Below are 144,179 nucleotides of genomic sequence, written 5' to 3' on the forward strand. Positions count from 1 at the left end.
CAAAAAAAAAACAGAGAACTAGCAGGGCATAGTGTCTCACGTCTGTAATCCCAGCTACAGTTCAAGTCCAAAACAAGCCAATATTCAAGGCCCTGTCCCCACCCCCACCACCAAAAAAAAAATGATCTAAAGTTAAAAAGGGTTGAGGGAATGCCCAAGCTCAAGCCTGAGGCTCTGAGTTTAAACCTAGAAATACACTCAAAGGAGAGGGTGGGGGGAATAAGCAAACAACTACCTCCTATCTTTAAGTAGTATAAATCTCAAGCTTCTAACTCTGTCCTAATACCGAACATCTCAATGATGATATTTTCCCACTAGCTTCTGGATCAATCAATAAAACAAGATGGTGCAAATCTACTAAGAGTCTATTTGGAGAAGTAGGGTCAACTCTTGCATACTTCCTTGGGTCATTTTCATTTTAAGTTTCTTGTAAAAGAAATGACAAAAAAACGAAATTATCTCTTCTATATCCATTCATGTCCAAGTCCCTGTGCAGTCTTGATAATCCTAAGAAAGCTCAAAGTAATTGTGACCTCACCTTTGTGCTATGTATAGCTGCACAAACTATAATTAATGATTCTTCCAGATTAAGTATTGGAAGTTGTATTGAGGCCTTTGATCTTTCCATAGGATAAATTCAGCAAAAACCTCTTTTGTGGAGAGACACCTGCCTAGTTCATTCACTGTTAAATGTTCAGGGTCAAGTACAGTGTTAACACACAGTAAGTCCTTTGTATAGCTGAATGGATGGAAGCTGACTGTTTTTGACATCATCTGATAGTTAGATATGATCATCTAGCCAGCGAGGTATCCTCCTAAATGTATTTTACATCTTTCTTGAGAATATCACTCAGGATTCTACCACATGCTAACTTCCTGTACACAACTTGGGCTCTCTATGCAGACCACAATAGCCCACATTTCTTAAGCCTGATTGAGATGCATGCCAAACACATGACCTGGTTCTCAAGAAGCAGTCTCTAATCTGGATTGTCGCTTCCTTAGCCCTTATTTTTCTTTTCTTTTTCTTTTTCTTTTTTTGTCAGTCGTGGGACTTGAACTCTGGGCTTGGGCGCTGTCCTTGCACTCTTCAGCTTAAGGTGAGAGCTCTACCGCTTGAGCCACAGCACCACTTCTGGTTTTCTAGTGGTTTATTGGAGATAAGAGTCTCATGGACTTTCCTGCCCTGGCTGGCTTTGAACCGTGATTCTCAGATCTCAGCCTCCTGAGTTGCTAGGATTATAGGTGTGAGCCACTGGTGCCCAGCAGCCCTTATTTTTACAGATTGGAAACTAAGGCTAGTATATGAATGACAGTGCTCTCAGAATTGCTATCTCAGTTTTTGCAGGTATGTTAACTAGCCATAAAGTTGTATCATTGAAACACTGTGATGGAACCACAATATAAAAATGTTGGCACATATTAGGATTTAAACTTGTAAATAACCAGACAAGTCACAATGTCGTAAAAGAAAGATTTTAGGTTTCTTTGGTGAAACAAAAGCAGATATAAAAAGTTACAAAGATTTTTAGATTCTCATTCACAGAAAAGATCATTCACATTTTACACTATACATGTTATAAATACAAGAAAGTATTATGTGCATGGTAATGAAAAAAGAAAAATTAAAAGCTAATAGGTTAGCACAGTGTTTTCTTGTGCTTCAGAGCCCTTGGAGAGGTGACGAGAACCAAGAAAATTTGCTTAGACACTATGTGTCATTGAGCTGGAGTCATTCTCTCGGCTAACGGAGGACTTATGAAAAGAATCAATATTGGACAAAGCTCAGTCTGCTCATTTTTCTATTTTCCTTTTTTCTTTCTAAAGGCTTAAATTAAATGTATTCTAGCAGATACATGAGACACATAAAAGTTTTACGTACCTATGAGGTGCCAGGTGATTTACCAATACTTGTGTGCCTTTTATAATATTTAAATTAGGGTAATCTTTTCTATCTTCTCCAAAATCTATCATTTCTGTTTGCATTTTGTTTGTTGGGTATTCTTAATGTTGCTCTAGCTAGAATCAGGGAGAATCTAAATGTCTTAGTTCTATTATTTTTTTTGTACTTTAAAAAATTAAGTGGCTAAGGATTCAAAATCATCTTTAACAGTCACTTTATTCCAAAAGCAGGGAGAAAATAGAGTTGAAAGAGGTCAGCATAAGTTCTAAAATACATACTTCACCTAAAAGGAAGAAATGTCCGCACTATTTCTACAAATAAGCTCTTGCTTAGAATGGGCAAACATCACTTGCGGAAAGCTATACACTTTTTCACTCTTCATTTTAAACACTTGATGCAGTCTAACCATCACATTTTTTAATCAGGGACAGAGTACCTAAATTATATGGTTCTAAACTGGGTAAGTATAAAAGTTTACAGTTTTAAAAAAAAAACAAAAACTTGTAGCATACCATATCAATTTTCAGGTCTTGGGGAAAATAACATCCAATAAATTAAATCTGTATGGCTTACTTCATTTATTTATGTATGCTTCACAGCTGCAGCATTCACACATGAACATTCAAAACTTTATAAAAGATTAAAATGGTTATATATACAAAATTTCAGGGTTTTTTTTTTAACGTGTGTGTTGTTGTTTTAACAATCCCCCACCCTCCATGAGCCCTTGGTCTCTATCCATTTGAAATGCCTTGAGCTGAAACTTTACAAGAGTTAGTGTTATGAATGCCATTAAAAAGTAGACCTGGTTGAGTTAATAATTAGCACTTCGACCCCTAAAAATTGCTCCCGGTCATAGAAAAGTCCTCCATCAGGCCTTTCTTGTAGGTGAAGGGAAAGAAATGCAGCCAAGAAGAGTTCCACTTTGGAGTCCCTATATCCATCGGGGCCTCATTAAGCAGGATTCCGCATCCTGGGGACGTGCCCGGCCCCCTGGCTGAGGCAGGTGCAGTGACCTACAAACGCTTGTTTGCTAGTTGTCCAGGAAAAGCATCCTCAGTCTTGCTGACACACAAAACGAGCAAATCAAACCATTTCCAGCCTAAATAAACTATATGAAAGCAGCCAAACCAATGATTAAAGACCTCAAACGCTCCCTAATCATCATTAAATATGCCCAAACTCAGTGTGATCTTTTTTTATTTTATATACAGGATTTAAAAAAAAATCAACATTAAATCATCTTATTTACATGGCCATCGGTGCTGGAATTAAGCTTTTTAAATAGTACAGAAGGCTGGTATATGTGATGAAATGTTCTGCACTGGAGACAAACAGAAAGCTAAAGAAATTAGGTAGGCTGGAAATGGTCTTTTCTGCCCTCTTTCCCTTTCCTTTTTGTTCACTTTCTTTTTGAGTGTCAATACGTTCATCTTGGGGGCACAGCCACCCAAAACGACTGGACGGTGATCCAAAAATCCAAAGCAACTGATAATACTTCTCGAGGTGATAAGAAAGGCACAAGAAGTTAGGACTTTGGCTGTAATGATGAAAACACATGTTCGCCATGTAAAGGATCAGCGCCTTGACTCCTGCCACCTCCGGCTCCAACGATGATCGTGTTTTGTTGTATTTATTGAATTGTCCTGGGCTGATGAGGAATTTTTTAAGTATTTCTTAGAATAAGTCCTTTGGTATGCAGATGCTACATGGAAGGAAAGAAAAAAAGAAAGAAAACACAACAATATTACTTGCTCCATACCCTAAACTACCAATACTGTAGCGGTAAAATGAGGATGTCTAGAAGTTTCTATAGCACGGCTGTCCATTCTTTCTAAAAGACCACTTACGGTTCATGCAGGTTATTTTAGGCATTGCCCATCTTCCATTTCCTAGGCATCGGATAGTGGGAAGGTGGCGTTGAATAAAACCATCTTTGCAGTGGTATCTAATCAAGGAGTTGATTTCATAACGGGGCTTCATCTTTCCAAAGGTCTTGGCATTTTCTACAACAGGGGGCTGGCCACAAGCAACTAAAGAAAAGCAAATTGGGTTATTTCCAAATCAAATAAGTATTTCAACTAGTATGAGCCTGACTCTTTCTCTGTGTGTCTCTGTCTCTGACTCTGACTCTCTCTCTGTGTCTCTCTCTGTGTCTCTCTCTGTCTCTCTGTGTCTATCTGTCTCTCTCTCTCTCTGTCTCACTCTCTCTCTCTCTCTGTGTCTCTCCCCCACCAAACTTCATACCTTCATAAAAGACAATAATCTAGAACTAAAAAATTGAAATTGTTCAAAATAAATAAGTTGATTCCCTGGGTGTAGTTTGGATATGAGATCATTCCATTGAAATGTGTTCTCACTAAAAAACTAAAGGTCACAAATTCATCTATTCATTTAGAAAGACTACTATTCTAGCAAATTTCTAAATTAAAAATTATTTATCTTACAACATGGACCTTGGTTTCATCATCATCTCCCAATTTTTATTTATTATGCAGTGCTGGTTAGGGTAATAATAGATTTGTAACCATTAGCTATTATCACCATTTCCTTGTAAAGAAAAAAAACTTCCAAGTTGTAATATCTCAGTTTTAAAACACGGACATACATACCTAAGTGTAAATAAAATATTGTCTAGTCTTACTTACTTTTTTCTATCTCCTTTATAGAGACAGGGAAGTGAATAGCATTCTTGTCTCCATTTTTTATTGCTTCATTAATATATATTTATTGGTTTTGCTCTACATCTCTAATTGGAATGTAACAATGTAAATATAATTCTCCCATTATGGCATTTCAAAGTTTTATGATTTTGCTACCACAAGCCCAGCAGAATATGCCATATGATCTCCTGAAATTACACACAGAGGTATGATGACTACCTCGGTATGGCAGTCATCTCAGTACTCGAATGTTTCAGTGTCAAACCTAATGTTGAAAGTTTACAACTGACACATTTATTGACATATATAGAAATCTGTTTACAATCACAGTATTTTACAATAACAAACTTAGGTTTAACTCAAATACTTATTTCCTTTAATTAACTTTTGCTGACTCCAATCTAGATACTGACACGCTGTTTTTTATTATGATATAGAAAACCTACATTGAGATCCAGATACTAATAAGGATCCCATAGAATGAGACCAAAGCAATACAAGGTTTGAAGAGATCAATTACATAATTCACTATATATGAATCAGTGCTGGGCCAATAAATTGCTTGTTTTATCATTCGAATATGAGAATTGTATGGTTTTTTTAAAGTATGTATGTATGAAGACTATTAAAAAGGCTAAAATAATTCAGTGAGTATGGCATTAACAAAAAAAAGAACATAGATGAGAAATAGATCCACATACATATGCTTGATATTTGACAAAAACATGTAATAGCAGGGACAAGGGCATATAAAACTTGCAGAGTTAGGTATTAATACGGAAAACTATATCTGTTTCTCTACTTCAGAAAATACAGGGAACATGAACTTTAGATGGTTTAAATATGTGAATATAAAAGGCAAAACTAACAAATGTTCAGAAAACAATATCAAATATCTTTATGAATTCAGGGTAATATGGATTTTTAAGATACAAAAGTTTAAACCCTAAAGGAACACTCAGACAAAATTAAGAATTATGCTCATCAAACTCTTGTAAGGTAAAAGGGGCAAAAACAGACTACAAACTGAAAGAAGACATTTGTAATCAATATAATGTTCAAGGGATTAGTAATAGAAATATAAAAAGAGCTCTTGAAAATCAATGTCTAAAACATAGGTAGAAAAAGTAAAAAATAGAGAACATGGGTAAAACTTTATGAAAGAAGTACTATAAATAATTTATAAGTGTATGAAAAGATATTCGGTGCAAAGCATCCAAGAAAATTCAAGTTAGACCCCGGGGATACCATTTTATACCCACCACATTGGAAAAAATTTCCACATCCAATGATATCAAATAGTGTAGAAAATATAGACCTACAGGGCCTGTCGCACATTGCTAGTGGGTATGTGAATTGGTGACACTGCATTGGAAAATAATTTGGCATTAACTAGTAAAAATGATAATACATATGTTTTTTTGACTCAATTATTTCACTCTTGGAATTGTATCCTACAGAGTCTCCCAAAAGACTAATGAAAAAATGTATAAAGATGCTCATAGAAAATTATTTATATATTTATAATGGTAAAAACACTATTGCCCAAGTGTCCACTGTCAAGGAAACTGACAACAAGTTAGAAAACCATACAATAAATGCATACAGAAACAAAAGAAAAGACAATGCAGCTACATGTATTGGCCTAGGTAAATATCACAGGCACAATGCTGAACAGTAAGACAAGGTACAGAATGTAGACAATTTAATTCCTCTTATATAAAGTTCAAGACTCTGCAAAACTAAGTCATTTATCATTTAAGGATATAAGCATGTGTGATAACATTAAACGGAAAAGTAAGGCAATTAGGTCATTATCTACAGTGGGAATTGGAGAAAAATGGGAATGCAGTCTAGCAAGAATATATAACATATTTTGAAGAAATAATAACTGTATTGAGATGTTCATCTTTTTAAAATATACCTGTTTTCTATATTTAAATCCTTCATTCCAAGTAGTTAATATTTTATTTTAAAGTAGGAAAAATATTTTTAAAAAACTACCATGATCTATAAAATTTCTCAGAGCATTGATAAAAAAAATTGCATTGTACAACAATGGAAAGATAGAGAATAGTTTATTCTCCTTCGATGCAAATAGAGCCAATTTAATCAAACTCATTTCCCATTGACAAACATAGAGCATAATGCTCTGATGGGGAAACTCTTTCAGCTATAGGGCTAGAGTGCTAAGCCTGGAGCTATTCAACCCTGCATCCCTCCCCTGAGCCATTTGACCACATCTAGAGACACCTTGGGTTACCACAATGCAGAGGGAATATGAAGAGGGGGAGGGTGCTACTGGCATTCAGCTCATAGAAGGCAGGAATGGTGCTCAACCTTCTCCAATGCCTCCCACAATGAAGAATTATCGGGCTCCAAATGTCAATAGAGCTGTTCCTGAGAAACTCTACTATAGGAAAAAAATAACATAGAGAACATAAGTGTTTAGACCAAAAACAGAGAAGCATGACTCCAGGACCACTCCAGGAGATCTAAGAAGGCAAACAAAACATTGGGATAAAGACAAACAGTTTATTAAACACTTCTTATACCAGAAAAAGGAAAACAGCAAATACTTGATTTGCTATTTTTACCATTTCCGTGATAGAAGAAAGGCACACAGTCAGGAAAGCTTCTTCTATAGACAGTGTAGTGAGAGAAAGTTCTTTAATGAGAGTCGACCAGAATAGCCATGAGAGTAGCTGAAATTCTTCTGAGACTATGGCTTTGTGTATCTTAGTGTTGTCTTTCTCCCACTAGAATTTATTTTTGATGTTTAAATCTGTCCTACAGTACTTACAAAGTCTGTATTTTCGATTTTACTCTTTTATAATCAAAGACAAATCAAGTGGGTTTTATGTTTGGAAGTTGTCCTTTGTCTTCTTATTTGAGGTAGCTAAGAGTATTGGTCAGGGACTAGATATTCATGCTTTAATATCATTATCAAAAAATGGTGTTAATACTTTTAGGGAAGAAGTCTATATGAAATGCTTTAGAAACTGAAATGTATTAACCAATGATAAACACAATGTAGATACAGAAAGTAACTATCTACATTTTTTTCTGTTTAATGTTAACCAAACTATTCTCGTCATAGAAATTCTTTTACAAATGTCTTTATTATTCCTTGGACTACAGACATGGGGATGCCACTCTTGTTCTGTGGTTTATAAGCGTAACTAAGCTTGCAAGGAAATGTTTGTGATGATACTGCCAGGTAGTTTACCTGTATAAATGTCATATTTTTATCTTTAACACTTGAAATCCCAGGTGATTACTGAAACCAAACCTTTAAATTGTATTGAAAATGTATGCTGTTCCAGAGCAACAAGAAAGGACATGACATATCCAGTTTGTATCAAAGAATGAAGGTTATTCTTCTTGAATGCTACTGCTAACTCACATGCAGGATAAGTATACAGTATTAATGGAGTAATCCTTACCTGTTCCTTTCTTGCAAGTGTAGGTGAGATGGTAATTGCAGGGAACATCATTCCACTGGCCATTCTCGTGCCAAATGATTACAACGCAATCTTCTCCAGCAGAAAAGAAGCTGTCTGGCTGGTTGGGTCTCCAGTTTTCATATTGCTACAAAAATGGAGCAGCATGAAAATTTGACAGTCAAAGGCTACTGTAACAGCAACAATCACAAACTACTTAGAATAAACCCAACAGTTTTTGATAGACTGCATAGCTGAAATTATTTTCATGGTAAAGACTGTTAAATGATGAGTGGAAAATACTGTAATTCAGTCTTTGTTTCAAATACCTACTCTTGATTTTTATCCATCTATTCTTTACATATTTGAGAAATTTTTCTCTTTTTCTATATTTCTGAATATAGAGTCAATCCTCAATTCAAGAAATGTCATGATATCATTATCTATATTAACATTGATGCAGTGAAAAAAATCATGTTCTTATTCTTGTCTATCATGTGGTTTGCTAGACCACATGTGCACATAGAATCTTAAATAACTTGGATCATAGAGCAATAGAAGTTTTAGCTATTATTTCTTATCAGACCCACTATAAAATACCTTAATATTTTCTATTTTATATGAATGTCTTAAATCCAAGTTTATGTGTTTGACTTAAAGTTTAAACTATTGGCAACTTTTTTTGTACTTGATATATGTATATTCATGATTATGTATACAACATTTCAAAATTACTTAGTTTTAGTTGTGATTTTTATTTGCACCATGCATTGTTTTGTTGTGTGATCTAATCTAGGAGTTATTTTCTTTTACTAAGAATATGTTAAAAATTTTATGCATATTGTTACTTTAAAAAGTTTTCAAAATACATTGTACTACATGTTAAATTCTCTTTGTGCAATATGTATGCAGATAATTACTTTAATGTTTTAATACTGGCTCCTTCTATATCTATATTGTTTGTATGTATCAGCAGAAATACTTTTAGCCTTCCACCATTGTCAAATGTCATATATCTAGCATCTGTAATGGATGATTTACTTACAATGTAGTATCTCTTATAAGAATTCAGTTTAATTGGCAATAATTTAGAGCACAGAGATGTTAAACATACAGGGCTCTCTGATATAATTATTTTCTAAAATGTTGCCATGTCAATGAATAAGTAACATGAAAACATTTTTTTAAAAACTCTGATTAGATGACAATACTAAGCTATAAACAAGAGACCAGTTCACTAGACTTGCTACCTGGAATGTGATGTTTCTTTTTTCAGAATCTCTCTACCTTTGTTTGATTATTAGTTTCCTATTAGGCTTTGCCTACTGTCTGGGGGGGGGTGTGTGTGTGTGTGTGTTGTGTGTGTGTGTGTGTGTGTGTGTGTGTGTGTGTGTGTGTGTGTGTGTGTGTATTTAGCAATGACAAGGCAACTGGTGAGAAACTTCTATAAATGGAGAAAATGTTGGTTCTGACTTGTGTGACAGCAGATAATATGATTGTCTTCTGACCCTACAGATCTGGTAGTCTCTCCTTCAATTAAATTTTAGATGAGTTTGAGAAGAGTAAATAAATTTATTTAGAGACGATAAAGTGACAGAAAAATTAAATTATGGTAATTGTTCTAAATTCAGAGCATGACAGAAATTATAAAATGGCTATTTACTTATATCCAACAGTACCCTATCCTTTTTATGCCCTTTAAAATATGTAACACCTAATATTCAAAAGTATATTGTTTTTAATTCCAAAATTTGAAATAAATATTTAAATAAAGTGTTTTTAGTACCAAATGTTTTCCTGTGTAATTTTAGTCTTCAATGCTGGGGTCAAAAAAAGCTACAAAGTAATATTATTTTATTTACGAAATGGAACTTTGTGGCCCAAGAAACTCTAGTATAAGAACAATAAAAGTAACAATAAAAGATCTGAGAATATGAACCTTCTGCTCAGAAAATAGTATTAAAAAATTTTTCAAAATTATAAAGATATAGATTTTTTAAAAAATCTTTGGAAAAGTCTCAAGTTTGAAAAACTTTTTCTTTCAAATACTTTGATTGTACTTTAAAGTTCTCCTTGATCATGATAAAATTAATACAGAAGACAAGAGATCCCTGTTTTAAGTAAGTCTGAGCTGGGCGCTAGAGGCTCATGCTGGTAATCCTAGCTACTCAGGAAGCTGAGATTTGAGGATTAGGGTTTAAAACCAGCCTGGGCAGGAAAGTCCAGAAGAGTCCAGTCTCCAAAAATCGCCTCAGAAAAGGCCAGAAATGGAACTGTAGCTCAAGTGTTAGAGCACTAGCTTTGAGAAACAGAATCTCAGGGAACAGTGTTAAAGTCCTGAGCTCAAACTCCAGGACCAGCACCAAAGAAAAAAGTCTTAAAGAGTGATAAAACAGCAAAACGGTAAGGAACTGAGGATTAATAGGGTTTAATAGCCTAACCCTAGTGATCCTAATGATCTTAGTGATCCCCACAAACAAGAAAAATCAGAATATAGGATGTTTTATTTTCTCTGGAGTAAAACCTAATCTCAAAAGCCATGTACATATGACCATATAAGATGATGCTAAGTGAAATGAACCCCAAGATATGGACACAAGAGGTCTGTCTTTATTGTCATTGTTTTAAATGTACCATATGATTTTATTTTTTGTTGTTGCTTGTTGTTTCCTTTGTATGTTCTTCCCCCTATGGCATATCCCTATTGTCACTGTACTTGATTTTGATACCCTGCATGTTGTATATACATTTGTCTAATCTGGGGAGGGGAAGGGGAAAAACAAAACGCTGAAACAAGGACACAGGATGACCCATTGTAACAAGGATCCCCACAGGACAGTATACCAGTATACTGGAAACAAACTTTACAACTTTGGGTGGAGAGGAGGAGTGGGGGGGGGGGGGGAGGCAGGGATAGTGGAACAACAAGGAAGGGGTAACAATGATCGACAAGTAATGTACTCATTGCCTTACTCATGTGACTGTAACCCCTCTGTACAGCATCTTTACAATAAAATAACATAAAAAAACAAGACGTTCTCTGGGAAAACCCACTCTAGTAGCATGCATGGCCCCATAGTATGTCCAGGGTGACCTGAGAAATGCAATAGTATATAGCCATTAAATATTTAGTTTTTGAAAATGATATAAGAAAATGTAAAGTACTCATGGAAACATCACTTTTACGTAAATAATGACACCTATTTACACATAGTCTTGGACTCTGCTCTTTCCAAACAATAAAGCCTAATGAGAATGTAGTAAGATTGTATCAAGTCTCTATCTGACTGACAGAAAATGACTGTGAGCTAATCTTTTGTTCTATATAGGTTTACATATTTTCTAAGTTCTCCAAGGAGAACACAAATGAAGTTTCTAATGAGTAAATGTTAGTATTATAAGCTGATCTATGCATTTATCAGATAGCACTCACAGATTTCCTAAGTTACTAGATTTCCACAGGGATCGTTTCCAATGACCCATTCACTTGGCTGCCAAGTACTTTTCAGTTGACATTTCCTCCTGATCTGAACAATGACTGCCTCATTTTCACACTGAAATAAAACTCAGCTTCTATGTTGATGAAGTGATTCCCAAGGTTTAAACTGCCCAGACCTCTGGTAAAAGATTTAATTGTCTTTGGTGAGAATTATATTTGGCTTGAAGCAATCCTTTAAAAGGCATGTTCCTATAGTTGCTTGGCAGAGCAGTGACTTAATGGTGCAGAACCAAATTTCAAGTCCATGGTTTTTATAAGAAAATCCAATGCCCCCAGGCACACCACACAATTACCTCATTCTGATGGCCCAATTGTGCACATTTTTCTAGGCCTGCATGCTTTGATTTTTCTCTTTGTTATTGCCAAACAGACTTAGCAAAGGAAACTCCAGTTTTCTCAACAACTTTCTTTGTTTCTTCTTTATTCTTTTATAGCCTAATTTAACACCACTTACAGGGATAGAGACGGTAGCAAACCTTTGACTTTAGGTTCAGTATTGTATTTTCTCGTGAAAGTTAAAGGTAGGGAATCAATGCCTTTTCAGGAATTAATTAGGAGTTAGAGGACTGTGATAAATCCTCTCTCACCTACAGTGTTGCTGACATAAAGAAATATGGCATTTTGAAATGAGCAGTGTAAATCATATCACTTGTCTCTGGATATTTCTTTTCCTTATTCAGAATTCTGAGCAAACATGTTGGGTAGTCAACTCTAATTTTTTATTTGTTCATTTTGTTTTTGAGACAGGTTCTCACTACATAGCTCAGTCTGGCCTTGGACTCATTATGTAGTCTTGGATGATCCATTCTGTGTTATGATATTTTTCTAGTGGTGCTGGGAATTGAACCCAAGATTTTGTACATGCTGGTCAACAGCTTTACCATTGACTTACATCCTAGTTTTTGTATTAACTATTCTGAATTGACCTATATATAGGATTGAAAGAGCAGACTAGTAATTATTCTACAAACCAGTCATAGGTTGAGAAAACTCATTTTCAAACCTTTGACAAAAAAAAAAACAAAACCTGTGAGGTGAAAACAAACAATTGTTGGATGGTTGGTTGTGTCTCTGTGTGTTTATGCCTCAAATACTTGTGTTTCCCCCTTCCACCCTGAGCTCCTGTCACCTCCCCATGGATAAGAGTTGAAACACAAAAAGTGGATTTCCTGAAAGGGCACCCGATATCATTTTGTAACTTCATCTTTTCTGATGGTAGAGAAAATTATGACAAAAACTCAAATGCTTCATGTAGGAGAAAACCAAGTCAGATGTAAATTTTTCTTGCATTTTATTAAGAGATAATTATTCCTACTTAGTATAAAACTTCCTAAAGCTGTATATTTTGTGATTAAGTTACTTTAAGAGTTCCAATTAAATGACTAGCTCTCCATATTCCTAAAAAAAGTGCCCAAAAGGGAAAGTATTTCACTTAAATTGAACGCAGTCACTTTTTTTTTTTTATTGTTTTCCCCTTTTATCCCCAACTGGATTGAAGCACTTCAGATGCCAAAATACTAAAATGATTCCAAAATTCTGAACAAAATCCAACAAATAATAAAAGTTTCTCTCACATGAAAATTGTCTTCACAAACCATAGCGCTCATTCTAACCCAATTTTAATGGTGAAGGGAGGGAAAAACTATCTTGTAGCAGGCCCAAGTTATTCATCAAAGTCCTCTGAACTTATAATTGCTCAGATTATTTTGTTCCAAAGTATCATTATTGTCTATAATTCATTTCTCACACACATTGACATAAAAGAGAAGACTCCTGTGACTTTTTTGCACATGACTTCTTAGTCTGCCAAACATCCTGAACCCTGGGAGAATGACCTCGGCTCTTATAGGAACTGGACTAATTTTTCTCACTGAGAGAATGGGATTTCTCTTAGCAGTTCTCCTTTTATTCAGTCACCAGACTGGGGGTGAGTCGTGTTGAATGGGAGCAGCCTCTGCTTTTGAAAGTCTTCAATAATCTACTAAATCCAAGTGACTTTACATCAGTTCAAGGTGTGTATTTGATGTTATAAATCCCAGAAGTTCCAATAATCTTTCAAAGAAACCATCTAGATGGCCACAACCCAGGGCCGCACAATCACAGCAGATAACAAGAATCGCATCAGGAACTAAAGGCACTGATGATAAGCGGTGATTAATTCCAGTTTCCTTATTCTAAGGATGGTAACTAACTTTCTGCTCAGGTTTATTAGTGTATATTCTGAATACATTCAAGACTTAGAAACAAGCAGGAGCTTTTCTTCCTTAAAAACAAGAGGGGAGTTTGCTTTGCTTTACCTTTGAGCATTGCTTTCAGTAGAAGGTCAGGTGGCATTAGTTACTATTGTGCCAGATACACCCCACCCAGCTCATCCTTAGGAGATACTAGAGAAGGGAATCCAGCTATGAGGAAGTAGAGAGGTAGAGAGCATGCCAGGCTGATGTGAAGTGTTCTTGATCTGAATGACTTACTCCAACACCTCCCTACAACATTCCAAAAGAGCATTTGTTTTTCTATACCAAGATTTTGAAAGAAGCCTTTAAGAGAAAATGTCAGTTTGAAAAGCAAAGCTCTGAGCACACAAGAGCAAAGATTCTCAGAACATTCAGGAATCTTGATTTTAAAACACCATTTTAAACCCTGTAATCCTAGCAGAGATCAGGAGATTATGGTTAATGGACAATCCCAGCACAGTTTTCGAGCCCCACCCCCCCCTCCTCCCCACCTCAATCAATGAAAGCTAGGAACGGTGGCACATACCAATCACCAGGGCTATGATGGAAATGAGAAAAGGAAGATCTTATTTGAGGCCAGCGAAGGCATAAAAATGAAACCCTATTCTAAAAACAGCCAAAGCACAAAGGGGTTGAGGCATGGTTTAAATAAACTCAACTGGTCCAAAAACAAACAAGTAAACAAAGCAATGGAAGAGTCCATCATCTTAATGCTTTAGCCATCATCCTAAGACTGAGTCGTTTTCAAAAGTACCTGTTTGGTTGCAAGTCCTTCAGAATTCTGAACCCATTTACATTCTTTCTACCGAGATACGTTCTCAACTTGGTCAAATATTTACAAAGAAAATCACAGAATGCTAGTTTCCTCAAAGTGCCAGGCACTCTGCAGATTTTGGTGTCTTTCCCTCTCTTCTAAATTACGTAGTATAAATAAAAGCAAAGACAAATTGTCGAATGCAGGTTGAATTAAATCTTATCTTTAGGTGAGTCATAAATTTAAGATCTACTACCCCACACATACACATATGCATACACTTCCATATAGATAGTACAAGTATGGGCATTTCTTGGCATTATATACAAATATATTTAAGACATTTGAGGATGTCCATATTCACAGATTCATGTATTAGATGAGTTTCTGTCAAAAATATACAAACCAAAAATGGTAGTCAGGGTTGACAGCAATAGAGCCCTTGAGATGATAATACTGAGTTGTCTGTTATATAAACTTGAGCGTTAATCAAACAGTTCTTAAATACTAGCCAGACATTGGCACAGTTCAGATTTGTGCTTCGGATCTCTCATGTATAACTGGCATTGACATAATGAATATGCAGCTGCCAAAAACCTACTATGTCTCTCTATCCAAATACTGAGCTCTAGTTTTTCAGCTTATACTCAGGTATCCATCTTTAAGTCCTTAAAATTTACTGCAACTTTCATTATGTTGAACAATCATTTGAAAAGTGTGTTTTAGAAGTATTATGATTTTGCTAAACCCATTTTAAACAATTACATGTATTCCATTGATCCAAGTAATTTTTGACATTTTGCCCATGGGCGTCCTACGTGTGGGTGACAGTATGCATTATTATAGTTGTTGGAGAATTTACTAAACTTTAAACTATGATTTAGATTACATCCCCCCCCCCCAAACAATCCACTCATCGCTCTTGATCTACCATCTCTCTCTCTCTGCACTGCTAATTTAATCCACAAAACCGCAAAATCCTCTAGTTTCAACCGCCAAGGAAACTAGCCAAGGAAAACTTTGTGTTGGGTTCCCTTACTGTGTATAAAGAGTCAGAAAAGATTAGTCTTAGTATTTACCTTACTTGCTAAGATTTTCCTAAGCATGTGACCACGTGTATTATCTTCATGCTATATTTGAAAAATCATCTCGTTCTACATTTAACATGTAGGTTTACAATAATCAGGCAATCAGTACGAGAATTTCTACACTATTCGAAACTACAGTTCAAAGAGACTATAATTCTTGCCTAGGTCTGGGGCAGTGGAATGCTTAGTTTTGAAACACAGATATACAATGACCACTAGGTGGCAGTATACATCCACCAGTGTGGTATTATACTTGCTTGGAAAAAAAAAAAATAGAATTGGGGATTACCTTTAAACAATCATAATTAAGTCCAGGTGGCAAAATGATTAGAGGATTCTCTGGGATGTGTCCCCTAGTTTTGTGAGAGAAAGAATCTGCTAAAAGACTTTAAACAGTATTTTTCAACTTGTTTTAAATTCCTTTACTGAGTTAGGAAAACGAACCCTCAAATATGTATTTTAATGTTTTTGTTTCTTTCATGCATGTGTTTCTAACGCATTTATAAGATTATTTCTTTGTTGCTTTGTATGTCCCTCCCCCACAGTGTAACCCCAGCTTTCACTATATTTGATGTCAGTATAACATGTGGAGGAGACGGGGACAAACAAGTCGATTAAGGATTCAGGTGGACCTGTTGCAACAATGAGAAGTACAAAATGTCATGTCAAAACCAGCTTTACAATGTCGGAGTGGGGGGGGGAGGGGGGGTTTGATTGGGTGGGGGGAAGGGGGGAGGGTGGGAAGGGAGGTGAAGGGTAAACAAAGGAGGAGGCTGCAATGCTTGGTAAGAAATGTATGCATTATCCTGCCCATGTAATTGTAGCCCCTCTGTACAGTATGTTCTCAAATATAATAAAATAAAATTAAAAAAAAAATAAATTCCTTTACTGAAAGGGGTGACATCAATCAAGACACCTTGTGTACTTATAACTGAGTTGGTGAATGTTTACTCCTTTGTACAACTACTTAAAGAGAATAAAAATATAATTTAAAAAATTTCCTTATTAAACTAAAAAAAAACCTTGCTGGCCATTGAAACTATAATATAAATTTTCTGACTAAAACACACCTCCGCAATGGTTTATTATTTTCTATTTTCATTTTAATATTATCTGATGATAATCTGATATTCATGGTGAGTTTCATCAGAAGCAAAGTCAAGTTTGGAGCATTACTCATCTGAAGTAAGCGGCCATGCACACAAATGTCTGCCATGTGAATGACAGCTAGTTGGCTTTCAGGAGAAAACCTTATCTAGAAAACATGACACCTGTACTAAAAGCTAACTTTTCAGTGTGCAAACTCCTTTCACCACCTGGGAGCCAGAGCACCGCTGCTGAACTCCCAGAGCTACAAATTAAATCCAAATACAAGCCCATGCCAAGAACAACAAGATTACCGTGAAAGAATGAAAGCGAATTCCAAATAGAAAACACTTCCCCAACAGGATGGGTACCTGCCTGGAACCCCACAATGATAAGAAACCAGAGGGGTTCACTAACTAATGAACTCAGCATAACCAGTCCGGATCAGCTCCTGCATTTCAGAATGTGAGTCAAATGAAAAAAGCTATTTAGACTACTTATTACAGAAATCAAAACTTTCGGTACCTTTGAAATGACTTTTCTCCCTGGATGGCTTAGGGTACACAATAGGCATTTGTTTGGAGGCTGTGGGGGTACATTTAACTTTGTTTAATTTAACTTGTTCAGGGCAAATGACTTCCCAGTGAGGTAGGTGGACCCTTTGCTGCTCCTTAGTCTAGGTCGTCATTTATTTATGTTTTACGGGAGGCTATGGTTTTGCTGTTGTCTTTTAAGTTGAACAGGGTAATTCATTGGCCCACAACTGAACAGAAAAGAGCAGCTTTGTTTCAAAGGAGAAAGAGACATTTGTTTTGGTGTCACTACTCTTACCCTGGCAGCCTGCAGTTGGATTCTACCAAACATGAATATGCTGAAGGGAAGAAAAACTAACTTGGGGTCTCCTGATAGTTGTTAAAGTGGCAACATGCCCGTTATTTTCCTAGCTGCCAAAGCGCTGTGCAGGAGAGACAATCTGGCCACTGGAGAACAGCGCTAATCTTGTGTAATAGTGTGAGCTCACTGGCCTACAAAGCTGTAATTATCCACAGAATTTTCAGAGGGATGTGAGTTGCTCCCACTATGAGACAGGGGGACCCAGGCAGAGGCCACAGAGCAACTTGTATTTAAACCATTCAATGACTGGTGCCAGTAGGCTCCTCAACCCCAAGTTGGTTCTCACAGGTCTTCCTTCAGTCATGAAATAGTAACGATCCAAATGCAATGACCAAGTGCCAAAACCCATTCAACATTTTTTCCCTTTTCCATGGTTAGGCATTGACTTACACTAATTAGCAGTTAAATGTCACCATCTGGATATGATTCTAAAGTTTCCTAAAGCACTGTCAATAATACATCTCCAAAAGGGAACTACCGTACTGATAAGTCTTCTATCTATCTATCTATCTATCTATCTATCCATCCATGTATCTATCTATCTATCCATCTATCTATTTTTTTTTCCTTTTTGTTTTTCCCACCCCTTCCAGGATAATCTTGTCTTTAGGTAAGTAAGTATTTCTTGCGACCATGCTACCTACCATTTGCCATCTGAACTGCAAAAAGCCAGAGGGAAGGAAGGATTTTGTGTTTACAATGACCCCTTTGTGACTTCTAATATTTCTCATGCAGCTACAAAAGATCCAGGTTTTGATTTGAAATCCAATCACATTGCAGCACAAGAAAGTAAAAACTTTCACTAATATCACAGTGGTCTTTGGTAGAAAGGAATCTGTAAAACCTCGTTATCGTGAGTAATGAGTTAAAGGATCAGGCAAGAACATATGCTTTTCTTGGCTTTTAGGTTAATATAATGAAATCTGTGAAGCTTACCATAATTAAATTAATATTAATATTCAGTGTGACTTGTTCTCAGAGGAGTGGCATTTGGCTTGGAGCTAAAAGCATGTTATAGCTACAACATCTGCAACTATTTTGTTAGAAGTCTTGTAAGGTTTGTAGGTTAAAAATGTAAAACTTAAGGATTCTTTTGGAGAAGGGAGAGACATTGTAAAATATATTTTTATTGGCACATATTGGTTATCTATGTTAATAGGGCACAATGTGACCTTTTAATACAGATTTACCATCAGTGTTCACATCAGGGTAACTGACATATCCATCCTCTCAATATTTAAGATTCTCTCTACTATTTAATATGTGAGGGTTTTGTTTTGCAATGCTCTCTGCCAAATCATGAGCAATCCTTTCAACTGAGCAGACGCTTATAAACAGGGCTAAAGAGCACCAGAATTAGTTAATATTCGAAACTCTCTTTTCAAAGTCCAGGACATCTGGGAGAGAAAGGAGGATAGAGACTTTTGTGTTTCTGATAGAGCAATAATGATACATTTCCTGTGGGGGGAAAAAAATAGTGGTTTACAGCCTGTGATCTGTAACTCCCCACCCCCACCCCTTTTAAGTGCCTCTTGCTGGGTTCTGGGCTCGTTCTTTATTCTTCCTATGTTTTTCAAAGCTGGCTTCTCTCACAATATACTGCTTGACAGAAGGATAAAAAACATAAAGGTCTCTGGACTTAAAGTTGAACCCACACAAGTTGGGTCATTCTTGTGCATTGGCTCTGATAAATTGAAGAGAGTGTCGGGTAGGAGAGTATTAGAAAAATTCTGTTGTTTAGGCTTTTGTAGTTCATATTTCAACTGCTAAGGTACAAGATGATTTGCTTATTAGAGGGTATGACATTTGTTTGTCTATGAGTCAGTAACTTGCCCTACAACTTCCTAGCTAGACTCAGACAGATACAGAGAGGGAGGCCCTAATTTCTAAGGATCGACTAAAGTGTGACGAAGGAAGTTCGTACTTCCTAGGAAATGGAGAAGCCATCAGCCTTGCCGGGTCACCAGTCAGCACTGACAAAGCAGAAATGACTTAAGGGAAAAAACATGAAGGGAATGGAAGCCAGTGGCTCACACTGGTCATCCTAGCCACTCAGGAGGCTGAGATCTGAGGATGGAGGCCAAAGTCCATGAGATTCTTATCTCCAATTAACCTGCAAAAAGCCAGAAATGGAGGTGTAGCTCTAATGGCAGAGTGCTTGCCTTGGTCAAAAGAGCTCAGAGACAGGGCCCAGGCCCTGGGTTCAAATACCAGGACCAATACCAAAAAAATTAAATTAACTTAAATTTTAAAAAAGTGAAGGGGATGTAAAAAGTCTTTTCTAAAATACTGAAGTTGAGACTATTTTGCAAAACAAAAGGAAGGGAGAGCAGGAATTAAGGAAAGGAGAAGCCACTAATTCTCAAGACTAGTAGAGCTTTGACAGACAGTACTGAGGGGCAGGGTGAGGTGCTCACCGAAGGGGTGAAAAGAGCCATGGAGATAGTGGAGGGTTCCTACTGTGAGAATTTGATTCCCGGATGTCAAAAAAGGAGGGTGTAAGATGGTGATGGTAATAGATTTAAATCCCCTGGAATCTACAGTTTGACCTTACACCACTTGGAGCGACAGTGACCACCCACTCACCCTTGGTCAAGCCAGTGAAAACATGTGAAATGCGCTGAGAGCTCTTATGTGATATTTCTTTGGCTTGTTTTACTATATACTAAATACAAATAGTCTTTAAAAGTCATTTTTCTTCAGGAAACACGCGGAATCTATGCCTTTTTGGGGAAGGAACATTCTCTTCAAATTTCTGCGTAATTGTTTTTTCTCAAATCTCCACAGAAAAGCTGCTCTGATATGACTCAAACATGCACCAGTGATGGAAGCTGGAATTGCCTTTCCCATTTTTAACTTCCAAAGTTTATGACAAACTTATTCCTATGACAACAGTGGATCTAATTGTTATCATTTCTAGTAGAAACATCTGTTTTTCTTTGCCGTAATACCTTTCACAAGCTTGCTATATGTCATTGTTATGGTGTGTGTGTGTGTGTGTGTGTGTGTGTGTGTGTGTGTGTGTGTGTGTGTGTGTGTGTGTGTTGCTAGAATGGAACTCAGAACCTTGCACATACATGATCCCTTTTGAGGGGATTAAAAGAAAAAATTTGCTATGTTTGAAAACTTACCTATTCTGTTTTGATGGTTTTTTTTTTTATATGAGTGCAACTGTAAACAGTTTTAATTTAGACAAATGATATAGGTCACAGGAGATTTAACCAAAAGACATAATATGCTCAATGTAATCTTTAAAAGGGAGTATAATGAATGTATTTTATCATTTGTTCATTAAAAATATGTACTCAGTATCTATCCTGTGGAAACTACTCTACTAGGTGCTAGAATAATAAAGATAGAGGTTAATTCCTGTCTCAGAATGTTCCTTGTTAGGAAGCCAAACCCATAGGGGTTAGCACTCTAATGGGAAGAACAGCACTGAAGACCAGAAACACTGGAGAAGAGTCTTTGCCGTGTCCAAGCTGAGTGAGCACGGCTTCTTGGAAGAAGGAATTTGAGGATCGTGTAAGGCATTTGAATGTTATAAGTTGAAATTAGCAAGGGGTGAGGGAACATGTTTACCACTGGGCCAAGTCACATAAAAGATAGGTTTTACTCCAGCAATGAGATGCTATTTTTAGGAAATATAGTGGCAAATGGAATGGTGGGTTTTGTGTGCTGTCCAAACAATATGTATTTGACACAGAAATCATAAGGAAGAAGTAATGCAAGTTCATAGTTAGGGAAGGTGAGAGCTGAGGGAAAACACTTCAGACTGGTCCTTCGTTTAACAGCTGGTTAAAGAAACAACTTAAAGGCCAGCATTTAATACAGATACCAGATAAGAAAAGTTCTTCAGCTTCAATGTGTGTTTAACTCAAATGGCTTAACTCAATGTATTTAAAGACATAACTTGGTTGGCAAGGAGAGTAATTCACAATTAAATTATTTTTCAGGGGTTCGAATAAAGCACTAGGTATGTGTGGCTCTTACAGACTCACAGTCAAGTTAAAGAATAACTGGTTAAAAGAAAGCCCAGTGATCAAATGAAAGCTGTGTAAAGAGAAAATAAACATAAATCACAAGGGTAGGGCTAGACACAATTTTCATTCATGAGTGAGTGCACTTTTGTGACATTTATCAGGCAAACATCCCAAATAAATAATGAAAAAGATTATTTAATATAACAGAAACAAGAACTTGGCATTTTACCAATAATATCAACATCCTATGGTAGGGGCTAACAATGTGGAAAGAAATCAATCAAAATCTGAAGAACTAGGGCAATACAGGATGACTTCGTCAAACAATATCACTAATTTAGCATAAGCATATGAAATGAATTAGTGTCACTGTGAAAGCACAACCATGTTAAATAGGATATAATTATATTGGAAGCTTATTGGAAGCAAAGATTATTTCAATAAAAGCAATTATTGAAATTGAGACCTAATATAAACTTGTTTGTTATTCCTGGGTTGTAAGACAGAATATCCAGACAGTGTGAGGTAAATACCAAAAGAGCCTTTTGTTTTAATACTGTTCTACCTCCCAGGATAGATAGGCTGTAATAAATCCTTCAAAAAAAAACAAAACCCTGAGGGTGAGAGGATGCAGAAGAGGAGAAAAATCATTCAACTATATAAACAAAGTCCTCCAAACATAGTGACAACTTAACACTATTTCCAAGTGTAAGCACATAGTGTTCACCCTGAGGAAGGCCTGACCATCTATTAGGGATATTTTCAAAAGAAGAAAACTTGGAGTAAACAGTAAAACAAAGGAGAGCTATTTGACTAAAGGCTTGCACACATATGGAAGCTGTTAAGGATATGAGTGACTAAAGAAAGAACTACAAACGAGTTGAAGAGACACCTAGACTGTCTCTGAAAGGAAGGGGACAGAGGAAAGGGTGGATTCAAAAGCAGGAAAGTGGGCTAGAGATCAGTCAGATGGGAGGGAGACAGGATTTTGGGGCAGATGCTCTTTTCTGTTCCCAAGTGTTCAAAGTTAAGAGACACTCCTTCGTCCGCTTTTATTTCATACAGAGTGAACCAAGAAGAAATTAAGGGTCTGTCAAAGTTTGTTCTGGATGTACTTGTGTCGCTTTTTTTTAATAAACGCCACTTGTGTATGTGTTTCATTTGCTGCCTTCTTCTAACAAAGGTTCTGACTTAAGTACATTTTGTCCTTGGTCTTCAAATTTAAAAAGTATGTTATGTTCATGCTGTATGGTTATGGTACATTAAGCTATCTTCTTTAGAAAATTTCCAATGAAGGTGAGTATTTCTTTCTTGACAAAGTGTCATGTTAACTAATTTACCAGAGTAAAGGCTTGTCTAGACTATGAAATTAGCAATTAGACTATTTTTTTCACAGCATTTGTGAAAATTAATGTACACAAGCAAAAATTAATTGAATCCTGGTGTTGATATCTCATGCCTGCAACACTAGCTACTCAAGGGGCCAAGATCTGAGAATTATGGTTTGAATCCAGCCTGGCCAGGAAAGTCTGTGAGACTCATTTCCAATTAACTACCAAAAAATTGGCCTTGGAACTGTGGAGTATGTTGTAGAGTGCCTGCCTTAAGGAAAAAAAAAACAAAAACGCTAAGGGCAGTGCTCAGGCCCTGAATTCCAGCCTCACTATCTTTATAAAATAAACATAAAACTTAGTTATGAGTTGTCTGCTTCAGCATAGATGATAACGATTGTCTTCCTCACCTGGAGGAAGACAAACTCCCTAATATTCCCACAAAGCTGCCAAAGAGATGCCAGCGTTCACTCTCATTAACCAAACTCACAGGACTTGGGGATAAAGCTTTATCCTAGACATCATGAGAAATAAAAGGCAGGGGAAAGAGCCACTTCTTTGAGGAGATGAATTGCGAATAGAGAGACAAGAATAAATATCTAGGAATACATGCATGCTAACAATGAAAGTATACTAATCAGTTCCATTGAACTAATGCCACATTAGACTGGGATTTCACTCAGTCAGGTCATTGTGTAGCCCATGATAGACTTTTTTATACATTCTACCCAAACAAATGTAATTATTCTAGGATCGGGCCAAAACATGCAGAAAGCTAGCCAAAAGGAAAGACTTTAAAGTAAGTGGTCCATATTTGAAGGATATAAAGGAAGTACAAAATAAAGCTGACCACTTGAGCCATGTTCATTCTAGCCTCTGTAAAAGAGGTGGGAGCTCATAAGTACTTTTCAATCACATGTATAATTTCACAGGAAATATCTGTGGGAGGTAGATATTCAAATAAGCATCACAGAAACCTAGTTTACAGGATATCAACAAGGGAAACCTTGCTAAAAACCTATGCTAAAGAATATACATGAATGAAAATTATAATAGTATTAATTATTTCAAATTTAAGATCATTTCAAGTGTGTTTATTTATTTATAAAAGTCCATAAAAACAAAATTGTCTATCTTCAACTGAAATTAAAATATAAGGACCCATTCTGTACATCCACTATTAGTGTAATTGACCAGTAGTATTTTCTTAGGCAAAGCCAAATGAAAATATTCAGACATAATGTTTACAGGTACAATTACTAGCTAGAATAATTAGAAGAAAATCAGACTATTGATCTTAAGGTTGGGGTCTCTACAAGTGATTAAGAGCATATTTTATAGACGATATACATTTCCTATATTTTCTTCATTTGCCAAAAGAATCTATTTTATGAACTTGAATAACATGTCTTTCTGATTTAATGTAAATTGTGATGACAGAGAACAAAACAGATTTTATTTCAAATTGCTAAATTAAAATTATATGTAAATTGTCTTCAAAATCAAATTCAAATATTGACTTTACCACTTAAGACCAATACTGCAGCCTATCTGACCTTCTTTTTATTTATCTGTCAACAGGTAATGGATTCACTGGACATGTAAGCATAGTTGAGCTCAGTAGCATTTCCTTAAGTGCACAGAGAAACTTTCCTGAACTAAATAAATACGTAAAACTTTTCCAGAAGCAGAGATTAGTTTGATAACAACACCAGAATAAATTTTCCTTTTTGCTAAACTCAATTTGAGATGTCAGGAAGATATGAAATGAAATTTATCTACTTAACTAGCTCACAAAGGCTTAAGAAACTGAAAAATAAAAAAAAGAAATTTAGTTTTCACTTTTTTAAAAAATCAAATTTAGACTTTACTGTTCACTTACTGTCTAGCCTAGTGAACTACAATGTTATCTGCACTACAGAAGCACCCAAGAAACATCATAACGACTGGCTAAGACACACTCAACACAATTCTTTTGGTGATCTAGTTTTCCCTATTGGTGAAAATCTGCCATACTCTTCTTTTTGGATTCACAGCTATGGGAGAGCTTGGAACTCCATGGTAACCCTTCCCTGACTGAAGCAATCTTAATGGCAGTCACTTAACATGCCTACAGCTTGATGTGTTCCCTGTAACATGAGCACAACACGATACCAAGCACAAGGAACTGCACAGATTTCATCAATGTCTTACCAATGTGCTGCCATCAGTCCAACGGAAGTCATGCTCAAACATCTTGTCATTGAGGCCTATCCATTGATAATCATGGCCCAGACCTGGATGGAAAATAACACCAATGTGTTCACTACTTTTTCCGTGTCTGGGTGGAAAATATACTGAAGAAATTATTTTCAGAGTGAATCATGCATTTTCTCTCCTGCCTGGATTTTTATTTAGTTGTTCATAAATATTCCTCCTATTTTATTCTTTCTTCTTCTGCACAATATGCTTTAAACTAAAAGGCTAATTTTCAAACACTATGAAATATTAAAATATGATACAAAGCTGATCATTTCTCCAGTACTTCATTTTTTCTATCATTACACATGATACACATTTTCTATTAATTTTTGATAATCCACTCAATTAGCTAAAATAAAATCAATAACTAAATATGATGTACACACTTATTTTAACACCCAGATGTTTCCTCTGAAAGAATTGTAAATAATGAACTTCTAAGTCAAAAATTTTCTATAAAAAATTATCCTAAAAAATAGTTACTTTTACTGTGAAATGACTGAATGGCAAATGAATCATGCAATCAAGTTAACTGAACACTATTCAGATTATAAATGAACAATTAAGCCCCAAAAATCTACAAAGCATTGTGGGAACATACTCAACAGCTCATCAAAGAGCATTTTGTGAGAACCATAGTTCTATATATTTGCTACATAAAAATATATACCTAGATGTCTTGCTGTTTGCTGTAGCAAGAAGTTACTAAATAGCTCTGAGAGTAGCTTTCTTCAGTTTTCACTCTTTACCTATTCACATTCTTAGGTAGCTCACTTTCTATAGTCAAAAATAATTAGAAATGGATAGGAACTTAGATGCACAGGGAATAAAACTATTCACAACTCAATTTTAATTAACTAGATTAAAAAATAGCAAAACTTCCTCCTTAACTTCGTATAGCACATGCAAATATGCAAAAGAGAAGTAATAAAATTATACGGAATTAAAGAAATTACAAGAATCATATTGAATCCTAAGAAATGACCTTTTTCTGAAAGCCAAATAACAAGACCAAATAGCCAAGCACTGGTGGCTCACGCCTGTAACCCTAGCTACTCAGGAGGCTGAGATCTGAGGATTGCGGCTCAAAGCCAGCCTGGGCAAGAAAGTCTGTGAGCCTCTTATCTCTAATAAACCACCAGAAAACTGGAAGTGGCACTGTGGCTCAAGTGGTAGAGCACTCACTTTGAACTGAAGAGCTCAGGGACAGTAGTACCCAGGCCCAGGGTTCAAACCCCACGACCAATTTCTAATGATTCGATCTTTAAGTAACATTTGCTAAACTAAGTAACACCTTCCTATTTTTTTTAAATTTTTTTGTTGGTTGTGGGGCCTGAACTCTGGGCCTGGGCGCTGTCCCTCAGTTCTTCAGTTCAAGGCTAGCTCTCTACCACTTGAGCCACAGGGCCACGTGCGGCTTTTTCTGCTTATGTGGTGCTGAGGAATTGAACCCAGGGCCTCAGACATGCGAGGCAAGCGCTCTACCACTGAGCTACCTTCTCAGCCCACATCTTCCAATTTTATAGTTGAATGTTTCCCTAGGTCAGAGTTCCTTGGGTGAGGGATTTTCATAGTTTATAGACAAGGGATGTAATCAAGACTAAGAAAGCTACTTCTTCTCAGTTGGATACAGAGAAAAGTAAAAAGGTCATGAGGAGTACAGCTTCAGGAAATTGTGTGTGTGTGTGTGTGTGTGTGTGTGTGTGTGGTACATACGGTTCACAAACACTTGCTCTTCATGAGACAAGATGCTGGTGAGGTGGGCTCCCTGCAGGCGGCATTCCCTTTCAGCGGCATCCCAAGTGCGTCGGTGGGCGAAGTATTTGTAGCACTGCCCTTGGAATTTGTGCCAGCCATAGTCACACGTCTCAGTGTCTGGGAAAAAAAAAACAACAAAGGGTGGACTTCATTAAATTCAGCTACGTCATTCAAACTTGGCTTCTCAAGCCAAGTGCTGACAGGATACCCAAGCCAAGTTCTATGCAATGTCCCTGAAGTAGCTGATTCATAAATTTGGTCACTATGACAAAGAAGTCATTATAAAATGAACCCAACTGATCCTAGCAAAGTGAGCGGCCGTACATCTTTAGAATGGAAATACGGATCTGATTGCAATTTCCTTCAATAAAGACATTTTAAGCAGGAAAATGCTGAAAGAGCAACCACCCAAAACCTCTATAGTCTCTACTGACTTCCGTGCGAAGCAATAGGGACTAATTTCTTAGCAACACCATTTTTTCTTAAGAGAATTGTTCACAAATGATAAGATAAGAACTCTGGCTAACAGGATTATCAACACTATTTGCATAACGACTTCAAAAGCTCAGGAAGTAGTCCTTTTCTGCTACTCAGAGACATATCTGGGGCTTTGGATGTATAACATTTACACAGAGGAGAAAAAAAAGTCTTGAGTAGGCAGCCTTGGTGATACAGAATGTGTTCTCTCTTCCACACCAAAAGAAGAAAAGATAGGGAACTTCAAGTGTTATGTTCATCAGGCCTTTAACTCTATTTAAAGTGAAATAACCTAACCCAAGTTCTTGATCTTTAGGTTTCCCTCCCCTCGTCTTCCCTCTACTCTCCTCCCCTTCCCTTTAGTCCCCTCCTGTCTTCCTCTGTATTTCTGTTTCCTCTGGTATCTGTTCCAATATATCTGAATATTATATGGACAAAAGACTTCAGCTTTATTTTATGTGGGTTTTCAAGAAAGCAGCCTTGCCATAGTCACTGCATTCTCATTGACAACCTGCATTCAGACTCACCATCCTCTGTATTAAATTACGATTAGTAAAAATAATTTTAACTTTCCCAAACCATATCTTACAAGTGTATTGAAAAAGTCACATATAAAATATGATGAAACTGAAAAGTTCATGAAATTTCAGACACTAGACAAACCTTCCAGATTGCTGTATTTTTTTTTAACCAGTCAACAAAACTGCAATCCTACTCTATTAAATAAGTGCTTGTTTTCGATGAGACTGGGTGGCCAAATTGAATGTCACATGATCTTTTGACTTTCAGTCAGGTTCCTCCTCCTCATATAGTTGTGGGAAAGCATGCATTCTAAGGGATTTATCTGTTTCCCTCTCTGGCTTTCATGACTTAGACATTGATCCTACAACAGATGCAGCATATCTCTGAAGGCAGACTCCATTTCCGTTTAGTCTATCAATGCTGTTGTTTAGTTTCAGGCAGCTGACTAATTGTTTTGAATAATCTGCCCTCCAAATTTGGACTTTGAGTCAAGTGTTATTTGGAGATCACCAAATCTCCTGGGAAAATACTCGGGACCGAGCTAGATGGTTTAGTTTGAAGAGTAGCACTCCGCACCCAAGAATGAAGCCAAATGTGACCACTTGGACAGTAGTTTTCCTTTTGGGATTCATTTGGAAGAATTCAGAGGTAGAGTAATAGAGGAAGAGAGGAAATATGTCTTTAGGAAGGATTGGAGAATAATTTAGAACACCATTGTTGCCAAAGTCAATACTATAATATTACAATACCGTCATTTTCCTTAACTTTCAAAATTGTAATTTAAAATATGCATTTTAAAGTTAGCAGATCATCATCTCTTAAATTATACATTAAAGAAAACTCTACGCACTTAAAAAGTGTCATCTGTTAACCTAAATGATTTTAATTTGTCTTTTTTTCTCCTTTTGTCTTTTGTCATTAAAATAGACTATCATGACCTACTTCTTTCTCTTTTACAAAAACCTAACATGACCATAGAATTTAGGCTGGTGACTTTGACTCTGCTACAATGCTGCTATAGTTTGCATACAGAATTGCCCACCCACAAGTTCATGTGTTTGGGAGCATGGTGTCTCATGTGGAGGTACTAAGAGGAGATACAGTTTTATGGAAGATAATTGGATCATGAAGGCTCCACTCTCAAAGTGGGTTGATGATTTTCTATGGAGTGTCTGGTAAGAATGATTCATGAGTTATTACAAACAGAACAAGCCTGACTCCACACCAGGATCTCTTGAATCCTACCTTGTTTTGTGATCTTTCCTGTAATTCCCTTTCTGCTTTCCTGTCATATGTGATGGAGCAATAAATCCCTTACCAAAGACTAACTACATGGAGACAACTTCTGTTTGGCTTCTCAAGTCTCCAAAAACAGAACTAAGCCTTTCTTCCTTATAAAATTCTCAGGATTGGGCTGGGAAGGTGGCTCAGTGGTAGAGCGCTTGCCTTGCATGCCTGAGGCTCTGGGTTCAATTCCCCAGCACCACATAAGCAAAAAGGAAAAAGCTGGAAGTGGTGCTGTGGCTCAAGTGAGAGAGCGCTAGCCTTGATCTGAAGAGCTGAGGGACAGCTCCCAGGACCAGACTTCAAGCCCCACAACCGACCCCCCCCCAAAAAAAAATATCTCAGGATTGAATATTCTGTTATAATACCACCAAAACATGTTATGACAGATATTTTCCTCAAGTAGCAGGTACATACATTCCTATCTTGACCTGGGTGTCAAGGATGGTTTCTGTGATAAACCAAGGCAGAATACTTTATCAATCCATACTGTGTAAACTTAAGTTTCCTAATGACATATATGCAAAACCCAGTTAATAGAATATCGATCTTTGCTGTTTAAAAGCCAGGTTTCCCACATTGCATTGAATTTACATTATTCATGAATTCAACAACAAAAACAAAGAGTTTACATGCTAAGTAGCATCATCCAAGATGCTTTCTGGGCAAGTAAGTTAAGTTTAGAATTAATCTATCTGAGTTGATTTGTTTTTCTAATCATACCTAAAAACAACCTCATTTTATTGAGTGAAACTCTTTAGGATGGTATTTCCATGCTACTTTTGTTGCTGTTATTCCTGAGTTTGAACTATATAACCAAAACCTTTGGATGGCATTTTCTTAAAAATTACTGAAGGTAATAGAAAGCCACCTCTGCCTCATAATTCCTATAGTGTGTAGGTTGTCCTACAAAGTCCCAGACTTATAGTGTATGAAACTTCTATTCATGATTATGGGAACTCTATTACTTTTTTTTTTTTGGTCAGTTGTGGGGTTTGAACTCTGGGCCTGGGTGCTGTCCCTTGAGCTATTCAGCTCAAGGTGAGTGCTCTACCGCTTGAGCCACAGTGCCACTTCCGGTTTTCTAATGGTTTTATTGGAAATAAGAGTCTCACAGAGTTTCCTGCCTGGCCTGGCTTTGAACCATGATCCTTGGATCTCAGCCTCCTGAGTAGCAAGGATTACAGGCCTGAGACCCCGATGCCCACCTTCTATCACTCTTAAACATCCTCACTGAATATTTTTCTTTTTGTGCTATCTATGCAATGTCTCTGATATATAGTTCTCAAGTCCTAAGAATCTGTGAACACTTTGATCCTGTGTCTCTCCAAGATGCATCATAGATTTTGTGGCCTGTTTCTCGACTGTTCCAAGAGCCCTTTGTAGAGTTTATTACTGTTGTTCCAACAAAATCTGTCCTGACTTTAGAGTTACTGAGAATTAAGGAGTTCCTAATGAAGAGAAAGGGTCAGCTGAAGAAACAACGACACAGTCATCAAAGCACTTTGCTTAAAAAAAAAATGTTTAGACAATAATGCTGCTGCTAATGGAGAAAACATTTGTTCTTGGGCCACCTGAAAAGAAGAGTAAAAGAGTCCTTACTATTCTGGCAATAAATCACAGGAACACAGCTGCACTGGGTAAACAGATCTGGATGGGATATTTCTCATCAAATGAAGTGGATGAAAGTTAAACTTGCTTGAAAATCAAAATGAATGTACCTGGAGTTAGGTGACACCACTGATCGAATAAACAGTATTTTTTTTCCAATAGTCTTTTTAAAAGAAAATTCCTTGTAAGAATGTGTGTACCAGTCCATTCATCAGGTACATGTGTAAATAAGTTATTTATCTTTGAGAATTTTTTTAGAAGTGTGAAGACATTGACAAAAACTGAGATGTGGCCTGTTGGCTTTTTTTTTCCCTCAATAACTTCCTAGACATGTGACTATGAGCAGATATCCCTTTACCTCTCTGAGCTTCACTTTCTAACACACTTAATGCTTAGAAATATCTTGTCAACCAAATGAAATAATGCCTTTGGAAAACCATAAAATATCAAGAAATAGCATCTCTTTTAATTCGCTGTCCAGAATGACTTACATCACCAAGATCAGGACCTTTTGCTTTATTCAGAGCTCTATTGCCAATTCAGCAATATCTAGTAAATAGTAGGAGCTTAATAATTACTTGGTGAACAACTGATGTTTTTAATTGCTCCTAGGACTCAAAACTAATGAAAAACAGAATAATTTTAATATAGCTGAATGTTCTAAGTATGTCACCCTTCTCTATTCTTCAAAAAGTAATATATTTCTTACTTTTCTAGTTTAAGAAAAGGATCCTTCTTGTTCTGTTTTCATATTTAAAATTCTAAGACAAATTCACTCTAAGCAACAACAACAACAACAACAAAAAGCCCAAAACTTAACCATTACCCAACCATTGTAACAGTAATTCAGTCCATGCTGCTTTCAGCTTTGCTTTAATTGTAATGACATTTGGATTAACACCACAAAGCAGAATGCAGGGCCAAACCAATGTGTCTGAGTGTCTAATACATTTTCATTTTGTCTGGAGGAATGGAACTTTGGCACTGGGTAGTTTGATCAAAGCCAAACCACTGCAAGACTTTAAGGAGAGAAAACCAGTGTTCTGAAGTTGAATGTGCTGAGCATGCAATCTAGCTCTGACTGATGGACTGAGAAATAGTACCACTAACCACCTGAAGTAGACTCCTAGGTTGGTTATAAAATGGAAATTATAGAGACTATGAGATTCTAGGTCTTTTGTTTATTGAGAAAAAGTAAATGCTTTTAGTAGAAATAGTTAAAAAAATTCTGGCAAGCAATGATATATTATCATTTATATAGTATACAGTAGGTAAAGTAAATATATTCTAACAATTATAGCAACTCATCATCCAGATATGATTGATTATGAAAATTAAGCCCATGTATTCCGACTACTATTGCACTTAGTATTCCTTGGAACACATTCTACATTAAGGTCAATGCCTAGGCTGTCCTAGGTTGTCTCCAAGAAAAATTATGGGAGGCTAATCCTTCTGTTGGTTTAGATGTCCTGAAATTCAGCTCAGTGTCCCAGTCTGCAATTCCAATGTATAACCAATCATAACCAAACAACCATAATCAAGTCAACACCGTGGTTGAGCTATTGTTATTCATACAAAGGGAGAGTTAGAAACTCTGTAAATTTACTCTACAAAAAAGACTATGCAGAAAGGTCAGCCTTTTGAATAGTATCATTAATGTTCATTAAGCAGTTTTTGTAATGGTTCCTACCTTGTTCACAAAGTGCGCCGACATAGCTTGGAAGGCAGAGGCATCTAAATGTATTGAAGCCATCCACGCAAGTAGCTCCATTCCGACAAGGGTTAGAGTGGCACTCATCAAAATCTGAAATACAATGATAAAGGCCCATGAAAACACTTTAGGAAGGAATGAAAGAATTCTATTTAATGTGAGTTGGGCAAATAATACATGGTTAACTGATTAAATTTGAATTTCATATTTTTTAAGAATAAATGAAATTTTGGTTTATGTGTATGCATATAAATATATATATATATACATATCACTATTTTATCTGAAATCCAAATTTAACTGACCAACTGCATTTTTAATTTGCCAAGTCTGAAACCTCTAAAATAATTTCAAATACAGTCACAGAACAATTTCAAATGCATCCAGAATACACTGAATTGCTATTCTTATTGCTATTAGGTAAATCCAGTTAGCCCTGAAATAGATAAGAACTCCTACCCTCCTATATTCAGTCTTGGTTCACACTCTGATTACTTGGATGTGAAATATTCAAATATTCGAAGTACCTGACTTCACTGTCCCTCTTGCCACTTCCTCATCAATATAGCCTTCATTTTGCTGTCATCTTTTTTTTAAATTATATTTTATTTTGTTGTAAAGGTGATATATAGAGAGGATCCAGTTAAATAAGGTAACGTATGCATTTCCTGTTGAACCATCATGTCTTTTTGGACCCAATCTTGGTAAGTTTATTTATTTATTTTTCCAGCCCTGGGGCTTTAACTCAGAGCCTGGGCACTGTCTCTGAGCTTCTTTGTGCTCAAGTCTAGCACTCTACTACTTGAGCCACAGTGCCACTTCTGTCTTTTGCTGAGTAGTTTTTATTGCAGATAAGAGTTTCACTGAGTTTTCTGCTGGGCTGGCTTTGAACTGCAATCCTCAGATCTCAGCCTCCTGAGTAGCTAGGATCTGTTTATTTGTTTGCTTCCAAATTTCCATGACTCCTCATTCTTCAAAGGGTGGTCCTTGAATGTCCTCAATATCATCTAAGGATTTTAGAAATGCATTTCCCTAATTGTCCTTCAGCTGACGGATTCAAGTATTTTGGAATGGAAACAATAATTTGTTTTCCCAAACCTCTGGATGATTCTTATGTATGCTAGTGTCTTAGACCCATTTGGCTAGAGTATGAGGCAAAACTATTCAACCAAGTCAAAGCTGAGAACTTTATAGAGGAAAGGAAAACTAAATAACAACATAAGAATAAAAGAACTATTTTAGTGAAAAATCAGTTATGTTTCATGGAACCCAAACAGGAAAAAAGAACACAGGAACTCCATAACTTTTTGAGTAGAGACAGGTTAGACTGGAGGTTAAGAGTCAGAGAAGGACCTTTCCCATCCCACATCAGAGCAGAAAATTATCTCACCTCATCAGCTCTAAATTTCCTAATTTATATATTTAGTCCTACATTTTAAATAGAATTTTGTTTAGAAAATTATACCTAAATTTATCGTGTAATTAATATGTTGAGCTGAGGGACAGATTAGATGTTGTGGGTTTTTTTTTTCTGCTAACATCTACAACATTTTTATAGTTGTAAGCCTTATCTTCAGTAGTCCCCAAAATACATACCTGACTTCAGTAAATTTCACAAAATCTTGGTAGTATTAGCAGAATTCAATAAATATCTATTTCTATTTCCTGACTTAAAGAAATTACTTTCCAATCCTTACTTCACTTAACCTACACTGTGGGCACACAGGGGTTCCTCGGGGATCTAACCAATCTGACAATATAAAATTTCCCCCAGGGCAGTTTCTGGAAAAGAACTGCAGTGCCTGAGCCAACAGCATCTTACCAAGTTCACACTGGTCTCCACTGAATCCTGGCACACAAGTGCACACATAGGAAGTTTCAGTAGGGTAGCAGGTGCCCCCATTAAGGCACGGGTTTGTTTTGCACCGATCAGGTCCTACCACGTTCAGGAAAGCAAGAACAAACAATTAGGCTTATAACAAAGATTCTGATGCACTTTTAGCATAAAATGAAACTTATTGCTACCATAACAGAAGCATTACCCTAGCGGTTTGCATCTAAGAATTTAACATTAACTTTACTCTGGAGTGTTCCTTGTCATGATAACTAATTGTTACAAATTACATCTATTCAGTTCTAGGACTCAATCATGACTACTTTTAAGCAATATTTCATACGTATCTGGCAACAAATACATTCTACTGCAGATTTAGTTGGCATGATAATGGCAGTTGATTTTAGTCAAAAATGATTACACATATGTGCACAGTGAATGGAAAATGTTTTCTTTTAAACGAGGTTAGTTCATGTGAAATGGCTGGATACACAGAACATGCATTCTTTTAGAAGACTGGCTTGTTACCATCATTTGAATTATTATTGCCTTTTACCACTTAATGCTCAGAAACTGTCTTCCAAAGTGTGCACTGATGTCTCTTCTGCTACATTAACATGCCTTTTCCAAAAACACGTTCCAAATGTACTCCTTTAAACTATTCTTGAAGAGAAGCAATACATGGATTAAACTCTACTTTTAAAAGCAAACCCAATACAAAACCTTACCTAAAATGAATTTCCCAAATTTCATTATCATTTTCTTGTTAAAATATAAATAAAACCAACCTCCCAAGAGATCAATGTAAAGACCAAAACCATAAACTTGTGAAAACAAGCCATTTACAATGTATTTTTTAAACATCAATTTATATCATTTTAAGCACACGTTTTATTTTGTAATGTTGCTTGGGTATTTTCATAAAGAGTTGGTATTTATTCTTTGATTTTTTTTTCTGAATATCCTAATTCTCACAGTAGTCTACAATCCAAATGAAAGTCACATGCTTAATAAAACAATGGAGATAAAGAGATTATATATGGTATACAACCACATTTTCAAGAATTCTTAGTCCCCAAATCCTGAAATCATTAGATGTGAAGAAGAAGATATCTAACTTCTGATGAAACACTGGCTACAGAAGAAGGCTAAGCCATATCCACACAGGAAAGTCACTCATACTTTCTTAGTGTTAAGTCTGGACACCAGGTAGACCAGAGAGATACACATTTCAGTTTGGAATTGACATTAAAATTAAGTAAATTGAGCCGAGTGCAACAATTTCTCCTGAAATGACCACAATTTTTGAGGCACTTTCCCCTATATTTCCACAAATATTTAAAGCTTCTCTAAACAATTTTAGCTAACTATATTTAATAATATACTGCTTTGATGATGAGACTGAAATCAAGGCCATGTATCCATCTGTGAATATCAAAGTGACCCTGTGCTATTCCAACAGAGACACAAGACACCATGCTGACACCAGGAGACAGGACTGGGTAAGAAAGATAGCCTTTCTAGGAACCTGATTAGGAGAAAAGTTTAGATCTTCCTTCCATCTTCCTTCCTTCCTTCCTTCCTTCCTTCCTTCCTTCCTTCCTTCCTTCCTTCCTTCCTTCCTTCCTTCCTTTCTTCCTTCCTTCCTTTCCTCCTTCCTTTATTCCTTCCTTTCTTCCTTCGTTTCTTTCTTTTTCTTTTTTTGTTAAACAGTTTGTATTAGCTTCTAAAGTTGAATCTCCAACACATACCAGGCAATGCTCTATATGAGATGCTGTTTACTGAATTTAGCTTAAGTGGCAGTTCATTTTGTAATGAAGACACACTCTCTAATCCTTGGTAAAACATTGTGGCCTGGAAAATGTGTAAACATTCTCACTCATGTGTCAGAGTTAACTCACAATATGTAGGCAAAATTTGCCAATTGTTTCTATATCATATTGTCAACAACCTGAAGTTTATTTCAATTAAATTGCAAAATAATAAATGCTGGCCAAATTACTACGCTATCAGTTGTAGTATGAGTAGAATGATAGCAAAAAGATAAAATAAATTTTAAAAACTCATTGTCAAGCTGAGTGCTGGTGGCTCACGCCTGTAATCCTAGCTACTCAGGAGGCTGAGGTCTGAGGATCACAGTTCAAAGCCAGACAGGGCAGGAAAGTCCATGAAACTTTTATCTCTAATAAACCACCAGCAAACAGAAAGTGGCACTGTGGCTCACGTGGTAAAGCTCTAGCCTTTAACTGAAGAGCTGAGGGACAGCGCCCAGGACCAGAGTTCAGGCCCCACAACCAAAAAAGAAAACAAAAATAACTCATTGTTGTTTATTTCACAGAAAGCTCTAGGACATTTATTTAAAAATGTACTTTCTGACTGTTTTACTTTTCTGAAGTGCCAGATGAAGTACTAGTACCACAAAAATTATTCTAAAGAAAGCCATGACTTAAAACATGTTCAGTAAAACAAAGTATATACTTTCAACCAACATATCCCTTGAAGTACTGACATTTCTTTTCTTTTTCAAAGTAGAAACTAGTTGATAATAACTACTTGTAGAACGTACTGTCGTCTACATAAGTAACAACATTCTAGGAAAAGACTAGAAAAGCTGACTTCTCGACATTCTCAGACTGGATCGAGAAGAAAATAAGTTCTACTATGAAAACATTCTAAGACTCCTGGGTTACATATTATTAAGTATCAATTGTTATGTTTTATATTATATTTGAAAGCAGCAGAAAAGGACAATCGGAAGAGAGGGACTTCAGCATAGAGTTGCTCTGAGTTCAAATCCCACTTTGGCCAAGATGTGGCTGTATAATCTTAGAAAAGTAATTGACCCTCCTTTTATATATATTGACCCTCCTTTTATGCTAGTAATTATGCATTATAGACTTTTGGTGAAAATCAAATGAAATTGTCTTTTATGAAACAGTAGCAAATTCATGCTTGCTATATATTCAATGTATAAGCAGAACTCTCTAACAGACACAAATATACAATAAATACCCATTATAGCTAGGTACTATGTTTGAAAACATTATATGCACCATCTCAGGTAAGGAAATTACATTAGTGTGTGAAGTACAATTGGTGTTGCACTTGCTGTGAAATATTTATTAGAGCTAACTGCTATTCTCAGATGTTAAAGGCCGAACGGATTTTGATTAATCACATCCATCAATAAAAGAGATTTTCTTGTTTTTGTGTTTGTTTGCCCAGGAAAAAGAACATTTCTTCTCTTTCTAAGACAAAGTATAAACAGGGTGCTTGTGGCTCATGCCTATAACACTAGCTACTCAGGAGGCTGAGACCTTGAGGATTCATGGTTCAAATCTAGATCAGGCAGAAAAGTCTGAGATAGTCTTATTTTCAATTGACCAACAAATACTGGACTGACGTCATGGCTCAAATAGTAGTGTCAACTATGAGCAAGAAAGCTAAACAAGAGCTAAAGAGCCCAAATTCAAGTCCCAGTACCAGCACAACATAAATAAAATGAAATAAAGTACAAACTAAATACATAACTACAGAACATATTAAAAAGCACTACTCTAATTGTGTGTGAAAATACATTAGATTCTCTTTCCATTATTTCATTTTATCCATGTTGCAACGGTATGTTGTTCTAAAGTATAGAAAAGTACAAAGAAGGACGGCAACTACTTTGTACAGCTAACTACTTAAAGATAATAAAAAGGACATTTTTATTTTTAAAAAAAGAAAGATACAGGGTATATTTGAAAATCCCAGAAATACTCTATACTTACTGTCATTGTACATCATTATGAGTTTAATACAGTGGTCTGGAAGCTTTCGTACAAACAATATTTTCAAATCTCCAATGATTTATAATAAAAATAACACAGATATACACACACACCCATATATACATATATATAATGTCAGAACCAAAGGACGGATTCCTGTTTTGGAAACAAACTTGTCAACGTGGTGATCTTACCTGGTAAATAGACTGCTGTGCCTTCCACCGACTCTTCATTAATGCCAATCAGGAAATCAGTTTCCTTAGTTTCCAGAAGGGAAAATGGTGATGTTGCAAGCTCAGTATTTGAATCCACAGTGCTTATTGTTGCCTGATTGCTTGAATCAAGTATTCTTAATTCCACTTGCTTCTCTGATGCTGCCACTGTGGAACCCTGCCCTCTCATTAAAACTGCATGTGTTTCAGGGTATCTTTCCAAAGAAGGAGGGGTGGTGGGCCTCTCAGATGTCTGGGGGTGAGGCGTAGGCACCAACGAAGCCCTGAAAGTTGCAGAAGCAGAACTAAAGTGTGGCCACTGTGTAGCATCTTCTAACTTATTTTCACTGGCAGCTGTTGTAATGGTTTCAGCCTCAGGTGTTCTGCTACTGAGAAACACCTCAATACTTTCCCCAGAGAGGAGATAATTGCTTTTTCTTGTTGAATCATGGGAGGACTCTGTTTCTTCTTCAGCAGTTGATTCTGTGACTTCTGACAACCTGGGGTTGTCTTCTGAAAGCTCTATGTCAGGAGATACAAACGGAGTCTCTGTTCTATAAACGTCTTCTTCACTTGATGGCTTGACAGTTACTTGACTCTTTGTATGAGTTTCTTTAAAAGAATCATTGGGAGGCCTCTGAGATGATCCAGCTTCTGTAGCTGGTAGAGCACTTGGTTCAAGAATCTCTGGTTGTTCAGAGGCTCTGCTGCCTAAATTAACAGGGAATGGAGAGGGTGGCATCTGAGAAGGCAGACGCATAAATGCTGACACTGCAGAGGTTGTGTCAGTGTAATAGGAAGGGCTGGACACTCCCAGCCCATGAGATGCTTCTGTTAAACTCGGAGCCATGTGGTGGATACTAGTGATACTTACATAGGAAGTGGGGTCTATCAATGCCTCCTCATCTCCTGAAGAGTATTCTGGCTGAAAAGAAGAATCTACATGTTTCTTTTCTTCAAAGTTCTCCTGTGTCCTTTCCAAGTGCCCTATGGTTGATATTATCTCACTCTGGTCTGCAATAGCTTGACCATCAGACAAAGTGCTTGATTCAAATATGTCATCCAGAGGTATTGCTTTACTTTCTAGTTCTTTGATCTCTGGATTCGTTGTGGTAGACTTCCTAGGAATGGGCAGGGATGATGCTGTGGGAAGTAAAATATCTACATCTGTTTCTCTAGTAGGAACAGGAGTCCCAGCTGCAGAGTCAAAACCCCTGTGATCTAAGAGGTTTCTGTCTTCCAAAGTCATGGATTCACTGTACGTTGGCTGAGTATTCCTAGCCAAAAGAGTATCACCAAAACCTTCTGATGACTCCTTAGTTAAAGAAAGGTTATCAGCTGTCACCTTCTCTTGAACTTGACTGTTTTCTTCATTACTTCCATGTGGTCCTGATGGTACGTCTGGATCTATGTCTGTTTGCATTCCAAGGATATCTGTATATATAGGTTTAGTGTGATCGATGTCTATGATAGTGTTTTTGTCTGATGTTAGCTCAGGTAGAATTTCAAGGATGCTACTCTCAGTAACTGTCAGTATTAAATCCATATCCTCTTTGTCTAGATCTATAATAATATTTTCACTAGCTTTTCTTCTGTTCGGTTTTGAAGTAGAATCTTTTAGTGCCCCAAGATGATCTTGGAAACTACCTGCTCCGCCTTCTGTGGGCCTCTCATGTGGCACTGTAGTTGGCAACGTGCTAACCAGATTAGGTGAGGTTTCGTTTGCTTCTGGATGAAGAGGCAGCATTGCTGAGATGGTTGCATACACATCAGCATTCCCAGCTTCAGCACGTGGTGCCTCAGGATGCTTTTCCAGGAATCCATCAGAAGCAAATGGAGTGCTTCCTTGCTTGGTGGCCTCAGTTGTTTTAGAAGTGTGGAATAAATCAAAACTATTCATTTCTCCAGATCCTTCTCCAGAATTTTCATGAGACACGTCAGTTGGCATTGGTATTGACATAACAAATTCTTTGGCCATTTCAAGACCATACGTTCTAGGCAGAAAAACAGCAGAAGAAGTTGATGTTTCTTCAGTTTCTGAGGCTGAAGAATTCTTACTAGAAGTTTGTTCAGTTCTGGTTTGAGGTTGACTAGTCTGAATTTCTTCCTCCCATTTGATGGTCTGATTTTGAGGGTGATCGATGTCTCTGGAGAGAGGAAGAGGTGCTGTAGTGTGTCCTTCTGCTCCAATGTCACTTAATATTTCTATTAAGGTTGTGTCAGATACTGCCTCTGTACCTTCAGAGATGTTGTCTGTTTTGGAAATGAAAGTTCTAATTTCATTTGCCACACTTCCCATTCTCTCATAGTCTTCCATGTTACCACTTGAGATGCTTGTTGCTAAACTCACTGTGTGGGGATACGATGTGCTTATTATTTGTTCCATTTTAGTAAAATTCACTGACATTGTAGGTAGAGGAGGCAAAACTTCTTCTCCTGATCCCAATCCAGAGAATAAGAGATCAGTATCTGACTCTTTCATTGTTGGTCTCATACTGTCGGGAATGAGTTCTATTCTTCCATCCTTGTTAATTGATGAATCTGTTCTCACATTTTCAGTGGGTAGAAGTTCAGTCACTAAGACAGGAGTTAAGGAAGAGTCTGGCCTCTCAGTAGTTTCAGGGAGGGGAGTATATGACTCCAAGCCTTTTGGATCTGAATATGGAGTAGACATATGAAATGACGACATGCTTTCCTCCTCCATTTCTTTGTCATTGCTAAAAGTCTTCTTCAATGTTAGTATAGAATCATCTGTGGTTTGGAGTTCAGGATATATTTGTGTACCAAAAGTTGTATGTTCTGATACAAGAGAACTTTGGAAGAATTCAAAAGGCCTTTGTTCTTGGATTGTTCTGTCTGATACTGTTGTACTTCGAATTGCTTGGCTTACAGAACTGACTTCTGGCGTAGACCATAATGTAGATGGCTCTATTGTTTGAAGAAAGTCCTCTGCAATTCTGCCATCGGCCTTTACTTCTCCCTTTTCCGATGAGTCTGCAGTACTTTCAGCTTCTACTGTTGGTAAAATGGTGACTCTTTTATCAGTTTCATTCATGACACTCATTTCTTCCAATCCTTGATCAAGCAATGAAGAATCTGTATCAGAAAAGTTTTCTGCATCAGTGGGAATCACTGAGTTGGCAGAGCTTCTGCCAGGGACCAGTTGCTCACCTGAGCCCTCAGCTGAAGCTGCAAACTCTTCCCATGGGAAGGCTGAAGTGCTTACCATAGTGCTGCTGGGTTGTTCTGAGTTAGACAATACATGGCTATGGTCTGAAGTGGGTATTACAGATGGTGAAATCTGATCATTTGTAATTGATGCATACCCAGAACCTTCCATCATTGTTCTATCACTTGTAATAGGATAAGATACTGTTGAGTAGTCTCCAAAGTCACCACTGAAATCTTCTTCCCCAGGAGAGCCGGTGGAAAAGTCCCTCATTTCTGCCCTGGGAGTTGGTGCTCCTGCCACTTCTGCCATTGTTTTTTCCTTGGATGTTTGGTTTATAATTTCAGTAGCTTCTCTGTTCATGACTGTACTCAAAGCTAGTCCTGTTGGCTTAGAGGAGAATGAGGTTTCCACCTGGGGAGATAGAGTGGCAGCTGCTTCTCTTTGCGATTGAATTGCAGAGTCTAACTTTAATGAAAATGAGGAAACTGTCATGGATTCTGGGCTGGCAGCAGCTTCTCCTGAGCCCTGCTCCATAAAATGAGAGATAGGGCTACTTTGAAGAGTGGACAGCTCTTCCTGGACCCTCAACTGACTGCTACTGCTTGGTTCAAAGGGCTGTTCCCCCAAATTGATTGCCACATTCGCTTCTGTGAAGATAAGAGTCGAATTTTTCATGTCCTCCTCAAACTCTGTGGGGGTCATCAAAGAGCTTTCACTGGCCGTAGCTGACTCACTAGATGGAACTACACTGGCATTTTCTGATTCAAGGGGTAAGCCGAGTTCTTTTGCCTCATGTGTTGTTGAGTATATCTCAACTCTAGATTCTGTACCTGTAGCTCCCTCTCCCTCCTCCTTTTTCTTTTGTTTTCCTTCAAGGTACATGCTCATACCCCCGTCAGAAGTGTCTACTTCACTTAAAAATTGAGTAGGCACCACTTCAACTAAAGGTTGTTCTGAAACCGTATATATGGAAGTTTCAGGAACATCCAGAAGGCTCTCTGTGATCATTTTGTTGCTTGAATCTAAAGTAATCAGCGCATCTGTACTATTCATCTGTGACAAATCAGTTACTGTGGGAAATATTTTCTCTCTATCCTCTTCTACCTCCCCAGAGCCTTCTAGAATTGGGGCCAAAGAACTCCCTGAGAATTCTACAATTTGTCCAGTTGTCAGTTCCACCCAGCTTTCTAGGGTAGACAAGGAGCCTGGATTTCTTGGTTGGGTAACTGATCCTTCCTCTGACACATATGCTGGTACAGAGTTTGGAAGCATTCTGGGAGGGTACGTGATAGGACTATTTTCTGCCTCTTCACCTAATATTGTTTCTGTAGTCCTAGAAGGGACCATTTCCTGAGATACTTGTTCAATGGCCGCTTCTCCTGAAGTCTCCTCAGGAAACAGAGTTGCAGTTTCACCAGGTGTCAGGTTTTCAAGGTTAAAACCTCTCTTCGTGGTGGACTCGGCCCTCTCTACGTCTTTTCCCTCAAGGACTGGGACTGTGGGGAAAATATCTGGCTCACCACTTGAAAACTGCTCCGTTGATTCAGGATAAGTCTCAGGTTTCCAGGTCATTTCCAGAAATTCAGTGGTTTCTTGAGATTCATTTGGTTGGCCTCTGTTAGAGAGTTCTGTTTCTGTCATTTCATACCGGTGGCTATCACTTTCAGAGCTGTCTGAGAAATTTTGAGAAGGAGCAACACTTTCAAACTGGCCACGCCTGGCTTCTGCAGCTTCTGGGTCCCTGGGCACCGTGGTGACGAGTTGCTTGCCATTTATGTACTGCACGGATGGGGTGGTGGTCACTTCAGTGCCATTTGTACAGTCGTCATCTTCCTCTTCATTTTCTTCACTGTGATAGATATCTATGTCTATGACACTGGGTAATTCAGTTAAAATTTCAGCAATTAGATCGTGCACTGGATCTGTTTCTTCACTACAAGGTTCATCTTCTTTAGATTCTGTATCTATTGGATGACCCATTACACTCAAATCACTCATTCGACCTGAAAAAAACAAAGTTTTCACAATACTTAAAAGGAAGATTTGGCAGTGCGTGAACAGAAGAAATCGCTAGCAAGGCTGATCACATTCATACACACACACACACACACACACACACACACACACACACACACACACACACACACTCACACATAGAAAACAATTCAGTTTTGTTTTCACAGTTAGTAAAATCACCCTTCTCCACACAGGTTTCCATCTTCAAATTTGCTGTTCTAAATTTACAACAAGAAAACAAATCCCATTTTCAGAATATGGAAACAAATTGTCAAAACTCTTCAATATGTTTGACAAAACAATAAAGTCCTTAACATGAAGCAATTACATATACACAGTAATCATGAAACACAGCAACTGATTTTTCTGTGAACTATGAAAAACATTAAAAATGAAAAACATTTCATCTGACCATATACATAAAGTAATTGATTGCTGTTCTAGAGGACGCATAGGTTCCCTCTGTTCCATATGGAAATGAGAAGAGATTCCTTCTGACATCTTCTAAATCTGCTTGAAAGACTATTTGTAGAAAAACAAAAGAAATAATTACTTATAGCTCATTCACCCTGCAGTGGTTGTGTCTAGCTAACTCATCATTGAAGGTAGAATTCAGACAAATCCCATACACAAGGTCAAGAAATGCTGAAGGGGTGGGGTCTGGGGAAGGACCCTTCCACACTGACTCCTTCATCCTCTGTGGGATGTGACCTGACGAGACTGAGTTTAGTTCTTGTTATGAAGATTTTTCTCCAAAGGAAGTTCAGAAGTCACATCTAAATATTTTGGCTCGCACACCTCAGATAATACATATTAGAAAAGTATTCCCTGTATTCCAAATTGTCACATGACACCAACTAGACTCATTGTCTTTCCCCCCACCAGCCATGTACCAGTAAGCCCATTGCTCTGGTTCTAGGAAGCAAAGAATTCTGAGGCGTTTTCCCTCATCAGAGAGGCTTTTAACTGTTCTAGGAGAGGATCCTCCTACTAAAGCTGTTCTAAAGCCAGTGAAAGCTCAGTGAAAAAAGGTGACTGTGGGTGCCCTGAGCCTCTATAAAGGCAAAACTTCCAGAGGAACACAACTGCAAAAGGCATTTTCAGTTTAGCCTATGTCCTGCTAAATGCTGAGGCTGAACTTGAGGCATATACAGGAAGAACAAATAAGGATAGCACCAACTCCCCACCCCCTACCCCCCAGAATCAATCAGGAAGAAACCAATTGTTTCCCTTGAATGGCTCCCACTCAAAGAAGCTCTCCCATCCATGTCTGCTGTTAAATACGAAATGATAATCCACCTGAGAATGCCGCGGGAACACAATCTTGTATTGTAGTCTATTAGGCATCAATATAAATATACATGTTATACGAACTACCAATACAGATCCTGTGGAAGTTTATTAATTTTCTAACTTAAAAAACCAAAGACCACAGACTTTCATGTAACCAGAAGAAATACACAGGTCTAGGCATAGAGGTGCATATGCATAATTATAGCTACTGTAGAGGTAGAGACAAGATCACAATCCAAAAGTAGTCCAGGAAAAAAAACACAAGAGGCTGGGCTGGGAAGGTGGCTCAGTGGTAGAGCACTTGCCTTGCATGCATGAGGCCCTGGGTTCGATTCCCCAGCACCACATAAGCAAAAAGAAAAAAAGCCAGAAGTGGCGCTGTGGCTCAAGTGGTAGAGCGCTAGCCTTGAGCTGAAGAGCTGAGGGACAGCGCCCAGGCCCAGAGTTCAGGCCCCACAACCAGACCCCCCCCCCCCAAAAAAACAAAAAAACACAAGAGTCTATCTAAAAACAGGCTAAAAACTAAAAGGCTGGAGCACAAGACCGTAAGTTAAATTTCCAGTGCCATCCTAGCACATACGCATAATTTCATTTTATCTTTAATTCTAATAAAAAATAAAGTACAACTCAGAAAAACAAAGAACTCTTATATGTATCCCATCACATTTTCACTAATTTATCTCACTAAAACACTACTCATGTAAATCTGACATTCTACACCTAACAATAATTCCTTCCATCTTAAAATTTCATTCTTTTTTTTTGGGGGGGGGGTCCGGTCGTGGGGCCTGAACTCTGGGCCTGGGCGCTGTCCCTCAGCTCTTCAGCTTCAAGGCTAGCACTCTACCACTTGAACCACAATGCCACTTCCGGCTTTTTGCTTTTTGCTTATTGGTGCTGAGGAATTGAACCCAAGGCCTCAGGCATGCAAGGCAAGTGCTCTACCACTGAGTCACCTTCCCAGCCCTTAAAATTTCATTCTTTACATATGATTTGTTACATTTCCACAACAGTCTACCCCATACCCTCAGCTTTTCAATTAAATTCAGGCACATAGTTACTGTATTTAAATGAATGAAGTCTGTCAAACAGAGCAGTGAGATCATTGCCTAAATGCTATATCATAAAAACATAATGGAATGAATATAAGGTATTTCTGCCACAGATATAGCAGTGGTTTCTAATTGCCAAGTTCAAGAAAATAATTATATGTTTTTTTAACAAAATTATAATTGAAAAGAATAAATTTGTCAATAGTCTACGGAACTTGTTACTCTGATCCTGTGGTGTCTGCCATATATATGTTTTGAAGAGGACACAAACAAAATCTTCAGATAATGACATCACAATACAGTTTGAGTAAGCCTTGTACTATAAAGAAAATGCTTAAATATTTGCAAGAATAAATTTAAATTCCATTTTCATGGATTATTCTCTCGAAATACCAATGAGCAACCATTGTGTCAAATAGTATGATCATTATCAATACTATTTGAATATAGTTGAATAAAACCAGTTATAATAATATAAAATCAGTCATAACTATTTTGTACTACTTCGTGGTATGTAAGTGGAGTTTCACAAATGTACTTAACTAGAACTGCACATATTCTCATTTTACATGCAACTCTTTTATGTTGTGTCACTTAACATGTAAAACTGGAGTTCATTAAGAAGTTTTGCAACAAAAACTCAACTGTTAGATGCACTATTTTTAATTTCCTAATCAAAATAAATATCACTGCAATGTAACCATAGTAGATACATAAACTTTGTATACATTTTACAAACTCAATTCTACCTCTACTGGATTTTGTCTAGAAAACTAAACTCACTACCACCATATTGCCTTGTTCTCAGTATTATCACCCCAGGAATAAATGTTTGCACAAAATTTACTAAGAATCTTATCATATATCAGATCTACAGATGGCAATGCTTTCTCAACATTATAGTACCTCAAGTGTGTTTTCTAATATTCTCTGTCCACAAAATAAATATTTTGGTATTAAGTTAGAGAAATAGACTGAGTACATTATTTTCTCACTCTTTCAAGAAGAAACGTGTTGAGTGTATGTATTGCAAATCATCCATAATTAACTTTTAGGTTAGAATTAGTTATTCACCTCACTCCCAAGTGTTGAATCTGACTTCCTTTCTGAATAGTAGAAAACAAGAATATAGCAATCAATTCCATTCTGTTTTTCATTTTGCCATAATGACTCAAAGAACAGTTAGCACTGTTAGTAATAAAGAGTGATTGAGAATAAAATCTATAAATAACAATATGCACATTTGACAAATACTAGTTTTGACAAATTTTATTGTCTATTTGAGGCTTATAATAGGATAGTAAGGTGGTTATCACAGGAAGCCACACAAATATCTATGATTGTATGTGGATGTGATTAGATTTCTGTAAAAAGAGTAGCTAAATTCTATTTAACAAAAATAAACCCTAGTGCAAATATGCCAACTATCATCCTCATGTTATACAGCATATCTCTAGAAAAATGTTGTATTGTAAGAGACTTAACAAAACAAAAATGCAAAATGAGAGTAAAAACATTTTTTGCTCCTTTCTTCTAAAAGGAAAATTCTCACAATTAGTCCAGTAAAACTCATTGTTTATATTGTCTCAAGTTTCAAATGTTCTCATAGGGTTTCTCAATATTAGTTGAAGGTGAGATATGTGGTAATTACTTGGGATTTTTAAGTCACTATTTTTTTTTTTTTTTGCCAACAGACTCTCTACCTTTGCATCTCTATCTTATTCTGCTAGCATATCTAGTTTTTTTTTTTTTTCCTTTACACTTAACATTTCATGGCAAGAGGAGGCAGGGTATAAAATCTATTAATTGTATATTTAGGTCAGTAAATTCTTTCTCAAATTCCCATCAATAATCTCTTACAGATCACCAAATCCTGGTTGGTCCTTTTTGTTCATTCATCCTCTGAAATTATCTTTCCATCTTCCTTTCCTGTAACCACCCCCACCAACCACACATATTATTAAAGAATTATAATAGCTGTAATTATTGTAAACCAGAAAAGCTTCTTTGTAATATATGGTCAGAATGACACCTGCGCTATTGTGAAAATTATGTCTCATTCCAAAATGGCAATCTGCTCTATTTCAGAGTAACAGAGCAAGTGAACAGACCTATTGACATTCCAAGCTCTTAGATGAACAAGTCCTTATAAAAGAGTGCTCTATTTTAAAATTTCACTCTAAGGATAATATAACTTTTATTTGGTTTCAAGAGTCAAACCACAGAACTCTATAGAGCACATGTATAATCTTTTCTGTTTATATAAATATATTTTAACAGCTTGACTTGAATATACTACTACTATAGTTAATAGGGGTTTTTTAATGGCATTTCACACAAAGCTTTATTGCTAGCTGACCTCAAACTATTCACAACTATTTTTAAGTACTTCATGGCTGAGTTTTGTAGACATAGCACAAGTCTCCCACTCATACTCTTACTAGACACAAAACACAGTTGCTCTGATGCATAGGACACTAGTTAAAATTCACATTCTCCTGGGGGAACTTTACAGTTTGAATTAAAGAGCTTTTAATTTTAATTAAATGTAAATTATACCACTCCACTAACATAGATAGATAGATAGATAGATAGATAGATAGATAGATAGATAGATAGATAGATAGATAGATAGATGGATAGATCATATGTTTTGTTTAAAGGAATTTGTTTTAGTGTGTGACAAAAAAAGACCTTATTTCAAAAATATAAGAGATAGTCATACTCCAGTGCTTGGGAAATATTTGCAGAATTTAAAGAGAGAAAGTATGCAATTCTTTCTGAAGTCTGAATTATCAGACACACAGATTCAATAACCAGACAGAAACAAAAGTTTCCCTTTCATTCACCTTTCACATTCTTGAGAACTATCTAACGTCTTAGTAAACAAAGAAAACCAACTTACATGAATTTTAGACAGACTCAAAATCTTGAATGCTCACAATTTTCTAATTTGGGGGCTACTAACGAAGTGTGATAGTACAGGCGGGCACCCTAAACCCAGCTTGCAGGCAGGAGCAAGAGGATTTCCCAGGCCAAGCCTGAGCAACAAAGCAAGACCCTGCCTCAGACAGACAGACAGACAGACACACACACACACACACACACACGCGCGCGCGCGCACACGCACGCACACATGCACGTAAATATATAAATAAAAATAAAAATTAGCACCATAGAGTAGTACCAACTCAGTATATGTTGCTGTAAAAAAATAATGACTTCATAATCAAAATACAAACTCATACCCCAATTTTTTTTAAATGTTTCTATATCCTTATTTACTTTAAGGTTGAACATCATGTGATATTTATACCAATATATGACCTTCCCAGAGACAAAAGAGGGAGATCAATTCTGAATTATATGACCCATATTTTCCTGCTAGCTCTGCCAGCCTTTATCCATGTGGACTACCAGGCAAGTATGCTATCTTATACTGACAGCCTTCATGTAGAGATCAAGGAGCTCATATTTCTCAACTAAGAATGCATATAAGAATGCATATATATGTATATAAACAATGAGAGTTTTAAATAGTCTCACATGTTAAAAGGTGGAGTGTTACTGAGATAATAAATGAAAAACATATTTTCTTTAACTTCAGACAAGCTTCCAATAATGCTGTATCTAAACAATGTGTTTAGATACAGTCATCTTAGCCTAAGTATACACTATCTTCTTGCTTATAGAAAAGGCTTAGGGGGTTTTATAACTTCCAAGAGTGGAAGGATTTGCTAGAGAGCATATTTAAGTAATTAGAGGACTTTCAGGCGACTGTTGATAAAAAAAAAAAAAAAAAAAGTGAAAGAAGCAGCTGTATGAAAAAAAATAATTTCGGTTTATAAAAGTTTCCTTTGAACCGGGCACTGGTGGCTCATGTCTGTAATCCTAGCTACTCAGGAGGTTGAGATCTGAGGATCACGGTTCAAAGGCAGCCCGGGCAGGAAAGTCCATGAGACTCTTATCTCCAATAAACTACTAGAAAGGCGGAAGTGGCACTGTGGCTCAAGTGGTAGAGCGCTCTCCTTGAGCTGAAGAGTGCAGGGACAGCACCAAGGTCCAGAGTTCAAGCCCCACAACCGACAAAAAAAAGTTTCCTTGGAAAAGATTAAAAATAGAGCAAATAAAACCCAACTATAAGTCTCTCCTTTTATTACAGCTTTCACTTTAGTACTATAACATTGTGCATTGTCCAAGCATTTGGTACACAGAGAGAGAAAGAGGGGGAAGGGAGACTTTGGTTAGAAGAATGAAGAATAATTAAAATCTTTTATTTATTTATTGTTATTTTATTTTATTTTATTGTCAGTAGTAGGGCTTGAACTTTGGGTCTGGGTGTTGTCCCTCAGCTTTTCAGCTCAAGACGAGCACTCAACCACTTGAACTACAGTACACTTCCAATTTTCTGGTGGTTTATTAAGATAGGAGTCTCACAGTCTTTCCTGCCGGTGCTGGCTTTGAACCGTGATCCTCGGATCTCAGCCTCCTGAGTAGCTAGGATTGCAGGTGTGAGCTATCGGCTCCCGGCCTTTAAAAATCTTTTAAAGTAGCACAAATATTTCTTACAAACAAGTATACAGTTAGTTCCTTTTAGTCCCTTATATTATCTCATCTTTGGCATTAGAGAAACATTAAATTGTGTTTCAGAACCTCTATGTATGAAAATATGAAGTCTTGTATTATACCCAGATTTTTTACACTCATGTGTAATCATAAGCACTAAGTACTTTGGCATGCTTTGAATGACTTCAGAGTCACTTTAAACTATTGTATTCCTCATATCTCAGGGAATTGTTAACTTACTTTAGCAAGATGCTTTCAAGGTTTTAATTTTTCTAAGATGAAAAGGAGAAAAATACATGTGATCATTTATATGTCTAGGAATACACTACCTTATAGTAGAAGTACCACTTTTATTATTAAAATCTTACCTTGACTATCTGCAAATTGAATTTCTGTGCTCATCTTTTCATGCCTACTCCCACAACATGGGTAATATAGTCTCTTGATCAAGTAATTTTCCTGGTTTAATCTCCTGTTTAACTTTAAATAATTTATAGGGAAATACTGTATATAGTCCTCTGATCATTTACAAGTAATTAGAAGGTTCACCATATTGTTTTTCTTCAAAGGATTAAATCTTTCACTAAAAATAATTACACACTCTTCCTGCCAATAGACATGCTTCACTCTTGATTCATACTTTAAAAAGAACTGGAAATCCCTCCTAGATCAAGATACACTGTACACATAAACTGCTTTATTGAAAGGCAAAAATATTGGATAGATAACCTAAAATTAAGATATGAAAGGGAAGAAGAGGTGGGTTGGGAGCAGTGGGCAAGAATGTTGAAAAGAATGATAGTGATCAAGGTACACAGTATTCATAAACTGCTTTGGTGAATGCTAACTCCTTTGTACAACAACTTAAAGATAAAAATATTCAAAAGTGCAATAAAATGTAATGCCCGAGTACAAAAGATTATATTTCCTCTAAAATCAATGACATTGTGAAAATTAAAAATACTTTATGCAAATGAAGAAAATACCCCAGTTTTCACCAAAGGACATCATTATCATACCCCACCAAGAAATCTTGGAACTTTTCTGCAAGTGAAATAATTTCATAACAGCTATTTTTTATAACTGGTCTCATTGAGAAACAATGCCATAAATTTGCTAAACTGACAAAATTAGGCAATGTCTTTTTAAAAACATAAAAATTACAGCTTTACTTAATTAAAATGAAAACTCAAAAACTCCAAAACCATTTTCTCCCTTTTCTCTTAACCTATTTGTCCTTTCACCCCTGCTGACCTCTCCCCTTAGTTTGCCTTTTCCTTCAAAATGCTCTGAATATTATCTAGATTTGTGCACATGTCTTTCTATTCATTTCACCAATGAAACATCGAGGAGCAGTTCAAAGAAAGAAGAATGTAATCCTGTGTAGAGACATGGAGGTTTCCTTGACAACAACAAAAACACAGCGGGGAATGTCCATGCATTCTATGAATATGCTTGACGAGGCTAGGGCCTCATAACTGGAGACATTTATAAAGAATTTGGGGGAAGAGATTTTTTTGTGAAAAGAATCAAAAGACTTCAGTTGGTAGTTGTCAAATCATAAGTCCAATCTTCACATGTGAAAAAGAGCAGAAAGCTAATAGGTTCCGTTCTCAGGTCTTACAATAGACTCAATACAATACTTAAACTTGGAGTGAGAGTTGTGCATTCTTCAGCTAGGCATTCAAAATGCATCATGCTAAATTAACATGAACCATGGAGGAATCATTTTAATATGTTCATGCAACAATTTCAATATGTTCATTTATCATGCAACCACCAAGGTAGTTATATTTGGCCTCTATAAATTGAATTTTATGATTTTTACCTACTTAAACATGATACAAATTTCTTATATCTAGAAATTTGTCAAAAATAATTCTTATCGTTGAAAGATTATTACTAAGTAGTTCCCATATGCCAAGTGCTATGTTTGGTACTTGAGTCACATAGAATACATTAAATGTGTCACATGCTTAGCACAGCAATTGACATATGGAAAGCACCCAAGCACAGCCTTTCTTCACAGAATGTTGTAAGGTTTCAATATCATTCCATAATCTTAATGTTGTAACCATGGAGATTTAGTAATGTATTCAACAGTAAACAAACAAAAAATAATAATGCTGCCGGGCACTGGTGGCTCACGCCTGTAATCCTAGCTACTCAGGAGGCTGATATCTGAGGATCATAGTTCAAAGCCAGGCCAGGCAGAAAAGTCCCTCACACTCTTATCGCCAATAAACCACCTGAAAGCTGGAAGTGGTGCTGTGGCTCAAATGGTAGAACACTTGCTTTGAGCTGAAGCGCTCAGGACAGTGCCTAGGCCCAGAGTTCAAGCCCCACAATTGACCAAATAATACTGATAATAATGCTGACAATGACTTCAATATATGTGAATATACACACACAAGCCAAGTGCTAGTGGCTCATACCTGTAATCCTAGCTACTAGAGTTGCTGAGATCTGAGGATTACGGTTCAAAGCCAGCCCAGGCAGAAAAATCCCCTTGCGACTCTTACCACCAATAAACTACTCAAAAAAGCTGGAAGTGGCACTGTGGCTCAAGTACTAAAGCACTAGCCTAGAGTACAAAGAGGCTCAGGAACAGCACCCAGATCCTGAGTTCAAGCCCCAGGAGTGGCAAAACAAGCAAACAACAACAAAAAATATATGTAGGTCTACTCTTGCACACACACACACACACACACACACACACACACACACACACACACACATATAATATGAATATACATTCATAAATCTTGTTTTGTTTCTTCTATGATTTGAAGAAAGAGTACAGCTCAAAGTTAACAGGATATTCTGTATAAGAATAACCATTGGGGCTGGGAAGGTGGCTCAGTGGTAGAGCGCTTGCCTTGCAGGCCTGAGGACCTGGGTTTGATTCCTCAGCACCACATAAACAGAAAAAGCCGGAAGTGGCGCTGTGGCTCAAGTGGTAGAGCACTAGCCTTGAGCTGAAGAGCTGAGGGACAGCACCCAGGCCCAGAGTTCAGGCCCCACAACCGGACCAAAAAAAAAAAAAAAAAAAACCATTGTATTCATCTTCTAAATTTTAAAATCCTGACAAATTTAAGAAACTTTTAGGTTCACAATGCAGACAAGCAAAAAGAAAGCCAGATTCCAGATTTCCCAATTTAGAGGTCCTGCTCTGTCCTCTTCATGACTCCACTTCCATTAAGAGGTTATAAACCTTTGGGTATGTAAGCACTCATAACTTTGGAAGTCTATAATTCTAAGCTGCAATATTGTTTGGCAATATCTTTTGCAAAGTCAAACACACGTCTGAAAAAGATGCTATCATTTTAAGAATGTAAGAATTGTTGCAGTATTATAAAAAAGTGAGAATATTTCTTCCTAAGGAACTTGACTGCATACCTCTGTTTTCTGCAAGTAGAGTTCTGGGTAAATTCTCAGAATTGAGCTTCTGAGGTAAGCATGTCTTCTCTGCTATCACAGCCTAATTTAGAAAAATAGTTATCTATCCTTGGAGTTCTTTAGGCCCACTGGGCCTAGGTTGGGAAGTAATAGGTTTGTTTTTAAGTTACCCTTCCAACAAGGATGGGTTTAAGTCTCTTCCTTCTTGCAAAATATTCTTTCACTTCCTCCTTTCATTGATTCCTTACTTTGCTGACACAGTCTGTAATTCATTCTGCCTTATCACATTACCTAATGTGTAATTATATGTTTCTGTATGACAATTATATTTGATTAGGTTAAGACTAGCTCTATTATATGTATTTCAAAGCTTCAGAGCAGAGCCTATGGTTTATATTTCTTTTTCTCCCTCCTTAAACCAAATCACTGGGCATGTTATAGCTTTACCTGAAGCTAATTCTTGATTGACTATACTCTGATTAGAGATGATATGTTCATCTCTCTCAAGATAGATGTAAATAGTTATTAAATGGTATTTGTCTTTGGATAATATCCCTAACTCCGTGGTGGTTTTGGTAATGGTGAAGTTGTAATTGCAAGTGTCAATTTTAGAATGCACTCGTGTGATTTAGGAAGAAAATAAGAATCCACGAAACACCTCTTTTGTTGCTAAACCTCAACTTCCAAAGAAAACACTTCAAATTGTTTGATTACAAGGTCATTGGGCTAACAAAACATTCCAGATTGTATGATCTTTCAGAAATTAAAGGCTAGGGTGTTCCTATTTTCATGGAGAATGGCTTTACTGAAAAATTGTTCCAAAGAGGAACAAGCTACTGATTATATGACCAATAAAATCAGATCCAGAGCGCTTTTGTCATCTGTACTCCTTAATTGTCTCACAATTTATCTCTGAGGTTCAGTGAGAACATAGAAAAAAAGTAGTGTGAGAATACAGAGCTAGAAATGTGAACTTGATGATACTTTAGTTCTATACATACATGTGACACTTGGAAATGCACCTATACACTCACTAGTAGCACATGGATATCAATAAGATTGAAACTGCATTTCCTTAATTGGATTTGTTCAATACCCTATAGAACGCTATCTAAAAATAAATGGGTAACATTACAGTGAAAGGTATTGATAACAACCCAATTTTAAAACTCAATATATTCAAGTGTTTTTAAAATTACCTAGATGATACAATCTCTTTTTCAGTTGTGGGTCTAAAACTGCATTATTATTCATTATTCTAGAAACTACTACAGGAGATTAAGAGTGATGTTCCCAGAAAGTGGGGTTTACAAGCAACTCCCCCTGTATTATCAAACACAGCTTCCCTTGCAGGATACAGAGGTTTTTAGTACGATGTTGTTCAAATAATAGAATCTGATCCAATATTTTTTAATCTCAAAGTAACTTTCCTATTTAATTATACTAGGGGAAGAACAAAGTAGGGGGTAACAATGCTCAATAAGAAATGTACTCATTATCTTACTCGTGTAACTGTAACTCCTCTCTACAGTGTCTGTACAATAAAAATTATGAAAAAAAGAAATGAACTCATTACTGGACTTAGGTAGCTATAATCCCTCTGTTCACCTTTAGGATAAAAATTTTAAAAATTATCTGAAATTCTATAAAATGTTATTTTAAAAATTAGATTATGAACATTAGTGAATCCAACAATGACTGTGATTAGACTGTGATTATAAAAACTGGTATATGCAGCCAGGCACTAGTGGGTCACACCTGTAATCAAAACTACTCTGGAAGCTAAGATCTGAGGATCAAGATCCAAAGCCAGCCCCAGATCTAAAGTCCTTGAGACTCTTATTTCAAATTAACCAGGGAAATGACAAAAGTAGAGAGCTAAGGTTCAAGTAATAGAGCTCTAGCCTTGAGCAAAATAGCCTGGGGACAGTAATCAGGCACCAAAAAAATAAAAATAAAAAAACAAAGAAAAACCTAAACCCACTGGTATTTCTCAGATATTTGTCTCTTTCAGAAACAAGGTCTCTTACTCTTTACCTTCTCCCTAACACTATGATACTAAGAAAATAAATCTTTGGCCAGATATATTTTTTTCTCAAAGTATAAAAAAGTAGAAAAAACTAATGAGATGGAAGTTATTTCTGAATTATGTGAACAATTAGATAAAATAATTCTCCATAAGGAAACAAAGCAAAAAATTCTAATTTAAGGGATCAAACATCATCCTTCTTGAAATCTAATTAGCCTGTAACAGCATTAAGTCGAATTTTTTCATTAGGTTAATCTACATATCGTTTAGTTCAATATTGCCTTTATACTTGTCTTATACTTAGATGGATAGATTCCAAATTTTATATTTAAAAAATCTAAAAGAATCTAACAAGTCATCTAACAGGCCTGACCTGGCAGCTCATATGAACTTGTAAATGTGAAAAATAAGAAGCTATATAAAGATTATTACTATGAGCATTTGCATGATGTTGGTATTTGATAACTATGTATTTTCAAATACTTCTTTGACTTGAAGATGCTAACACATCCAATTTTGAAAACATAAACAGTTCTATTTATTAATTCAGACCATTTGAGATGATTAAGTTGTAGTGCTCTTAAAAAAAAAAATCTAGAACTGGAGAAACTCTTCCTATGCCTTCAAACCCTGTAGCCTTTACACATTTTCACAAAGAAACCCTTTCAATCATCTTTTGAAATGCAGGTGTGCAAATTACTCTTGAAATAGACAGGAGTCAAGTTTTCAGGATCCCCTAAACCATTGTTAATCACACCCTGTAGCATTTTTCAGCTCATAAAATTTTTATGAGCTGAAAAATTCCTTCAGGTTTTTTAACTGCTAACTACAGTTGCCCTCTAGCAACAGAACTTTAAACTGCTATTAAGATTCGTTTGAGCAAATATAACATAAGCATGTCATGGGTAGCATGTTTTGCTTAATAGTATTTTGAAGAGAAAAAAGAAATAGGGAGTTATATGACTTGCTGAGCATAGCAAAAATTATGAATGCCTTGGTTAAGCATAGCATGGAGTGGCTTGTTTGCTTATTTGAATACGCAATGTACATAGTAAAGACCAATTGTAATGTAGTGAATAGATTCACACAAGGTCACTCATGCACCAAAGATTGTCTACTCTGACAACATAAAAAGATCAGTTTTTCCAAGAACACATACATTTTTCCTTACTCATAATATACACCTGCCTTACAACTCATTACTGAACATCTGCTTTAAAATTTTTTTCTTCCTAAAGTTTAAGATGTTAGAAAATTAAATTTCTCTGGGAAAACAAATAGGAGCAGTGTAAGTGAGCAGCTGGCTGGAGTAAACCTCATTGTCTTCTGAAGACAATCTATAAGATTGCTAATCTTAAGGAGAAAAGTATTTAGAGAGAACAAGAAATCCCAAGATGATAATTAGACATCTCCATATTTGCATTCCTTCCCCACTGGAATTCTGCCTGATGGAGTGAATAAGTATTCCATATAATTTTCTGTGTAAGTATTATCAACACATAATAAAACTAGCTTGGGAGCAAGCAAAGCACGGACCCATCTGTTAAATGTGAAAAAATGAAAACACCAACTTTCCCAATTTTAGTGCCATTACATTCACAACTTGCATACAAACATCTACTTTTTTATCAATTGATTCAATATTAGGTTGCTCAGATCTTCCCTTGTGCAACCAATTATAACTTAGTTTTGTTGAGGTGTTTTTCCTTTCCTGATGACTTCTATCTCTTCTAGGAATATCAAGTTTTATTTTTTCTATTGTATTTTAATAATCCTAACCTTAACCCAGTTTCCCATTTATAAAAGTTGTTACAATCAGAATATTTTACTATTTTATATTATTGGATTTCTTCTTAGTATATATGTATACTAATGTGTATATACACACATAACTGACTGATATATATTGAGAAAAAGACACTATATATTTAAAGTATTTTCAAAATTATCAAATTAAGTTGTGCTAGTAATTTACTTCCTTACATATTAATGTGCTTTCTCTCCCACTGTTACTTTTTTCTGTCATTTAAAAAAATTCTGATAACAGCAACACCCACTCCTATATCTTGTCATATCCTCCATTTTCCTTCCACAGTTTTGGAAAATGGAAAGACATATAGAAGAGTAGAATGCTACCATTTCCATGAAACAGCTCACTAAGAAATCATGCTTCAATCCTAGTCACCTTAAAGTACACCAGGAAATAAAGATTTGCTTTGATTCTCACAGATATGTTCTCTCATATGCTATTAACTGCCACACACAAACTTTTACACTAGGAAAATTCAGGATAGCAGGAGCTTATAAAAGCCATGAAGTATCCATCAACAACACTGGATGCCATCTGGCTTGACAATGAAGCTGCCTGGTTGTTTTTAACACATGCAATCCTGATTGTTCTAATTAAGGATGATATCAATCTTCAGACAATGACTCCTTCCCTATAGAGTGTACATATTCCAAGTGTAAGAGTAATCTTGCTAAAAGTAATCTTGCAGACTGTCTTTTCAGCGCCATGACAAGGAAAAGTAAGTATTTCTGATTTTTATATTAAAATTAGAATAGGGCATCCTACTGAAATCAGTGATCTTAAGTTACAAGAGACAAACAAACCAGAACAAATCCATTGAACTGTATGTGATTTACATTCTCAACTCAGCCTACCAAATTGAAAATTAGACAAGAATTAGTCATGTTGGATAATGGCAATTGAAAGTATTACAATATAAAGGAAGAATTTTCAAGAACTCTGACAAAGACTTACGATATTTGAAAGGAATAGTAGGAACCATAAGCATTTCTAGAGATGAAGCAGCTAAATCACAAAACAAATAAAGGTATTGCTGACATATCTACCTTCTGAAATTCTATCCAATACAATAAATTACAGCAATCCTTAAAAGTAAGCTTGATAGTATTTATCCTAAAAGGTTAAAGGTACATTAAAATAACAGGAAACAAACACAATAAGCTTAAAATATGCTGAACTTGATTTAGAATAGCATTCAAACTAGAAACCTATTACCCATCTCCCAAGTTTATATAATAAACCAGCAAAACATTGAAAGAAAAACAAAACAAAGCAAACCTTTAGATGTCTTTCTGTCAGACCTAGGGATATTGGGAAATCATTTTAGCTGTTCACATGGTAAGAACTAAAGGTTAATAGTTACAGACCAATGGAATGTTAACACAGTCTAGTGCTACATTTGAGTAGTAATGTATGGAAAGACACTGAAATTAAAACACTTCATTCTGAATGCTCTGAGGTGATGTAACAGTGATGATTTGGTGATATTAGATGACAAAGCAGGGCTCCTGATGGCTTTTAACACAAAAATCATACCTACATTTTTCCAAATTCTATATTCTTCAAGCTCTTGTACAAATCTATGAAACTAATACATTTTTGACACTCCAGTTATCTTTTAATGACATGATTTGGTACGTTGAATTTTTTTTTCCAAAAGTAACGTTCAACATAAAATGTTGATTGCCTTGAAAGCAAAGACTTACCTGTCTTGTTTTCTCTGACCTCAATAATATAAACATTTATGTCATGGTGGAATTTTGTCCCTTCTGAGGGCTGTGGAGTGGAAAATGCTTCTTCGCTTTCCAAAGTGGGTATTCTTGTTGGTTGGGTAGCAGAAGTCTTTGAAGTCGAATAATACTCTTTATCAATGCCAGTTTCTATTGCCTTAGTTGTAGTATCAGTGAGGGTGGGGGGAGGGACCTGGGATGTTGTGTCTGTAATAAGTACTGTGTCAAGGGTACTTTTCTCAATGGGTTCCCAGTCAATGAGAGGTGGCTTCTCAGTGGGTGCTGAAGGCAGTTCCAATGCTGAAGTTGGGTGAAGTCTGTCTACTGAACCGAAAGTGGCTATGATATCACTTGTAACTGTGGTTTTAGGAGTTGAAAATTTTGAAAGTTCTGTGGTTTGGGGCTTTTCAAATAATCCTGAGCCTGCCTCAATGTCATCCAGGGATGTTTTCTCTTCTTCCTCGGTGGTGGTTTCCCTGACCAGCTCGGTGACGTGAGTGCTGAAAGGACTCAAAGGTGACACAAACTCTGTTGAACTACTCCCTTCAGCTTCTGGACTTACAACTACTTTTGGCTTGATGCTCGATGTTAGTGTTACCATCTCATCTGTCTCTGCTTTGTGCTCAGTGATTGCACCAGGTGAGTATGCCAGACCATCTTCAATTTTTCCAACCGAAGTTGGTTCTAAAGCAGAGACTCTGTCAGAATCTGTCACCAAACTATCTTCGAAGACTGTATATGCTGATCCGTTACCCTCTTCCTCATCGAATGGTGTTGCCTCTCTTGGCCTGCTTGCAGTAGAACTGAGAGGAGGCACTGGTTTCCTGGTGGTTTGCTCTTTCCAAATGAATTCATCCTGAGTGGTTGCTTGTGTGATTTCTGTGGTTGTTCTCAATGTTTCAGAAGACATAGTTGCTTCTAGGTGAATCTGATCAATGACTTGTATGTCTTGGGAAGGTTCACCTAGAACTTCACCTTCTGATGTAACAGAAGGTACTCCCCATTCTGTCTTGGGAATTACAGAAAAAGGAATGGTATGGGAAGTAGCCACATGAGGAGTAGGCTCCTGAGTGCTACTATCATTAACAAATGCCAAATCTTCTGCCTCTGAGGTGTGTGTAATTGGAGGCAGAGTAAATAGTGGTTTGGAGACATCTATGTCTTCTCCTTCACCCAAACCACTTTCTTCCAGTGTCACGTGAACAACCTGACCTTCTGTGCTTGTGGCAGGGAGAATTCTTCCTTCAGTTGTAGACTGTCTCAGAGTTGACATCTCTGCAGTGCCAACAGATGGAGTTGGCTGATCTTGAACTGTGAATTTTCCCAAAGTGAAGTCTTTCTCAGTCAACTTTTCCAATGTCGATGGAGTACTATCTGGAATAAAAGCAACTTGATCTCTTCCTTCTTCTATGAAACTTGGGGCTTCTTCATCCTTTCCATTCACCCCGATAGTTGTGAGGAAGATGGGGGGGACACCTGCATCTTCTGTGGCATCTAAGGGCTTTGACGTTGCATTGGTTTCTTCCCATGACCACTTTGAGACAGTGACCACCTCCACAAAAGTACTGCGGGTCAAATGGGCTGTTGTGATATCTTCATCATACTTTATAGTATCTTGAAAGTCATCTGCTTCTAATCTATGAGCTGTGGTGACTTCCTCCACATCTCTTGCTTCTGTTGGCATGGCTCTTAATTTCACTGTTGTCATTGTTGGGGAAGGCTCTGTAAAATCAACTTGCTCAAAAGCAGGTGTAGAGACCTTCATTCCAGAGAAATCCTCTTCTTCTGGTTTATGTGTCAGTGAATCTTTGGTCACCTTTTCTTGCATTCCATCATCTGTGTAAGTGTCTGTTCTCCCCTCTGGTCTTGGTGTTGTGGTTATTTCTTTTCCTTGTGTTATTTCTGCTTGTGGTGAGGGATGAATAGCTGTGGGTGTTCCTTCTACTAACATTGAATCACCAGAATATGGAAGCAAGTCTACTTCTGTAAGATGTTGTGGTTCAAAAGGTGTAGTAGATAAAAACTTGTCAAAAAACTCTTTAGTGGCCTTACCATTTGTTTGTTTTTCTTCTCCACTGTCTGTGGATGATCCATATTTGTCAGGCACAGTTACGGGTGAAACAACTGTGGATGCCAACATGGACTCCAGATCTTCCAGCTGAGAGGGAGTGGCATCTTCTGAGGACTTTGATACAGTAATGACTTCTGGTATTTGACTAAAGACCCAAGTGCTCTGACCAGATCTACTTGTAAGTGTTCGGTCTTCACTATCATCTTCTCCCAAGGTGAATCCATAGTCACTTGTGGTCACCAATTCAGGACTCATGCTTATGGTTTTCTTTTCAGTTACTACTGGTGTTTCCGTTATGGACAATTCCTTGGAAGGAATGTACTTTGAATTCTCTATAGATGTGACTAAAGGCCCCACTTCTATTTGTTCAGCCTGAGTAACAGAATCTTGTGTTTGTGTATCTTCTGTGACAGCATCCCATGCATCAGTAGCATGGTGGAAGATGTTAGTGGTACTTCTGAGTACTTCTCCCTCAATGTCAGATGTGTCTGGCTTTTCAGGTGGTCTTGAAACAGATGCTAAGGAGTTGTCCATATCCCAAGGCTTCTTCATATCCCAGGCAGGCGTGGGTGACTTAGTGATTAATCTGTCTGTGACAGCCTGTGATTGAACTGTGGATTTTTGTTCGAAATTAACTATATTTCCTGCAGGAGGGAACGTTGCAGTAATGATAGGTAATTTGGTAGTGAAAGGGATGATTGGTGTGGTTCTGTCGAGTACCATTTGTGGTTCTTTGGATAAACTGGCCGCTGCTGTTTCTATGAGGATGTTCATTTCGGTGGTTGTAGCCTCTGATATATTCTGTTTTGCTAGAAAAATAATTTCAAAGAGTCGATTAGACAAGTCATTGATAAAACGCTGTATGCCCCGTGTTTGTTTAGTGTTGCTGCATGTCCTGTGTATTATCAGGTGAACCAAAATTGTTTTGTGGTAGAAAAGAATCTAAAATGAATACTTGAATGAACCCTAAACAGTTAATTGATGGTTTGCTAGTCACAAACTGGTAAATTGTTTTATCTGGTAGGAGTCATGATTGCTTTTAGCCATAGATATGAATGAATGCTCTCCATTAAGGAAAAAAATGAATAGTATGTCACTTTAACGTAAGAAATCCAAAATTATTAGTATGGAAATGGGATATACTAGACACTTTATCAAAAAGTACAGCAGCAACAAGAAGCCTGATAAAAATTGATACTATTATTCTTGGTACTGTACCCTGCTGCTAGTTTTCTCCACATAGCTCTTCCTTCTCAAACTCCAGTGTCCCAAGAGAAAGAGAGTATTTCAGAATGCAAAACAAAAAAAAGTCACATCAAATGGAAATGAGTTACATATAAACCACTACATTGTCCATCAGGTGGAGACTTCCATCCAAACAAGACATTAAACATTTTTATATTATTCTTCACTTGATTCTTCCTTTCAACTGTGTTGACTAGTCTCTAATTGAAGTTATAAAATACATCTGGCAGAGTCTGGCTAGCAGTTGCTGTGGTTCAACAATGTTTCTGTGTTTTCCCCACAATGTTCATATCTGTACAGGGTATTAGTTCTAGTCTTACATTAGTATGAAATGCAAATGTACAGAAGCTGAGTACCCACATGACATATTTTATATCTATAATTACAAACCACTTGAGAAACGTAGAGCATCATCAGAAAGAGTGGATTTAGGCTATTATTATAAAATACTGTATTATAATGACTCTAGATTTATAGATAATGCCTAGTCTGTTTATAAAAACTCAAACTGTATTTAAAAGTGACAGTGCTGTAACCACTAAGTGATAAAGATTGGGTTTTTCATATAAAATTCTTTAGTAAAAAAATAAAAATAAAAAATAAGTTGTCACTGAATGCCAAAGGAACTGTTTGGAGGAAACCCATAGTTTCAGCTTAAGTTGCAGCTTAAAACTAGTTGTAGTAACAGAAAATGCCAGATCTTGATGATACAACTTTAGTACTTGTAGATGCTATATCCCCAAGAACATAAAATTGGATACAAGTTGGCTTCACCTGCTTTGTCAAAAAAAAAAACCTTAATGATAAAATGATGTGATTTCATTGAAAATTGGAATAAGGCAATAACGATTTCTGATTGTTTTTATTTTTTTCCTGGATGCTGGACCACTAGCATGTGCTGTTAAGAGCTGTCACCAGTTCCCAGGCCATTTTTATAGTCTAAACTCATCAATTTTATAACAAAAACTTGATGGTTATTTATGTTACATTTAAAACTACCTTAAAGCTTTTCATTATTTATCCTTTTTTATCTTAACAAAATTTAACCAGAAAAGGAATTGGAGTCTTTAAGCATGTGTTAAATAACTTTTTCCTCTTTACTATAAAAGAAAGAAAACTTTCTGCCTTCATTTTTTGAAAGAAGCATTGATCTACTTTGATTGACATGAACAACTTAAAGATCCAAGAACTATTTTTCTCTTAATTCTATTCTCTAACCTCTGAGATTCCATAACCATTACCTCATTTAACTGCCAAATTTCATGTTTCTCTTATAACTGCATTCTTTAGGGAAATAGCATAAAATATGTACAGGGAAAGTTCCCATGGAAACATAATATAAACTCATAAAACTACACATTAGAGAAAAGTTAACCACTTTACTATTAAAAACAACCAATAGCTAGTTTTACCTTTTCTTTCTGCATATTTCCTTGGCTGATAAAATTAACTTTAAAGAAGGTGATATGCAGTAGAACCAAACAAAGAGCATACAAAGCTAGTATCCACATGTTCTAACACAAGCTTTCTACAAGCAAGTCTCTAAAACACTATGAAAATATTTTTATAGTGTTTTTAAAATCAACTCAGATTTTAAAACTAAACATATGTCATTGTCAATTATTACTGTTCAGCTTGCTGTTGCTTTCCTTGAGCCTTATTACATAGTACAGTGATAGGAACATGTCTCAGAGCATCTGCCTTACAAAGGCAGATTTATGTGATTTTGTTTTCAGTAAAGAAAAAAAAGAGGCTCTCAATCATTTTAGAGCTCTGTTTAAGAGTCTGCTTACAATTAAGTTAATTAATTCAATGACTTGGAATGGAAAAACCTCAGACTTCCTTTTGGGGTTGGGTGGCTTTTTTGTCAACCTAACAGCTGATTTCGATCATAATTCAGTATATCTGATCATCTATGCCATTTGCTTCAGCCATTCCCAAAAAGGAAATATTTTTAAAGCACCAATATCCACGAAGAGATATCTTAAGAATAAATACCACTGTGTTACTATTAAAAAGATGAAAACACAATTCTATTATTCTAAGTGTCCTTTCAGAAGACACATTCATATGGAGATGTTTTGGTCTTGGAAAACTACCAGTGTTCCTTCAACTTGATTATTGCTGAAGCCAACAAAAATTAGTATGCTTCTTTTCCCACAAAAATCTCCCTTCCAACCTTTGCAGCTGTCCAGCACACAGATGTTTTACATCACTTTACTTAACAGCATTTTATGTCCTATGAGCTATCTTCTCCATGCTTCAGTTATGAGACAGGAGGCAGATTTTTGTAATACAATATAAAACCCTATTAGCAGTACATTACATACTCTCTACATTATGGAGAGAAGGATGGATTGTAAAATGGTTCTTTGATACTAAATTTGATACACGAGTAAGTGTGAGAATGGGAAGAAATCACAAATGAAGTGATATTCAATAAGTTCACGGTTGAAGGACATGTCTAAATTGTAACAGTGAGATTAGAATTTGAATTTTTTTTAAGTTTTATGAGTGATTGAGTACTGATTCACGTTCAATAGACAGGACATATTTTTGAAATGCAAATTATGGAAGGATTAGTTTGACCTCTAATAGATACTATGATTTAGGGGAAAACAAAAAAATAAAAATAAACATGTTACCATAGATTAGAAGGTCAGACCAATTTTAAATGTAAATATATAGGATAGCATACAAAATTGTGAGAACTAATTTAGCCTGCTCTAAACCACCATAATTTTTGTCCAAAGCCTAATCTAACAGAGGGATATGAAAAGCTGGAAAGATGAAAGTAAGATCTTTTTTAGCTCATTAGAAATTTAGAAATTTAAATTTTCACACAAGGAAATTATTTCAATATGAAAATGCTAAGGGACAATTGAACAATTGTGTTTTACAGAAATGGTTCTTTAGATTCTAGTCACTAACTTGAAAAAAAATGGGCTCATACTCTAATATTCAATCTCTGACATAATTATTAAAACACATGTGTGAGTGATGGTCATCAAATATTAGAATGTGTTTTCTAGGAATCATTTCTTTCTTGGAGATCACTAATAACAATAAATCAATGTGAGGCTATGAGTCTTGAATTTTTTGGTTCACTTACACTTGGAGACATTTGATATAAGCTACGGAAAGTCCTGTACTTTCTCAGAATTTGCCTAATTCTGAGGTCAAAGAAAAATTTTAAATGCACAACTTTCATTAAGTTAAACAGATTCCACAGACATTTACTTACCTATTTTTCAACTCTCCATTTGATAAGAATGGATTCTAACCAAAGTTAATATCACTTATTTTAAAAGTACTATGCAGTGAATTGTTATAAGAAAATGATCATAATAATAATCAGGTAAGCTTCGGAATATTCAATCACCAAATGGCTTTAAAGTACTTTCTGTATTTGATAAAGTCAAGAATCCATTTCTACCCTAACCAGGTAGCTTACATCACCAAAGTACTTTTGAACCGTGGTTGAGGCCACAAGTCTTATAAACTTTATTGTGCAGAATTCAGTCACCATTGTGATGACATTAGCCAAAGCATTTTGAGAATTTCCAAAATCTTCAAAAATATATTAAATGATTAAAGTACTTCATGTGTATATATGAAAATAGAATGAAATCTATTAAAACTTTAAAAATAGAAGGACAAGGACAAGAAATAATAATAGGATAAATTTGATCATAGCACATTGTATACATGTATGATATCACAACAAGAACTCTTTATACAATTAGTATGCACTCATAAAAAATTAAAATGCATAAAAAATCCTTGGAAAATGAATTTGAAATTTAAAGAAGCTATTGGCATTGTGCATTAAGGAAAACTAAGTGTATAAATATTTTTAACCTCTTCAATGGTAAATGCATTTTAAAGATAATACTGGCTGTCTTAGGATGAAAAACATAAACAAAAATGTCGACTCCATCTTAGGTAGATAAAACTCAAAATAAGGATCTATGCCAGTGGCTCACACTTATAATCCTAACTACTCAGGAGTCTGAGATTTGAGATTTGAGGATGACAATTCGAAGCCATCCCAGGAAGGAAAAGTCTGAGACTTTTTCTCCAGTTATCACAAAAAGTCAGAAGTGGAGCTATGTCTCAAGTGGTAGATTCCTAGCCTTGAGTAAAATACCTCAGAGACATCATCAAGGCCCCAAGTTCAAGCCCCAGATGGACAAAATCATCATCATCATCATCATCATCATCACCACCACCACCATCATCTATTCTTTCCAAATTCTATATATTTAAATAAATTAAAAAAATAGAACTTGGGGCTATAAATGTGGTTTAGTGGTTGAGCTCCTGCATGAAGTCCTGGGATGTATTCCTGAGTAGCACATAACCAGAATAAGCCAGAAGTGGTGTTGTGGCTCAAGTAGTAGAGCACTAACCTTGAGAAAGAGAGGCTCAGGGACAGAGCACAGGCCCTGAATTTAAGCCCCAGGAATGGCAAAAAAAAAAAAAAAAGAACTAAATTTTTAAGTTTTTTTCATGGTTTACACAGACTTTTATAAAAAAATTGTACAAAAATGATTTACCACAAATGATGAAAAATGGTATTTAAGACTAATTTTAAACAATAAACTCAAATTAAAGAAAGCCTATTTATGTTACCTGTTGTAGAGAGAATATACTTCCATTAGTTCAATATAGAATTAATCATTACATAAAATAGCTTGATTATTTTTAGGTAAGTATTGGGCATCTAGGTAGGATTGGAGCATATCAGCTCCAAGTACTTACCTGAATGATTAAAATTTAAATTTTCTGCTTGCTCAAAGAAAAAAAGAACAATATAAAACAAAGACCAAATAAAGAGATTTCAAGGATTAAATGCAGCCACTGTTGGCCTCAGTATAATCATACCAACTATCAATTTGCTTCTAAAAACTGTAATAATATAAATATTCAGTCATCTTGGGTGCAACAGGGCAGTTAAGAGCTTAATCTGAAATTGCCTCATCCCCACTAGAAATTCAGTGCCTTGTTGTCTGAACTAACCTTATTACCATTCGATTTGCTCACTTTTGAAAATCAAGGAACTGTTCACCTTCTGTGCACAACACTACAAGATACGGAATCCATTCCAATGTCTACTTGGCCATCCACGCATGCCTTTGAAGTACTTTTATAATCTGTAATTTTTAAAATGATATCAAACACTTACGTTTAAAGCAGTAGGCATCAAATCTGCTATCAGGGGGAGGAAAGCCTGTCTGGTTCTCAAAACGATACAGGGTTCTCACCCCAAGTAGACCACCTCCACACTGGGCCCTGGCCACAGTCACAGGGTGACGCACGCTGGCATCCAGAAGCCACCCATAATCACACTGGTCATAGCCGTTTCTCCAAGCAGCCTGGAGTTCCCCAACCGTTGCGAGCCGAGCATCCTGGTCTTCACACGCTTCTGCAGCCTCCTCAAAGGTGAATTTATTGGGAATGGTGATATGGAACACATCACCTTGAATAAGAAGAGAGGGAAGACTTTAGTTTTATAATTCACTCCTTTCTTGTTCTGGCAAACATGTGAAATCTTTTTTTTCTATTTTTGGCATTATAAGGTAGCAATTTATGATATTATAAAAGCTAAAAATATTATGGTTACTTTCACAAAATATAACAAAATAACACATCTGAATGGTTTCATTATATGTGTGTGTGTGTGTGTGTCTGAAGATAGGCATACAAACACACATGTTTGTGTGTATATATGTCACAAAAGTAGTCATTTAACAGTAAAATTGCAATCAAGTCTTTAAAATGAGCACATCTTTTGCAATAACTCTTCAGTTATTGTCCAGGGAATGACTTTTCCTTTTCAATGAAAGAATCTGTAATATGCTGTGTAAAATTTTATGCTGAAAAAGAAAGCCCTGTATTGAACTGACACCAACCTTGCTTCACTTTGTGTATCCTAATATCTAATTCTCTGATCCTCCTTCCTGAGTATCTTTGCTATGAAGATGAATTCAACCAAATGACTTAAGTAAGAAAATCTGCAAGAGTTTGATTCAAAAAGAAAGAATAGAAGCACTATGGAATGCTGTTGTTCCCTTCCTTCCTGTCCCGAGTTCATGATGGTTATGTAGGTGCTGGGTGTGGCCACAAAGCAGCACAAGATCATTGAGGAAGGGGGAGGGAAGCTGGGATGGAGAGTGCCAACATAGCTCCCACTCAGCTCAAGAAAGGCAAACCCTTGTGGAGGAAATGTTCTACTTGCTCTGCCCACAGAGAATTCACTTTGGAATTTGTCTGTCCAGGAAGGGTGCTTTTTTCTAATTTTCACAGACACTGTAAGTCTATCAAGGGGATCTAGCTAGGTCTGTGAGACTGTTCCATTTGCTAATTGATTAACAAGTTAAGGCAACACATTTACTTATTTTTTTTTTATGATCACCAGATCCAGTTAGCAGAATGACTCTTCATTATTAGTTAAAATGCTACAATAGAATATGCTGGAAACTTCAAAGATTGGAAAATTACTCTATTATTTGGGTAACTAGTATAACCATTTTCTAAAATAAATTCAACTCCATGATGGTTTTCCCATATGAGCGTAAGTGGCTGAAAGACAGAGAAGCACTAGAGGACACCTAAGCAAATATGGCAGGTGCCAGAAGGAATACAAGAAAATATGGATAGCCTATTATTGTAGCAGTTGTGGGTTTTGTTTACATCTCACAGAATCCAATCTCTGATACTGTGATATATTAGAAAAGAGGGACACAAAAAGCACTCATGATTTGGATCGTCACCAGACTCAAGCCAGACATAATAAGCAATTATTTAAGATGAAGAGCAATGAGTGTAATATACAATGAGTGTATGTCTTGGTCTCTAATAAATTTTAAAAGCTGAAAGTTCTATTGCATAGTGTATATTCAATAATATTTGTTTTTGGGGGTTTTTTGTCCTGGTAGCTTTATTTATTTTTATTGTGAAAATATCATACAGAGGGGTTACAATTATATATATTACATACAGAGGGGCAAGATAATGAGTACATTTCTTATCAAGCATTGTTGCCTCCTCCTTTGTTTCCCCTTCCCATCCCTTCCCATCTCCCTCTCCCCCCTCCCTCACCCTCCCCCCCACCAAAGTTGTAAAGTTCGTTTTTCAACATAACAATTTGTACATCTCATTGTTGCAATGGGTCCACCTGTATCCCTGTTTAAACAATTTGTTTTTCCCTTCCCCTCCACAAATTATACCAACATCAAATACAGTGAAAGCAGAGGTTATACAGTGGGGGAGGGACATACAAAGCAACAAAGAAATCATCTTATAAATATGTTAGAAACAATTGCATGAAAGCAAAAACATCTGAATACATATCTTGGGGTTCATTTCACCTAACATCAACTTGTAATATTTGTTAAGTAACAATTCTTATTAAGAATCAGGGTCATTTTTCCCATTTTCACATAAAGCTAACTGCCACTACTGCTGGAACCAGGCATTTATCTTGTCTTTGGACTTGGCGCAAAGCAATATGGACAAAAAAAAGCAATACAGACGAAGGCAGATAAAGAAATGACATCACTGAATTGTCATATTCATCTTAGTGTCACACTTGCCTTAATCGTGAATGCTATGCAAGTGTGAAAGAAGGCAGCCTGCTAATACATGTGCTTCAAAATTAGAAGATGTAGCTCTATCTATTGTTACAGCTGGAATGTCAGTCTACGTGCCTAAATTTCTTGCATTGCTCAACACTTGTACTTTAAGGCAAACTGCTGTTGTACCAACTACAAACTAGATTGTGTGTGTGTACAAAGTATAGATTAAGAGTAAACAGTCAGCTAGAGCAAGGGAAAGAAAAATGACCTAATTGAGTAAAGCTTTGTTTTTCTAAGGTATACCACTAATTCATCTGTTGAAGAACATTAACATATTGAAACAAGCCCAGACTAGAAGGCTAATGAGAAAAAGTGATAGCATGATGATTGACTTTGCAATTTTGAGGGCACTAAAAGAGAAAAGATTTCAATAGAATGTGGCAGGTTAAAAAGGAGTTCAGTTGTTATGATTAAATCAGTGGAAGCCTTCTTACAGAGCTTTTCATGAAGAAATTCTTATCAAACATGAATGTCAAATATCAAATATTTAACATATTTTTGGAGAATACAATTACCACTTTCTCTCATTGATATCCAAAGAATAATTATTTTCCTACTTTGATTAACTTTTGTGGTCTCAAGACTGCTTACTTTCCTTTTCATTTATATGATTTCATTTACAGGAAACACTGAAAATAAAATTTTAGGAAATATACTGAGACATCAACATTGGGTTTCATCTAACTTGGATGGAAACTATTTAACTGGATCAGCTGAATTTATGTTAAGTTGGGATTTGAAAGGATTCACCATTCATCACATGTAGTATAATTATTGTTTTGTTTTAGAATAATAACAAAATAAAAAATATTTAACTGTGCTGAAAAGTTAATTTTCTAACCTTTCTAAATTATAATTGTATAGGATGAACATTACTCACCTCAAGACTTTCAAAATATGGTAGCTATTCTAGACTATAGAATTATCTTAGTTTCTTATAGTTAACTCCCAATCCATGGCAAATGTGATAATGCTATATGTCTAATCTATGTACCAAACCTAAAATATAAAGGCCAGGATATCTGTACATGATTATGTTTCATAGAATAGTTTGTGAAACATTGCTGTAAAAATATGTGCTCTTGGGCTGGGAAGGTGGTTCAGTGGTAAAGTGCTTGCCTTGCATGAATGAGCCTGAGTTTGATTCCTCAGCACCACATAAGGAGAAAAAAGCCAGAAATGGCACTGTGGATCAAGTGATAGAGTGCTAGTGAGCTGAAGACCTAAAGGACAGCACCCAGGCCCAGAGTTCAGGCCACACGACCAACCCCTCCTGCCTCCCCCCCAAAAAATGTGTTCTTAACTGATATACAGCTAGCATAACTTAGCATTGGGTTTCTTACAAACTCTGTGCAACCTGCTCAAGACAGATGTAGAATGAGAGGACCTGGTTACCATACAGAATTAAAGCAGAAGAATCTAAACTCAAGTGTTGGGGAAGCAAGCTGCCTCCTAGAATCGTGTCAAAAACAGCAGATGATCAAACAGGAGGATAGGGCAGAACAGGGATCCCTGATCAAGGGTCTAAGAAAGAGATTCAAGCCAAACACAGAAGGAGCTCATATTTGTAAAAAGTAAGAGGCTTTCTCCCCCAAAATAAGACATGAGAGCCTGTCTTTTGGTCCCAAACTTCATAGAAAAGTGGATTTCACAGTAAACATTGAATACTCTTATAGTGAGATGAGAATTCAAGATGCTTAAAAGTATTTATTTATTTACTTATGTTAATGATTTTTAGTTTGTTATAGTCAAAAATTATTTACCAGTCAAATTAGATGGTCTAAGCTATAAAACAATAGAATGAAATTTGACAGAAATTAAATCCAAACATTATGTACATGTAAATCCAGACTTGATTTTAAAAAACGGTCATATGAGGATATATCAAAAGGTAGAATGAATGTTCAGAAGCAAAGACAAATCAAGAACCAAAGGAAGAAGGCAAAAGAGAAAACGGTTGATTACTGCAAACAAGAGTCAGGCAAAGCAACTTAGTATACTTCTTTTTTTTTTGAACTTGTTAAGCTGGTCCAGCTGTGTAAACTCCTACTATGATTGTGTGTGTGTGTGTGTGTGTGTGTGTGTGTGTGTGTGTGTGCGCATGCGTGCGTGTGTTTCATTGTTGTAGCTGTTATTGCTAAGGAACTGAAGCCAGGTCTCCTATATGCTAGGCAAGCTACCATTTGAGCTACACTCTCAGTCTTCCTGAAGGTATCCTGCAGGCATGGGTGTGGGGAAAAATTCTTACATCAAGTTGACTTAGAAGAAGAATTCACAACTTTCTGTGAGAGAAAGACTATTTTATTAGCATGAGACAAGGTTGTGTTATGTCTCCACTACTGGGTAGTTTTATCTGAACAATTTAAGATAATTTTGGATTTATAGTTTTAAAAGAAGTCTACTATTAAGTTCCCAAGAGAAGCCTTATTGTGGATAGGATACTTAACAATTTTGTAACTAGAGCATAGATTTAGAGCATAATTATCTACCTAGGAGAGCATATTTCATTATTCTCCAATGAAGGATATGGAATAATAGGTCAGGAAATATACAAACTACCTTTTTAGTACATGAAAGGCTGTGTTACTTAGACTAAAAAGTAAATTCATAAGTGTATACCTTCATGCATATTAGTTTACATACAGAATATGATGCAGAACAGAGGACAATTTTCATATTCAAATAGGAAACATATTCACAATACCTTAATTCACATTTTTCCAAAATTGTAAGATAAATATTTCTAAAGCTTTGGTTATTCCTGTTCTATCAATTCTCTAGGACTACTGTAAAAGAAAAATGAGACCCTAATATCTGATGAGCCTCCACAAATGAAATTCATCTTAACCATGGAAATTAACATTATCAGAAATACTAAGAAAAGTGAATTTGACCACTAGTCGCTATAAGACTCAGCCCAATGTGGACAATAATTGTTTATTTTCCCCACTGCTGCTAAATGGAAAAACTGTTCCTCGTCAGATTTTTTTTTAAAAAAACACATAATGAAACAGCAAGCAATGATGAAAACAAATCCAAACACTAAAAATGATCCACAATGTTCAAAAGCTAGCATTTATACCTAGGAGTTGCTCATTAAAAAGCTTGAATATAGAGCAAGATTAGGATATCCTTACTTCAACTTAATTATTAGAATATTATCATTATCTTAAAGGAATAATTAATATTTCTAAGTCAGATTAAAAGGCATCTGCACATTTGCGAATGCATAATACATAAGATGTCATGCATATTAATTTAAAGACAAAACAGGCCCTCACTAAAATGTGTGTTTTCAGGAAGTCTGAGTTTATTCTTTCTCACTGATAGACCAGTAGATTTTAGTTAGTACAAGAAAGAGGTTCTCAGTGGTTTGTGAGTGTCTGAGCATTCAAAATATTGATATTGAAAGTGTTATTCTATTTGACAGGTACAATATGGCTTCAGGTCAACACAGGGAAATCAGCCTTGGATTGGTTTATTTTTTGAGTTTTCATACTGAGGAGCAAATCACTACTGTATTTTGATAGAAGTTCTTTGGATTCAAGACTTTTGAAAGAAATTGACTGCCACATGCTTCAGAGGGTTTAAATCAAAATGCTTATATTTATATAAGGTAAAATTATAACATTTAGAGAAAATCCTAAGGAATCCACCAAAAAGAGTAATGCTCCTAGACTAGTACAAGATTGCAAGTTACACAATCCACATGTCAAAACCGATTACTTGCATTTCTACATAATTGAAATACACAGAGAGAAAAATTGAGAACATTTTATTTATTTTGTATTCAAAATTCTATATGTGGTTCTGTGAGTGTAATCTTACAAAGATGTGTGAATATGAATATACATTTGCAGTACTGAAGTTTGAACTCAAAATCATAGGAGGCAGGCACAGTACCATTTGTGCTATACCTCTAGTAGAATGCAATTAATAGTAAAAATAAAATATTTAAGACTAAATTTAGCAACAGATCTGTAAAACTTATACTTTGAAAGCTATAAAACATCAAAGATCTTAAAAATCCAGAAAGATATCCCATGTTTATGGATCAGAAGGTTGAATATTAGTAAAAGGGCAATATATTCCAAATCAATCCAGAAATTCAGTGAAATTGCTATAAAACTCCTTTCTGACTCCATTGTAGAAATGGATACGATGATTATAAAATTCATCTGAGGATTGAGGTTGGATGGCAGCCCAGGCAGGAAAGTTGTGAGACTGTTAATCTTCAATTAATCACAGAAAAAGCCAAAAGTAGCTCTACGGCTCAAAATGGTAGAGTGCTATACTTAAACAAAAGAAGGGCAGGAACTGTGCCCAGACTCAGAGTTTAAGCCCCAGGACCAGGGGGAAAAAAAAGTTCATACAAAAATTCAAGGGAACCAGAATAGATGTGTTCGTCTTTTGAAAAGGACAGTATAGTATAGTTCTCACATGTTCCATTAGTAAATTTTACTACAAAACAATAGTAATAAAGACAATGTGATACTGGCACTAGATAGGCATATACTGTAGACCCATAGAATAGAATTGAGAATCTAGGAATAAATGATGCATCTAAGTTCAATTGTCTTTCAATGACATGTTAAGACTACTAAATGGAGAAAGGCTAGTCTTTTCAAGAAATGATTCTAGGTCCACTTACATGCAAAAGAAATGATTTCAGAACCCTATCTTATATCATCTACAAAAAGTAATTTAAAGTAGATCAAAGAATTAAAAACTGCAAATCTACTAGAAGAAAATACAGAAACTAAATCTTCATGACTAAGTATCTTCTTCAATGATCTAAAAGAACACAATAAAAATTGAACTTCATTAAAATTGTTTTGTTTCATAGGACTCTATCAGAAAATAAAACAACACATGGCAGGATGGGAAGATATATAAATGACCTGCCAATACATAAAAAGGAGCTAAAAATCTTTAACCATTTGGAGAATATAAATCAAACCCACACTGTGGTTCATATCCATTTAGATAGCAATGCAAAAATCTCAGTTAATAACAATTAGTGATAATAATGTGAAGAAATGAGAATCCTAACATAACACTAGTGATGATGTGAGATGGGGCAGCCACATTGAAGAAAACTCTGATGGTTTCTCAAAAAGTTCACATTTGACCCATAATGCCAGTCATTATAATCCAATTAATAATGTAATAAAATGATTTTTTTCAATAAGAAATTTGATATTTGGAGGAGATTTGAGCACTTTTTGTCATCTTCCTTACAAAGCAAACTGTTTCTCTGATGAGGAACCTTGAAGAGTAAGTGAAATAACCACAGGTTTTAATTCAGCACAGTTGAAGTCACTGGCTGAATGTGAGCACCATTTTCAAGTGGTACCACCATCATGCCATGCCTGGCCACCTTCTTCAGTGGCTCCCAGGTAAAACTCTCCAAACGCTGTAAACATGAGCAACTATTAGTTTATTTCCAAACCCCTGAAAAGTGTCTTAATCTCCAAAAACTATCTAAGAAGCCACAGTCACAAATACAATCTGTAATTTGGTGTAATCTTACAAAGAATAACTAAAATATTTTCAACGTCTTCTAGTACTAATTTCAATGAATGCAGAAGATTCTGAAATCTGGACTCAGTCTCTTGATTATCTGAGCCACAGTGTACAAGTTCTGCTTTATGACATAAAGCATTTGTTTTTTTGGTTGCTTTTTGTTCAACAAATATAAATGTTATTACTTCTATTTCTGCAAAGCAATTACAAGTTTCTAGTATAGATAATGCCATCAATTTGTGTATTTTTCTGATTCACAATCAAGGGCCTGCTCCAAACATACACAAACACACACACACACAAAAGTTGAACTCTAAACAAAATAAGAGTTCTCATTGGAATAGCCAAAGATAAAATCTTGGAAGCAATACATTTCCAAATAAGGTAAGATCAGTATGTCAGAAAGAGTGGGTTATGGGTGTTTTCTGAGAGGACCAAAGCAGAATTATAGGGAGACTGAGCAGAAGATCCGTGAAAAGTCAGAAGCATGCACGTGTGCAAAGTCATGCCAAAGAGGGAGGAATAAGAGGTGAAATAAGTTACAGAAGAGTAGGTTTTACAGGCTTTTGAAGAACAGGCAGCTTGTGCTTGAGGAAGCATGTAAAAGAAAAACCAATGCACAATGTTGAGTAGGGATGACATGGTAAAAATGTTTGAATGCCTTGATAGTTATAAACAGTCCCATGATGGACTGTTAAAAGGACAGTCACTCCAGGAAGTGAATACTTGAAAGGAGTGTGGTGGGGGTCAAGGGCAAAGAAATAGACTAATGAAGAGAAGAAGAAGGGGAAAATACAGTTAAGAATCCAGTGTATATCCTACAAAATTAAGAAGAATGAGGGAATGGATGGGTAAGGAAGGGATGGGTGAGAATATTAGAAGTGGTACCATTGATCAAGATATATTGTATTCATAAACTGAACTATTAAATTACTCTTTTGCATGAAATTGCAGAGCTTCTGTATGGCAAAGGACATAGCTAGCAAGATAAACAGAAAGCCCCCAGATTGGGAGATCACCACTAGCCATACAATGGACAAGGGTCTCATATCTAAAATATACTTAGAACTCAAAAAATTAAATCCCTCCAAAACAAATCCTCAAAGAAACAACCACCGATTAATAAGTGGGCTAAAGACTTAAAGAGAGAATTCTCTGAAGAGGAAATAAGAATGGCCAATAGACACATGAAGAAATGTTCAATTTCTCTAGCCATAAAAGAAATGCAAATCAAGACAGCATTTAGACTCCACCTCACCCCAGTTAGAAAGGTTATAATCAAGAAATCTAATAACAACAGATGCTGGAGGGGATGTGGACAGAAGGGAACCCTACTGCATTGTTGGTAGGAGTGTAAACTTGTTCAACCACTTTGGAAAGCAGTATGGAAGTTCCTCAAAAGACTCCACATAGAGCTCCCCTATGACCCAGCAATCCCACTTTTAGGCATTTACCCAAACGATCACAAACAAGGCCATACTAAAGTTACCAGCACAGCTATGTTTATCACAGCATTATTCACCATAGCTAAGATATGGAACCAACCCAGATGACCCTCAGTAGATGAATGAATCAGAAAATGTGGTAAACAATGGAATTCTATGCCTCCATCAGAAAGAATGATACTGCCCCATTTGTTAGGAAAGGGAAAGACTTGGAACTAATCGTATTAAATGAGGTAAGCCAGGCTAAAAGAAACATAAGTCTCATGGTTTCCCTTATTTGCAATAACTAGTATATGTCTAGGACAAGCAGAAAAGCTCAAAAGCTATGTACCATATATGACCATAAAAGCTGATGCTAAGTGAAATGAAGAGGCCACCAATATAGGGACACTGTTGTTTTTAATGTATTTATAATGTACTATGTGGTTTTTTTGTTTCTTTTGTAAGTTCTTCCCCCATGGTATAACCCCTGTTTTCACTGTATTTGATTTCAGTGCCCTCCATCTTGTATATACATTTTTCTAATTTGGAGAGGGGGAGGGAAATGCCAAAATGCTGAATGAAATAAGGGGCTGGGAAGGTGGCTCAGTGGTAGAGCGCTTGCCTTGCATGCATGAGGTCCTGGGTTTGATTCCTCAGCACCACATAAGCAGAAAAAAAAAGCTGCAAGTGGCGCTGTGGCTCAAGTGATAGAGCGCTAGTCTTGAGCTGAAGAGCTGAGGGACAGCGTCCAGGCCCAGAGTTCAGGCCCAGGAGTGGACCCAAAAAACCAAAAATGCTGAAATAAGGATACATGTTGACCCATTATAACAATATAATGTACAAGACACTATGTTGAAAACGAACTTTACAACTTTGGGGAGGAGAGTAAGGGAAAGGATGGTAGGGAAAAACAAAGGAGGAGGTAACAATGTTCAATAGGAAACGTACTCATTACCTTACTCATGTAACTGTAACCCCTCTATACAGTATTTTTACAATAAAAATATATACAAAAAAGAGGAAATATACTCATTACCTTACTCATGTATTTGCAACCCCTCTATACAGTATCTTTACAATAAAAATATATATTTAAATGACTCCTTTCTGCAACTACATAAAGATAATATTTTTAAAAAGCATAGACACTATTTGTAAGAATCAAAACCAGAGATAAAAATACAAAATAATTCATAAACTAGAAATAGGTTTGAGGTTAGCATAATCTGAGACTAGACATGCAAAACTAGAAACTAACATTTTCATTTTCATTTACTTTTCTTTCAGTATACTTTGTGCCCCATTCATTCAGCAAAGCAGGAATTATTATTTACGTATAAGAGGACAAAAATAAGGGAAAGGAATTAAGGCAATGGAAAATTGTGAAGCAAACAATGCAGGCCATTAAATGGTAGAGCATAGCTCTTCATCATTTGTCCAGTCTGGGCACAACAACTGGAATTACTGACTTCTTTGCAAGGAACTAAGTGGCTCAGCTGTGAAAGAAAGCAGTCTGATCTCTTCTGCTACCATCAGAATAAAATAGCCACAGAAAAAGAAAATATTTCTTACATGCATTTGACATCATAAGGAAACCAAATAAGCAATCTCTTAATTTCATTAAAAGTTAATTTCTTAATTTCATTAAAGAAGACTGAAGAGTTTTTTTAACTTTAAGAAATATATTTCCAAATATCTTAGGAAATATATTACAGAAGCTCTTAATTGCCATGGGGCTATTATAATAATTCTATAAGGTTCAAACACTAGTTATCATACCCAAAATGAACCCCGCTTCATAAAGTGTCCCATTTCTAGTTGACCACTATATCCTTCCAAGTACCATATTGCACACAGATTTTCATAACTCTTAACACTGAAATCAATTATATTTTAAGAAATCTGGAGGGAAATAAATTTACTGCTTCTTGAGATTCTTTTTTACTTTTAACAATATTCATTGTAAGAAAAAAATCTTATATTAAACTTAATTCAGAGTTGCAATTTTGGTCCTTGATTCTTATAAGTTTAGTGGAAATAAAAACCCTCTTGACACCCATAAACTTTAATAACATCTATTACTTATTAAGTACTTACTTGGCAATGGGATAAAAGCTTTAGAAATTATCTTATTCAATCTCCATGCAGCAAGTAAAAAACAAATATTCTTATTGTTCTCATTTCACTGAAGAATAAATTGAACCTTGAGATATCAGTTTTGTTCACCATCTCTCAAGTAGGAAATGGAAGTGCTAGCATTGAATTGTGTTCTTTGCCATTCTTAAACTTGAGGAATTTAGTAGCCATAGGAATTTTCTATTAGCATTGCCATTGCTATTCCTAAATACTGATGGTTTCCAAATTCATATAACTTGATTTCCAAGGACCAGACTTGATGATGCTACACCCAAAAGCATTATGCACTGAGTAGAAACTATACTTCATATTTTACTTTTTTCCCACTGCCAGCAACATGCACTTATACTCTGTTCAAACATGGACATTGCATCAAGCCACAGATTCCAGTCAAAGAAGGGATCACAAGAGTAGGGTAAGTGGCCAGTACTCCACAGGTTACTGTGTTGCTAAGCTATGATGCTCAATATGTTGGGCATATTAAACACATTTTCAAAACAAGTACAGAGGTATTTAGGGGGATGTTCTCTATGGCCAATCAAGGAGCATCTGTAGTCTCAATCACTTTTCTAGTTTCCTGAACCATTTAATCATTTTTAACTCTATTTCAAAACCATTTCAACATTCTCATATCTACTTTATGGGAAACTCAATTAAACTTCCTAATAAAGATTATTTTTATGGGTTTTAACTTTTATGTTCTTATTTGAGGATCCTACCTGCATTAATTACTTAATAATAGGGTTTTATAACTAAATCATGTCTAATAAACTATCATAAGTTTTAGAACATTTTTAAGAACAAAGCTAATATTGAAATTCTCACTAGGAAATGGTGATGTGGGCCTAACACAGCCAAATCACATTTCAAAACACATAACATCAACAGTTAAAATAAAACCACAGTTTGACTTTGTAAAGCATCAAGACATTACATAATCCAATCTCCTCATTTTATACTTAAAATATTGAGATTATTTCTTAATGTGGACCCAATCAAAATTAAAAGTGTGGTTCAATTTAATGTCATTGTTCATTTAACTAAGCTTTTCAAATACTTGATATGACACATAAAAATTCATTTCAAAAGGCATATAAACTTCCATTCCATGTACCTTTAATTTTTTTTTACTTTTTTTTTTGCCAGCCCTGGGGCTAGAACTCAGAGCCTGGGCACTGCCCTGAGCTTCTTTTGCTCAAGGCTAGCACACTACCACTTGAGCCATAGCTCCACTTCCAGCTTTTTGGGTAATTTATTGGAGATAAAAGTTTCATACAAACTGGGCGCCAGTGGCTCATGCCTGTAATCCTCACTACTCAGGAGGCTGAGATCTGAGGATCTGGTTTAAAGCCAGCTCCGGCAGGAAGTCCTTGAGACTCTTATGACCAATAAACCACTAGAAAACCAGAAGTGGCACTGTGGCTCAAGCGGTAGAGTTCTTGCCTTGAGGTGAAGAGCTGAGGGATAGTGCCCAAGCCCAGAGTTCAAGCCCCACGACCGATTTAAAAATAAAAATAAAATAAAGTTTCATACATTTTCCTGCCCAGGCTGGTTTTGGATCGTGATCTTCAGATCTCCGAGTCATCAGGCATTGAGCCACCAGTGCCCAGCTATCCATGTACCTTTGTAATACACTTTGGATACTATCAACATTATTGAACTCAAACTTGTTTTTAAGGTCCTCTATCTCAGAGAGAGGAAAACTGATCCATCCCAAGTCAAGGAACCTTTAAGCATCATAAAGGAAGGCTGTATCAGGAGTGGTCTCACATCCCTAATAAGTAGAAGAGTATATATCACATTATTCTTAACTGTATTCATTGTTCTGAATATCAACATGTAAAAATAGATCAGAGAAGAAACATGAGACCCAGCTACTTCTGGGCCAGTTCAGAATTTATAGTTGAGCTGTGTGGAATTTATCAATACCTAGATTCACAGTGATTTGTCATCACAAGGTGTTACATGAAGTTCTCACTAGAATAGATACCACCTTACTACTATTTTTAATGTACCAAAAGTATATTGGAGGCAATCCAAGAGCAACAGGACTGCAAGAAAACTACTGTAAGGAGAGACATTTCTAAACTGCAGAATCCTTTACACATTCCTTCCTCCCTTTAAGCTTACATTTACCAGAAAATCATGGTCACTTAAATAAGGAGCTGCTGTGTAGAATTCAAGTAAGCACTACTGAAATGAGCTTCTAGTCTTTCCTCAGTTTTCTTAGTATAAATAGAGCTACAGAAGAATCAGTGGGAGCAGGTGGGAGGAAGAAAGGACAAAATAATGAGGTAGAATATGATAGAAATACCATATATATTTACAGAGTTGAAAATAGCAGAAGTATAGTGTGTGTGTGAGTGTGTGTGTGTGTGTGTGTGTGTGTGTGTGTGTGTGTGTGTGTGTGTACATAGCATAATGAAATCCACTAGCAACTATTAAAGGAATGGAGGAGGGGAACCAAGAAAGAGTAATTAAGGGGGTGAATTTGATCAAAACACAATATAGGCATGTATGGAATTATCACAGTGAAATCACTTGGTACAGTTTATTTATACCAGTAAAAGAATTTGCAAAGAAGCTTAAACATCTTACCATCCAGATGATCCACATAACAATACACATCATAGGTTTCCTGAGGAGAACGGAATCCATAAGTCCTGACCCCTTCCTTTCCCATCATGTCTCCATAGCAGCCTTCTCGAGGGGCCCGGATGGGATATCTAACGAGGATAAAAATTTGTAAGTGGCATATCTTCTTATAAAGAGATGAATAAATTGAAGGCCCACACCTCCAAATCTCTCACCTAACACTTCGATCAGATAGCCAGCCTGCATCACACTGTTCAAATCCATCTTCATAGGCAGCAAAAAGCTGGTCTGGGGATGCTATGACTGCCCCAATGTCCAAGCAAGCCTTCTTAGCAGTCTCAAAATTTAGAGTATACCTACTAGTTGCAGCCCTGTAGTGAAACACAACCCCTGCAAAGGCAATAGCAACATTTTTCAGGTAGTTCCCAATCTCTTAAATAACTGTGCAAAATTCTCATGGAAGTAATATATTCAATTAATTGGTAACAGTAATAATATCATCTTTCTTTATTCTATGTAAAAAATCATGTTTACATAAAAAGCTTTAAAATATTGTTTATCTAATTGTCCATTAGAATATTTCCTAGCCGTGAACTTGTTGCTAACATGTGTAAGAATGAGATTTAGGTTGCTAAATCCTAGTAATAAAATTAAATGATATTAAGTCGTATCACTTAAGACTATTTTTGTTGTTAATTGGAATTAATTGTGATTTCCAAGGTTGGTTTTTTCTTTTTTTTAACTCTTCTCTGTTGCCTACTAATTCTCATGGGGTTGAGAGGAAGTCTAACTTCTGTCTCTCACATTACATCTCCTACACATCCATCTCTCAGTTCCAACACATGTATGTTAATGAAGTAATGGCAGGAAATACGAGCCAAATCTCATAGCTAAGTACCATATGATCATGATCATCACAAAGGGACCAGTACAGGTAGCAAGTAGATACACTGACAACTTTTTTTTTTTCTAGTTTTTGGTCTTTCACTACTCTTTCTAACACTTCCCTAAAATTGTCAGGAAGTATATCTGCTATCTGGTAACTAGAAATAGTTCTAATGATCTATAAAAGTTAAGATAGAACTTGAATGGTTGTACATTTTGCTTGATCAGTGCTTCCAATAATCTTTTCAGTAATTAAAAATCGTTCACATGTCCTGAAGATCGACTGTAAGGGGGGACAAGGAGCCCTTCTTGAAGGCAGGGAAGATCAATTTGTGTAAGTATCTGCAATTGTTGGAATAATTTGAAGACCCCATGGGGCTAAGGAGATTAAGTGGGGGATTTTCATTGTTCCAGAGGAGCAAGAGACAAATTCATTGCTCATTCTTTAATGATGAAAAATTGTAGAAGTTAGCTCCTTTAGGATTTTGAAGAGATAAGATTGGTATAAATTTGACTAATTAAATGATAAAAAGGTTAGAAGATCTCAGGACATTTAGTGGATACACAGACAACATAAAAACATATTTGTAGAAAATCAAACTAAAATTAGAATGTTCCAGGATGCTCTGTAAATTAGTTTGTTGTATCTGAAACCCCAAGTATTTCCTTTCAACTAAACAATTAAAAGTTTGAATTTTAAAATCCCCTTTTTACATATTTCTAAAAGGTAAATATTTTATAGGAAAAGGGAGGTTTAGAAGAAAATCAGTTTCATCATGTCTGGATATTAGATTTTGCTTAATGACTTGCCAAAACATTCTGCTTCCAAGAGCTACAACATTATGTGTGCACCCAATTAAAGTAATTTTTCTTTGCTTGGTCTCCCACCTTAAACTTAAGTGACACATAAAGCACCACTAAGAGAAGAATAAAAATGAAATGTCTTGCTGCAAAACTTAGTGATTAACAACTGGTATGTTAACCTTAAATTTTTTTCACTTGATGATGATGATGATGATGATGATGATGATGATGATGATCCAATTCAAGTGTTTATTGAGACTTGGCCTTCTCAAGACTCTATGATATGTAATGTGGTATTTATTAAGGATCTTATTTATTCAATAAGTTATAATTTTAAATTTTTGAAAGTAAACTCTAAAATTTTAATAATCACACTAATAGCTCCTGGGATGTAATTCAATGATAGAACACTTAGCCTAGTAGCATAAGGGCCTGAATTTGAATCCACGCAACACAAAACAAACAAAATAAATGAATAAAAATTTGTAAGAAAGTGAGAAAGAAAGGAATACTGTTTTGTGTGTATGTGTTTATAGGTATATATATATGTGTGTGTGTGTATGTTTGTGTATGTGTGTATATACATGAAAATTCACTCACATCTGTAAAAATTAACATGGAATGCACATCAGCTTTTATCATCTTCAAAAGTGATCACTGACACATTTCAACACTGAAGCAAAAATTATTAAATAATGTACTATGCTTTGAGGTCTTCATTAATTCCAGTCTACTATACTACCGGAACCAATGAAATAGTTGCAGGAAAGGTCATCTTGCATTGGCCTCTAAATTTAAACAGCTCGGTTCTGGTGACGAACATGGACTATTGAGTTAATGATTATGTTTCTCCCTGGTCTAATCACCCAGCAACAATCATTCCCAAGTCGCAGTTCACACTTCTGAACCAAGTGCTATGCTGACCACTTTCTTATGGACTCGGAAAAAAAAAATCTTACCATCCACGGCAAGTGACACTGTGTCCTGCGTGTCTTCAATCCCATACATGACGTCACACCGGTAGACTCCTGCGTCACTAGCACGCAGTTTAACCACGGTGAGGGAGGCGTCGCCCACGTCCTCTGGATGCGTAGGCACTGACACTCTCCCTTTGTAGTCTTGACCAATTTTGATATTTCCATGCTGGGCCACAAGAACAGTAGTCTCCTTTAAATCTTTTCCACTTTTGTCCGCTTCGATCTTAGACCACTTGATTCTGAGAGATTCACTGGTGTTAGAGCCGGGTGGTAAGGTAGGCATGGTTGAAAAATGACAAGGTAGGCTGACTCTTCCAGCCAGGGAGCCCTTAACGGGGCTTTTTTCCGCTTTGACTGAAAGAAAGAGAAAAAGGACAGATTGAACAATCCTGGGAAACCTAAACCAAGTCTGTTAAATACGTGATCAGACAGGAACCCCTTACGAGGGTTTAATTACATCTTTATTGTGGAGGAAAAAAAAATCAGAACCATTTTGCATACAGAGTAGCACACAATTTCAATAGTTTTCGAACGAAGATAAATAATGCGCATGCCATATTGAGATAAGGAGTTCACATTTATTTATCCTTCAGTGTTTAAAATTTTTAAAAATAAGTAATAAAATAAGACATTAGTAAGAGCAAGTAATCAGGAACTGAAGGAGAAGCAGACTAGAATCAACAGTGCAGGTTTTAAAAGACTAGACGAGTATTAGGAAAAATAGTTGAAAGTGAAAATTACTATTTACAAGTCAGAGAAAGCTTAAGATAACTGCCACATTACCTTTGCAGAAATGAACATAAAATTTAAGTGACAATGTCCTTTTCAAAGAGTATTTCATAGGAATGAAGGACCTTCTTTGGGCCCCATTCGACCAAAGGTTTCATTATAATGGCAAAACCAGCTGCAATCATGTTGCAATGAAATATTACCTCTTATTATATCCTGGGGGCGGGGGGAGGGAAACCCGCTTCTGTTCACTTAATTCTAAAAAAAAATTACTTATTTTCTGTTCAAGCCCTTAAACTATTAATGGCAAAGAATACACAGGCTGTAACATAACACCACTGTGTACAAAAGGAAATGTCCTTTCATTCTTAATCATTTCCTTCTCTCCAGTCCAGCTCCATCTTCCAAACACTTGATTAGGCTAGAAAACGTGTTGATAATAATAGAAAATACAATTATTGTTAATGTACAAACAATACCCACTTCATGAAAATATGAATGAGTTAATAGAAGCTTTCAGAGGAAGTGAAGTTGGGGTTTTTTTGTTATTGTTTTTGTTTGGTTTTGTTGTGAGGGGTTTGTTGTGGATTTCTCTTTGGGAGGGGGAATCAGATCTGAGGTTTGAACTCAGGTTTCCAGGCATTTCTTCTGCCAAAGTAATGTCTCCATCTCTCTTTCTTTCTTTCTTTCTTTCTTTCTTTCTTTCTTTCTTTCTTTCTTTCTTTCTTTCTTTCTTTCTTTCTTTCATTATTAGCTTTAAGTAGTTTTACAAATGAGTTGCCATTTAACAAAGCAATTTATACAATATATCTTGATTAAGATTATCTCTACAACATTCTCACCCATCCCTCCCCTACTTACCCCTTACCAAAATGATGTGCATTTAACTCTGTTGATAGTTACTTAGATTTCTCCCACTTATAATACAGAGAGAATAATTCCATTTTAATGCCTTTCTCAGCTTAGAAAATAAATTCTCCAGTTTAAGGGTTAAGTTTGAAGGGGCAAACATGAATGAAAGCCTAATCTGGCCAATAAGAAATTTATGAAAATCAGGACTTTTCCTAATGACTATGTTATTAATAGTTATGTTATAATAACTATTTCCCAATGACTACTTATTGTTTTGGATATTTAAGATGTATACAATTAAATAATCTGATCTCACATAAATATATGTATCTGTAGAATCCAATCACTAAAATAAGATTAGCAAAAAGCTATGTAGTCATGCCTATTTGTGCATTAAATCTTGAGTCTTAAATCACTGAAGCATGAGAACTAAGTTCACTAAATCTAAATATTTTAAGAAAAAAATTTAGTAGTTGAGACTATAATGTATATAGACCATGAATGTGTTTTTTTTGAATCTGCTACCCACAGGAACTTGCCTGAAATTCTGAAAAGTCTAGTAATAAAAATGTATCCTAACAAAAAAGTTCAGTGTTCCACCAGATGCTTTGTGCTCTAAATGAGTATAGTAAGGGAGAAAGCTCCAAGTAATGAATGATCAATTACTCCCCATTCTGTCCCTAGATTCTGCACAGTAAAAATTATGTAAATTCCATCTGTATATACAGAGGAGAAGAAGAGAAGCAAGAAGGGGAGAAATGCTGGCCAAATAAAGATTTGATTGAAAATATGTGACTTTATGGCTTTCTTGATAAATATCATTACCTAGTTAATTCATTAGCTCAAATCTGTGTATTCTGGGGGGTTTTGTTTGTTTTACTGTTAGGGAAACATATAGAAGAATAAGAACAAGGTCCTCAAAATTAAAACAGAACTACTAGGGAGATGACAGAGGGGAAAGCTGGGAGAAGAATGAAGAATAATAGATTAAGTGAATATGATCATAGTACATTTCACACATGTGGAAATAGCAAAATAAAACCTGTTATTTGTGCAATTAATATATGCTAATGAAAATAAAATATTCAAGTGAAACCTAAGTAGGCAACCAAGGATTAAGACAGTTTATACACTGAAAGATAGTATTTTTTAAAGAACTTTTTGTGTGTTAAAATAAAGCTAACTAGTAGATGAATTGGTCCTCAATTAGACTTTGAAAGGTGGGATCCAAGAGATGTCAGATAATGGTTCATACTAGTATCATTTCAACAGTAGAATATTGTTATATTTCCTGCTTTGAGCATTAAACTTTCCTTCTCATAAGCTATCCTATTCCCGTCCTTAAATTTTTTCGTTTTTCACAGGAAATATTTAACTTCTCCTGACCTTAACCCTAAATTAATTACAGGGATTAACCATGGTCATGGATTTACAAATCGGTCTGATGTGTAGATGTTACTCAACATTGTTGTTCAGTACTATCATTCAAATAAACTACATGTTGTTTTGCTGTGTTTTTCATTGTGTGGAGTCCTTTAAATGGAAAATGTAAACTTAACTGTGGGTATGTTTGCTCACTACTTTCTCCAATTCCCCTCTACCACTACTAGCTGCCCAAACCAATTCCCCTCTCCATTTAGATCCTTTCTAAATCCTCTCTCTTCATCTCTTCATAGGCAGTTATTGCCCTTCTTTGTCTGAGCATTTCACCTTCACTTCCTGAAAAAGTTAAAGATGACAATTGTTGGGACTATTAACTGCTAGTAGATGCTAGACTTTGATAGCCACCTGGGTCATTCACTGAGGCATTCATTCAGCCAATCAGTTAACACATAAAATGTTTAAGTGCTGGAAATGTGTCAGGCCTCTGTTATAACAGGATTGGCAGTCCTTTCCCAGCTTGTCAGCTAATTAGGAGAAAAGGGAGAAAATAACTTGTCACAGAAGCTATATGTATTCTCATAGTTAGAACAACACATGGAACAATAGAAACATGGGCAGAGGGTTTTTGCATTGGCTAGAAAAAATAGTGGAGGGTTAGGAAAGGCAAGTGAGTGGATATCCTAATAATGAGCTTATTCTTGAGAAGTCTCATTCCCTTAGCACACCCCATGCAGTACATTAGTAGGTTTGAGTCCTCTGCCTCCACACATTCAAATCAAAGTTCTCCATCTCCATGGCCACTAGCTGACACAGCTACCCGTTACATGCACAGGTCGCCACCATGGTCTTCTCAATGCTGTTGCAACTTTTGCTCTTATAAAAACAAATCTTCACAGGACTGAAGAATAAATTTGAAAACCATTTATTAACTTGTGTCTTTTTTTGGGGGGGGTCCGGTCGTGGGGCCTGAACTCTGGGCCTGGGCGCTTTCCCTCAGCTTTTCAGCTCAAGGCTAGCACTCTACCACTTGAGCCACAGCGCCACTTCTGGCTTTTTTCTTTTTTCTGCTTATGTGGTGCTGAGGAATCGAACCCAGGGCCTCAGGCATGCAAGGCAAGCGCTCTACCACTGAGCCACCTTCCCAGCCCATAACTTGTGTCTTTTTTGGGCTCAGTTCCTTCACTGTTTTCTACTGTACTTGGAATAAAATTCTAATACTTTCTATAACTTCCACTGCCTTAACTGCTGAGAGATGTTACACAGTGATGAAGAGATCACACTCCAAAGGACTACCATGGGTCTTCTCCTGACTTCGTTACTTCTTACGTGTAGAGTTTGTAGCAAATTGCTTCTCTTGGTGCCTCAGTTTCCTCTTTATAACACAGAAGTAATAAATGTTTCAATCAGTTACTATTAAACACATAGGGACAAAGGGACAAATGATGAACAAATGTAGCAGTGGTATTCACTAGACACTATGTTGAAAATGAACTATACAACTTATGGGTGAGAACAGAAGGGAAAAATTGGGAGAGAGCAGAGGAAGAGATGGCATTGTCAAAAACTAAACTCATTACCTAATTTTTGTGACTGTAACATCTCTGTAAATCACCTTTATAGTAACAAAAATAAAAATTTGAAAAAATACATCAGAAATAAATGGAGTCTAAAATGGAGTAAATGGAGTAAAAGTAACATTAAACAATATAATTTGCATTTAGCTTCTTCTATCCTATCCTATCCCAATCTTAAGTATAATTATTTGGATGAGCTGGCATCTGCTTATATCTCTGTCCATATCTCTTACCTTCTTCTTGCTCACTAGTATTCAAATACAGTAACTTTTCTGTTGCTATCTCTTGGCTGGTTGACTACCCTGCATCATTCTCAGACTTAAATGTTAGTTTCTCAAAGAGACCTTACCAATCCTCCCTCACATACACAAAAGCCAATCCCTACTACGACTTTCTGTTCTATTTTTATCCATCAGAAAACAGCTAGATTCTACTCATTTATTCTGCATCTCATATAAGGATGCAATAAAATAAAGGCTTGGACAATGTACGATTCATTCACTAGTATATTCCTGGACAGCTAAAATAATAGATGATGCAAAAAATAACACTCAAGTAATGACTGTCAAATAGTAGTTTGTGAGTACATATGGAGATCACAGATGAATGGAAGAAAGAATGGATAGATAAGTGAATAGATGAAGTCACACCTAAACCTTGAGTCTCTTGAATGAACTAAAATAGAACTTTCAAGAGCAGGAGGATTACCAAGTAAGAGAAATGATACGTGGAAAACTAGGAAACATAAATCTATACAAAAGGAAATTATTTCAAACTGTTTCAGGTATGAAGTGAATGGGAAGAAAAAAGTGATAGCTGAATCTGGGGGGAACAAGACAGAAGCAGATCAAATCTGAATTCTCTTCAAATGCTTTGCTGTCTCTTTCTATATACTTAATAGTGGACTTGGAATTATACAACCCTTACTAAGTGGCCACGTAATGTAAAACTGAGGAAAACAGTGCATGTGCACTTGTCTTGATCTATGAACAAAGAAGACAGAGGCTGGTAAGTGAAACATTTGCTGTCAACCTTCTTTCAATTTTAATTCTTTTCAAATTCTAGCCTCCTGAGTGTTTCAGTCCTTCTTTCAACCAGGAGCAGTGGCTCATACCTGTAATCCTACCTATTCAGAAAATGGATATCAGAGGATCACAGTTTGAAACCACAGTGGGGAAGAAATTCCATGACACCCCAATTCAACCAAAAAGCTGTCCATGGTGGTACATATCTGTCATGAAAAATAACTAAAGCAAAAGTGACTGCAGGTGAGAAGGTGATGGATCAAAATAGTAGAATGCTCACGTAACAAGTGTGAGGCCATGGGTTCAAATCCACTAACAACTAAAAAGCAATAACAAAAAAAAATTTTTGGCAGAGTAAATGAGAACTAGACTGGATGCGGTGGCTCACGCCTGTAATCCTAGCTACTCAGGAGGCTGAGATCTGAGGATCACAGTTCAAAGTCAGCCGGGGCAGGAAAGTCCATGAGACTCACTCCAATAAACCACTAGAAAACCAGAAGTGGCGCTGTGGCTCAAGAGGTAGAGTGCTCGCCTTGAGCTGAAGAGCACAGGGACAGTGCCCAAGTCCAGAGTTCAAGCTCTATAACCGAGCAAAAAAAAAAATCTTTGAGAACTAGTATTGGAAGAATCGAAATTTTAACCACATGTCAGTGCCATCTATGAACTTTATTCACAGTTCAAAAGTAAATATGGGAACCAAATGTGATGCTTCACATCTGTAATCCCAGCACTATGAGGAGGCTGAGATGGGAGGATGTTTGAAGTCAGGCTGGGTTATACAGTGAAACACTATCAGATAAATAATAATAGGCTCACACATATAATCTTAGATACGGAGGAGGCTGAAGTCTCAGGATCACGGTTGAAAGCCAACCTGGGCAGAAAAGTCCATGAGACTTTCATCTCCAATTAATCATCAGAAAGCTGGAAGTGGAGCTGTGGCTTAAAGTGGTAGAGTGCTAGCCTTGAACAAAAGAGCTTAAGGATAGCACCTGGGTCCTTAATTCAAGCCCCATAACTGACAAGAAAATAACGATGATTATGATGATGATGATGATGATAATAATAATAATGTGGAAAGTTACTGAAAGACTGCTTCCAATGTTAGCCCCCAGTTTATTTTTTTCTAATTGTTTTATTTAAATCTACTACTTTCAGTGTAACATTATCTTGACAAGAGTTTTAAGAATTCAACAGATTTAACAAGACAATTCTTATCACTTTTACAATATAAAAAAAAGAAAGAAAAGAAAGAAGACAACTCTTTATTGTTGTGTTTTAATACTGTCATTCCATCCCCCAGTATAACATTTAAATTTCCACTAGCAATAATGTAATTGCTACCACACTCACCTTTATGTAGTGCATGGGTTACTATTAAGATTGAGTACATCCACAAGAGGCTTTTTATATTTATCAACATCTTGTCCTAGAAAAAGACAAAAAAAGGAAAGTAAATCACAAGCATTCAGGCTGGTGGCAGGCCATAAATCACATGTTACTTGGACGTTGTGTGTGGTCAAAGAAATAGCTCCTCTTGGGTTGTAAAAACAAGAGGAGACTTGTAACAGGAGAAGTTATCTCAACACTCTAATTATTACTTTGAGTCTTACTCAAGGTAATAGTTACTAAAATAATTTCATAACTCAATTTTAGGCCATATAACCATATGGATATGTGTAACAGCCACAATTGGGTAGCCCATGGGAAGAACAATAGCGACCTCAGCCCAACTAACTAAGGGGTAGAAATTGGCACAATGAGGGAGAAGTGACCACAAAATCTATTTAGGAACAGTAAGCTGGTCAAGAATAGAGCAAGAGAAGATGGCAAAGATGAACAAGAAAAAGCAATAGAGATGCTGAAAGTCAGACTTGAAGTGAGAAGGAACCCTTTGGTAGCTCAGGCACGTGACATCAAAACAACATAAAGACCTCAGCAGGCTTTTTAAAACACAGACTCTGGTGACTTTCTAGCTGGCTGAACAAACAAAATAAATGTAATGAGGAGCTATTGGTGACAAAAGTGACCAATACTTGTCAGAATTTTTAAACACTTCAAACAGTTCTAAGGTCTCAAGAGTAAATAGTGAAAGAAAATATTCTGCATAAAAAACAAATCAAGAAATCCTGTCCTGGGCTTTACCATTAATTTGTGTGACTTTAGGAAAAATATTTAACAATCTGAGTCCCTTTCTGTTTGAATTTCTAGAAGTTATAATCACAAAGAAAATAAGTATTGGAGACTGCTCTAGTTTAGATTTAAGTGGCCCTCGAATGCCTATGTCCAAAGGGAGCAGGGGAAGATTTAAGGGATGGAGCCTTGTGGGAGGTCTTAGATCTTTGGGGAAATACCATTAAAGTGGATTACGGGACTTGGTCTCTCCTCTCTTTTGTTTCTGGGCTGCCTTGAGATGAGGGGCTTCCTCTACTACATTGCTCCAGAAATAAAAAGACATTGCCTTCCCAAAAGCCACCAACTCAAGAAGTCCAAGAACTTATGGACTTGAAACGTCCCGTATTGTGTGCTAAATCTAGTACTAGAAAGCTGATTAAATAATCTTGGGCCTTTTTGTTATTTACAAAGGAAGAGATCTTCACTGAGAAATATTGGATTTGGTACCTTTTGTCTTTTCAAAAACAACTAAGTTCTCTATTATCTAGGAAACCTGAGTTTTAAAAAAGTACACGTGAGAAAAATCCAAGCCCAATTTTGTCCTCAAGTTCAATATAATAATGTATAAGTTATTAATTTTTTCCTTAATATTATTTTGCACTTTGGCTTTACTTCATATGTTTTAAAGTAAGTGTTAAAACCTCTTCAAAACAAAATTGCAAAGTATCATAATTCTGTATATTTCCTGGGGAATATTTGTTTAAACCTAATATACTGAGGTTCTCTATAGGTCAACTGGAAGTTCACAATGGCAAGGATACATTTTGTAATCCTTAATGCACCTTGACAATTGAATCTGTTATTTGTAGTAAATGACTATGATATGCTAACAGATATTGACAAATACTAATTAGGAGGTATGTTTTTAAATTTTTGAATATCTTATAAGATATTCAGAAGATATATCTTATATTCAGCAAGCAGGTACATTTTATGAGTTCGTTTTAGATACATCTCAATTACCTTACAATGTTTTACAAAAATTGAAGATACAACTTGACAGTCAAGATGAAAGTTTATGATAAAATTCTATCAAAGATAATGCAACCATGGGTATCTATCTGAATGAATCACTATAAAACCAGAAGACAACTTTGTTTTTAACAAATTTCCTTATAACTTACTATGATGTATTTTGAATAATTATTTTTAGGTGTGCTTTATTTCTTCTGTAGAATATTTGGCTTCTGGAGGGCAGAACTATATATTATTCAACTTAATAGTTCCTACACTTATATAATCCCAGGTTCAGAAAAGTCCCTTAAACAACATTATTAAATCAAATACATCACTAGTGCTTCTAGGTTTTATTCAGAAACTTACTTGGAAGTATCCATAGCCCCTCATGAATAAAAGCATGTAGGGCTAATTAATAGTGGAAATACATTTGAATTGGTGCAGCTGAATATTTATTATGACTCAATAATAAGGTCTGATACCTGTCAATATCCAAGGTATCAAATCTTTTTTTGTGCTTTTTTTATTGTGAAAATACTGTGCAGAGGGGTTACAGTTACATGAGCAAGGTAATGAGGACATTTCCTGTGGAGCATGCTTGCCTCCTCCTTTGTTTTTCCCTTCCTTTCCTTTCCCTCCCACTCCCACCTCCACAACAACACCCCCTCCCTCTTCCCCTCCCCGAAGTTGTAACATTTGTTTTCAACATAGTGTCTTGTACATCTCACTGTTACAATGGGTCAACTTATATCAAATCTTACAATAAACAAGACCAGAGGAAAGAGATGTGAGTCTGTCCCAGGACTGGGCCTTCTATATCTTAATGGTTTACTCAAGACAGAAATCAAAACTCACTTTATATCACATTTTATCCACATAAAAATGACTTTAATATTTTGAATGAGTGGGAAAGTTTCCTTCATCTGCAGAAGTATTCCCATCATTTGCCCTAAAACCATCTTTAAAACTAAACTAGGGAAGGAAGCCAGTATATTACAAATATTTCAAAGAGACCAGACAGGCTTAGGATACAGTGCTAGAAGTGGCATATATGTTCGAATAATTCACTCCAACTTAGAAATTGCAGTGTTCATGCCAGGTCCCATTTCTTTGTCCTACTAAATCAGAAGATCTGGCAGCACTAGGTTCATATTCCAACTGGCTAATCAACAGCAGCAATCAAATGTCACCCACTCCCCTTGCATGCTTGAGGTCATACCACTGCCCCCACTTAGCCGCTTATCCATTTCCACTCCAGACTTGGTTCTATGGGCACTTGAGTTGCAACACTCACAGAAAGTTCATTTCTCTCTCCAGTAAGTATATCAGAATGCAGTTAAGGACATTCATTGTCAGGGCTCTACATTTTAATTGTTTCTTCCTCAGCATCCAGGGACATTCGTTCCACTTCTCTCATTTTCCAAAAGCTAGGTCTGTAACTTTAATTGTGTAGGGACTGTCTTCCTTCTTCATTTGAGCTTACTGAAGATTCTTTTTTTGTTTTTAGCCTCACTCCAACCCCCATTGCCACTCCTCTGCTCTTCAGTGTCTATCTTCTATACACCGTCTGTAAGTGATAACAGACCTATGTGCCTGGAAAGACCAAGGTGATAGGAGAGCTGGTGCCTATATTTAAACTCATACTTCAGGAAAGTGAATGAGGAAAGGAAAAAGTCCTCAAACAATCAAGAAACAGCTGACAGAAACTGTTTGGTTGCTGGAGAGACACAAGAGACAAGGTCAACAGGTCTCCTATCCATGAGAACTGTCTGCAGAGAGGAGGTTCATGCTGGGGATGGGCTACCTTGGAGAAAGAGCCAAAGTTCTCCCTCCATCTTAGAGAAGCCCAGCTCATGGAGGGGTAACTTAAGGACTCAGACATGGTGGTTTTGTCTACTGTCCTACCAGTTCCTTTAGACAACCAACTGTCCAGGATACTTTAGATACAAGGTAAATGCAATGGGCATTACGTATCTTAGTTCTTTCTAAGGGAGAATCACAGCAATACAAAGAAACAGGTAATGCTTTGACATGAAATTTCATGAACTTATTAGACAGAAGTAATAATACTGTGTGAAATTTGGTCTTTACAACTATATATTAATAAATTATGACATTGAAGCTCCAGATGTTCTGTCTCAATTTGGTTTTCCTAGGGGGGGACCTTCTGATCCTAAGTCTGGTGCCTAAACCACCATACCTCATATAGAGCCGAATTAGCCGTTGACTAGTAACATGACTATAATACACTATGCATTATCTGTTTTCATTGCAAAATAAGTAAGTTCATTTTATACGTGTTTAACATGTCTTAAAACTCTTGGAAGGAAGAATTAAGATAGCCATAGATATAGACATAAAAATAAATATAAATACAGATGTAGATCTACATTTGTACCATTTTGTATATAATAGATAAAGTCAGATTAATATAGAGAGATATCTAAAAACAAATAGATATAAATATAGATGTATATATATCTATATGTCTTTAAACATACATGGTGTGTGTGTGTGTGTGTGTGTGTGTGTGTAATTTACCCATCTGAGTACAAGAAGGAATTGGCCATAATTCACCAATTCATATGGAGGTTGGTCTCTAACTCCTTGTTCTAATTCCAAACCAAGGAGAATAAAGGCTTTGTATTTTCTGGTACAGGACAAACAAACCTGTGCAAAAGCTAATATATTTTTCTCAGATGAGAGCAAGTAATTTCCAACAATAAATGTCTGCTCTAATTTCCCTAGGTGAGTGATGAAGCTATAACCTACTATATAGTAATTCATTCTTTGCCTTAAAAGAAGCCCATGTTTTGAAAAGTTATACTCTTTCACAGTGATATAGTCCATTTTAAATGCAGTGTCTACTGATGAAGAAACTCAACAAAGCATACTTAAAAGCTCCCAGGAAAAGAAGGCTTAGTTCTTTGTTTGGAGGAGACAGAGTTAGTTGATCTTTGTGCTCTCAAAGATTTGGATGTTCAGTTACTGACCAATCATTAACCAGAAAATGTTTAAGCTAAGCAGTGTAAGAAAGCATGAAACAATAGATATACCTTTCTCATTAATCAAAATGAGCTTTGAGTTAGCTCTTTAGTTCCTTTCCAAACAGAATTTGGCATGATATGATAAGAGGCTTTGGAGGAATATAGCAGAGGTCTCCCCCTCCAATTTTCAAGACCAAAGAAAAAGAAGAGGCCTACATATATAAATATACATCCACCTGAGGGGATTCCTTTCAAACTGATTTAGGGAGAGCTATAATGTTTTTGTGTACCAAAAGAAACAAAGCTTTGAATTCTTACATAAATTCTAAGTGAATCTCACCCACGAGAAGATTAAGAACTGGGGACTTCCTGCTGGAGGAAGTCATTGCTCAATTGCTTTGAAAACTATTGGGATCCTGTTGTAGCTCCGCTAGGGACAGGCACATCCCATTACAGAATGTTCCCGGTGTTACTTAGAACTCAGGAAAAGTCGGACTCTGAGCCTGATACCCGGTTCTGAAACTGGGAATCGAGTCTTTTTCAGCCAGCTAATGATTACCTTTCTATTTTTATATTAAGTTCTTAAAAGGTATTCTAATGCTTTAGATGAATATTTTCACAATGAGTTTGGCCCAATTGCTTAACTGTATACTCAGCACCATGTAGGCCACAGATTTTAGGCAGAAAGGAAAAGGAAAAAGGACCAATTAGCAACAATTGAAAGTGATACCAAAAAAGAGCACTAGAACTTAGTTCCTCCAAAACAGAACCAGAGAAACATAAAATGCAGCTCTATGGGACAGCAACTGTAGTCTGTCTCATCATCTTCCTGCAGGTCCCTGCTCAGAGGTGCTGCTCCCCCCCACACCAGCTTGCCGGCCCCAAGGCGCCTGGTCAGGGATCACAGAGTCACAAAAGCAGCAACCTTTCACTGTGTGCCCTGGTGGAAATCTATCAAAAGCAATCTCCTGCCATTCTACACTGGATGGCATTCTCCAAAGTGATTATTCTCGTACCCAGCTAAAAATAGTCTTCAGACCGACTTGAACATGTTTTTAAACTAATACATGGACCACGGGACAAATTCGTCTCATTGTTACGCCAAAAAAAAAAAAAAAGTTGACTTGGAGCTTCTTCTACCTCTATCACTTCCAAAGAGCAAGAAAGAAAAAAAAAAAATCGTAAAGCCTTTGAATAAGAGCATGTAGCACTGTCTCGATGGAAGCTGGATCCGCTCCAGCCGCCGCCCGCCCTGGTGCTCTGGCTGGGCGGCCGCTGGACTCGGGGCAAAGCCAGGGCCCCGCCCTCCTCCGCTCCGCCCCAGTGCAGCCCCGCCCCAGTCCAGCCCTGTCCCAGTCCAGCCCTGGCCCCCTGGCCCCGGCGCCTCTGGACTCAGGCTGCGCTGACCGCCCGTGCAGCTGTGCAGCTGTGCAGCTGACTCGGAGCCCAAGAAGTCACACCCGTCTACGGCCTGGAGTGGAAGCTCCAGCCCACGTGGCGGCTGGCGAACCCCCCCCCCCTTTCCCCTCCACCCCGGCATTGAGGGAAGTGCTGGGCTCAGTTCCTCCTAGAGGCTGAGAGATGAAGGACCGACTGCCCAGCGCACAGATCCAGTGGGCGGAGCTGGGCCGCCGCGGCTCCTCCAGTCCCTTCCCACCCTTCCATCCAAGCGCGCGCGCCTCTGCAGAGGCGTTGGTTAACACTTGGAGCATTGAGACGTATCTTAAAACGACGCCCGAAATTCACAACAACAACAACAACAAAACAACAACAACGACCCGAGTCGTTCTGGTTCCAGCTATTGGCGTGCTTCTGCCCACCTCTGTTCCATTCTTGTTCTCTTTCTCTCTTTCCCTCCTTTGTCCCCTCCGGCTTTCCGCAGGCCTTCTTTCCTTCCCTTTGCTTCCAGGCGTGAGCCCCCTGAGCTCCCCTGCACCCCATTTCCATAAGCAAAGTTAGGGAAGTTTTAAGTTCTGGAATAGGAACCTTGATTTTGCAACGGCATGGACCTAGAGAAGTGCACATCTTAAATCATCTTTCTTAATATAGGCACACATTGCTTGACTAAGATTCCCGAGGCTGGAAATACCAAGTGGTGGAGTGAGATCCTCCCAGAAGGTCCGGGGACCGTCCAGACAACTCTCAAAAAGGTACCACCAGGCACTTGGAAACACAAGTTCTTTTTTTTTTTTTTTGGTCACTCCTCCAAATCCCAGATCCCGCAGTGCAAAATAAGGACTGGATGGAGAAAAGAGTCATTCACAACCTGGAACGTAAGATAGTGGAAGTGAATCATTTGTGTTGGGTGGGAGGGTCTCTCTTTTTTATTCTCTCTCTCTCTCTCTCTCTCTCACTTGTGCTGAATTTCTCCATCAGGGGGAGCCCACAGCCGCCGCAAAACTCTATTCCTAGACATCAGGGTTCTCGGCGAGGGAAGCGGGAGCTGGAGACCGACCCCGAAGCAGCGCACCGCCCCTCTCGCCCCTCCCTTCCAGCCGGCCTCCACGGACCAGGAAGGCAGGGATTTCACACTCGCCATTCATTTGTCAGCGGTGGGGGAGGGGACGCAGATGGAGCGAGGCGGTGGAGAAGGGGAAGGAGGGAGGTGGAGAAGATGGAGACGGGGTGGGAGGGAGATGGAGGGGGGGAGGCAGGACACAAAGATGAGAAGCAAGGACGCTGATTAGACTTTGTACCACGCGCCCACGCCTCTTTCCGAGAGTCCCAGAGACTGCCCCCTAAGCCCGCACCATCTCCCAGGGACGGGCAGGACTTGCCAGAGCGCAGCTGGATCCGAGGGTGAATAGCTGAGGCTATGACACTGTTTTCCTACCCCCTCTGTCCGCTAACACCCGGCCCGCTCCACGCCCAGTGACACCGAGACCCAGCCGGGACACCCCGGCACCCCCTCCGCCCGCAGCGGCGCAGTGGCTCCGCAGCGCCCCCGTCCCCGCCGGGCGGTGGGGCGCTCCGGCGGAGGGCGTGCCCGGGACTCCCCGCACGCGCTCCGCAGCCACTGGACCCGCTAGGAAAGTTGCTCAACTAGAGCCCAGCGCTGGGAGCGGGTAGGAAGCGGCCGGGGGCAGCGCGGAGCGCTGTTCTGCAGGCGGAAAGGCTGCACCGTGGACCCCTAACTCGGGTCTCCCCGAACCACCTTTGTCTACAGTGTCCTAGGCACTGGTTTGCTTGCTGAGACCCGAGCGACAGTCCCCCCCCCCCCATTTCGTGTTTTGTTTTGTTTTGTTTTCTTTCCTGGGTGAGAATGAAAAAAAAGGGGGGGCCCACATTTCTTTGGCTTCAGGGCAAGCTTTCCCGCCCAGGCGCCTCCTAGACCTCCGCGGGGCCCCGACAACCCCACCCCCATCCTCGGCTCCTTTCCTGCCGGCCCCGAGCGCACACCGCGCGCAGGACAAAAGAACCCAGGGGGCTCCCTGAGAGGGCCGTGACAACCCCCCAAGTCGTGAAAGAACCGAAGCCCGAGACCCGGCACCCCTCCGCTGCTAGACCTTCTCCCGCACTGCCTGCAGATCGAGGGGATCACCTTCTCGGGGGGGCCAGGGCTGCTGTGGAGCCCGCTGCCCTGTCAGGGGCTGCTCCAGAGAGGCTTTCCAGGAACGCCAGGCACTGACCACACACCGGGGCCGGGACGCCAGGTAGCCTAGGTACCCAGGTGGCTTCGGGGACTGGTGCAAAGCCAAGTCACTGGAGTCCCCATTCAAACTTTTGCCTCGAACCCGTACGCAAATAACAAAAGCCAAGGTGTCAGGAATCCCAACCCTTCTCCCAGTTCAAGATGCCACGACTTTTCCAGGGTTTCTCTACTTACTCCTTCTCTCCATTCTGTGTGTCCTTTCCCCTTCACTCTACCCCCCCCCCCCCCCAGACTTCTTTTGTCTGGATCTTTTTCAGCACCAGGGAACCTCCTCAGTCTTCCTCTCTTCTAAAGCCTCCCTGAAAGTTACCTGTGCCTTTGGGGTGTTGTGTTTTTTTTTTCTTTTAAGAGCACATAATTTTTTAACTTCTCTTTATAGTTCTCTTTGCCTTCATTAAAGCCCTCTACCAATTGCATCAATGCACCTCTTTTCTTCTAAACTCGCGGATTATTTTTTTCTGTAAGTTTTCTTTCTTTCTTTTAAAATGGGGAGGGGGGAACAAAAGAAACGTGATTACCTTGAAAGGCAGCTGATTGAAGTCGAGGGGCAGAACGGTCCGCTGCGCTGTCACGCTCCGCGTCGCCCGGGCGGGTCACATAGGAAGCCCGGTGGCGGCTCGGGGAAGGGTGGAGAACGGTGCCCGGCGGTGCTGGAGGCTGGGAGGATGCCGGGCTGGTCGCGGATCCCTGTCCCAGTTCCTATCCTCAGGACCTAATGCTTGCGGCGGCTGCACCCTCGCGCCTTGAGCTCTTCCCCAGAAAGGCTTGGGACAACTCGCCTGCAAGTTCAAATGCGGGTTGTGACACCCATCATCATTATATCACGGTACCGTCAGCGCCGAGGAGGAGACTCGGCGAGCAGAAGGAGGAGGGAAAGGAGGAGGGTTCATTCACGGGCTCCAGAAAGCGCCCTGCAAGCTCCAGCCACTCCTCAGAGCGCAGGCTAGGCTAGCGGGCGGAGGGGCGGAAAACCCGCTGTGGGGACTGCCTCCCTGCCTGCCTGCCTGCCTCCTTCCCTCCCTCCCTGCCCAGGCACTCCCACCTCTTAGAGTTTCTTCCTGACATGAAGTACCAATCGGCTTGGGGGACCGCTAGACTCCCCATTCAGCGAGTCACTCCATTCCACCTCCCAGGGCTCCCGGACACCCCCTCTCCTCCCCCGCCTTCCCACACCTTCCCCACCCCCACTCCCCGCCCCCACGCTGCGCGTTCTGAATTAGGGGAAAGGAGCCCCAGGCTCTGGTGGGTTAGGCAAGCATGAAACAATTGAGTACGGGTAGTTCTTTAGGAGCGCATGAAACTCAGCAAAATCAGCCAAGAACTATAGCCATCGCGGGTTTATGGGCGCACAGGGCTCGCGGGTCCCATCTGAAGAAGTGTCAGACTCCAGGCTCCGGCCATCCTAAAGGAGACCCTGGGGGGTATTGGGGGGCGGGGAGGGCAGATCCTTCTGTGAGCCAGGGAGGTGTGAGCTCGGCCTCAGCCCTCCCAAGGGAACTGCTCCGCGGGGAGCCCAGAGACACCCTGCAATACACAAAGAGCCTGGTCATAAAGGACGGGTCAGGAAATTCCCCCAGGCAAATCCCAAGCAGGATTCAAAGACAATCTTGTCCCTCTGCCCCAAGTACCCATCTCTCTCCACTTTCCTTACTTCCTTTTGCCGTCCCCTGGGTCTTTGAAAGTGTCCCCAAAAGACTATTGACTAATTTTTTTCTTCTTCTTCTGAGTAACCGAGTCAGTCAGTAACCATATCAGTCAGCTTTCCTGCTGTCAGGAAACAAAATCTTTCATGTGTTTATGAGATTTTTTTCTTTCACTCAGGCTCACCTCGCTATGTAAACATCACCACATGGAAGAAGCCCCCCTGCCCTGTGCTACAAAAGATTTCCTATAGGACCTTACAGGGCAAAGGGTCAACCAGTTGACACAAAGGATTTCAGCCCCTCAGAAAAGAGGAACTTAGTTTTTGTTTTTCTCTTTTTCTTTGAAGTCAAGTATTATTTTATACAATGAGAACTAAGTAAGTCCAAGTGACTTGTTAGTGGACCACTGGGGTTACAAACTTTAGATAAATATGGATGTATCTTCCTTATTCTCTCTAAAGGTTTAACATGGCTTTACACAAAGCACATATAAAGCTTGCCTCTCTTCATAGTCTCCTATGCATTTCTAAGTTATATGCATTCAGCATGACTGTAGGTTTTAAATGATAAACAGGTGGAAGTTTGATCAGGATAATTTCATGCGCAAGATGTGCATTTTTCTTTCATTTTTTAAAAAAATTCATCAGCTCACTACAGTATTACTTACTTACTAGAGGGATATAACTCTCCTATACATTATGGGTGGTTTTTGCAGTGAATTATTTGTTCTTGGCACAAAGTCTCTACTAATGAGTCTACTACCATTCATAAAATTGCATCCAATTGAATGTTTAGAGTGACAGAGTCATAGCACAGAGTCAGATTTCAACCCTTGCATATTGTGTACAAACTAAAGTATAGAAGTAACTGCACACACTGAACAACAGAGCTTTGACCAGGACCCAATCTTGACTCAAGATGAATCACTACAGTAGGGAGGAAAATAAGACAAAATGAATTTTTATTAAAATACATAATTCAGGCATCAAAGTCAATCTTTCTTGGGAAACTTCCAGATATGTGTCATTTTTATGTTTAAATGTGAGTAAATCTGAGTATCACAGAGTGTATGTGACTTGTGCAAGGTTACTTCATGACTGATCTGCCCATCTGAAAGCTTATCACTTCTCCATTACCCTACTCTATGTTCCTAATATAAATCAGTTAAACAATTATACAGAGGAGAAATAGCGCAGAAACAAACAACTAATAATGGGTAAATATCCTTTTAAAAGAAATAGCATTCACTGTAAATAACATTATCTACATATAGTTGATCATTGTGGAAAATTTTGGGTTGGTTACTCCTTACATCCTTAGATTTTGTTTTTTACTTTATCTTCCCAAATGCATTTCTCTATGTCTTTGCTATTTATAGCTCCTCTAACATCGTTAGGCATTACAACCCTGGACCAAATAGTTTCACAGAGCAAAATTGCTTTCTTACTCAGTCTCAACTGGTAAGAATATGTATAGAGTCAAAAACTTTACACTGCATTCCCTGTCTTTTGGTGTGTAACATTATTGTTTAGAAAAATTAAGCACTTCTTTGCACCGTCAAATAGCTAAGAAAATGATACTTTAACATTTGCTTTCTTTCTCTAAGGAATATTTCTTCCTTTAGTTATCTATAACTAAAAAAAACATGCAATGTATATCCAGGATAGAGTGCATAGCTCCATCTACATAAGTATTCTTGAGGGTTTTCCTTTTCAAATTGTTTAAGAGTTTAAGAAAGCAGCTATTTTTGATTCTGCAATGTCTGAAAAAAAACTGCAAAAAGTGTTAGAATGGTAAATATTTTTGCAGTTTTTCTTGCTGAAACTACACTTTAATACTTCGGATTATATCAAACAATAATTAAAAACTCATCCAATGAATCCCCCTTGAAATCATGGGCTTGTACTAGGAATGTTGTATATATAAATTCTAAGATCCTAGGTAGAGATAAAGCAAGATCTCCAGTCATGCTGGTGTCTACAAGAAATCATAAGCCAAAAGTAACATGACTTGCTTCTTTGCCTTGATCTTGTCTTTAAGAACTTGGCTGAGGTCAGGGGCAGTCAGCCAATGAGTTAAGAGAAGAAAGGTGTAGATGGCAGGTGGGTCTCCAGGGAATGTCATTATCTTCATCTAAACCTCCTTCCAAAGGCCTTTAGGATTGTATTTCAGTCTTCTTTTTTTGTTGATAAGACGAAATGGTATTAGACATGGCAGTATCTGTTGCTGGGCTAGGGATGACAAGAGTCCTGTCCTATTCAAATTCAGGAAACAAAGAGTTCATGTTTCAGTTCCCTAAGCTGACTGATGCTAGGTACAAGCAAGTAGAGTGCGTTTTCTGAATTGTGAAAGAATGCTACCGATTATAACTGTACTATCATTGTCTTTCAAAGACCTAGGGAAAAGAAACCAAAACCAGTAAGATAGTGTCATAAATTATATTTTTTTAGAAAAACACTACATTTTTGGGACAGCTATTCTTTCTAACAGAAGGTTGTTGTTTTTTATTTTATTGTAAGGGTGATATACAGAGGGGTTACAGTTATGTAAGTAAGGTAATGAGTACATTTTTTTCTAACATTATTACCCCCTCCCTCGTTTTCTCCCCCACCCCAGCTTCCTTCTCCCCAACTTGTAAAGTTCATTTTCAACATAGTGTGTTGTGAGTATCAAGTGTTGTAAAGCCATTCTTTCTATCACTAAAGTGTTGGTTTGCTAGGATACGCAGAAATAATACACGGTCTTTATTATCTCTTTTAAAGACTAAAAAGGAATTCTACAAAAGGCCAAATGATGGTGAAAATCTCTTTGCACTTTTTTTTTTTTTGTCGGTCATGGAGCCTGAACTCTGGGCCTGGGCGCTGCCCCTGAGCTCTTCAGCTCAAGGCTTGCACTCTACCACTTGAGCCACAGCGCCACTTCTGGCTTTTTTTGCTTATGTGGTGCTGAGGAGTCAAACCAGGGAACCAGGGCCTCATGCATGCAAGGCAAGCACTCTACCACTGAGCCACCTTCCTAGCCCCTCTCTTTGCACTTTAACCCGAGGTGTATAAATTTCTCAGATAAATTAAACATAACAAAATATACCTAGAAAACCATAAAATTTAGTTTTCCCAGAAATCAAATACTGTGTCTTTCTCTCTCCAATCCTTAAATCAAAATGTTACAGTAAAATGTTCCTTTCAACAGAGCAGTTTTCTTCTTTCTTGTACATGGTTGGATAGATTTCTCCAGAACTTAACTAGAAGATCATCTACATCATGACAGAACTATGCAAGCCAAAGCCAAGTTTCAACATGGAGTGAGAGGAGAGGCTGGGCTGCCCAGAGAGGAGATGACTTCATTAGGGAGAAGAGAGGTTCTCTGAGTCGGTCCACACCACAGCCAAGTGGCTCAGCACATCTGCACTCGCCCATGGGGGGCTGCCTGGGGCAGAGCATCAAAAATCCTATCATTTTCTTAGAGGAAATGACCAAGGCATAAAGAAAGCTGTCTAACTGGATCCAAGAAAGATACAATCAGTCTCATTCCCCTTCATAGTCACTTTCTCCAACTCTTTTCCTTCCCTCTCTACACAAAGCATTCTTCTGTCTGAACCAAGAATTGATGAGTCTTGTTACTAAGCGCAAGGATGCTGCAGAGATCTTAGAATACCAACGCCAAGGCAGGGAATAATACAGACGTTTTCTGAAGAGGTAAACCTTGTAAAATTGCTGCTTATTTTCATTGGCCACCACTTTCCATTTATTTAGTTAGGCTACCATGGAACCATAGACAAGGAACTTGAAGAAATCTTCTGTACTAACAGCACATAAAGACACCATTAGTTCCTCAGTAGTAAGGACAGGAAAGATGTAAGACAGGAAATATATGACTGCAGAATGAGAATACTAGACAATACCAGCATGGGTATTACAATACTAACAAGCAGGGATCCTTTTTGTCTTCAGTCAGTTGCAAAAAATGTAATACTAGTTGAGAATATTTCCCCAAAATATGTGCAGTCATATTTTAATCCAACAAATCAGTAAGCTCAAATATCTATTATAATGAATGTAGAAGAATATATATAAGACTTAGCAAATGCATCACAGACTGCTCTTAATATATCTTTTATTTGTTAAAAAATCAGGACAATTTATGTGCATTGATTTATACATAAGTTGTTTAGGAATTCTTCAAAATGGAAAGAATTTCTTCTTAATCTCAATGAGTTTATATTCTCTAGAGAAAAAATTAATTCATCTATATTATCAAGATTATAGTTTTTCTTCATGATGGCCAATGAGTTTAAAGCAAAATATATCTTTTCTTGTGCACATTAGCTGGCTTAATCAGAAACCCTTCTAGAAAAGTACACCATTGATTACAAATAGATCAAAAAAGGATGATAACTCAACATACCTCCTCTACTGGAAAAAATATACTCTATGCCCATAGTCTACTGGCATTGCATTCAAGGCATTTGCTTTACTGATATATCAATAAATTTAACGAATTTAACAACTGGTTAAATAACATATACTTGGGCTTATTTAAGTTTCCGAAAGTCTTTAATTGTTGGTAATTCAAACCATCATACTATATAGAAAGAGAGAGAGAGAGTGTATGTGTGTGTGTGTGTGTGTGTGTAAGAGAGAGAGAGAGAGAAAGAAAGAGAGAGAGAGAGAAAGGAAGGAAGAACAAAGTGAATGGAAGAAAGAAAGCATTAAACATCATCCTAGCAGGCAAAAACAGTCCAAGAAATCAGTCACTCTAAGTGTCTCTGGCTGCTGAACATAGGTTAAATTGTAAGAATGTAGAAGTAAAAGAAAAGATCAAGTTGAAGCTAAAATAATGTGATTTAAAATAGAATATCCAATGTAAAAACTTCCTTCAAAAGAAAAATGAAACATAATTGAGAAGATGAAATGTCCCTTTCCACTCCCCATTTCTACAATTCTTTAGGAATATTTTGTCTTCCTTATGGTAGCAGCTGTCAGTGGCTGCTTCTTCCTTCCCACATCCGCCACTGTGGGGATTTACAGAGCAGCAAATTCTTGCATGAGGATTCAAATGCAAAGAGTTTGAGAGGTGAGGTCACCAAACACGTACAGGGAAGTATGGAATGAGGGCATGGAGAAGGGAAGGAGATAAGTGAACAGGTATTACAAGCAAGTGATAGGACTTCATTCCCCCTGGGGAATAGCACACAGACTATGAACCCACAGGTGCTGCACTAAAAGGGCAAGAAAGATGAAACATTTATACATTATTGGTTAAAAGCTTCTCTGAAGGGTATGAACCTTCTTCCACTTTTGCCATATATGTAAACAAACTGGCACTGGTTTATGTGTAGTTAGTAGATGCAATTGTACATCCCTTAGTTCCTCCCTTTCTCCTTCTCCCCTCCCTTTAGGTAGCTAAAAATGTGCAAACTGATTTTTACACACCTTTGCTCTTTCTTACACAATATAGATATGTAGGTGGAAAGGTACAGATCTAGGTAATTCAAATATAGACAGAGGGGCTGGGAAGGTGGCTCAGTGGTAGAGTGCTTGCCTTGCATGCATGAGGCCCTGGGTTCAATTCCTTAGCAACACATAAGAGGAAAAAGCTGGAATGGTGCTGTGCCTCAAGTGGTAGAGTGCTAGCCTTGAGCTGAAGAGCAGAGGAACAGTGCCCAGGCCCAGAGTTCAGGCCCCATGACTGGAATATATATATATGGCAGACAGATAAACAACAGAAACATACACACTTCACATACACAAAGCTTGAAAGATATAGAGTCTGCCATTGGAAATTCTCATACACAAAAATGATAAGACTGAGGGACTCTGACCAGGTATGAATTACATTTTCCATCATTGTCAATGTTCTCATTACTACCAAGGCTAGACAGGGTGGCAGGACTAGCAGATAAGAGTTTCCTACCTTGGTTGGGTTAGAATGTGGTGACAAGTCATAGGTTATGGGGAAGGGATGGAAATCTTTCTATTAGCTGTTTTGTCTCAGCAAGGGTTATCTTCCACCAACACAAGGATTATCTCTCTGGTGACTCACTGGTACAGTACAGCATAATTAGAAAATCTCTGCCCTGGGCCTCTGACTATTCTTCATCTAAAAGACCTACTTTGACACCTGATACCTCAACTCCTGGAAAGAGCTGGCCAGACACGTCCTGAATACTGTCACCCTAGGAATGACCAATGAAGTTTAAGCCAGATGAGCACTAAATTCTCTTGATCAAGGTCTTCATGATATATCTGTTCACATTACACACATACTTTCTTAACATCATTCCATGATACTTAGTAAATGAAATCATGCTTTCTCCCTTCTCCCTCCCTTTCTTTAAGTTGCTAAAAATTAGCAAACTGCCTCTGAGCCAAGTTTGCTCTTTCCTAGGCAAAGTAGATAGCTAGGCTGTTAGGTATTGATCAAGGTGATACAAAGATAGGTAAATAGATAGATAGATAGATAGATAGATAGATAGATAGATACATACATACATACATACATACACATACATAATACAAATGTATTAATAAATGTGGAGTAGCTACACATATTGAGAGTGTCCTTTGCCCTGAGAAGTTTCTTAGAGAACAGAGGTGACAATAGGAATAACCATCCTATCTGCCTTGAGAAACACTGCAAACTCAAATGCTTGAGATCATAAATATAGCATAAAAGTATAAAATAATCAGATGGTAAACAACAGAGATCAGCAAGGAAAGTGTCAAACTAGAGAGCTCATTGGTGCTTAGTCCCAGGTACTTGTGATATGAGATTCTTGGTCCAATATTTTGCATCTTAAAACTAAATCTTGGGCTGAGGGATGTCCGGGTGCAACTCTAAGATGAAATGCTCAAAGGGAAGGATAATAACAGGACAAGGGAAGGAGTCATTTCATCCCTCATCATCACTCTCTCGATTTCTTTTCTTTGAAGCTGTCTCCCCCTTCCACCCTGCCCATTAGTAAACACCTTTTTGAATCCCCAAGAGAACATTGTGGCTTGGAGAAGCTTAGGAAGTAAATTAGCAATGACAGGGAAATTTTAAGGATAAGAAAGGACCAATGTATGAGTGTTTCTTTAAAAAACGAGGAAAGCTGAGACTAAATCCTAGCTGGTAGACAAGATGCTCAAGCTCTGCTCAACTTCCTCCATTTGTGCCACTGGTCCTCACCTTGAACAGTCAGTAACCCTGACTGAGCTTGGAACCTTTCCTCCAGCAGTTGAAAAAGTACCTTTCCCCTTAGAGTTGAGGAAACAAAGTTCCTAGCAACCCAAGAGGCAATAGAGATTGTATTTTCCTAAGAGGATCTTAAGGAACAATATTGCCAAGTCTGTTCTCTTCCCATATATTCCAAACTAATGTATTTTCTGTGATTTTATATCTTGGAGTCTGCATTCTGAGACTGAAAAGAACAATTTTCTACTTGCTGTAAATACAGATGGGCACATTAAACTGTAAATAAAAATGTACACTGTGGCAAAGATAATTATATTTTTGGAGGCAAAGAATTAGGAAAACAGGATTCAAGAATGCATGAATCTGGGGACTATGCCAGAAACTTAATTATGATTAAGAATCGTTTCCTAAAAACCCAGAGATGCCTCATTGAGACTGAAGTTGTATGCCAGGTACACTGGCTCCTGCCTGTAATTCCAGCTACTTGGGAGGCAGAGACAGAATAATAGTGATTCAAAGCCAGTCCCAGAAAAATGTCAGAAAAATCTTATCTCAGAGAATAATCAGGGGAGGGTAGTGCTGCATGCCTGTAATCCTTAGAACATAGAAAGTGCAGGTGGGAGAATCAGGGTCCTGGATGAACATAAGCAGAAGCAGAAGAGACTACCTGAAAAGTGACTAAAGCACAGACAGCAAAGGCGTGGTTTAAGTAGTAGAGCAAGAATGAGACCCTAAGTTCAGAACCCAGTATCACCACCACCAATAACAATAACAAACTTAAAAAGACCGAATAAAGGTTTGTATGGGAAAATGGAAGGGTCTAAGAGAGAATAGCGCTAACTTGGAGACAGATATAGAAAGGAAAGCAATGACAGGAACAGAAAAACTAAGTGGGGTGCAAGTTTGGGTTCTTGAACCAGAATCTGACAAGTTCTATTCAGCGAGAATTATTTACTTCCTATCTGATCTCTGACCAATTCAATGCATCCAACTCTCCCTTCTCAATGAAATTATGTTTCGTTAATCTTAGATTTCATAACCATCTATATACTTTTAAGTAATAAATGTGTATTTTTACACAAGCCAAATTGCTAACCTCATGTACTGATTGAGGTTTTCCCTTCCAGACCTGTGGCTCTAAGGACATAAACTGGGAGGGGGCAGAATGTCTCTTCCTTTGCTCCTTCCACTCTGGAGAGGGCCCTGTTAGGGCTGCTCCTAGACCTGGCTCTCTTGCTCTTTTCTAAGTTTCAGTTCTCAACTCGACCCTTCTGTCTCTTTTTCATCACTATGAAGCCATAATTAATGAATTAAAAATATTTTTTCATGGTGTATGTCTAGTTTCAGTATGTCCTACAATTTCCATGCTCATGCTAGTTAAGTTATCCCTAATAGTTAGGATTTTCCCTTTTAGGAAATTTCAGTGTGGTATTATTAACTATTAGGACTCCAATCTGAGCAAGTTCATCAGATAACTGAGATTCTGTACCCTCTGACCAATATTAACTATTAGGACTCCAATCCGAGCAAGTTCATCAGATAACTGAGATTCTGTACCCTCTGACCAACAGCTCCTTGTTTTTCTTGCTTGTTGACTCCTTCAACTCTACTTTGATGAGTTCAGCTTCTTTAGATTCCACATGTCAGTGAGAACATGCAGTATTTGTCTTCTTTTATCTAGTCTGTTTCAATCAGTTATGTCCTCTAGGTTTATCTATAATGTCAAAGGGGCATAATTTTCTACCTTTTTAATGCTCTGTCTCTCTCTGTGTCTGCCTTTCTGTCTCTCTCTGTCTTCTGTCTGTCTGTCTGTCTGTCTGTCTGTCTCTCTCTCTCTCTCTCTCACACACACACACACACAATATATCCATTCTGTCCATAGATACTTAGGTTGTTTCCGAATCTTGGCTGTTGAGACTAATGTTGGAATGGGAGTACAATTATCTCTTCAACACAATGTTATTTTTAGACAGTATATGCCCCAAAGTGGGATTCCTGGTTCATATAGTAGTATTATTTTTGAAGAAGTTTCCACAATGAACATGTCACTTAGGGAGCTTATGCACTGCACTGTGATGTCCTCATTTCTCATATCAAAGATGTGAGGCCACATGTTCATAAACCCTGGACTCAAACACCCTACAAAGATTATAAATTCTAAGGAAGAAAATGAGCAGCTTCTGAAAGATAACAATATTTTGATCTTCTTAGGAAGAAAAGATGGAATTACATCATTAGGACTGGTATTTATTGGAAGTGAAAGAAATTGTAAACAAAAATAAAGCTAGATGTCATTCTTATATTGATTGTTTTTCAATAATCTCAGAGAAAGGCTGTCTCTCAAATCTAATAGTCAAAGGGAAAATCAGTTTGGAGAGAAGTTATAAAATCTATATGTATAGGTTGCTCTTAAAAATGAACTTAAGTACCCATAATGCGTATTTTACTTACATGTGCCAGAAAAAAGAATTACAGTTCCCAGGATCCCTTTGTACCCATAATTACTTGGCATTTTGAAAGAGATGTGTGGTTTGAGGATGGAAATAGAATAACTCTACATAAGGGCAGGTCTTAAAATTTTAACAAACATGCCTGAAGACTTTTTAAAGAAAGGAAGATTAAGTACAGAATTCAAATTTAGCTTATGGAAAGTATTTGCTCTGTGGGGGGTTATTTATTTAAGGGGTCCAGTTTTAAGTTCTATGCTGAAAATTGCACTTTAACTGGGAAATGGATTTAAGTGAGGATTGAAATAATTTGTTGCTTGAGAAAGCAAGTGCACTGTATAGATTTTATCCATGAAATCTATCATATCAATGAAAAAGTTTTTGTATTTAGAGGAAGCATAACAATGCCATGAATTTGTTGCCCCATTTCTCTATATTAGAGACTGTGAAGTTGGATTTTTTGTCTCCGCAGACACACATTCTTAAAAATAGTCTAGGTTCATAGCCTAATTTACAAACATTTCTCACTGTATTGAAGTCAAATTCTTTTCCTTTGTTTAAATTATGTTGCACAGGAATTGTAATAATTTTAAAAGTAAGTAAACTTTACTGATTAAATTTTTCTACTCATAAATAATATTTGTGTTGCCACAGATGAAATGATACATAACTATATATGGTGAAATTAGCAGAGGCACTTTCAATTACTCGAATATTATTCTTGACTGTTATAAGCATATTTAAATAGTGATTTGGGATCAATTATGACACCCATTTCTGGGTACACTACATTCAAAAAGCTTGTAGCCAGTAGTAAATTTTAAATTGAATAGAGAAACTACAATTATTTTAAATAGTATAATCTTTCTAATTGATTAACCTGAATACAAATGACCGGCATTGGTTTCTAACTTTCATTTACTTACCAAATCATCACACTGTCTCTTTGAAGACCAAAATATTTCAAGTACTGAATTGCCTTTGCCCAAAAATATTATAATCTCAGATAAGCTCTGACTCCATTGATTCTATGAGCATGATTATGATATTAATAAAAATAATAACAATACAATTATTGTTGTTGACAGATTCCTATGGGAAAGCAGATAAGATTACTATAGTTCCGTGGAGGGAAATCTAAAGTTAAGAGGAGGAAATGACCTCAAGTAGACAAAATAGGACTGATTCACAGTGCTGTTTCATGTATCATACCATGTATGTCTATAGATAATCAAGTATTTCTGCTATTTTTGGACAGAAAAAGGGTTTGGATTCATGAAGAGCAGAAATAAGATTACAACAACTGATCCATCTTGTGAGAGCACAAAAACATGGAATTAATGTGATCTATGTTGTTGGTGTCAGACCTGAGATGCCCCCTGGGTTCAAAGTATAAGTTTTTCCAGGAAAAGGTCAAGCCTGTATTTCTGAAGAGTGAATATATTGTACGTCCCCAGGGAGTTGTTACTGTTTCCACAGGGTGCCCCTATTTTTTCTTTACTAAACTGAAACAGAGCAGACTGCTTTGCTTCCCCTTCTTTAGTAAAGGGGAGAGGGAGGGAGGCATGAGGCCAAATTACTTATCACACTTAAGTGGCCTCAGCCTTAGTTAAGTGCTCTGTAAATCCCTATCATCCTGGACAGTCTAATAAGCACTGGAGTGAGGATAGTTTATTTTCATTTTGATAATTTGGCTTCTTACGCCATTCAGTTTTATGTGAGAACTTGGGGAAAAAATCAGTTGCTGTTTTGTTCAATTTTAGTCTACACTTCTTTTTCTTCTCTCCTACCCCTGTCATTCTCCGCCCTCCAGACCCCCCCCCCCCCCGCCCCCCCTCTCCGGCCCACCATTATGCTTTAAAGTAGCACAAGAGAATAGTTTCAGCCTTGGTGTTGGTCCTCAAAGATAGAACTGTTCTTGAAATAAGCTAAGAAGGACTTTTTGTAAGAACTTTACCCCATGTTCTCAGACTACTATCAGTCCCTGAGGTAGCCATAATAAACATGAACTGAAGCTCTCAAATCATCAGGAAATTCTGACCTGTAAAAACAAAATAACATAAAAGCTATCTTTGGGACTCTCTCCAGAATTAATGCAACGATTATAAATTGGTTCAATAATCAGTGGAACCTGGGATTTCTTAAGAAGGCAATGAAGAAATGTGTTACATGCTGTTAAACACTATAGACAATGTCCTGACAAAAGTAAAGCAATGATTTTGTAAGAATGGAACTCTGAGGAGAGGATAAACCTTAATTATCTTGTACTGAAGATTTGCATTTTCTTAAAGAGGGAGGAGATACAGAAAACCAACTTTATAACATTTCCCACAAGTGTAAAGTTTATTTTAAAAAAAGATGTTTCAAAAGAATCTACCCATTTATTAAAATAGTTTTCAGGGGGTCTTGTTACCATGCAAGTTTTACCACACATTAGTTTTATTTTACTGATGCACCACTCAGAGATCAAAGCTTTTAGAGTTCTTGGTGACACATATTGTGACCTGAAGTGTACATAACAGCTAACTTCCCAAATACATCTATTTTTGTTATCTCATGGCCACAAAGCACAATGAACTGCATGGTAAGATATTCATGTAAATCACATTAGCTCAGTGAACTACTCATGAGCACTTTTTTACTTAAAAATATTCCAACCCAGATATTTATGATTCTTTCTTTAACCGGTTATCTTAAAAGGTCATTTCCCAGTAATTTCTTTTTTTTTTTTTTTTTTTTTTTGCCAATTGTGGGGGCTGAACTCTGGGCGTGGGCGATATCCCTCAGCTCTTCAGCTCAAGGCTAGTGCCCTACCACTTGAGCCACGGCACCACTTCTGGCTTTTTTTCTGCTTATGTGGTGCTGAGGACTCAAACCCAGGGCCTCATGCATGCAAGGCAAGCACTTTACCACTGAGCCAACTTCCTAGCCCCCAGTAATTTCTTTAGTACTGCCTTGGTCTATGTTGTTTCTTTATCCCTAAAGCATCTTTCTTTGCTTTCTGCCTTTATCCATTCAGCTTTTTAAAGAAAAGCAATATGTAGGCCTCAACAAATCAACAAATCCTCCCTCCCTCTCTCCCTCTCTTCCTTTCCTTTCCTTTCCTTTCCTTTCCTTTCCTTTCCTTTCCTTATTTTCTTTTCCTTCTTTCTTATGGCAGTACTGGGGATTGAACTCAAGACCTCCATTTTTCCAGGTAATTGCTCTACTACTAGAGTGATGATGTGTTCTTGAAGGCACCCTCCCCTCCCCCTCCCCCCTCCTACATATACAAGGCAGCCTTTCCTGCTGCTGCCTCCTGGAAGAAGCTACTGCACTTCCATTATGGGCCCTACCCAGAAGACTACAACAGATTATATGAGGTTTGTGTTTTGGTTTTGTGCGTGTATCGCAAGTTTCAGGCACAGTGCTTAACAAGAGATATTCTGAAAATTTCATGAACAAATGAATGATGAGAATGAACGTATCTGGTCTCTACTTCAGAGATACTTTGGATCCCTTCTCAACCCTCACAACTAAGATCAAATGATCAGTGCACCTATTATTTTTGTCAATGGAAAATTGCTCCAGGATATATAATAGCTTTTGCTCTAGGATATATAATAGCATAAATAGCAACAAGCTTCCTGGATTGAACAGTGGGGCTTTGCATAGATGGAGTGAAGTCAATCAAAGTACATTATGTGTATGTATAAAAATATACAACAAAACCCAATGTACAATAATATATGCTGTACATATTTTAAAAATGAAACTTTGCCATTTTCCTGAATATAATTAATAAGTTATTTAATTCCATGTTCTCTCCAAAGAGAAATTCTGTCTTCTCTGTAAAATAGGCATCATAACAAGGTCTATCAAGTTCCTGGGAGATTGTAGGATGTAATGAATACAGAGCCTTTGCACATGGCCCCACACAGTAGCAGCTCTCAAAAATAATCATCAGCCTATCTCCCAACAAATTATTCTTATTTTTTTTTAAATGCTGAGAACAAACTTTTCTACTTTGTGGTTTTTTTATAAGCAAAAAAGGTTTAAATGGTACACTTTATGACATGTATTTTGTCACAGTTTGACAAAGATCTCTCTCTCTCTCTCACTTCCTTTCAGATTTATTCATGGTAACCATTAATAGTTGATTCCTTTTTACTACTGAGTATTATTTCATGGTATAGCGTATATTATACTGTGTCTGTCTATTCATGTATTGCTTCATATTTGGGTTATTTTCAATTTTTTGTTCAATGAATGTAAAGATACTATAAACATCAATACGTAAGTATCTAAGAGCAGAATATCTGAATCTTTTCTGGCTTCAAAACTGAATGTTAAGCTGCAGTAGTCAACTTAGAGCATGAAGAAAGACACACAGATTTATGGAGCATAATTGTCTAGAAATAAGCCCCAAATTCATGGTCAAATAGTGCTCAACAAGTAATTTAATAGGGAAAATAATGATCTTTACAATAGAGAATGATTGGACAACCAGATAATCACTTATGGTAATTGTATGCTTAATTTGACAACCATTGTTAAATTCTTTTCCCAATCATGCTGTATAGTTCTTTTTAAGTTGTTTCTGGCAGGAGAATAGATCCAGCTCTTTTCTTCCATCTTGGTCAGAATTGTGTCTTCTAGGTCTCATTCTTATAGTTTGACCCGTTCATCTAGTAAATAGAGATATGATCATTAATGGGAATAGCAACCATATATCATGGTTTCTACTATATTATATTACCACAGACACCAATCATTTAGTCTGTTTTTCTCAAGTATAACTGATGCACTTGAATATTGGAGTTCTACTAAAAGTAGATTGAATATAAGCCAAATGTTTAGCTGTTCAATTTGGTGATCCCATTAAATTAAGAATTTAATAAATGAAAGTTGTTGATTCAGATTAAGTAGCTTGTTAGAAACCCAGTTACACAACAGCTGAGCTATGAGGGATAATTGTAAGGAATTTGCACTTTATTCCCCTTTACCTCTGATGTAGTTCATCAAGCAATTCTCATTAAACAGGTTTTTTTTTTCCTCTTCAAGAACCTGCTTGCCTTACGCATGCTGGTAGCCAATTAACAGACATCACACTGTACTGTGCATCTTTTCTGATGTGAAGAAGATACTTCATCAGCTAAGTGTGTACTTCCTCGGTTCAAGGACATAGTGAAAGCAATTGTAGCTCTCCAGAAACTCAAAAGAAAGCCCATCCCTTGAGACAATTTTCTCTGAAGCATTGGTTACCATTTTCTGTAAAGTCAGAGGAGACAGCTATGTGTTTGTGCCTCTGAATATTCTCATTAGTGTACATTTCATTATCCATCCCCCCAGGATTATCCTTCCATCTTTACACAGCTTCAAATGAAAGCTGATTCAGAAGAGAAATTACTTTAGCCTTTGGTGAAATAATTGGCAGGCCACACATCTGAGGGAACGGGGGTGGAAGGCAGCACACCTTCAGGGAAGTGAGAGGGTTCTCAGAAGCTTGAGCAATGTCTTGGGCAGCCCCCTGCAGCCAGTGGGTGTCCTGAGGCAAAGAGGAGGCCAGAACTACAAGGTGTTCATTTGTAATAAATCCCTCTAATGCAGGTCCAGACTGGGAGTGGAACTGGGGAAGTGAAATACTCTCACTGAGTATAAAGAGCCTATAAATAAATGCACTCACTTTCTAAGAGCTTCTAACATTAACTTTCTCAATGCCAAAGGCCTTAAAGCATGCAGAATAAACACAATAGAAGTAATGAGTAAGAGAAAAAAGAAAATTCAACTGGCAGAGGCCTACATTTTTAAGAATATATGAGACAAATGTTTTATCATACATTATTGAAAACTCAATGTTTACATCAAAATATCTTTAGGCATAAAAACTTGAACTTAAAAATAAATTTGCAAAACAAAAAGACACATAAAATACTTCATTAGTTCACTTAGTAGTCCAGGTTGAAATAGCACACGTGACTAGCAGCTCCTTACCTCTCTTAGTCAAGTTACAGTGATGAGTGGATGGATGGATGGATGGATGGATAGATGGATGGATGGATGGATGGATGGATGGATGGATGGATGGGCAGGTGGATGGATGGATAAAGTCAAGGTGAAGAAAAATATCTCTTCAACAACCATGAGATTGATTCCCAAATCTTTTCTTAATTAAGATAGTTTTTAATCAAGTTGTAATTAATTAAGTTAACCAAATAGGTTTTCTCCTAAAGTTTATAATTAATATAAGCAGAAGTGAATTACTATTAGGTATAAGCATATGATAGAAACCATAACACACTCTGTTAGTACATGAACAAGTTCAATGTAAGTGTTGAGCTGGAGTTTAGAAACTGTCTCTTGGTTAGAGATGTGGTGCGTAGTTTAAGTACCCCTATTATAGAAAATTTCATGTTACAAAGTGATTCCACTGACTGGATATTTTAAAGAACTGCAAAGAAAAACTGGTTCTTTACCAAATCAAAGATATAATGACAGCCAGATAGATATATATCCTGGTAGCAGAGTAGCAAAGATGAACACATTTCCCATTTCTCCCAGAAGTTTACTGATTAATTCAGTCACTCCTAGGTGCATAGCATATGATATTTAGTCTACACCAATTCATTTGTGGTATAATCAGGTGATTATATTAGGAGAGTTGTTACCCTTTTCACAAAATTTTCATCAGTTACTAGCTTTCACTTTTTCTTCAGGCTTCATGAGTGTGAGCATTCCTTGTGATTGTTTGAATTTGGTTCTCTGCTTAGTTTTCATGTGTTCATTTCTATGTTTTTAATTATCATTACCACTATAGGATAGCATCCCCACACCCTACGTCCAAAATCTGGAAAGCATTGAAATATAAGATATTTTGAATAGCAGCATAGTTCCACAACTGGAAATTTCCACACCTGACCTAGATGATGAGTTGTCAGGAAAACACAGAGCACTAAAAGTATTGGATAAAATTCTGTTCAGCTTTTGGGTAGAAGCTATATATAAAGAATAAATTTAATATTTTGACTTGAGTTTCATCCCTAAGATATTTCCTTATGTATTTACAAAATTTCCAGACTTTAAAAAAAATCCAAAATCTTTAGTGCTCCTAGTCTGAATTATTTTTTGAAAAGGTTTACTCAATGTATCTTAGCCTTTATTAGGGGGAATAGAAGCCTGCTAGCTTTAATACTAGGGGTGTAGCACATTTGTATGAAAGTAGTTAGAGCAAAGAGCTCTCCGTTATAGGGAAAATCAGAAACTAAGGATTGTATTCCTCCATTCCTCTCTTGAACATGATTGTTTCTTCAAGTGTTTTAAAGAAAATACTCCTTATGCTCGAAATCATTTGAATCATTGAAGAAAAATTAAACCTTTCTACTGTTCCACATTTTAAAAATCCTTTCTTCAAAAACTGTTAGGGCCTAGTAACTGAACTTCAATTAGTAGTATCTGCTCTAATGGCTAAAGGCAGATGAATTTTTGCCTCAAGTATTATAGTATGAATTATCTTTTTTTTTTTTTAAAGCACACAACTATATGTCTTTTAGAAAACCTTGAGAATTTCTTTGCTGACAAATAGCTGTGCTTTAGAATCATCCACTCAGCTGTGTTTACACTTAGGTTTTCTTCCTCCCAGTCTGTTTGTAGCATTGCCCCTGGTGAGCTGGTTCTGGTGTTCTCGGCCTATTTCTTTCTGAAGGTCTCCTCTCACAAACAACCTCTACCTCCAATAGTGGTGTCTAGGCCATTAGTGGTTGAAGATACTGAAACAGGGAGGGGTGGGGATAGAAAGATGAATGAGAGAGGAATCCAAGAGAGGTAATGAGAGGGAAAGATGCAAGGAAATAAACACCCAAACCTCTGGGCCCTAAGTAGCCCATCAGGCCAGAGGAGTGTTTGATTTGGGATTCACAAAGCCCTTCCTTCCTTCCTTCCTTCCTTCCTTCCTTCCTTCCTTCCTTCTTTCCTTCCTTCCTTCCTTTCCTCTCTCCCTCCTTCCTTCCTTCCCTCTCCCTTCTTTCCTTCTTTCCTTCCTTCCTTCCTTCCTTCCCTCCCTCCTTCCTTCTTTCCTTCCCTTCTTCCTTCCTTTCCCCTTCCCTTCTTCCCTCCTTCCATTCTTCCTTCCTTTCCCCTTCCCTTCTTTCCTTCTTTCCTTCCTTCCTTCCTTTCCTTTCCTTTTCCTTCCTTCCTTCTTTCCTTCCTTCCTTCCTTTCTTTCCTCCCTCCCTCCCTCCCTCCCTCCTGTCTTCTTTCCTTCCTTCCTTCCTTCCCCCTCCCTTCTTTCCTTCCTTCCTTTCCTCCCTCCCCCCTCCTTTCTTCTTTCCTTCCCTCCCCCCTTCCCTTCCTCCCTCCTTCCCTCCTTCCTTCCTTCCTTCCTTCCCCCTTCCTTCCTTCTTTCCTTCCTTCCTTCCTTCCTTCCTTCCTTCCTTCCTTCCTTCCTTCTTTCCTTCCTTCCTTCCTTCCTTCCTTCCCCCTTTCCCTCCCTCCCTTCCTCCCTTCCTCCCTTCCCTCCCTTTCTCCTTTCCTATCTCCATTCTTCATCCTATCTCCTATCTTCATTCTCTCCCTCTTTCCTTCCTTTCTTTCTGCTTCTTTCTTTCCATCTGTTACTAATTCTTGAAAAGGCAACTGTTCTCATATATATTTCTGGCTTTGGTTTATTTAATTAGTTTGTTAGTTGCTAAGTACTAAGGATTGATCCCAGGATCCTGCACATGCTAGAAAAGCATTATAACACTTGACTTACCATCCAGCCTTTTTCTTTTAGTTTTAAATAGGCTTTGACTAGTTTGACCTCAGACTCTTTGGACCATGTTTACTCCGCTTCCTGTATTCCAAATTTGCAACACTATGCCTGACTTATGTTTCCAACTTTTCTTTAAAATATGAGATGAGCAGAAACATTAGACTCAAATTTCTACATGGCAATAAATGGTGGCAACTGAGTAATTACTTAATATAGGATGTGTGAACCTCAGTCTTAACCTTCTCTCCAATTCCAAGCTAGCCTCACTCTTCCAGCTGCTTTAGGGATTTATGTATATCTCTTCTGTGTAAATAAGACAGGCTTTATTTTATGTCTGGCCAGGACTTTCTACATATACTTTAAGTTTCAGTTTATTTTAGTAGTGCAAATCCTAAGTGCAGGGCTACCTAAAGTTAAACTCAAATTTTAGCTGAATAAATGTATTCACTGAATTTTTACTGAGTGCTTACTATGCACGTGGTATTTTGTAAGAAGCAATCTAATTAATTTAGATTTATGTATCAAATTCCCCCCCAGATTATTATACAAGGAAAAAATAATGCTTACAAGCAATTGATATTCAATAAAGAGTCAGAATGTTATGAGTAGAATACAAATGATTTTAATTATGCATATCTAAGATCAAATGTCAACAATGTATTATTACTTTGGCTTTGGTCATCAAACCCAAGTACAACTTTAAAGATTTCAAATTAATGAAGAAACACTGTAGTAAATCAAAGAGCTCAAAAGGATTGGTTTGAATATTTTAAAGATTTCTCATATTGTTTTTTTCAACTGTGTTACATATAAGCAAAACAATACAAATTTTAAGTAGATTTGCTTCAAAAGACAAACAGTCTTGGTTTCAAGGCTGCAGATGACCCAAACATCAACATGATGCTTCTTGTTACCTAGAAACTCCACTGAATTTCATTCATCCTATATAGCTGCATTTCTAACTTATACTTCATTATATTAAGGGCTATGTAGGAAATGTGGAAAGGAAAACAGGGTCATAAAAGAGCTTTCATTTGACTGGTTCCAATGTATTACAGTGTGCATGTATTTTCCAAAAAAAAAAAGATCTTGGAACTTGCCTGCCAGGTGAAGGTATAAAGCTAGAGGGTTCTTAGGTCATTTGGAACATTTGGGATCTGACTCATGAATGAGATTTGTGGTCTTTTAAAAAAAAGGCTTGAGGGAAACAGCCATTCCATTTTGTCCTTCTGTCACATTAGGTGTTGATTCTCTCCAGAGGGAAAAACAATGTGCAAAGACTGGGCCCTGAACATACCTCCACCTCTGACCTTCTAAACTCTACAACTGTGAGAAAAAAAAATTATGTTGTTTATAAATTACCCAGTTTGTTACAGCAGTGGGGACTGACTGAGGCACTGTATATATTTATTCTCTAGTTATCATCACATGTTTGGTGACTTAAAAGAACAGAAAATTTGTCGGGGTGCCTGTGGCTGTAATCCTAGCTACTCAGGAGGCTGAGATCTGTGGATCACGGCTCAAAGCCAGCCCGGGCAGGAAACTGCATGAGACTCTTATCTCCAATAAACCACCGGAAAACCGGAAGTGGTGCTGTGGTTCAAGTGATAGAGCACTTGCCTTGAGCTGAAGAGCTGAGGGACAGTGCCCAGGCCCGAGTTCATGCTCCATGACCGACAAAAGAAAAGAAAAGAAAAGAAAATTTATTTTTTCTCACTTATAGACTAGTGTCCTGAAGTCAAGATGTTGGCAAGGATACTCTCCTTTAAAATTTTATTGGAGTTCTTCGGTTTGTAGCTGCCGAATTTGAATAACTATTTTTCTCTTTACTTGTCCTAGGAGCCTTGGGGTTTATGGCTAGGGGGAGCATGACAAATGTTAACCCTAGGACTTCAATTTATTCATTTTTCTTTTTCAGTTTTTCTTATTTGGCTTTTTGGTTTGACCTATAGACTTTATTCTAGAAGATACAAGTAAGAAAATCAGGCCTGTTAAACATATTTGAGAACTGGGAGACAACAGAAATCTTGAGAGTCTTTTGGATGGTTTAGTTAGCAATCAGGTTGCCCTGAATTGCTAGTGGAAAGTCCTAGGGATTGTATTTATACAGCTAGAACTGCTTTGAATGATTTTTTTAGGGCCAAAAAAAGAAGGAAGGAAGGAAGGAAGGAAGGAAGGAAGGAAGGAAGGAAGGAAGGAAGGAAAGAAGGAAGGAAGGAAGGAAGGAAGGAAGGAAGGAAAGAGAGGGAGGGAGGAAGGAAGGGGAGTGAGGAGGGGAGGGAGGGAGGAAGGAAGGAAAAGAGATGGCTGTAGATATTTCTAATTTTCTACAATTGATAAAATAATTATTTTTAGGTTCCAAATATTCCCAAAGTGTTTTTTGTGAGACATAGTAAGAAAGGTAAGAGAAATGGAACAAAATGAAACTGCAGAAATAGGGAGAACTTTTTTCACTAGGTTGGTCATTGCAAGACACACATGAAAATCTCATGATGTCCTAAGCTGGCTGGAAGCATTTTGTGACAGAAAAAGAAACTAATGAAAGGAGGGAGATATATCTGTGAAATGGTGGAAAAATACAGAAGCTTCATACTACCATTACACTATGAATTGCTGGCTGACCTGGAGATGCTACAAAGAATGCTTACCTCCAGTCAAAGGAATGAGTTTCTGCTAAAAATTCAATAAAGTACCACAGAGGCATCAATGTGGGCTTGAAGTTTGCCTGAGGTTTGAGTGATTCTCTGAATGTTTTGTTAATTAGCCAGGACCACTTTTCTCCAAGCTTCTTTTCGCGTCAGTGGGCATCTCTTCTGAATATTCTTCTCTGACGTGGGAAAGCCAAACTCAATATAATAATCATGTCTTTTCATACATTTTAAGTAGGGAATATTTATATTTCCTTAACCTCAGTGAAAATATGATATAGGCAAACATTCAAACTCACACTGAAATAACTACCAACCCAAACCCTTGCATTAGTCTCTAAATGATTTCTGTCTAAAACAAAGGAAAAGGGAAAATGCTAACCCTTTGGTGGGAAACTGGATGAAAGGTTGTGTGTTTTCTGCTTGAGAGACTTGTGAACTCTACTATCCTTTTCTGTCTAGTCAATGCATCTCTGAATGTTCAAGGATTGTTTTCAAACCAAACTGATAAGCAGCTCAAAAGACTCAGTGGTGTGACATTGCTGTACTTTATCTCCACCCCTTAAAATGCTTACCACGTTGTAAATATGAAGCAAATACATAATAAAAGAAAAAGAAAATAATTAAATCAAAGAGTACAAATAAACGTGCTACCTTTTGCCAAAATTAATATCTTGTGTGTGTGTGTGTGTGTGTGTGTGTGTGTGTGTTTAAAAAAGGCAAAAACAATGATGAGATTAAGATATGACTGTCAAGTACAGCAAGGAGAACCTAGGATAGGAACCACAGGCCAGAAAACAGAGCTCGCTCTTGTCCTGGCTGGGAGTCACAGCCTAGGAATGTATCCACTAGGTGGCGATTCATCTCTTAGATTGGTTTTGTAATTGCAGTATTAATCTGCTAAGCATTTTGGTGATCACGAGGAAGGTAAATATGACTCATTTGCCTTAAAAACGTTTTTTGTCTGAAAAAAGAAGTTTTCAATTGTAATAAGAATAATAAAAATTTCCTTTTTCCTGTGAAAACTTAAGCTCTATAATTTTGGAAGATTTCATGGTCAGGAATAGCTCTGCAATTTCATGCAATCCCGTTTGTCCAACATTTCTTTGATTTGTTGTGTGCAAATCCTCAAAGAAACAACTGCCCAATAAATAAGTGGGCTAAAGACTTAAAGAGAAACTTCTCCGAAGAGGAAAGAAGGATGGCCAATAGACACATGAAGAAATGCTCAACCTCCCTAGACATAAAAGAAATGCAAATCAAAACAACATTGAGATACCACCTCACCCCAGTTAGAATGACTATAGTCAAGAACTCTAATAACAACAGATGCTGGAGGGGATGTGGACAGAAGGGAACCTTACTGCATTGTTGGTGGGAGTGTAAACTTTTTCAGCCACTTTGGAAAGCAGTATGGAGGTTCCTCAAAAGACTCCACATAGAGCACCCCTATGACCCAGCAATGCCACTTTGGGGCATTTACCCAAATGGTCATAAACAAGACCATACTAAAGCTACCAGCAAAACTATGTTTGTTGCAGCATTATTTACCATAGCTAAGATATGGAACCAACCCAGATGCTCCTCAGTAGATGAATGGATCAAGAAAATGTGGTATATATACACAATGGAATTCTGTGCCTCCATTAGAAAGAATGACATTGCCCCATTTGTTAGGAAATGGAAAGACTTGGAAAAAATTAGATTAAGTGAAGTAAGCCAGACCCAAAGAAACATAGGTCTCATGCTTTCCCTTATTTGCAATAACTAATATATGTCTGAGACAAGCAGAAACGGTCAGATAGTTGATGTTAGGCAAAATGAACCCCAAGATAAGGATTCAAATGTTCTTTTCTTTCTTGCGATTGTTTCTAACATATTTATAAGATGATTTCTTTGTTGCTTTGTATGTCCCTCCCCCACCGTATAACTCCTGTTTTCACTGTATTTGGTGTTGGTATACTTTGTGGAGGGGAAGGGAAAAAAATTGTTCAAATAGGTATACAGATGGACCCATTACAACAATGAGATACACAAGACATTTGAAAAACAAACTTTACAAATTTGGCTGGGGGGGAGGGGGAAAGAAGAAAAGGGGTGGCGGGGTGGAGTGGGAAAGTGGGAAGGGATGGGAAGGGGAAACAAAGGAGGAGGCAACAATGCTTGATAAGAAATGTACTCATTACCTCGCCCATTTAATTGTAACCCCTCTGTATGGTATTTTCACAATAAAAAAATAAGTGTATGATTATAAAAAAAAGAATCTGAATATTAGGCAAAGTTGGAAAATTTGGGGGCTGAAACTCCAAACTTTAGATGTCATTTCACTCATTTTCTTTGTTTTGCATGTCGAAAAAACTAAGAAGCAAGCATATCATATCCCTGATCTAGGATTACAGTTTTAGATAGCAATGAGACCTTGGTATCATCTAAATTATCCTAATCTAGGTTAAACATTTTTGTCCAACAAAATTGCATCATGTCTAGCTTAAGTTCTAAGCACAAAGCTCTTTGCTGAGGATGCAGACATAGAACAATTATAGAATCAGAAATGGTTTAGTTGGAGAAACAACCAAGTGAATGGGCAATTAAAGTCATTCATTCAAAGATGACCAGTGGTGTTGTCTACTGGGTACCCAGAACAAATGGTATCATGAAACAAGGGGAGGACCAGCCATGAGAAAAGAGAGGCAAGTCTGAATGTTCATGAGAGGAGGTGAAAACAGAAGCTGGCCAAGGAATCATAAAATCTGAAAGCCTAGTGGGATGAGCCACTGGATTGAATGGAACACATCAGTGAAGAGGTGGTGTCAGCACTAGGCTTGCTCCAGGCAAACTAGCAAAGCCCTAACCCAAGCAAGATAGCAAGAAGGCCAGGAAAAGTGGTGAGAACAACCCCTGGATTAGGAATTTGGTCAGCTATACATCAAGTAAACTAGTCAGGATACAAGAACCTGGCTCGTGGTTTGGGTGTGTTGGTCCATGGCTGTAACCTCAGAGATCTGAGAGGCAGATGAACAAAGATTGCAGTCTGGAGCTATCCCAAGGAAAAGTGTGAGACTTTATCTAACAAAAATAAAAGCAAACCTAACATAACAGGAGGAGTTGGGGTACATGGGTCAAATGGTAGAGCATTTGTCCAGCAAGCTTGAGATCCTGACTTCAGTCCCTGGAGGAAGAAGAGGAGGAGGAGGAGGGGAAGAGAAATGAAGACAACAATGAGGAAGAAGAGTAATTATTTCATTTGTAATAAATTTTGTCCCAGTTTGGGAGCTTCTAATATACTCTCTGCCACGGAGAAAAGTATGAAAAAAACATGGGCAGTTCACACTCTGTCAACAAAAGCACATGTGTTGGACGTCATTTAGTCATTCATTCTTGATAAATGTAGACAGACCAAGTTTACTTACCTGACAACTATACCCAGCTATGATGTTATTCTTAGCGAATATTTGACGAATTCTCCGTGCAAAATCTTGGTAGAGAGGTCATGGCAGAGAGAAGGCTCTTTTTGAAATGGAACTAACTTGTAAGACATTTGTGGAAAATCTCTCATGATGTATGACCTACCACACATGAGGTGCCAGTAACAGCTTCCAATAGAGAGAAAGCATTGGATAGAAAAACAACTGGAGGGAAAAAATGAAGTAAGTTGTAAGGAAAACGAATTTTTTCTTTTTTTCTTTTTAGAAAATAAATGCTAGATCAGTCTAACTTACCATATAAACTTACTTCCCAAATCTTACATTTTCCTGTTTTATTCTGACAAGGAACTGGCTTTTTCAGATAACAAAGAGAAGCCTTTGAATGTATCACGTGAAGCAAAGTACCAATAGGGCAAAGGCAAGTCTCCTGTAGTAGGCTGACCATATTCATTATTTACAACTACTATCTTAAAATCTTTTCCATGTTAAATGTAAATATTAGATTATTATGGGTTTTAACTTACCAGGACTCTCAACTGAGGTTGGAGGATGCCACTTTGCTTGGATATTAATTTTTGAAGGGAAAATTTAGGTTTGTTTTCATTTTCTCTAAACATTGAGCTTATCCCCATGAATAACTCAGTATCTTGTGAATTTGTGAGGGGTTTGTGGGTTCTTGTCATTACTGTATTTCTTGAGCTGTATGGGTTTTATAATATTTTCTTTTGTAATAACCCATTGGATTTAGATTCTAAATATTTCTGCTCAGATTTTTCAAAAATAAACAGTTTGAGAACAATACCACAGTTTGTGTTTTTGAGTTTTGGGGCTTTTTAAAGAAACATATCAAAGTGACAATAAATGTGACACTATAGTTCCAGGAAAGCCATTCACAATTAGAAATCAGTTTCCAGCTATCTGATTTCCTTTGTAGTATCATTTTCATAAAAGAAAAGCACTAATGTGTGTGTCCACTATGTGTGTGTGTGTGTGTGTGTGTGTGTGTGTGTGTGTGTGTGTGTGTGTGCCTGTGTGTCCACATTGGGATGTGAACTCAGGACCTGTCCATTAGCTGTTTTGTTCCACCTGGAACTCTATCACTTGAACCACAGCTCAACTTCTGGCTTTTATCTATTTTATTGTTACTATAAAGGTGATGTACAGAGGGGCTACAGTTACCTAAGTCAGGAAAGAGTACATTTCTTTTCAGACAATGTCACTTACCTCCCTCTCTTCCAGTTTTTCCTTCCTGTCTTCACACATTTCCCCCTTTTTGGTGGATAATTAAAGATAAGAATCTTGTGGACTTTCCCGCTTGGAGTTGGCTTCAAACTGAGATCCTCACATCTTTTTTTTTTTTTTATATCCTCACATCTTAGCTTCATGAATAACTAAGATATCAGGTAAGCGTCATCAGCACCTGGCAATACTATACTTTTAGTTCCAAAAACAACAATAAAAAGTAAATAAATGAACAAATTTTTACTTTTCTTAGATTTCTGATGTCCAGGTGAAAGACTTTTGGCCTAGTCAAACGAGTCCTTTAAAACTAACAATTTCCAATACTGACTTTTTTCCTATATAAACTCCATCTTTCTCATTTCTCAGTGTTGGTCATTCATTCTGAAGATTGATTTGAACTTGGTAATCTTCTGTGTATGATCTATTCATTACTCAGTAGAATGGGCTTGACTTTTTCAAAAATGTTGTACTTCTGTTAACTTACTCTAGATGTGGCAATGAGGGGAAAGGAGACTAGCTTCAGATGTACACTCACTAAAACATATCTAGTAATCCCTTCCTGAATGTTGCTAGTTTAAACTTATCTCCTTATCTTCCGTCATTGGTCTATGCATTTAGATCTCTAGACACTAGTATATAGTGAATCTTACTCTGCCAAACTTAGATCCAGACAAGATCAGTGGTTTCTCTTTTAATCTGACCGTGAATCTTTGGTGTTTGGGCTTGTTTAATCTTGGCAAGTTTTGCATCCTGTTTCTAAGAATGAAGATCATTAGGCACAAAGCCTTCTTGCCCATCTAATAGTTCTTAGAAAGCCAGATTACCAATATGGGAATGAATTTAATAGGGTAGAGTTTCATGATAAGGAAATAAATCCTGGAAGAAGTATACAACATTTTACTTGATTAACAAAATTGTGTTTAAGAAAAGTCCAAAACATTGAAAACCAGATTATAATATATTTTAAAAATCCTAAGGGGCAAAACCAAGTGCCTAAAACTAACATATGAAATGTTTTATTGTCATAAAATCTTTATGAAACTATGTTTAAGTAGTTTAAAAATAAAACAAAACTTAAGCCAATAGTCGGGATATATGGACCAAATTTTCCTTTGGCAATATCTAACTCTCAGCCTCTGGTATTAATGTGTTTAACATTTGTTCATACATAAGTTGGTGCCTTGTTTATTTTAAAGTGCCAAATTCCTGTACTGGATGGAATGGTACAAATAGAGGAAGAAAACAGAGGAGAATGTTAAGGCCTATAAAATGTATTAAGGTAGCCAGGCAACAGTGGCTCATGTTTGTAATCCTAGCTACTCAGGAAGCTGAGGTCTAAGGATCACAGTTCAGAGCCAGCCCTGGCAGGAAAGTCTCTGAGACCCCTATGAACTACTTAGAAAAAGCCAGAGTGTTTAATGAGATGTGTATCTTACTCATTTAAATGTAACCCCTCTGTACAGCGTCTTTACAATAAAATTTTTTAAAAAATAGAAAAAAGAAAGCCAGAAGTGGCTCTGTGGCTCAAGTTGTAGAGTGCTAGCTTTTAGCACCAAGAGGCTCAGGGACAGTATCCAGGCCCTGAGGTCAAGCCCCAGGACAGGGGGAAAAAAGTATAAAGGTGTCGGATAAGAGTGTACTGCTCTAGAGAGAGCATGCCCTCTCTGTTGGTTAAGGAAACCATGGCTTTGCTGTCACTGCTACTATTTTCCAATGTGCTTGTCCCAGATGTATACTCTCATATCAGATTTAGGAAACTTCTCTTGCACATATAATATGGTTTTCCATTTTTTAAAATTTTACCTGCATTTCTAGGCATTTAGGCAGTGCATCTCAAGGAACTCAAAGAAATGGTTTCTTTTATTCTACCAATAATGAAATCTGAATATTTTCTGGAGGTTTTGAGTACTCTATTGCAACCATCCTGCTTCATCTACAAACTCTACTTTTTCATTATCCTGAGGACAGATTATCCAGGATTTGGTTCTATAGTGTCTGTGGCAGGTCTATAGTACCTGTTGTTACATGAGGTAACTGAGAAGGGGTAGCTGCCACATTCTATTGGAAGGATGAAGCCCTTGGGCCAGAGTGAACATAGGATCTGCGGATCAACTCTGGGTATGTAACAACAACAACAACAAAAAACCCAGGTTCTCCTCTTGATTAGTGCAACATCACTAAGAACAAGAACACAAAAGGATGGAGAAATATGTATTACCTACAGAAGTAAGGGAAGTACCTCAGGAGTTATTTCAATAGTAGTACCTTCATGATATATTTTTAAAAATTTCAGATATATAGGTATTGAACATTCCTCCTAACGCAACCACCCAGGCATATGACTTGTACATGTCTGTAGTAGTGTCACAATGGCTAGCACTATAAATTCAGAAACAATTGGGATTCCCTAAATCAATTTTAACCACAACTGTGCCTGTTTCTTGAGACAACTCATTCACTTCTATGAGAAATTAGGATAAATGCTATTTCCAAGTTAAAAAATCAATGGCCTGAAAGTTTCAAAGCAGCATGCAACTGCATTCTTTTTTTCTCTTCTCAGTAAGTTTTGACCCTAGTCTAATTATAAATGACAAAATTTCATTATAGCATTATAGCTAAGTAACTTCAGCCTACATTTTGGCTGAAGATCTGCACAGATTAAAGAGAAATACAGGTTAGTTGAAAGGAGATTGTAATCAAATTAAGTCTTGTGCTTGATGGATTGGTCCGGAGAGAATCTGTGCAAGTTAATCCCATCAGGCTGCGTGATTAGTACAGATGATTGAGAAGGAACATCAGTGTGAGGACAAGGGGGAAAAGAGATACTTAGGGATGATATTACATACATATAATGAAGCCTGCCAAATGTTATTTGAAATGGGGAGGAAAAGCAAGTGGAGGAATGGAAATATGGTAGATTGCATAAGTTTGTTCAACTCTGAGCATTCATGCATATATCACGACAAAATGCCTTTATATTACACATGCATGTTAACTCAAAAATTAAGGTAATAAAAAGTATAGAAATATCATCCTTGCCTAATTCATTATTAATAATTTAAAGCACTAGATTATGAACTTATATCCTTTCTTTTCTTTTTCTTTGTGGCGTTCCTGGGACTTAAACTCTGGGCCTTGCACTTATGCAGCTCAACAATTTTGCTCAAGACTGGTATTCTTCTACTTGAGCCATGCCCCTGGTTCCAGGTTTTTGCTGGTTAAGTGGAGATAAGGGTCTTGAATCTCGGCCTCTTGGGTAGTAAGGATTATAGGTATGGAGAACTGGCACCTTCTCATAAAAATAAAGAGATTTGTTTCCCCCTGAGTATTTCAAATGAATAAATAGAACACATTTCAAGAAATCTTTCCAAAAGAAGAAAAGTACTCATAATAAAAAGGAATAAGTTTTCAGCTCTGTGATAGCATGCTTTAATAAATAGTTGAGGCCCAGAGACCCAAAACAAACATTGCCTTCCTTAAGGCACAAATTTAGTCCTAATACTCTTGGTTCCTGTAATATTCTTGGTTCCTGATAATTCAACTGAATTATCTGGAATTATCCTGATAATTCAACAGATCTTTACAGCTCATGGTAGTTAATAATTGAACAAATATTTAAAGAAAGCCTACTATATGCTAGGTACTGGAATAGAAGTGAGCAAAATCCTGTAATCTTGGCTACATGGGAGGTAGAGATCAGGAGGCAGAGATAGTTTGATTCCAACTAGGGTAAAAAGTTAGTGAGACTCCAACCCCAATAATTTCAATGAATAAAATAGGCATGGTGGTTTATGCGTGTAATTCCATTCACGTAGGGAAGCCATTGGTAGGTAGATTCTGTTCAAAGGCTGTCCCTAGGCAAAAATACCAGACCCTACCTGAAAAATAACAAAGCTAAAAGATGTGGAATTATGATTCAACACTTGCCTAAAGCACTTGCCTAGCAATACCAAAAATGAAAAGACAGAGAGGGAGATAGGGAGAGAGAAATAGAGAGAGAGATAGAGAGAGTGGAAAGGGGCAGTGAGAGAAGTGAGCAAATGAAACACAATCCTATAATCATAATACATGATTTTAAATTACATAGTTATAAGTGATCTGCCTATTAAGAGTGTGTTTAATAAGTGAATACAATATAACAACGTGACCTGGACAGACATAGTTAGGCTGCTGTCCTTTTAAAGATTAATGGGTTTAACTTGGTGATTGGATAGGTTTGGTTCAGACAAAGTGAAGAGAACATACAAAGCCAAATAGGACAAGGGCTGCGTTATGACTTTAAAAGACTATCTTAATTGGAGGTCAGAAATAGAGAGTGCTAATAGCTTGAGACCAATGAAGAGACATATCAATCTCTAACCATATAGAGCTGCAGTTGATGCTCATATGATTCGATCTTCATTCTAATAGAAATGGGAAATGATTAGAGGGAACTGGGTCAGGGGTGTGATAGGACAGTTGGAAGGAGATTTGATGGGAATTACATTTTTGTATGCCACTCTTTTTGTAAAATGTGGGAATAGTATGGCTACATACTGGGACCAGCTGGTAGATTTTGCCAAGGAGATTAGTGGGAGTTCACGGTCTTTTCATGGTCTATTCATGGTCATGCTGTCTATGAATAATGAAATGTCCAGGAAAATTTTGAGAGGAAATTGGCAGCAATAAAGAAATTTGATTTGTGGGGTGAGAAGAAAGAAAACACACAGAGTTTGCTTTTCCAGTGGAAGCATACTTGATTGGCCAATGAGACCGTTGACTAAGATGGGAAACAATAGGTAAGGATGAAGTTGTTAGTAAAGGCCTCCAGGATGAGCCTGGAATGAGGATGGATTACCATTGCCAGCATAATGAAGGGTCAAGTAAGCAATTGGATTTGTAAACCCTCAGTTTGGTGGGGATGTCTAACGTGTAGAGATGGAAGTGGCAAGGGGGAAATATAAGGTAGACAAAGAGAGGGAAGAGGGAAGTTGAAGGCAGTCATAATATTCAAAGCATATTCTATGAAGTTAAGAAAATGACAAGACGGTGACATCAACCAAAGATGCATTGAATGGTAACTCCTTTATTCAACTACTCAACAATAATTAAAATATAACTAAAAAATTATACTCCAGCTCATCTAGATTATTCCAAACTATGGTATCTCCTTCCTGTGATGCTTTGAGTTGGACACAAGACAAGGCACATTATGTGCTTGTGCATAGCCGTAAATAAAACCCATTATTTTGTACAATTAATTTATTCACACTGAAGAGCTTAAAATACGTTCTCCCAAAGCATTACCTAGTTCTAATCATAAGAAAACATTAGCCAATCCAAAGTGACAGATATTCTACAAAATAAGAGATCTATATTTTTCAGAGTCAAGCACAAGAACATGAAAGGAAGAAAGAACTGTTCCAGATTAAAGAAATCTAGAGACGTAAAAATGAATAAATTGCAAATCAATTCAATTCAATGTGATTACTATCCTGGATAGTACAAAGAAAAGTGCTAGGTTACATAGCCTCTTAGCCTTATAAACTAAGCCCTTAACTACTTACCTTTAGATTATAAACTACAACTACCATTCATCTAGGGACAGACACAAAGCCCTTTACATATTTAGAAATATTTGGTGCCAAGTGTCAGTGACTCATGCTTGTAATTCAAACTACACAGGAAGCTGAGATCTGAAGTTAGTGATTAGCCTGGGCAGGAAATTCCAGGAGACTTTTTTTTTATCACCAATTAATCAGTTACAAGATAGAAGTGGAGTTGTGGCTCAAGAAGCAGAGTACCAACCTGGAATATAAAAGCTGAAGGACAGTGCCCAGGCCCTTGAGTTCAAGTCCCAGTACTGGCACATATACAAAAATATTTTGTAGAGTAATATATATATTAGTGAGTATATATTCTTGATGGATTTTGGACTATTAACTGCTATTCCAATTTTCTGCACCTGCACGATTTCAACCATTTAGGATTTCCACCCCTGAACTATGTATATCTCTGGATCAGGTGGCATTCCCATTTCCTGAGTTTTTTGGTTATATAGAATTTATTATAAGTGGGGAAATGATGTTCAAGTTTCTATCTGACACTCTTAGCCTTTTGCTTCCTCTCCCTTTAGTGACTAAGTCTGACTTTCATGTCTATATTCACCCCATGGACACACCCATATGATTGAGAAATTCAACTTAGTTCATTATCAAGAGAAATTTCATTATCTCCAACTAACTTGCTTCATCAAACACTACAGTTTCTGTTCCTCCCAACACCAGTGCTTAGATCAAAAAGTTATTATACAGGCCAAGACTGGAGAGTGCCTACAATATTCTACAGTCTTGGCCTGTATAACCTGTTGGTATCTGATAAAAACTATTTTTTCCTTTTCAAGGTTGTGAAGCTATTTTGGTTGATATTAGTATCCCCTACTATCACTAATAGTCATTTATTCAGAGGAAAAAGAAAGAGAGACAGACAGACAGACACACACACACACACACATACAAACACACAGACAGAGACAGACAGAGACAAATAGAGTGAAAGAAAAATACAGAGAAAGAAGGGAGAGGAAGGAGGAGAGGAGAGAGGAGAGGGAGAATACGCTGTATTCTAATAATTGATCTTGGAGATTTCCTGTCTGAAAACAGGAGGCAGTTGGGATTGATGAATAGACAAAGCACTGGCTTTAATTGTACTATGGTAAAGGAGTCTGCATCTCCAACTGAACAGGCAATTTATGCTTCATTAAGCTTCCCCTCATTTTTGCACTTCAGGTGCTCTGATTAGATGGCAGCTCCGTGCTGAATGGCTCATTCAAGCATGACAAGATGCCAGCGAGTATCAGAAGAAGCAGTGGAATTAAAAGCACCCTTTGCATCTGGAAGATACCACCTCTCACTCCTCATAATGCTGAATTGAACCTTGTAGCTTATAAATATTCATAAGTCTTAGAAAAGAATCGTAGACAAATGAACAACAGGAACCTCCTTTTTGGGAAGCTCAATAATGTAAAGGATAAGAAATGTATTTTTATTCAAGTAAAATATGCTTTTTGTGCACATATAGCTTACATCTATTTATTTTTACTGAGTAAAAATATATAGAACATTAGCCCTACAGTGATTAAATATTTTCCAACAATATATAAAGCTTGTAAGATATAAAAGTTGGAGACCTTTTATTTTTGAAATTCAGTGGCACAAATATATTGAAATATAACTGAAGAATAAATTATATATTGGAATAATGTCTTTGAAATAAGTTTAACTTCACCCTAAATATAAATGATGTTTTTACATTCATATATTTACTTAAATTTACATAAGTAAGAAAAACTAAAATGTATAATAAGATTTTTTCAAGTTTTGTAACTTTTTTTTTATAACTTCACAGAAAATGAGACAGCCTGTCATTTTATTGTGAAAAGTTAGGACTCTTAAATTTGTTTTTCTTTGGAGATAATTAAATACCAAAAGTACTACTCACTAGTTTTAAAGTTGTTTATATCCACGGATCAATAAAATCATAGAATGATTCATCCAACCCTTATTTCAAGACATATTCTTTAACAAAAAGGTATACCCTTCCATTCGAAAGTTTGTACTTCTTTTTTTTATTATTTATTGTAAAGGTGCTGAACAGGGGGGTTACAGTGACATAAGTACATTTTGCTTTGAACACTGTTACCCTCACTTCATTTTCTCTGGCTTTCCCTTCCCCCCTCCCCTCCCCTCCAAGTTGTAAAGTTCATTTACAACATAGTATCTAGTCAGTATGATTGTTGCACTTGTTCATCCTTTGTTCTTCTGTTTTTGTGATTCATTTTCCCTTTCCCAAATCAGATAAACTTACTATAAGACAAAGGGTACAGAAAATGAAAACAAACAATAATAACAACAACAAAAAACCTTTCAAGTAGAACATAATAAAAACCTCCTGTTCCCAGTTCTTGGAGTTCATTTTCATATGCTTCATTATATATGGTCATATGCACCTAGCAATTGGGCTATTATAATCCTCTGCGAAGAATATCATAGACATATTCTAGTTATTATAAATAAGGGAAACAAGGTGACCTACATTTCTTTGGGCCTGTTGGGGATGTGGTCAAAAGGGAATGCTACTACACTGTTTGTGGGAGTGTAAACTTGCTCAACCACTTTGGAAAGTAGTATAGAAGTTCCTCAAAAGACTAAACATAGAACTCCCTATGACCCGAAAATCTCACTCCTGGGCATTTACCCATATGACCACAAACAAGGCCATACTGAAGCTATCAGCACAACCATGTTCATTGAAGTATTATTTGCTATAGCTAAGATAAAGAACCAACCTAGATGCCCCTCAGTAGATGAATGGACCATGAAACTGTGGTACATACAATACCAGGGTACCAAAATCAAATACAGTGACAACCATAGCCAAAAGAACATACAAAAGAAACAACAACAAAGAAAAACCTCTTGTATCCATGTTTTGGCATTCATTTCACTTAGCATCAACCCTGATAATATATATATATTATATATATATATATATAATATATCTGCATTAAGGAAGGGAAGAGGAACAAAGGACAAAATGGGAACTAATGAAACAGCAATATTCACGAGACAGTATGTTGGAAATGATCTGTACAACTTGGGGGAGTTCGGGGGGGGGGGGAAGAAAGTAGGAGAAAACTGAGGGGAGGGATAACAAGTTTGACAAAAGAGAAAACTGAGGGAAGGGGTAATAAGTTTGACAAGAAATGTACTTATTACTTTACTTATGTAACTGTAAACCCTCTGTATATCATTGACAATAAAAAGGAGACAAAAATAAAATGTGGTATATATATTTAATATTTTTAAAACTTTCCATTTGCTTTTTTCGGTGACTTCTTGACATTATATATTGTGTGATAAAAGACCTTCCTTTTACTTTCTAACTTACTCCCATCAGAGACCTTGAATCTTAAAATTTATATTTTCTTTTTCAGTATGGAACTCAGAGGCTGTATAGCCATCTGTCCCAGTGATGCAGGTAAATTCTAAAGAAACTAAACAGAAATGTGATCATTTCAGAGGAAATCTGGAAAAACCCAAAGAAGTGAATGAGATCCATATAATTGATACTTTCAGGTCAAGGCCATTCTGACACACAATAATCTAGCAACAACTGTGATTTCACTGTCTTTTCTCCAAGGCTAGGCAAACACTTTGTGAAATTGCCCTATGGTATATTTTCTATCTTACATGAACAAATGTCCTTTGAGTGACTTTTGTATATCTCTCCATGTCCATTTTTCTCACAGGAAACACTGTTCCCCCTTTCTGGCCCCACATATACTTTCTTTAAACAAACACCCTCAATTTAAAAAACAAAGAAACTCTCTGCTGTCCATTTTTGTTTGACTTCCCACACATTGCTGTTAACCATTTCCCAAACACAGATGGATGACAGGCATGGGCTCTTCCAACAGTGGCTTTGTCACAAGGTCTGTGACCTCTAAATATTTTGATTTATTCTTCTGAAAAGAAATTTTCCCTTTCAGAGATTCTCTTCCCCAAGAACTGTTTATTTGTAAAATTTTCCACTTGGGGAGTATTAGCTCTCCAGTGACAAAACTTACACTAATGGCATGGCCAAGAACAAGGCTAAAAAGCAAAACAAACACATAAACAGTAATAAGTCTCTGAAAAGAACAAACATGAAAAAGAAAAACAATGATTCATTTAATTTTTGGGGGGTTTTATTAATATCTATCACTTAGAATATTAATTGTACAAAATAATGGGTTTCACCATGGTATTTTCATATATGGATATGGCATATTTTGATCATACCCTCATTACTCTCTCTTGTCCTCTCTCTTCCTGGTTGTCTTCTCTTTCCAAATATCCCTCTTCATTTTGTTCTAGTTTATATAAATACATTTTTAATTGTTTGGCTATTGTATCGTGACTATGGTACAATTCAAAGGGTTATGCAGTATGTCTGTTAAATTGTGACTTAGATTCCTTTCGGTATGCACTCAGAAATGGTGTAGCAAGATCATTTGGTAGTTCTACTCTTAGTTTTGTAAGGAATCTCCATACTGATTTCCATTGTAGCTACACTAATATACATTCTTACCAAAGTTGTCTGATGGTTTCTGTTTCTGTATATCCTCATTAACATTTGTTGTTCCTTTTCTTGATGATGGCCATTTTGACTGGAGTGAGAGGAAGTTGAAATATAGTTTTGATTTGCAATTCCATAATATTAATGAATGCTGGATAAATTTTTCATGTACCTTTTGGTCTTTATTTAGTACTTTATTCAAAAAATTGTTTAGCTCATCTTTCTATTTGCTTACTGGATTATTTCATCTTTTGTTGCTTGACTTTTCTCAGTTCTTTATATATTTTGAATATTAATTCCTTGTCAGAAGAATATCTGGCAATAATTGTCTCCCATTTTGTAGGCTGATTCTTCCTTTAATTGATTGTTTCCTTAGCTGCACTGAAGCTTTTGAATTTGATGCCATCCAATTTGTATTCTCTCTCTTATTTCTTCTGTTATTGGAGTCTTCAGAAATTCATTGCTCATGCCTTTATTTGTAAGTATTTCCTCATGTTTTTCTGCAGTACTTTCAAAGTTTTAAGTTTTACACTTAGATCTTGAACTTCTTTTTGCATGGGGGAGAGAGAGAGAGAGGGAGAAAAAGAGAAAGAGAGAGAGAGGGTAATCAAGTTTCTGTCTTCTACATGTTGATTGCTTTAATTACTTATTACCCACAATCTTCTTGCCTTATTACTGAGCTAAGACAAGTGTGACCAGTTTACTTTTTTTTTTAACCAGTCTTGGGGGCCTGAACTCTGGGCCTGGGCACTGTCCCTCAGCTCTTCAGCTCGAGGCACCACTTCTGGCTTTTTCTGCTTATGTGGTGCCGAGAATCAGACTCAGGGCCTCATGTATGCAAGGCAAGCACTCTACCACTGAGCCACCTTCCCAGCCCCTGGCCAGTATACTTCTTGTGGGTGGGATTATTTCAACCTACAGTTTGTCTTGTGCATGCAGATAGAACACTATATATTCATAACACCTTCTGAAAACTTAGATCATCTTCTTCTGAAGGTGGAATTCAGGCTTCTTTTTTGTCAGAACAGCAATTTCCAACATAAAGTCATTTAATAAGCTACTAAGCATGTCATCACAATGTTAGCAAGCTTTAAATTAGAACAGACTCAAAGTAGAACAAGAAGTACATGGCTGAGGGATAATCCAGGAGTTGAAATTCTTAGAAGAACCTTGTTCTTTGGATCTATTATTACTAACTTCAGCATCTTGCTCTATAAAATAAGAACACAATCAACTGTAGATCTCCTGATAATGCTAGTACTTCTCATCTTATGAGTCATAAAATATTTTTACTTTTTAAAGCATTTGTATTTTTTGTTTCAAAAGATGAGGCAGCTTTATACATGGTGTATACTTGAATATGCCAGACTCTTTGAAATGTCAGTATTTCACTTAAGAAGAAAGTTTCAAACCAGGCGTGCTGGTACCTATTTGTAATCTTAGCATTCAACAGTCTAAGGCAGGAGTATGGAATGCAAGGTCAGTCAGGCTACATGGTTGGTTACAGCCTTATCTGGGATCCATAGAGTGACTGTCTCAAAACAAATACGTAAATAAAACCTAATAACTAAAGAAAATTTTACATTTATTTCTATTTTCATATTCATATTGTAATTTACATATGAGTTTATGAGTACAAATCTTTCTGTATATATGCATATGCACATATGAAGGATATACATTTAGTAGATAATAGAATTAAACTCATACAATGGATCCTGAAAGTTATATGCCATGAAACCTGATTTCTCTATTATGTATTTATATTTAAAGAGATCTATCATAGTAATTACATATATTCTTATAGATTATTAAAACTAATAATTATATAAAACAGACTTTTTGATGGGCATATGAAGAGATCTGTATTAAATATTTATGTAAGAAGTCACTATAGACTGTATATATCATAAGACTTTAATATATACATAATGTAAATACCACTACATTGCAATATATACCTACCTACATAAATATACATATGGCAATTGGAGGGACAAGAAAACTAGGTTTCACAGAATATAGAGAAGTTTTTTCTTGAACAAGCTTTCTGTGCACACACACCCTTACATATGTACAAAGCCAAAATTAACACTGCTATTCACCAGATATTTTGAATAAGTGTCTTCCAGGTACAAGGCTCATGAGTTAGCTGAAGGCATGTGACTTGCTTGGCCCATGGAATGTGAAGTGGTATATTTCACACCCAGGCTGAAGTTCTGAGACATAGAGTTCCACTCATCACATGATGTAGTGATCACTAAGCACATAATGTCCAGAAGTTTCTTCCAGACTGAGTTCTGAGTATTCCTGATAAGCAAATGCTGTTGGGCATGAAACACATCTTGTGGATAAATTCACTGCTTACCTGAGTATTGTTTGCTTCCACAGCATTGCAATATAGCCTAGTCTAGGGTTTAGTGAAATTTTCTGTAAAAGGTCAGGCAGTAAAGATTTTAGGTGCTGCAGGGATTCTACATATATAAATCTCTGTCATATATTCTTTTGTGTTTTTCTTTTTCTTAAAATCCCTTTAAAAACACATTTTTATCTTGTAGCCTGTACATAAATAGTATATAGGCCAGCTTTCTATTTATTAATCCCAAGGTCTTGTTGGGAATGTAAAGTAGAAATGAAGGTATAAATATTTTGGCAATTATAGTAGTAATAATAGTATATTCTCCAAACTATCATTACTTCAATTTAATGAATGATTTAAAGAAATACTTTCAAACAGAAATGGGTTTTAAAAAACCATTTTATATGCTTTAGTTTCTTGTATAAAATTCATTTCAAATGAAGCTCTTATTAGCCACCAAAGGGTTTTTATAGGGCATTGAATGGACCTCTTGGAATCTATAACACACACATGTCCATATATACATACATATTACAGACAATACACATGTAATCCTGTCTAACGTAATATCTATCAATATACAATGGAATCACCAATGTACACAGTGCTTTGGGTAATCATGGTTGCAGATCTTGTTGTTCACCTCCGTGAAATCCTCTCATTGCTAGTATGATTGACCAGTCTTAACTTTTCTTATTTTCCCACATGTCTATGTTATTCACAGCCTTATGAGCCAGCTCTAGATTTGTAACATGTGTAGGCAATTTAGATTTGAACTTTTTCTGTTGGTGATGATAAAAAATAATGTCATGCCAGGGGCTGAAACTATAACAAATGCAAAAGTGATCTTGGGTTTCACAAGAAACACTCGTGACAAAGCACTACATGGGAGGGATGGAGGAAAGATTTTTGTTACTTGAGTTCTTACCTTTCCAGACCAATTATTTTATGAGACTCAAAAATATTTACAGTAGCATTTTCTGAAGAACTTCAAACTTTTAAAAGCAACAAATAGGTCTCCAAAGAGATCTTGTCATCTGTGATAGATATGTTGGTTGGATTGCTTCACTGGCATATGTGATAATCTTTTCTCTCTGCTATGATATCCAAACTTAATTCAGCAAGCAGTCTTAGAATGAATAACAAATGTTTCCCATTTAGAATGACATTATAATATTTTAAGATAGCAAATCCAAGTAAAGGAGAATTATGAGACAATACAAAATTAAAAGCTAAGTTAAACATGTTTCTTATAAGTATTGCAAAAATACAGATATATATATATAATACACACTAAAATATATATAAACATTTGGTGTAACTGGAAGACTCTTGAGAAACATAAAACTTGCATAGAATTATAAAACTTTGTACACAGGATGACTTGGTGAGTTGCTACACACTATAGAACAGAAAAAGAATAATCTGACGTTTAAGGTGGAACATAGTGATCTGAAGTATAAGTAGAAATTATCCCCAATTGAAATAACCTGGAGTTTTTTCATGTATCCTCTTCTCTTCCTACCCTGAAGCATTTAAATCAAAGTGATGAGAGTCACTCTAGACATTGGAACCCAAAAACATGAGTTCAAAAAATTGTCCAGGATCTCTATAGTGCAACTATAGGAAACAACCTCTGTGCTTTTACTAATTCATTTTAAAATGTAGGTAATAATATTTTACTCCCTGAATTTGTGCTGAAGGTCTTTATGAATAACATAACTGGAAGCAACTTTGTGGCTTGCTATAACCCACTACTTTGTAGTAGTGGGTTATATTATAACCCACTATTTTGCAGTAGTGCGTTCATACATTGAAAATATGTCAGACTACGAAGAAATCTCTTTATAAGTATTTCTAATATTCTATTAAGAATTTCTTTTTAAAAAATCTGTACTACAAGCTGGGTGCTGGTGGCTCACACTTGTATCCTAGCTATTCAGGAGACTGAGATCTGTGGATCACAATTCAAAGCCAGCCCGGGTAGGAACATTCTTGAGACTCTTATCTCCAATTAACCACCAGAAAACCAGAAGTGGTATTGTGGCTTAAGTGGTAGAGTGCTAGTCTTGAGTTGAAAAGTTCAGGGACAGTGCCCAGGCCCAGAATTCAAGCCCCATGACGGACCAAAAAAAAAATCTATAGTACATATTAGAGAAGTCTGTAAGATTTGAAAAGAGGCTTATCAGAGAACTCTGATAAATATGAAAAGATATATTTCATGCGAAATGACAGAAATCCTAACCTTGAATTTTGGACGCTTGACATGGTTCTAAAACTTCAGGACATAATCATAACCAACGCCCAAATTATAAGGAAGTATCCAGCTTGTTTGAGCAGAATTAAGATGAGACTTTAATTGTAAAGAGTTCTTAAATTTAATGACTCTGAAAAGCACAATATTATCTGGACTCACTTTTGTTTTTAATTGGGAAAATACTGTACAGAGGGGTTACAATTACATGAGCAAGGTAATGAGTGCATTTCTTATCAAGCATCGTTGCCTCCTCCTTTGTTTCCCCTTACCATCCTTTCCCATCCCGCCCCCCCCCCCACGCCAAAGTTGTAAAGTTCATTTTCGACATAACGTCTTGTACATCTCATTGTTGCAATGGGTCCACCTGTATCCCTATCTAAACAATTGTTTTTTCCCTTCCCCTCCACAATTATACCAACATCAGATACAGTGAAAACAGGGGTTATACCGTGGGGGAGGGACATACAAAGCAACCAAGAAATATCTTGTAAATATGTTAAAAACAATAGCAAGAAAGAAAAACCATTTTAATCCTTATCTTGGGGTTCATTTCGCCAAACATCAACTTATCTGACCGTTTCTGCTTGATGAACTCACTTTTTCTACCTATTGCAAAACTGTATCTATCCTGTTATTTTTGGAATATTCTTTTAATTGAAGATTTTTGAAAGGCTATAGATAATTTATGCTATTCACTAATGATGAATCCAAATGTATTTTCACAAAACTCTAATTAACAATCTAAGAATATAACAACTAGGACATTACTGTAACTTTGTATTGCTTGCTAAAAGCCTGAGTTAATGAGACCAAAGTTATAAATTCTATTTAAGTATGACATGGTTTAGTTTTATTCTATAGACAGTGTACTTCCAACTGGCACCCTGGAGATGGTGGGCTTTTGATAACATAAAATATGAGAAAAGATTAAAGAAGGTACATCCTGCATTTACACAGCTGTTAGAAAATAAGGCAGAGCTGTGTCATGAACTTGGTAAATTGGTGGCACCACGAGAAATAATTATGACAGTTGCAGCTTGTTGAATAAATGTGCTAGACACATTGACAATGTTTTACAAACTTTATTTAATACTATTTAATTTTCAGAACATCATAAGAAAGGGAGTATTATCCCTTTTCCAAAATGAAGAAGATGATGTTTTAGAGTTGAAGGCAGTTGCTCAAAGCCATAGGCACTAGCTGTCAGCATTGCAAAAAACGTATTCTTCTTAAGAGAAAGGGGTTGAGGATGATATCCCCGGGTGACTGATGGAGACAGTGAGCTTCGGAAAGGCTCTTTAAAGTTATATTCTATGTTTGTGGTTTTCAGAGAGTTCCACCAAAAACAAATAACATGTTTTAAATTTTAAAATGCAAATTATGAATGTTTTTTCCTGGGGATAAAGTGGGATAATAATGGTGACTATCATGGTAGGAAAAGTATTGTCATCGTTGTTGTGATAGAATATGATTTGAATATGATAATTATAGTCTATGATCTAAGATTACTATTGAGAATTTACATGACACAAATGCTACTTAAGCACATTTAGTCCTTCAAAAAATCACAAGTAAGAGAAAGTATTATTTCACTCTCATTCTGCCAATGAAGTATAAGAAGAAAGAGGTTAAATAATTTCCACCAATACAACTATCCAAAGGGACTGTTGAGGATACAATTTGTCTCCACCGAAGGTCAAATTTTATTGTCTTACTAAGACATTATTCTAACACAAATATACAGCAAAAAAAATTGCATTACTTGGTAAATCTATTATAAAAATTCACTTAATTCCTAGTTATTCTGTCTAGATTTACCCTCCCTTGTTTAGCTCTTAGCATAATCTAACAATGGTTTGATGGCATACTCTGCTATACTATGATGAAAGTCTTATAACAAATGACTAACCAGGATGCATTATACTCACAAACCAACACATTTTGAAGCCTCTGTAAACTATTTCAAGATAATGAAAAATTTAATAAAGATAACATATTTCCAGGAGTCAAGTGTAGGGCATGGAATATGTAGCTTCAAATGTAGCTTCTTTACAATTTTTAATGGAATGCAGATTATCAACTAACATTTTTTAAAACCAAAGTGATAAAGGTAATAATTTTATTGATATTTTTCTCATAACCACAC

At 37.0% G+C, this 144,179-nt stretch overlaps 1 protein-coding gene across 2 annotated transcripts; it reads right to left on the minus strand.

Moving 5' to 3' along the window:
• Positions 1 to 1,465: 1,465 nt before the first annotated feature.
• Positions 1,466 to 100,878, minus strand: Vcan (versican). Of its 2 annotated transcripts, XM_042690931.1 has the most exons (15): positions 100,530 to 100,878; positions 91,594 to 91,669; positions 84,660 to 85,031; positions 82,227 to 82,401; positions 82,015 to 82,142; positions 67,876 to 68,169; positions 59,348 to 62,251; positions 38,287 to 43,479; positions 34,308 to 34,421; positions 32,465 to 32,578; positions 26,836 to 26,994; positions 25,072 to 25,154; positions 8,013 to 8,157; positions 3,754 to 3,936; positions 1,466 to 3,608 (listed from the first exon to the last, which is right to left on the minus strand). In XM_042690931.1, exons 2-15 carry the CDS (start codon positions 91,661 to 91,663, stop codon positions 3,481 to 3,483), a joined length of 10,062 nt encoding a protein of 3,353 aa, XP_042546865.1. In that variant the 5' UTR covers positions 91,664 to 91,669; positions 100,530 to 100,878; the 3' UTR covers positions 1,466 to 3,480. The 2 variants fall into 2 exon arrangements, with proteins under 2 accessions (XP_042546865.1, XP_042546866.1); XM_042690932.1 differs by lacking the exon at positions 59,348 to 62,251.
• Between the last annotated feature and the right edge of the window lie 43,301 nt (positions 100,879 to 144,179).

Source organism: Dipodomys spectabilis, unplaced genomic scaffold (genome assembly GCF_019054845.1).
Source record: "Dipodomys spectabilis isolate Male_0828 unplaced genomic scaffold, ASM1905484v1 ptg000140l, whole genome shotgun sequence".
NCBI classification, from domain to species: Eukaryota; Metazoa; Chordata; class Mammalia; order Rodentia; family Heteromyidae; genus Dipodomys; species Dipodomys spectabilis.

What these genes read in the sequence shown, in the direction of transcription:
- Vcan (XM_042690931.1), bottom strand. Translation starts at nt 91,663, where the DNA reads ATGTTGATAAATATAAAAAGCCTCTTGTGGATGTACTCAATCTTAATA. An exon ending in TGATGCCTACTGCTTTAAAC is followed by an intron (nt 62,252 to 67,875) that starts GTAAGTGTTTGA and finishes TTATTTTTCTAG; the next exon opens with CAAAACAGAATATATCAGAG. An exon ending in CACAGCAGTCTATTTACCAG is followed by an intron (nt 34,422 to 38,286) that starts GTAAGATCACCA and finishes TGAACGTGGTAG; the next exon opens with GACCTGATCGGTGCAAAACA.